At 44.1% G+C, this 143,639-nt stretch overlaps 4 protein-coding genes and 1 pseudogene across 7 annotated transcripts; 2 read left to right on the plus strand and 3 right to left on the minus strand.

Moving 5' to 3' along the window:
* Nucleotides 1-4,945: 4,945 nt before the first annotated feature.
* Nucleotides 4,946-69,028, minus strand: LOC111159409 (X-ray radiation resistance associated 1). Of its 4 annotated transcripts, none has more exons than XM_022521844.1 (19): nt 68,976-69,028; nt 66,614-66,669; nt 63,529-63,626; nt 58,324-58,508; nt 54,237-54,308; nt 53,033-53,105; nt 49,870-49,967; nt 42,466-42,599; nt 30,488-30,616; nt 29,581-29,798; nt 25,685-25,725; nt 22,366-22,374; nt 12,548-12,641; nt 11,645-11,760; nt 9,661-10,005; nt 6,923-7,121; nt 6,083-6,198; nt 5,808-5,913; nt 4,946-5,401 (listed from the first exon to the last, which is right to left on the minus strand). In XM_022521844.1, exons 3-19 carry the CDS (start codon nt 63,620-63,622, stop codon nt 5,148-5,150), a joined length of 2,283 nt encoding a protein of 760 aa, XP_022377552.1. In that variant the 5' UTR covers nt 63,623-63,626; nt 66,614-66,669; nt 68,976-69,028; the 3' UTR covers nt 4,946-5,147. The 4 variants fall into 4 exon arrangements, with proteins under 4 accessions (XP_022377552.1, XP_022377551.1, XP_022377553.1 ...); XM_022521843.1 differs by having other exon boundaries at nt 22,249-22,374; XM_022521845.1 differs by lacking the exon at nt 22,366-22,374.
* A 290-nt stretch (nt 69,029-69,318) lies between these two features.
* On the plus strand, nt 69,319-93,756 carry LOC111159491 (signal peptidase complex subunit 2). Its single transcript, XM_022522008.1, has 5 exons — nt 69,319-69,448; nt 83,272-83,355; nt 84,347-84,507; nt 86,110-86,244; nt 92,985-93,756. The coding sequence occupies exons 1-5, from the start codon at nt 69,335-69,337 to the stop codon at nt 93,169-93,171; spliced, it is 681 nt and encodes a 226-aa protein (XP_022377716.1). The 5' UTR covers nt 69,319-69,334; the 3' UTR covers nt 93,172-93,756.
* Nucleotides 93,757-103,399: 9,643 nt separating this feature from the next.
* Nucleotides 103,400-118,744, plus strand: LOC111159449 (neuraminidase 3). The gene is made up of 3 exons (XM_022521940.1): nt 103,400-103,424; nt 107,658-107,869; nt 113,766-118,744. The coding sequence occupies exons 1-3, from the start codon at nt 103,400-103,402 to the stop codon at nt 114,843-114,845; spliced, it is 1,317 nt and encodes a 438-aa protein (XP_022377648.1). The 3' UTR covers nt 114,846-118,744.
* A 19,902-nt stretch (nt 118,745-138,646) lies between these two features.
* LOC111159346 lies at nt 138,647-140,232 on the minus strand (annotated as a pseudogene).
* Nucleotides 140,233-142,148: 1,916 nt separating this feature from the next.
* LOC111159638 (olfactory receptor 2AT4) lies at nt 142,149-143,120 on the minus strand. The gene has a single exon (XM_022522188.1). It carries the CDS (start codon nt 143,118-143,120, stop codon nt 142,149-142,151), a length of 972 nt encoding a protein of 323 aa, XP_022377896.1.
* Between the last annotated feature and the right edge of the window lie 519 nt (nt 143,121-143,639).

Consider the following 143,639-nt stretch of genomic DNA (forward strand, 5'->3'; position numbering starts at 1 on the left):
TGCTTTTGCACAAGTGCCAGGAAGTGAGGCAGGGCAGGGATCACTGACAGGGTCAGAGGAGGCCCACATCCCAACTCACCGACCTGCTCACCTCTTTCCCAACCAGACCTCTCACCACAGCTGGCAGCAACTTTGGATTCCTTTTCCTTTTTCCTGCCTGGCTTTTCATTGAGATGGAAAACCAGTGGGGGAGGAAGGAAAGAAAAATTGAAAGCTGGATTATAATCCTAAAATGCTATGGCTGGAAAGGGCATGGAAGTCATTCAGATCAAACTTGCCCACCTGCTGCCCCTTTTCCCTAAGAAATAAGGAACATGAGGTCCACTGTGCTATTTTATATTTTAGTTTTCTAGTATCTAAGTAAATAGTCTGTTTAAATTACACACACACACACACACACACACACACACACAATTTGCTAATGAGAAGGACACCCAAATGATAATAGGCTTTTTAATAGCTTTTGCTTCTAAAATTTTTCAGTTAGAATTATAGTATACCTGTATCGCCTGAACACACACCCAGATAGAGAAAACCCCACGAGGTGACTAATATGAATATGGAATCTTGGGAAGTTATATATTTTGATTGGACTAGTCATCATTTTAACCAAGGGTTAAGACCCAGCCAGCCCTTCATTTTTCTTTGAAAAATCAAGAATTCCTTAGGGACTTAACCTTCCTCAACCAGCCTTTTCCCTGTCAACCCATAGAGTGGTCTTTTGGCCTGGTTTTTAGAAGTAAGCATAGTTGCTTATAAATTCTTGTGAATCAGTGACAAAGCAGGTATGGGGGCGGGGGTCAAGATTCTAGGGAAAGCTGCTGCTGAATAGCTTTTCCTCCAAAGATACAGAAAGTACATCTGTACACATGATTGTTATCCACTGTAATTTTCAGAAAAAGATTGTTCTACAGAGAAAAGAGACATAAGCAGAGGTCATGATCAGCTTAGAGATTGGTTAAATTGAAAAAAAAAAAAAAAAAAGTGCCAAGACTGAATGTGCACATTGTTCTATGTATTATCAGTATTTTTATTCTTCCTAAGAAAAATATTTACACACTTTGATTTGTGAGTAAATGCTTCCTTAATTCTTGTTAATAAGAGTCGCAGGCTTCCTCTCTACCCTTTCTGGGGTCTTCTATCAACTAGTTGGACAAAACCGAGCGAAGGCCAGGCTTATTCATTTTTTTTCTCATTTAATAAGTGGTAAAAACAGGCAGTGCACTCCTCAAAGATGAAGCTGTTAGAGCTCAAGAGAAGCTTTTGGGCCCTGGGTCTGGAGGGCCGCAGTCAGAGTCTCCCTGGGTGGCCCTGTCCACCCTCCAGCTATGCCACCAGTGGGAGCAGGGCCCCTCTGTCAGTACGTCTAGTCCTTCGCCTTAAATTCCTAAGGAGAGAATGGAGAACTACCCAGGGGAAAAAATTATCTTCAATGCCACCTAATGGTTTTGTTTTTGTTGTTTCTCCCCATGTGCTGTTTTACTCTCAGTCTGTACACACACAGTTGTAGGGCCTTTCTTCTTCCCACCTAGGAACAGAAAATGGGATGTATAGTGGTTTCCAACCTGCTGTCTACATTAGAATTGGACACGGGGCCTGGACCCTTGTGGACTTATCACAAATAGCATCTTGACAAAGAAAGACCCAGAACAGGGCAGGCCCTGTCAGGGATGCTTCTGCCAACAAAGAAATGGCACAGAATCAAATAGGATGATGTGGTTATTTAAACAGTACCGAAGTGCATACTTCAGTGTATGTTTGCCTGCTCAAGGAGAAGCCCACGTTGAGAACACAGTAAAGGAAACTCCTGAAAGCGAATATTCTGTTTCTAGTCAAAAGTCTTAACCTCTATAGAGTGCAATCGCAGGCAAATCTGGGCTAAGCTTAGACTAGGTGTTTGATTTTTGGAGCTGTCTTTGCTCTGGGAGATGCCCCACTTTGGAATGGCTTGCTGTGGCATTCAGAAAGATGGGAGAAATTAGGAGGCGAGATGGGGTTTCCATGGTGTGCTGTGTGTCTGAGGTCTAAGTTAAGAATGGTCTATTCAACCATTCTTACTCCAGATGTACAGGGCGAGACTGTCCTTGCATATTGGGGCTATTCTCAGAACGTCTGATTTTAAAAATACCGGCTTTGGAAGCAATGCTCAGGAATTCATCAGAATCCCCTTGGTGTCCATTTCTCATCAAACAGAACAAATGTATTGCTGTCCCATCTAAACGTGTAAAACCAATTTGAAGGACTAATGTAGGACATGCTGTATGTGGTGAAGTAGCACTTAAGGGACTTTTGAAATCTGGCCCAAGACTCTTCCAAAAGACAGTTTTTAAAATGACTTGCAAGAACTAAGGCAGCTGCTTGGAGGTATATGAACAGAATAGGATTGTCCCTTGGCCTCTAAAGTAACAGAAAGCGTTCTACACAGCTCACTCATGGATTCCCTGCTAGCCTGGTGTGGTGAAGGGGGGCCCTCATTTACAGATGGGAGGGAAACTCTGGCCCTGACATTCCTTGAAAGTTGGGTCCTCCGACTCCAAGCCGCCGATTGCTTTTCCTGTTGCCTGGGCTGAGTCAACCCAGGGTGGTGCCCTCCCTCTCTGGTCTCGGCTAACTCTAAGGTTGCATTGCTTTCTGGGTTGGATTTTCTGGACTGGGCCTGCCATGGGGAGAGAGACCAGAATCTTCCCTCTGTACCCACCGTAGGGGTGGGAGGTATCTTGCAGCAACAAGCATCGTGAGACATAGTCTGCATCTAAGTTCTCTGTTCCCTCTCCTGCGGCCACATCCAGCTCCCAAGGAGTTACCGGCATCTTGGATGAGTGGCTAGGAGAACAGGATGGCCCTACCTAGTTTTGGAGAATTAGTGGTGGGAGAAATTATTTCTTCTGGTTTGCCCTTGTTAGAGGGTTGTGGAAGGCTCAGAAGAGTGTGGCAGCAAGCTTCCCATCTGCTTATGGAGAAGGAAGGGGGTGCTGGGTGAAAGCAGCCCAGGGGGTCCAAGCTTCTAGTGCAGATGTTCTGTGAGAGTAAGTAACTGCTGGCAGCAGGGAGGGCGGATGCTGCCCAAAAGGCTTCCCCAAATAGTTATGAATTCCTGCTCCTTTGACAATTCTAGTCAGAGGCTTTACTTATTGAGATGTGGACCAATTCATGTCTCTTCAAAAAACGACAAAACTCAGGAAAACAAGATTTCACTGCTCGCTCAAGAGCCCTCAAAGTACATTTTTAACACCAGAAGGACCCACAGAGATTGCAAACCCCACTGTCACTGTAGGTAAGGTTAAATGACCTGCTGCCACCCCCTGACGGCGCACAGGAGAATGAGGCAGACACACGTCAATTGTGAGAGAAGGGAGCAGCGACACAGGCCTTTCTACCAGCGCCCCCGCTCCCACTCCCTTGCAGCTGATTTGTTTGTGCCTCATTCTTCTCCCGTGCGGTCAGGAGACGGTAACCTGCCCTTTATCCTACAGCAAGTAAGAGGGTTAATACGTGGAACCCTGGTGATGTGATTAAGTCCAGATCACTCTGGAGACCGAAAAGAATGGACACAATTGGTAAACGATAATACGGCTTCCAGAGATGCAGCAATTTGCCTGTGTGGGAGGGTGGCGAGTAGACGGAGACCCTGCCTCGCACACTTCGAACAGGCACTAGGAGAGGCAACCAACTTAGTTACATGGTATCCTGTGTGGAATAACTGAGTTGAAGAGTGTTTAGCCCAGAGAGGTGTAGCCTCTCCAGGATGTTCTCACATTGGCGAGGGCTCTGGCCTGGCTGGGCAGAGGGAGCTGACACACTCCCGAGCCAGTAGCAGTGCTAGGTGTCCCAAGGGACTTAGGCAGACAGCTCAGCCCAGTAGCTAGAACTGTCTGGTAGCTTTACCAACAAAAGAAGGGACAGCCTTTGGAGGGCCTAAGTTCCCTGTCACCAGCAAGCAGGAGCTGAATGACCTGCTCCAGGGACTGCAGGAAGCTTCCGGTCTTGAGGCTGGGATAGGATGTTCCCAAGAGCCTTTCAGGCTGGAGAGCCTATGGTCAGTGTTTCTGGCTGAAAGGAGCAATCCAGTTCTCTAGCACTGGAGCCCAGCACGGCTTGTAGGGTCACCCCTGGGGTGGTTTCTCCTTCCTAAGGTTAGGGGAAGGGCGGTTTGGGGCCCCAGGAGATCCGAGTGCTGAGTCAGCAACACACCCTGCCTGCGAATGCCACTGCAGGGTGAGCCTGTACCACGTCTGCCCGTCCGGGTGCCTATGTCATGGGTGGCTATGTGTACGACTCGTAGGAACGTAGATGAGTGTGTCTGCTATGACCACAGTTGGCTGTGGTCAGTCCACTGGCTTCTCTAGATTCATCTCTGTAGCAGGTGCTGACTCTTGGGAGACTCACAAAAATGGGGCAACCCCATAGGCTGCGTTGGCCGGAATCAGGTTACCTGTGAGCCCAGGCTGGACTTGCACAGCCCCAGGATCCGTTCCTGAGCCCCAGCATTCGCATATGGGACCGCAGCTGGTGGCCAGGATTAGAGAACCTTAGGAAACCATGCAAGCCTTCCCCTCGGCCTGTCCCAACTCTGTGGCCATGGCCATCTGGTAAGGGAATTCCCGATGCTCTCTTCTCCCTCCTCTCCATTTGCCCTCATCATGGGCAAAGCTGCCCACCAAAATAAAAGCTTTTCAGGGGCCTGGTGACCTCAGTTTTGCCCCCTGCCCCACAGCATGTATGCTTTGTTGGCTGTGGATGGGTTAGTTCACTTCTCTGAGCTTTAGAGTCTGTGCTGCTTTTCTGTTCTATTGGGTTAACCCCCTTGTTTTCATGCCAGTGCTCATCACAGCTCTGTTGGGCAGGTGCGACTCAGGCAGGTTTCCCGAGGGATGTGCATAGCTGGGATCCTTCTCTAGCCTGGCAGCCAGGCCCAAACTACAAGAAAACACACAGGCTACCTTGCTCTATATGCACCTATTTATTGCTGCTTGGCCAGGTGCTGGGTCCTGACCAGTTCCCCACTCTCTGCGGCCAGCAAGCAAGGCCAGGCCAAGATCTGAGGCCTGCACCCGGCACACCCAGCCCCAAGGTGTGGTCCAGGGCACAGAGCCCTGGGAGGGCGTCAGGCACAGGCAGGGCAGTGCACATGGCCCCGTGCGCAGCCCTTAGCCTTTCGAGTCGCTGGCCGTGGGCCCCTGGCAGAACTCATCCATGAACTCGAGGAAGCGGCCGAACCTAGGCTGGCCCTCGCTCAGGGCTGGGCGGCCCGGGGGTGGCGCTGCAGCCCTGAACACTGTACGCAGTGAGCAGCGCACCAGCTGCTTGTAGCGGGCCTGGAACTCTTTCAGCAGCCGCTTGGCCTCCAGGTATTGTTTCTGGTTCACCAGCCGCCGCTCAGTCTGCTGGCGCAGGACAGCTCCTGCAGGGAAAGAAGCCCGAGGGGCACCAAACTTGCTCTGGTTTCCCCCTAGCCCAGAGCAGTGGGGTCTGCGTCCAGAGCGCTCCCCTCCACCCCCGAAAGTGGGATGGAGTGAAAGGAGGATGCTATGGGGACTGAGAATGGCCTCCCCAGCTCAGGGCAGTAAGAAGCCAGTGGTGTCCCCTCCTGATGCTACCTCAAGCCTTAGTTCTGGTCTGTAACATGCTGTATGAGTCTAGGCAACACCATGCCTCTCTCCAGACAGGCCTCAGCTTCTCCGTCTGCCCATGGGACAGGGCTGGGGCAGAAGCCGAGGGCCCTGGGCCTCCTCCCAGCAGGTGAGCGAACGTCTCGATCTCGGGTTCCGGCTGCTGAGGACGGGGGTGGGGGGTGGGCAGAGCTGTACCTAGTGGAGCCTCTGTAATGTTCCGGGGATCCCGCATGCGAATGAGGAGGTCATCCAGCAGCTGGGCTCGAGTCTTCCGTGGCGGTGGAACAGGGATCCTCTGGGCCTGACACAAGGTAAGAGGAGCCAGTCACCGAGGGTCAGTGCTCAGCCTCCAACAGCCTCCACTCCTCAGACAGATGCAGCAATACGCAGGGGAGTACTTGGGGGCACCGGGAAAGCATGGCCCGCAGAAGGTGGGCAGGTGATAGCCACCGTGGGGCGGACCCGTGTACCCGCTTCTTCTTGGGCACGTAGCGTTTCTGAAGCGTGTCCAGCCTGGGCTTGGAGGAGTGGCACAGCAGCGGGCACTTCAGCATGCGCTGCAGGGCCTGCGTGTTCTTCTGGATTCCTAAGGCAAAAAGGTGAGGGTTGGGCAAGGTACTCCTCCTGCTGCTGGATGCCTCCCCCAGTTTCATCATTCCCCAGTGTCACAGCAGCCCTGGGTGCAAGGAATTCAGAGGCCCCAAGACGAACACACTGCCCCATCTCTTTCTGATCTGCTGCAGTGCCTGAACTTCCATCACTCATTCGGTGAATGCTCGTCCCCTGGGTGCACTAGGGGAAAAGAACTGACCCCAATATAACCCCACTACAGTGGGTTCCACTACAGGGACGGACTCTCATGACACCACAGCTGAGTGCCAGCAAGTTCCTTTGAAAGCACAAACACTGTTAACACATCAGTCTGAAATAAGGGGTTCAGAGGAAGCACTACCTCCCTTGCCTCAAACCACAGAGAGAGGATTGGGGATGTTCCATTTGGGGCTTAGCTGGGCTGGGAAGGAGCTCAGGAATCCAACCAGTCTAGGTATCTGTTCCTCAAACACCTCCCGGAGACACTTTTCCAACCAGAGCAGCCGGGGCTAGACTGGCTGGAATCTCTGAACACCTGTGGTACCTCAAAATCCAATGAAGGCCCAGGCCAGAGGACCTGATATGGGAGGCTCCAAACCAGGACACCTTCAGGAGCCCTTTGATAAAGGACAGCATCCCGGTCTAGAAATGAGGCTTTGCCCTGACTTGCTCTGGGCTGTGGAGAGGGACCCTACCTTAGAGCCATTTTCCTCACATACCCTTTGGCTCAACAAAGGCTGGATCAGGCTTGGCTGTCAGCAGCTCCTCGTAGCCATGGTACTTGCTGGGGAGGGAGGCAGTCGGGGGCTTCCTCCAAGCCCCCTTTACCTCTCTGGGTGCTGTGTGGGGTGGTCTTTGCTCTTCCTCCTTTATGGCTGAATCATCCCTCCGGAGGATGGAGGAAGGCAGCTCACCCACCTGTGTCCAAAAGAAAACCAGCTTCCATTAACACGTCTGAGCATGAGCTCTGTGCAGGTCCCCATGCTGGGCCCCGTTAAGGGCAAGAACCAAGACTGGGGTGAGAGGACGCAGTCATGAAAGACAGTGATCATGCACCTTGGTAAGTGCTGGAGGAGAAAGGAGCACAAAGGTTCTGGGTGAGCCCAGGAAGCCCTCACCCCGCCTGCGAAGCCTGGAGGAAGTGAGGCCTTAACCTGCACAAAGTCTTGAAGCAGTAGGATGGCCGTCCCCACGCAGGCGTTGGGAGAGGGATGGGCAACAAGTGCTGGGGAGAGACGCCTGCTGCAGGCCATGAAGAGCAGGTACCAAGCCACCCACATAAGTCCCGGCAAGGTGGATCTGGGGGACCTTCAAATTGGTATCTTTGGGGTGTACTGTGAAGAAAGGGGCCACTGGAGCAATAAACAGGCTGCAGATCAGTAAGGACTTTAAAAAAGCCAACCTGAGGGTTTTGGTTTGTTTTTGAATCTTCTTTATCCTCATGGAGATGGCAAAGTCAGCAGAGGAGTTTTAAGGGGGTGAGTGACCACTGTCTGCACTCACGTTTTTAGCCTACCCTAATGGTTTTATAAGAGACATACTGCTGAGACTGTGTTTCATATGTAGGGATGTTATTTATACCCTACACAAAAGCTTGTGGCTAAGAAGAAACAGAATGTCTGAGCAGATCTGTACCAAGTAGAGATTTCAACAATTCTTCCAAAGAAAAGCCAAGGGCCAGTTAGCTTCACCAGTGAATTCTACTAAGCATTTAAAGAATTAACACCAATCCTTCACGAACTTTTCCAAAAATTAGAAAGGGGAACACTCCTAGCTCATTCTCTGAGTTACTATCCTGAAGCCAAAACTAAGGAAAGACATCACAGAAGGACAATACAGACCAATATCCCTATGAATATAAGCACAAAAATCCTCAAAAAATACTAGCAAACCAAATCAACAACCTGTAAAAAGGATTATATATCATGATCAAGTGGGACTTACCGTAGGTAGACAAGCTTGGTTAAACATCTGGAAATCAATCAATGTGATATACCATTTCAACAGATAAAGGACAAAAACCACATGATTGTCTCAGTACACACAGAAAAAGCATTTGGCAAAATCTAACATCTCTGTGACAAAACCCAAAAAAACAAAACCAAAAAACCCACTCTACAAACTAGGAATAGAAACTTCCTCAACACAAAAAAGGATATTTAGGAAAAACCCACAACTAACATCAGAATTGATGGTGAAAGACTGAAAGCTTTCTCCCTGTGGTCAGGAGTAAGACATGTCTGCTCTTTCTGCTCCTGTTCCACTCCGCGCTGGAGGTCATAGCCTTGGCAATTCAGCAAGGGGAGAAAAGACTTTTCCCATCACAGTGATTCACAGTTGACTGAATTCCTTTGGCTCCTAGGAAGCCCAGAATTGCATTTTGGCAATACACCTCTGTTCCCAGAGCAGCAGGGCAGATGAGCAGGTCAGAGTGAGTGAGACCTTATTTCCTTTCCTATCCGTATTTTCCTTTCATCCAACTTTCGCAAGCTCATTTTTTTCAAGCTCGTTTTAAAATATTTACTTACACTCTGCTTTGTTTTAAAAGGTTCTGCTATAGTTCATAAAGATAGTTTTATATCGTATAAATGTATGTCACTGTAAGTCACTTGTGGAATAACGGATGGATGGAGTCGGACGTAGATGCATGCGTGTGTATCTTGGAAAGATCTGGCAGACTGGAGGGGTGAGATGGCAGGTAGGGAGCGGAGGAAAGGCAGGGGTATAGGAACACTAGAGGGGTCCTGCCAGCTCCTCCAGCTTCCTATTTCCCTTTTCCGACGTGTCACCCTGCTACCCAGACACTGAACCATTTGTGGTTTCTGCACCTGCCACTTTCTGTCCTCTGTAGCCTGCTTCATGCTATTTGCTCTGCCCAGGATGCCCTCCTGCCCACGTTTTCACCTTGTCGCTGTCTACTCAGCCTGCAAAGCTCAGCTCATCAGAACCTCTTTCAGGAGCCCTCCTGGTCTGGGCAGAGGATCCTGCTTTCCTCCAGGCTCCCAGTGCCTGGGTTTCCCTTAGTCTCATCCCCGACTGCAAGCATTGTTCCCGCACTCCCCCAGGAGGCTGAGGATAGCTCGAGGGCAGGACCTTCATCTCAGCCATCTGTATTCCCAGGATTCAGAGGCAGCATCAGAAGTGATGTGACCTTATACAGATAGGCTGAGGCAGCGTCAAGCCCTTCTGAAAAACTGGTCAGAACCGTGCCCCAGCCAGGCCCCAGATGCTGTCTGTGCCACAGGACCGTGAACTCTCTCTGGGGGTATCCTCCCACCAGTAGCCTTGGCTCAGTGGCGCTCCCAGAGGGGCTTGCAGGCCTGCCAGGGGTGATTCCTTCTGGTTTCCAGACCTGTCTTGGGCTCACTTCTGGCTGCCTATAGCAAGCCAGCTATGCCAAGGTCATACAGGAGCCTCCGGGAGCTAGGAACAAGGCAGAGGAAGGAGAACCAGGCACCTGGGTCAAGAATATGGACTCCATGCTCTTGGTGTCCTCGTCTGATAGGTGCTCTGGGCTGAGGCGGCCGGGTCTTTCACTATGGTGGGACATGGTCTCTTCACTGTGCACGGTGGAATCGGAGCAGATGGGAGGTAGGGGCACGAAGGTCCGGTGGGACAGGGAAAGGCCCTCCACGCCCTCGACAGGTATCTGTGACTCCAGAGGACTGCCGGCAGTGGACAGCTCTTTAGTTAGCCCTGCCTCAGACTCTGGGATCTCCTTTGAGGGAGATGGGACTGCCGTCACAGGGAGATGATGGAGAAGCAGAGGCTGCTTTGGCACCTTTGGGACTTGGGTTTTCACCTGTCACGGGAGAAATGTTGGACTGGTTAGCTTCCTAATCAGAATCTCTCTTCCTGGACCTCACCAGACTAAGGCAGTGGTACTGCGATCAGGGTACTGGACGAGGGCTCATAGGAGAGGGAGGGAGCCAAATCCCACTAACTGGGCATCTACAATGTGCCCTGTACATGGCAGATGTTGCTTGATTTACACCTCAAACTACCCAGGAAATAATTCTTATTTTATAAAAAATATTAAATATTTGTAATTATAAATAATTCTCTTTATTTTATAAAAGTAGAAGCGAGGGCTCAGAGAGAGAAGATGACTTGTCCAAGGTCAGAGAATTATTTGGTGGCAGAGCCGGTATCTGATTTCTGCCTCATTCTACATCCCTGATCCTATCACTCTGGCTCTCAACAGTCTTCTTTTGATGGAGTTTTAACATGGTGCCCTCGACTTTCCTCAGAGACTCCTAGGAAGACCTGGAGGAGATGGTCCTGTCCCTTCTGGAAGGCAGCAGCACCAGGCCCCTTTCAGGATGCTGGTGTCTACACCTTAAATGAAGTTTCTTATGGCAAATCTCTCTCAGGGTTCAGAACCAAGGCGGTAACTTCTTTCCTGTTGAAATTCTCAGCTTCCTTAATTAGTAAAAGCCCATCATCCTGGGAGAGAGGATTCCGTACTTAGCATCTGGCTCACTCTGATTGGGCCCCTCTCAAGCTGGCTGATGGGAAGGAGATAGTCCAGTCCTTAGAGGAGGCAACAAACAAGGGGAAGATGTTGGAAACCTTTTGAACTCCTGTCTATTTCCGGCTTTTAATTCTACTCTGGTCCTCTAAGGGCTCCAAGACTAGAGTTTGGCTAGACAGTGACAAGCTGCAGAGGGAGTCAAGAGGAAGTAACTATACTTAACTTTCAGGATCAGCAATGCCCAGTCAGGCTTTTAGTCATGAGAAGGCTACAGTTCAGGAGGGAAAAGCATTTCACATAAATTTCTGCAATCCTTCTAATGAAGGAGAGATGAGACTTACTTCACAGCATCCCAGAAGGCTGAGACCACTGGCTGGGTTTGGTCTGGGGGAGCAGAGTGCTCTCAACATAGGGAAATGCTTCTTTATGTGTAAGAGATGTGTATTCTAGGTCTGGTGCAGCCATTCACGACTCCCACAGGTGGTTAGAACTTGCACAGGTGCGGATTTGGGAGTTTATAACATATTTTTGTATCTGCTGCTTCATCCAGTCCTCTCAGCACCTCAGGGAGGCTTGGAGTTGAAAACTGAAGCTCAGAGAATGAAGCTCTTGCCCAAGTTCAGGCAGCTGTGGAAAGTGATGAAGCCAGGCTCATCCCTGGGTCTTCGGACCAATTTCTCCCCTACTTCTCCACAGCTCTTTCTCAGGGCCTCAGTTTCTCTGTCAAAGTTGGAGGCAAGATTCCATGACCTTCACAGCTTCTCCCTACTCTGACAACTGGGTCCCTCTGACTGTCTTGTCCTTTTTCTGCGTGTATCTGTGTGTAACAGACAAACAAAGCAGAAGACAAAGCCAGTACTACAGACCTAACAGGAGGAATCCCTGAAGAGTGGGAAAGATCAGTTCACACGCAGTAAAATGGGCTCCACTTCCTCCGGCCTTGGCAGTCCTGCCCTGGAGGCCTTACCTTCCTTGAGACCTTCCGAGGCATCAAAATATGATGCTTAGCCTTTACTATCTTCTTGCGAATCAAGTGGATCCCCAGCCGCTCCTGGAGGAAGCTTTTCAGCAGTGGAGGGACCCCTGGAGCCATGACGGGGAAGATTACTATTAGTGGATATTTACTGGGGGCTTACTATGCGCCCAGCGCTGTTCAAACTGCCAGACCTGTATTAACTTACATCATTCTCACACCAACCCTGGGAGGTAGGTACCTGTATTATTCCCATTCAATAAGCGAGGAAACTGAGGCACAGAGACGTTAAGAAATTTGCCCAAGGCAACAAGGAGAGTGCAAGCAAGGGTGAGAACTCTGCTGGTGTCACTCTAGGACCCAGGATTCTAAGGTGCCTCCAAGGTAGCGCTGGTGGCAGCACCCAATGCACCCAGTGCAACACCTACTTCTGGACACAGCCGCTTGAAACCTCCTGCATGACCCTCTACTTTCTCGCCCCTTCCCCCTGCTCAGCCACGCCTCCCCTGCAGGCCCCTCCCCAGCTGGGAAGTAGAAAATGAGGTCACAACAGACCTGCTCTACAAAGCCAGGTGTTACTCAAAGATCTCATGCAGGATCTAGCTCTGCCTCATTCTTGCTGTGGGGCTTTGGGTAGATCATGAACCTCCCTGGACCTCAGCATCCTTCACTGGGCACGGGGACAACGACACCTGCCTCACAGGGTTGCTGTCAGGTAAGCTGGTACAGAAGTGCTTAGCAACGTCTGTGGTTCTCTCCGTCCCCAGATGCACCAAGAACCATGTCCACCCATGATGCACAGACGAGCCCAGGACTCAGCCTCAATGAGGTGGGGCTGAGGGTGCCCAGACTGCCCCTGGGCACCGGGATGGGGGCACAGGTTTGCAGGCACCATACCTCGTGTATGGGACACCAGAGGGTTATTATGAAAGATGAGCTCGCAGAGAGACGGGAAAAGAGCTACTGGCAGGATGGCATCCTCCTTTGCGATCTGTAAGGAAGACAGGGAAAAGCTTCAGGTCAAAGCTGCCCCACCTCTGCCCAAGGGCTGCCAGGCCCCATACCACGGGGCTACGTGCTTGCTAGGGCAGGGGTGGGGCTGGGGATGTGAGGCTGCTGTGCTGGACTCAGGGCTGGGCAGGGTCTGCTCCTGTGGTTTCACCTGTTCACACCCACAGGATCAGGATCCTGTCTGAAATTCCACATCACTGTTTCACGTTTAAAAGTTAAGAATTCTTTTCTCTTCTTCACACTGGAAATGTAGCCCAGACCAAGGAATAGAGATGTTGGTGACAAAATGAGAATAAGCACAAGGAGTCTGGAAGTATGGCCAGGCATTGATTTTGACTTTGGGCTACAATTTGTCTGACACTTCACCTTCCTCAATGCAACCTCTACACACCCCGACTGTCTGTCAACAGCATTCCTGGTGGTCTCTTTTGTTAAGGCCTGTCCTGGACACTAAGCTGGGGACAGACAGAGGGCAGGACAGGGGGGACCCATTCATCTAAGGGAAAAGCCAAGCCAATGATAAGAAGACCTCCCAGCTGTCTGCTCTACCCTCTTGTGGCCAGCTTCTGAAGGGCGAAAAATACCTAATCCTTGCTGAGCAGAGTGGTTGGAACATCCCTGGGAAGGGTGTCTATTAGCAACAGAACACAATAAGCGGGACCAAGAGTGGATCAGTGGCCTTTCAGATACACCCTGAAAGTTACTGGGTCAGACTCTGGACCTGTGGAAGGCAACAAGACCTGAGGACTGTGAGATGGAGGGCCCTTCAGTTTGGCTTCCTCTGGAGCCCCAGTGAGTAGCACGAGATGTCCACTGAGCAATGAATCTATCCATTCTTATTTCTTTGTGTTCATTCAATAAACAAGTATTAGTGAATGCCAACATGAAATGAGCAAAACAGCTAGAACTCCTGTCCTCAGGGAGCACTGCCTGTGGGGAAACAGGCACCAAAGTAGTAACAGGAAGGACGAGAGCTCGGCAGCTGCGATGAGCGCTGTGAGAGAGGACGTGTCAAGTCCCAGGGTGATCTGGTCCAGGCAGGGAGAGAGGGAAGGCCTCCCTGAGATTTGAATGCTAAGGAGGAGGTAGGGACAGAGTATGCAGCACAGAAACCTCGATATTAACCAAAACCGTTCCCTCTACTTTCTGGGCGCACAGCTACACAGTCTTCGTGCCTCCACGCAGCTAGATGTGCTGATATGACTCACGTCATATGCAACCAGGGTGGAAGGGATCATTTCTGGGCACAGCCCATTTGAAACCTCGTGTGTGACCCGCTATGTTTCTTACCCCCTCCCCTACTCAGCAATCAGTCTGCCAGACACAAAGGAGCCAATAAAATCCCCTTCAGGAATGAAGGATGACAGAGACACAGCCAGAGGGGACCTGGGTCTCTGGGAGATCATGTGTGAGGTCACCAGCCCATCTGGAATCCTCACAGTAGATTCTATGAAATCAAGAAATAGACTCCTACTCAGGAGGTCGTGGGGGAAGTTAAGGTGTGTGGCAGCAGCTCATGGCGCATGCTCTGCCTACTGCAGAGAGGAAGTGCCCCACACAGAGAACCATGCGTAAAGGGCCTCACAGCGAGGAGGAGGAAAGCCAGTTAGAGGGACGGAAGGAAGGCCACTTTGATTAACAGCAGAAAGAAAATGAGGCTAGAGATGCAAGTTGGGGGCAGATCAAAGCTAGAAAGATCTTGGTCCCTGGGGGCCTATTACATGAATTTGTAGAAGTAGGAGGACCTAAATATGACAAGATTTGGTCACAGATTAGATATGCATGGCGAGGAGGGATGTAAAGGAGAGAGAAACATTTAGGACAATAGCCAGATTTTGGTGTGAGTAAACCATGTGCTCTTCTCTAAGATATGGGAGATCATTAATTCACTTTGGATACATGTACTTCCCAGTAGAGATTCAGATAGGCAGTGCATACACTGGTCTGGAGTACATAGGAGGGTTCTGTGTTGGAATTATAACTTTGTGAGCCACAGTTCATGGGCCAGTGGGTATATGAAGCCATCCCTAGGGGGAGAGTCCAGAGTGAGAGGAGAGGGACCAGGCTCGGCCCCTGAGCAACTCTACATTTGGTCATCGAGATCACGACTTGACCCGCCTTTTCTGTCAAGGACCAGGGAGTAAATCTTTGAGGCTTTACTGGCCATACTGTCTGTGTTGTAACTACTCCACTGTGCTGTTATAGCACAGAAACCGCTAGAGACAATTCATATTATTAAGTGTGATGGCTCTTTTCCAACAAAACTTTAGTTATGGAGTCTGAAATTTGAATTTCATATAATTTTAAAGTGTCATGAAGTAGTATCCTTCTTTTGATTTTTTCAACCACTTAAAAATCAAAGAATTAGTCTTAGCTCGAAGGCTATACAAAAACCAAGGTCAGCTGCTAATGTCTGTGGGCCAAATCCATCCCTCCATCTGTTTAATAAAGCTTCATCAGAACACTGCCCTGCTCATCCATTTACACGTTCCCCTTTTCGCTACAAGGCAAAGCTGAGTAGCTGTGACAGAGTAATGTATTTATCCGGCCCTTTATAGAAAACATTTGCTGACTTCTTACCTAGACTCTAGGGAAGAAGGAAGAATCTACAAAGAAGTCTAATATGTGTTGGTAAATAACTATAAAATGGTGGTTAAAGAGAGTGCAGAGTCTTTCATATGCAAATCTGGTGGCCAAGAAGCAGTGACAACAAAATGGGGGAGGGAGAATTAAATTTGTCAGGATGCAAAATTCCATCCATCCAAATCAAGTGACTAAAAAGCTTAAGAAAGTTACAATTAAAACAGATAGAAAGTTGAAAGATATCCGTGGCATGGATGTCATTTTCTGAAATTAAGTCCCAGATGAAAGATAGGGGCTTGGGATTCTGGCTGATATAGTGAGGAAAATGTAGCCATTGGGCTAGCCTATCCCCATAAGGTGAACTGAATGCCCCTGAAAATAAATTCAGGATCCAATGACAATTTACTATTTCTGTCCAATTTCATTGGGTTAAGGCAAATACAATTTAACTTATCAAATTTATGAACTAAGTAAATATTAGTTAAAGGTTGACTGAAAGTGATTACTTTGCCTGTTTTTTTTTTTTTTTTTTTTTTTTTTTAAGAGAGAGGGAGGGAGAATGAGCATTATCAGCCAAGGGGGAAGGAGGAGGAGAAGAGGGAGATATTCTTTTTTGTTTTAAGATTTATGTATTTATTTGAGAGAGAGAGCGAGCATGTGCATGTGTACAAGCTGGGGAAGGGACAGAGAGACGGGGGAGGAGGAATCCTCAAGCAGACTTCCCACCAAGTGTAGATCCCAATGCAAGCCTTGATCTCAGGACTCTGAGAGCATGACCTGAGCTGAAATCACAAGTCAGACACCTAACCGACTGAGCCACTCAGGTGCCCTGAGACAGAGAATCCTAAGCAGGCTTCATGCCCTGACATGGGCTCAATCTCAGGACTGTAAGAGCATAACTTGAGCCAAAATCAAGAGTCAGACCCTCAACTGACATAGCCACCCAGGCACACCATTTATTTTACTTTTGACACAAAACTTATTAGATTTGAGAGGATATTCTAGACATTTAAATTCTGTTTGAACACAAAATAGGTTTTAAAATTTGTAACTTTAATAAATGGAATGTTAATTTCAACACAGGTAGCATGAGTATTCCTTTATGTGATCAAAACGTCATTCATTCATCAAACAAACTCACTGGGTACCTATCATGTATCAGGTTCTATTCCAGACGATGAGGATATAGTTATAAGTAAAACAAAATCCTACTCTCAAACCTATATCCTGGCAGTAGACAACTGATAATAAAGAAAAAAGATATATATGTTAGGTGATAACCATCATAAAGAAAAATGTAATTTAAAAACTCAAGTAAGCATGTAGAAAAATGGACAGTAGGGGTGCCTGGGTGGTTCAGTTGGTTAAGTCTCTGCCTTTCCCTCAGGTCATAATCCCAGGGTCCTAGCATCGAGCCTGTCAGGCTCCCTGCTCAGAGGGAAGTCTGCTCCTCCCTCTCCCTTGGCCTGTCTCCCCCACTCATGCTCTCTCTCTCTGAAATAAATAAATAAAATCCTTAAAAAAAAAAAAAAAAGGAAAATGGAGTGTATTACTCCCCTCCTAACAATAAGAAAAAAGACATCATAACTTTTCTTGCATCTGTCAGAGAGCTAAGGTCTCAGGGCAATCATGTGGACTGAAATGTAAGGAAAGGTGAGTACCTCCAAGGGATGATGAGACACAGACACTGGCTCAGGTGTGGCAGAAAATGGGAGGAAGAGATGGTAAGTGCCATACAAGCAACTAGAAAGAAATGAGCTAACCATTTTAATGAGCTGCTGAAGGTTAAGTGTGCACTAGAGCAGGAGAAGAGAATTCTCAAGAGCTGTAGAGAGGAGAATTCATGGCCACTTGTACACAAAACACTGGACCCAGGGAGCAAGACAAGAGAAAGCCATCCCTGGGGCATAGGCCTGGAGGAGGAGAGCCCCTGCCACTGTCAGAAAGGTAGGAAGCCTGCAGATCAAAAGAAAGCTGGGGTATCCTTATATCAGACAAATTAGATTTTAAACCAAAGACGATAATAAGAGATAAGGACGGACACTATATCATACTCAAAGGGTCTGTCCAATAAGAAGATCTAACAATTTTAAATATCTATGCCCCTAACATGGGAGCAGTCAATTATATAAGCCGATTAATAACAAAATCAAAGAAACACATCAACAATAATATAATAATAGTAGGGGACTTTAACACCCCCTTCACTGAAATGGACAGATCATCTAAGCTAAAGATCAACAAGGAAATAAAGGCTTTAAATGACACACTGGATGAGATGGACATCACAGATATATTCAGAACATTCCATCCCGAAGCAACAGAACACACATTCTTCTCTAGTGCACATGGAACATTCTCCAGAATAGATCACATCCTGGGTCATAAATCAGGTCTCATCCAGTACCAAAAGACCAAGATCATTCCCTGCATATTTACAGACCACAAGGCTTTGAGACTTGAACTCAATCACAAGAGAAAAGTTGGAAAGAACTCAAATACATGGAGGCTAAAGAGCATCCTACTAAAGAATGAATGGGTCAACCAGTAAATTAAAGAAGAATTGAAAAAATTCATGGAAACAAATGAAAGAAAAAAAAAGGAAAAAAAATGAATGGAAAACACAACTGTTCAAAATCTTTGGGATGCAGCAAAGGCAGTCCTAAGAGGAAAGTATATAGCAATACAAGCCTTTCTCAAGAAACAAGAAAGACCTCAAACAGCAACCTAACCCTATGCCTAAAAGAGCAAGAGAAAAAAACAGCAAAAAAAAAAGCCTAAACCAAGGAGGAGAAAAGAAATCATCAGAGCAGAAATCAATGAAATAGAAACCAAAAGAACAATAGAACAGATCAATGAAACTAGGAGCTAGTTCTTTGAAAGAATTAATAAGATTGATAAACCTCTGGCCAGACTTAACAAAAAAGAAAAAAGAAAGGACCCAAATTAATTAAATCATGAATGAAAGAGGAGAGATCACAACCAACACTAAAGAAATACAAACAATTATAAGAACATATTATGAGCAACTATAGGCGAGCAAATTAGACAATCTGGAAGAAATGGATGCATTCCTAGAGATGTATAAGCTACCAAAACTGAACCAGGAAGAAATAGAAAAACTGAACAGACCCATAACCAATAAGGAAATTGAAGCAGTCATCAAAAATCTCCCAACAAACAAGCCCAGGGCCAGATGGCTTCCCAGGGGAATTCTACCAAACATTTAAAGGAGAATTAATCTCTATTCTCCTGAAACTGTTCCAAAAAATAGAAATGGAAGGAAAACTTCCAAACTCGTTTTATGAGGCCAGCATTACCTTGATCCCAAAACCAGACAAAGACCCCACCAAAAAAGAGAATTAGAGACCAATATCCCTGATGAACACGAATGCAAAAATTCTCACCAAGATACTAGCCAATAGGATCCAACAGTACATTAAAAGGATTATTCACCTCGACCAAGTGGGATTTATTCCTGGGCTGCAAGGTTGGTTCAACTTCCACAAATCAATCAGTGTGATACAATACATTAATAAAAGAAAGAACAAGAACATATGATACTCTCAATAGATGCTGAAAAAGCATTTGACAAAGTACAGCATCCCTTCCTGATCAAAACTCTTCAAAGTGTAGGGATAGAGGGTACATACCTCAATATCATCAAAGCCACCTATGAAAAACCCACAGCAAATGTCATCCTCAATGGGGAAAAACTGAGAGCTTTTCCCATAAGGTCAGGAACACGGCAGGGATGTCCACTATCACCATGGCTATTCCACATAGTACTAGAAGTCCTGGCTGCAGCAATCAGACAATAAAAAGAAATAAAAGGCATCCGAATCAGCAAAGAAGAAGTCAAACTCTCACTCTTTTGCAGATGATATGATTCTTTATGTGGAAAACCCAAAAGACTCCACTCCAAAAAAGGCTAGAACTCATACAGGAATTCAGTAAAGTGTCAGGTTATAAAATCAATGCAGAGAAATCAGTTGCATGCATTTCTATACACCAACAGCAAGACAGAAGAAAGAGAAATTAAGGAGTCAATCCCATTTACAATTGCACCCAAAACCACATGATAACTAGGTAGAGACCTAACCAAAGAGGCAAAGAATCTGTACTCAGAAAATTTTGGAGTACTCATGAAAGAAACTGAGGAAGACACAAAGAAATGGAAAAATGTTCTGTGCTCATGGATTGGAAGAACAAATACTGTGAAAATGTCTATGCTACCTAGAGCAATCAACACATTTAATGCAATCCCTATCAAAATGCCATCAATTTTTTTCAAAGAAGTGGAATAAATAATACTAAAATTTATATGTAACCAGAAAAGACCCCGAATAGCCAGAAGAATGTTGAAAAAGAAAGCCAAAGTTGGTGGCATCACAATTCCAGACTTCAAGCTCTATTACAAAGCTGTCATCATCAAGACAGTGTGGTACTGGCAAAAAAACAAACAGATCAGTGTAACAGAATAGAGAGCCCAGAAATGGACACTCAACTCTATGGCCAACTAATCTTCGAGAAAGCAGGAAAGAATGTCCAATGGAAAAAAGACAGTCTTTTCAACAAATGGTGTTGGGAAAATTGGACAGCCACATGCAGAAGAAGAAACTGGACCATTTCCTTACATCACACACAAAAATAGACTCAAAGTGGATGAAAGACCTCAATGTGAGACAGGAATCCATCAAAATCCTTGAGGAGAACACAGGCAGCAACCTCTTTGACCTTAGCCACAGCCACTTCTTCCTAGAAATATCGCCAAAAGCAAGGGAAGCAAGGGCAAAAATGAACTACTGGGACTTCATCAAGATCAAAAGCTTTTGCAGAGCAAAGGAAACAGTCAACAAAACCAAAAGACAACTGACAGGATGGGAGAAGATATTTGCAAATGATATATCAGATAAAGGGCTAGTATCCAAAATCTATAAAGAACTTATCAATCTCAACACCCAAAGAAGAAATAATCCATTAAAATCAGACAAGACAGATATAAAGACAAGAAATTTTGTTCAAGGCACAGGGAAACAAGTCAAAATAAACGAATCAACACATCAGGTAGATATAAAAATTCTAGGTATTTTGTGCCTGATAGTAAAATTTCAAAACATAGGCAGCAAAAACTGACAGAACTAAAGTGAGAAATAAAGAGATCCACAGTCATGATTAGGGATGTTAACATGGTGCTCTTGATAATTGGTAGAACAAAGAGACAAACAATAATATAGAAATGATCTGAGTTATACTACCAACCACCTTAACTTAATTGGTATTTATAGAACACTATTACTTAAAACTGCACAAGACACATTTTTTTCTAAGTGCACAAAGAACATTCACCAAGACAGAATATAGGATGGGACATAAAGCAAGTTTCAATAGATGTCAGAAGAATGAAATCTTACAGGTTATGTTATCTGACCACAACAGAATTAAAGTAGAAATAGTAAGTATAAGACATCTAGAAGATCTCCATATATTTGGAAATGAAGCATTTCATTTATCTAAATAATCCATGGGTAAAAGAAGAAACCACAACAAGAATTTAAAAAGTTGAATAGAATGAAAATAAAAACACAAATCATTTGTAGGATGCAGCTAAAACAGTGCTTGCAGAAAAAGTTTATAGCTTTACATGTTTATATTAAAGAGAAGAAAAAGGTCTAAATCAATGATCTAAAATTACACTATTTAGGAAACTAGAAAGAGAGGAACAAATTAAACTCATGTGAGTAGGACAGAAATCAAGTTAGGAGCAGAAATCAATGAAATGGGAAAAGAGATGAGTAGAAAAATTCAGTGAAACCAGCAGTTTAATTTTTTTAAATAAGACCCAAGTGGGGGCACCTGGGTGGCTCAGTGGGTTAAGCCTCTGCCTTCAGCTCAGATCATGATCTCAGGGTCCTGGGATAGAGCCCCACATTGGGCTCTCTGCTCAGCGGGGAGCCTGTTTCCCCCTCTCTCTGACCACCTCTGTGCCTACTTGTGATCTCTCTCTTTCTCTGTCAAATAAATAAATAAATAAATAAAATCTTAAAAAAAAAAAAAAAGACATGAGTTACCAATTTCAAGAATCAAAGAGGGATCCATCATACATCTATGGGTCCACTGATTATTGACAAGGTGATAAGACCATTCAATGGGGAAAGAGTAGTCTTTTTGATCAATGGTGTTGAGTAAACTGCATATTGACACATAAAAGAATGAAGTTGAATCCCTATCTCACACCATATATAAAGATAAACTCACAATGGATCAATGATCTGAATGTCAAAGCTAAAATGATAAAATTCCTAGGAAGAAAACACTTGAGGAATGTGGCTGTACCAATTGTTTGCCTGACAAGGAATGTAAACGGAGTACCTTAAAAGTTGCCTACATTTCAGACTTGAGTAGAGCTCAGTTGGTGGGGTTTATAGAATTCAAACAGTACATGGCTACTGGAAAAATATGTTAACATAAAACATGAAGGAGAAACATATTAAATTTGTCCCATGGACTACATCTGCTGTTCCCACAGACTAGAACATTTCTCACTTCACTCTTCCCTCACACTTTACCTAAACTCATGAAACCACTCTCTGGAGAACCTTCATTGTTCCCAAATATTAGGTTAGACTGCCCCTGTCATACAGTTCATAGCACCGTGAATTTCTTGCTAACACTAAGCATGCTTATATTGAGACCATTTGTCCTCTATCAGTCTTCCCTATGGGTGACAAGCTCCAAAAAGCAAGAAGCCCAATCTCTCTTTGCACAGCTGCGGGCCTAGTATGCAGCATAGAGCCTGGTACATGGTAGTAAGTAAACATCTATAACTGAATGGATGGACTCCTGCCTTGGTCTGCACTTTCTCCACTTCCCCCACCCTGAGAATTCCGAGCCCATATATTTGTAATGGGGAATTATAGGGCTGGCCTTCAGGCCAGAGCAGACTGCATCCCACCCTCCCATCTGTGCCCCCGAGGAAACAGGCAGAGAAGCAGAAGAGTCACCTTGTTGTAGGCCAGGCTAAGGTACCTCAGCTCTGGAAAGGGTGGGGCCAGCGTCTGGTTCCTGGCCTTCAGTGACTTCACGGGAAGAATCTCAAATATGGGAGGAAGTGCACATACCTTGGTTGCCTTAGAAGGAAAAAAGGTCTATTGTCAAAGTGTCCTGATGATAAGAGGCTGAATGCTGCCAAGGGCCATTGTGGCACCTTCCTATAGAGGGTGATGGAAAGAATGACCATTCTAGAGAGTCTTGGCCAAAAGAGACATCTAGGATCATAATGGGAGATGTTACCAAGGGCCCAGAGTTCTGATTCCAAGTTCCCTGTGGTCACATGATGAGCTAATTCTACAGCATCCAAAGTTCAGGTTTCAAGTGCTCTAAGACCAAATGATAAGAGAGCAGTGATGGAGACATCAGAAGTTCTTTGACCCCACCCCCCACTTTCTGCCCTATAGCAGCTTATCCTGAAATGGCTCATCTCTACATTTGGGCTAAAATTTCTCCAAAAGTCAAAAGGACAGTGCTTGCATTTTATTTTACTTCTCTTTTTTAAGATTTTTTTAAGTCATCTCCACACCCAATGTGGGGATTGAACTCACCACCTTATCAAGAGCTACACACTGTTCTGACTCAGCAGTTACTTAACATTTTAAAGGGGACTTTTCCTAGTGGGGAGAAGGAGAGCACGAGGGATCTGAGTCTTGAGTACCTGGTCTGATGGGTTAGCTCCCACCCTACCATGGAGGTTCTTCATTCCAGGATAAATCAATAGCTAAATCCTGGATGACTTCAAGCAGTCTGGGCCTGAATGTGACTTGGTGCACCCGGGTCACTTGCAAGTCGTGGTTTTTCAGCACAACCCTGCCTCAGGATCAACATGTTTCATTAAGCAGAAAATAAAACTTACTGGATTAACCGTGCCTGGCTTAGTTCACTCACCGATTCCTTGAGTTAGATGGGACCAGAGGAAATTACAGGGTAGATGCTGGGCTAATCACTGGGTTCAAATGAACTGGATTGTTCTAAGCTCCATTAATTGCTGTGTAATCTTGAGCAAGTCACTTAAATTTCACTTGTTCATTCAGTGAACATTAGCAGAGCACCTACTTGGAGCCAAGTATTTTGTGTCCTCCTAGGGTCCAACTTGTACACCCACACAAGTGGGACAGGTGAGTGATGGGTGAGAGTAAACAAAAACCAGTGTTGGTGCTTGGGAACGTCTAGCATTCTCCCCTCCAGGTGATCCAAATGCAATCTGCCAGACACCACAGTGGAAAGTGGTGGCACTCTGGTAAGGCAGACTCTTCCACCGTGCAATTCCCTATGCGGAGCAAGGCTGTGTGTCCTGCAGTTAGACTGCACTATCCAGGGGCGTGAGTGTCCTTACCTGAGGGCCTGAGGGCCTGAGGGATACATACCTGACTTTTACAGACAGAGGCCACTATGAGTCTCAACCATCTAACACACTTGACTACACACTCAGATGCCAGGGAGTTGGGATCTGAGCACTGAACAACCACCAATTATCTCTGACTTTTGTGGCAGACTGTTTAATGGCCTCAAGTCCCTCTAGGCCATATGTATGCCCATGGGCAGTGTGACCTTGGTGCTCCTCTCATTCAGAGGTGGAGTCTGTATCTCTATGCCCTTGAAACTAGACTGGCTATTATATAATAAAGAACTTGGTCTCTGTCACAGGTTTTTAGCATGGGAGCTTTCAAAACTCTTGAAACTTCCTGAGTGATAGGAATACCTTTGTTATTTGTAAGCCCTGGGTTCACACTTAAGCTTATGCTAATGAATGACTCAGGATGGAGGCTCGCGGTACCTGAAAGACAACCCCTCAATTACAGAGTTGGGGTTTTGAGCCAGCTTCACCTCTGGCAAGGGGAGGGGCTAGAGATTAAGTTCAGTTCTGTGGCCAATGGTTCAGTCATCCATGCCTATGTAGTGAAGCTCCAAAGAAATCTCTGGACACTGAGGCTTGAGTGAACTTCCTGATTGGTGGACACCAGACGTGGGAGGGTGACACACCCAGATTCCACAGAGAGAGGGCACAGAAGCTCTACATTTTGGACCCTCTTGGACCTCACATTATGTATCTATTCATTTGGTTGGTCCTGATTCGTACCCTTTGTAGTAAAACTGTGATCATAAGGACTGTGCTTTCCTGAGTTCTATGAGTTGTTCTAGTAAATTATTGAGCCTGAGAAGGTTGTGTGAACTCCAGAATTTATAGCCAGTTTGTCTTAAGTGCAGATAGCTTGGGGACCCCCAAATTTGCAGCTAGCGTCTGAAGTGAGGGCAGTCTTGTTGTGGAGTGTGCCCTTCACTTGTGGGGTCTGTGCTATCTCCAGGTGGCTAGCGTACAGAATTGTACATACAGAATTGTACCTATTATACTTATGACTTGCTTTGACCAACAGAATGTGGCAGAAGTGCCACCACTTGAATTCCAGAGCCTTGCAATTCACTCTTGCCCTCTTGGAACCCTAAGGCCACCATGCTGTAAAGAAGTTCATAATAAAAGGGACTCCATATAGGGGCGACTGGGTGGCTCAGTGGGTTGGGCCTCTGCCTTCAGCTCAGGTCATGGTCTCGGGGTCCTAGGATCGAGCCCTGCGATGGGCTCTCTGCTCGGCAGGGAGCATGCTTCCTCCTCTCTCTCTCTGCCTGCCTTTCTGCCTACTTGTGATCTCTGTCAAATAAATAAATAAAATCTTTTTAAAAATAAATAAATAAAAGGACTCCGTATAGATGCCAAGCCATACCAGCTGTCCATGAACCCAGGCCCCAGTGAACCAGCCAGCTGGATGAATGAGCCCTGGCAAAACCAATGGAACATCTAACCAGCACAAATGATTGTGAGAAATAATAAATTGCTATTGTTTTAAATCCTCAGTTGTTGGGTTGGTTTGTCATGTGGCAACAGTTAATTGATATAACTTCTCACCCAGCTTTATCCATGGGGAGGGAGTGTACTGAGGTGCCTCTCAAGGATGTGGGTTGGCTGAACATGAACCTGTACTTCTTATTATAAATGAATAAATCAATAGTGATCAGTCCTCGTGAGCTTGGTTGGTAAGCATCTAACCCTGAGAGAAAAACAAATTTTCTGTCCAAACAAAAATCAAGCATCTAAGCCTATCAAACCAAGGATCAGAGCCTAGATGGTGGTGTATTTGGCAAGGATGAGCCTAGCTTTGGGGGGCATTTACTAGTGAGTCCCCAAGGTTCCATATTGGTGGCAACCTCACCACTGTATGTGCATAGGCCAGAGCAGTACCAGGCACATGGTAGGTACTTGGTAAACACCAATGAACAGGCTTCTTCAGTGTGATATATATAAATGCCGCTCATGGGTTCATTAGCTTACTTTTGTTTTTTAAAATTAATGTTCTAACTTAAGGACACAAATATAAAACAGGCAGTTCCTACCTCTGATGTTGAAAATCCAGGGTAAGATGAGAACACAACCTCTGAAACAAAAGAGAAACAGAACGAAGGTTGGTGAGTGTACTGACTGCCCCCAGAGAGGCTGGGGTCTGGCTCACCCAACCTCTGTGTACAGGAGGGTGACCCCTAGCGGAGTTCCCATTGGTCCTCATCTCTAATGCTAACTGGGATGAGGAGCTGGCTGTGATACTTGTCAGGTGGTGAGTTGCACTTAGAATAAAATCAAAACTCCTTGGCCAGGCAGAGGTCCTGCCTGATCTGGCTCCCACCTACTGCTCCAATCTTATCTCATGCCACTCTGTCCTTCACTGACTACATTTCAGCCACACTGATCTTCCTTCTGACTTTGCAACATGCAAGCTCTTTTAGCATCAGTACTGTTAGGCAGGCAGATAGTATTGATCAGAGAAGGCAAACCAACTGTCTTAGGATTTGAAAGTACTCTTGGTTTTGCTAGTAGAAACAATGTTAAGACAGTGAATTCAGCAGAGATACTAAGAATAACTAGCAGCACAGCAGTAAGGAAGAGGCTGTGGAGTGATTTTTGTTCTTGGCATCATCAGAATGAGATGGGCCAATAAACATTTGAGTTCAACCATACATCAAAACATCTTCTTGGACTGGATCCTGTGCAGGCACTACTCACCACTTCCCTGGCTAACAGGACCCCTTGCACATGTTAATGATATTATACTGATAAAAGTTACATGAAAATGAAGTAAATAATAATAGGGGTGGAACATCACATGGCCCAAATAACTTCTCCTATGACAAGTGTCTGTAAAGGACTGGAGGATGGGTTTGTACAAGAAACAAAGTAGGAGTCAGCAAGAGGATGGGCCATAGTTGAAGTATGGCTGCTAAAGAGTGATCCCCTGAGGAGACAGCCCCCACATCTAGAAAGATGAGCCATAGGATACTCTGCCTGAATGCATATCTTCTCCCTATAATCTCAGGTTAGAAAGGTTATTGGATACAAGTACAAAATTTCTATGTAGCAGTAACAAACAAGTGGAAATGTAATATAAAAAAACAGTACCATTGACAATAGCGTTGACAAAGACCAAATACTTAAGAAAAAATCTAATGAAAGACATGTAAGACCTCACCACTGAAGACTACAAAGCACTGATGAGAACAATTTTAAAAGACCTAAAACATGGTAGGATATATTATTTTAATGAATTAGAAAACTCAATATGGTAAAGATGTCAAAATTGGTCTATAGGATCAATATAATTCTTTTATCTTTTTTCTCTTTTTTTTTTTTTTTTTTTTTAGAGAGTGAGAGTGAGCAGGGGAAGGGAGGAGGGGCAGAGGACAAGGGAGAGAATCTTAAGCAGACTCCACAGCCAGTGTGGGGCCCAACCTCACAACCCTGAGGTCATAACCTGAGCCAAAATCAAGAATTGGATGCTTAACTGACTGAGCCATGATCAATACCATTCTAATCAAAATCCTAGCAGGATTTTGTGTGGAAATTGACAAGCTGATTCTGAAATTTATATACAAAAGCAAAGGCTTTATAATAGCTATAGCAGTTTTTAAACAACACAGCTAGAAAACTTCACTATCAGTTCTCAAAATGTGTTACAAAGCTACAGTAATTTATTATTTTTTTTAAAGAGACAGTGAGCATGTGCACAGGAGCAGCGTGGTAGGAGGTGCAGAGGGAGAGAGAGAATCCCAGGCAGGCTTATGCCCAGCACAGAGCCCCACATGGCCCTGAGATCATAACCTGAGCAGAAATCAAAAGTCAGAGGCTCAACAACTGAACCACTCAAGAGCCCCTAAATCTATAATAATGTAGACACATACAGACCCCACCTTAACATAATACCTCTCTTATAACTCAGTGGGGAAAAGGATATCTCAACAAGTGGTACTGAGGCAATTAGATATCCGTATAAAAAAGTAAGCTTTGACTCTACTTCACATCATATATGAAACTTTTAGACAGGTCATAGATCAAAATTTAAAAACTAAAATAATCAAGCTTCCAGAAGAAAATATAGGAAGATATCTGCATGGCTTGAAGTAGACAAAAAATTCTTGAACAGGAAATAAAAAGCACTAAGCATAAAAGATTGAACTGAACTTTTATTCATCAAAATTCATCAAGAACATGAGAAAACAAGCTACAGACTGCGAAAAGATTTTTGTAATATATAGATCTACGAAGGACTTGTACCTAGCACATATAAAGAACTCAAACGAATCAACAAGAAAAGGACATATAACTCAATTTAAATAGAGGCCAAAGATTTGAATAGGTACTTCCAAAAGAGCATATCAAAGTGAGGAATAAACATATGAAAGGCACTTAAGATCATTAGTCACCTGGGACACCTGGGTGGCTCAGTAGGTTGAGCCTCTGCCTTTGGCTCAGGTCCTGATCTCCAGGTCCTGGGATGGAGCCCTACATTGAGCCCTACGTGGGGCTCTCTGCTCAGCAGGGAGCCTGCTTCCCTTCCCCTCTCTCTGCCTGCCACCCTGCCTACTTGTGATCTGTCAAACAAATAAATAAAATCTTTAAAAAAAAAAAAAAGACCATTAGTCACTTAAGAAATGCAAACTAAAACCACAATAAGCCTATGGACACCCCATAATCTGGGGACACACATAAGGGGACACCCACTCTCTGGGGAGCACCCGGAAATGAACTCTCTTACATTAATATAGGGATCAAAATTCTACAACTGCACTGGAAAAATACTTGGCAGTTTTTACTAATGTTAAACATAACTTTATACTCTATGACCCAGCAATTCCATTCCTGGGTATATACCCAATAGAAACAAGTGCTTATGTCCACCAAAAGATGTAAAAGAATATCCATAGTAGCTTTATCCATGATAGCCTCAAAAATAAAAATAACCAAAATGTCTATCCTTCTTACTCTGTAAGAATGGTAAATAACTTGGAATACCGTAAGAGAAATGAAAAATAGTGAACTACCAATATATGCAACAACATGAATGAATTGGACAGACATAATGTTGAGCGAAATAAATCAGACACAAAAGAGCACATGCTGTATAATTCCATATTCATAAATTTCAAATCAAGCAAAAGCTATCGCTGGTGACAGAAGTCAGAATGGTGATTATTCTTGGAGGAGGGACTGATCAGGAGGATACCACATGGGATGCTGGAAATGTTCTATATTGTAATACAGGTGGTGGTTAAAAGGATGCATGTTTGTAAAAATTCAGGCTGTACACAATACTTTTATATGTTTAAGTTGGTTATTTCTCAATTTAAAATAAATATTAAGAAAACCCACTGTGATACTGGCACAGTAACAGATAACTAGATCAGTAAAGCAGAGTATATAATCCAGAAATACTCATGTATTAAAGAGATTTTGGTTTATAATAAAGGTGACATTCCTTTCCTTTTCTGCCTCTAATGTTGCCATTTGGATGTAATTCTTGGCACCACGGTAGTGATCTTGAGACCTCAATGGGACCCAGCCTACAAGGACAAGCAAGCAGGGCAAGGATGGCAGAAGAGGATAGAAAGAACCTGAATTCCTTGAGAAGATCAGTGCACCTCAGAATTAGCCATCTCTGGAAAGGCTCACTTCTGAGTTTCTGGTTATTTGAGATTTTTAAAAAGCTACTTTTAACTGGATTTTAAAAGGATCTTTATTTTTTTTTTAAGGACCTTTTTAATTTTTTAAAAAGATTTTTATTTATTTATTTGACCGGGGCGGGGCGGCGGGGAGAGCAGGCTTCCAGCCGAGCAGAGAGCCTGATTTGGGACTTAATCCCAGGACCCTGAGATCATGACCTGAGCCGAAGGTAGAGGCCCTTCTGTTAGAAGATTATTCCCACCACAAGGCTTGAATCTCTGGAACAAGGGGCATCACTCACCTGTCCGGTCAACATCCTTTTTCATGGGCAGTACAGTATAATCTGGTTGCTCATCAGAGGCCTCAAACATCCATGACTTGGGCTGTCGCATGGAATGGAGCTCTTTCTGGGGACAACCCCTGCCTCCAACCCAGTCCCCTGACCCGTCGCGGAGCTGAAACTGCTGTAGGTACGGGATCCGGAAAATCCTGTTTTGGTCCAGGCTTAATTTCTTCAGTCTTCAATTAAGGAAAGTGAATACAGAATCACAGCAATAATGATACTTCAGGGGCATTTACTAAGCAACTGGAGGGAAAGAACATGGATTCAGGCTTGGACACTTATTCCTCTGGTGTGACCTTGAGCCAGTGACTTACCCTCTCTGGGCCTCAATATCCCTATCTCTAAAATGGGGATAATATTCATTAATCTTTCAAGGTTCCTGTAAAGATGAATAAAACAATGTAAATGGCTAGGCACAAAGTAGTATTCAGTAAAGGGCACCTGAATCTAAAGTAAATTTTCCAGGAATCTAAAGCTTAACCATTTAAATGTCAGCATTTTCCGTAATTTAATCAAATACGTAGAATTCAGCAGGTAACCTTATCTTTCTGATTCCCTTTTTTTTTTTTTCCTTTTCTGTCCCCTCTCTCAAGGATCAGGAGCCTATCTCTGGCAATATCTCCTTTTACCCTCCTTTCTCTTTGCCACTTCTAATCCAGACACTTGATCAGAAATGTCCTACTGATGCCCCACTTTCATGGCTGAGCTAGCTCGGAGGGGAGAAGTGAATCACCCATGGCCACACAGGAGAGATAAGTGGTGGAGCCAGGATTTAAACCCAGGCCTTTCGGATTCCAGAGCAGCTCAGGGTGTGGGCCAGGCTGGGGGTGCAGGTGGCCCTACAGAGAGGGGACTATTGCTTTACCTTCTGAGTCCGGCCAGGCTGGCAAAGCAGTTAGGGCTGGTGAGCCTGTTGTCATCCAGCATCAGCGTCTCCAGCGCTGGGAACCTCAGGATGTACCTCCTGCTTGTCAGTGATGTTACAGATGCTTCCCTGTGAGTGCAAGGATCCTGGGTAATGAACAAGGGCAGGGGACAAACTCTACCATCCCCAGGAAGCAGGAGCGGGGATAGGAAGAGATAGAGGACAGGGAATCAATCAAGAGGCATAACCAGCTTGGGAACTTCTCTAGTGCCCCTGAGACATCCCTGCAGAGAGGGACCAGAAGGTGTAATTTCTTCCCCAACTGACCTTCTTCCCCAAATCCCACTCACACATCAGTCTTCTGTATGGAGAAAGAATGAATGAAAGAAAGAATGCACATATTCACAGATGGACTCAGTGAGACTGGGTTGGGGCAGGATGGGGCCACTAGGAATGCTCGTGGAAAATCAAAGAGTGACCAAGGCATGACCAAGTTGAGGGAAAACATTCTGCAGAAAGAATACTGAACACTTTTGGGTCAGGTCCAACTCCTGGGTATGCTGCATCACCCCAAGTATCAGCAACCATAGGAGCATCAGGAGACAGAGCCCTTGGCATGGACCACAGCTTTGGTTCATGTGGGGTAAGGCAGGCTGGCCACAGTGATGCTCTTCTCTAAAGTGACTCAATAAAATGCACACATCAGTAAGGAGCTGCGAAGTCTCTTAAAACTCAAACTCTCTGAGGAGTCCCAGAAACACCTGAGAGTGGAATTCCATGGGCTGAGATCCTGAATCACACTGGTGGGGCAGGAAGTTCTGGTATTTTAGTTACTACCATTAATGTGGCCTGACTTATGTCCCCAGGTGGATGAGACCTAAGTAATACTTTATTTTTTTCAACTTTTTTTTTTTTTAAGATTTTGGTTTTTTTTTTTTTTTTTAAAGATTTTATTTATTTATTTGACAGAGGTCACAAGTAGGCAGAGAGGCAGGCAGAGAGAGAGAGGAGAAAGCAGGCTCCCTGCTGAGCAGAGAGCCCGATGCGGGGCTTGATCCAAGGACCCTGGGATCATGAGCTGAGCCAAAGGCAGAGGCTTTAACCCACTGAGCCACCCAGGTGCCCCAAAGATTTTGTTTTTTTAAGTAATCTCTACACCCAACACGGGGCTTGAACCTACAACCCTAAGATCAAGAGTCATGCTCTACCAAGTGAGCCAGTCATGTGCCCCTAGGTAAATTCTTTTTAAGTATACAAAGGCAGATGACTCAAATCATGTTTTCATTCCTCCCTCCAACTCTCTCCCCTCCATACACCCAAATGAACACTCAACACACTCAACCAAGAAGGAAAGAAGCCTTTAGTTGATGGTATTTGAAGGTCACAGATGACTCTCTTCCTCTCCTGAAAGAACCAACTTTCATGCACTAAATTTTTAATTTTTACCACAGAGCAATTACAGGAGGGTACATAGCAGCTCTGTTATTTATAATTAATTGACCCATCTCTTTTCTACTCCAGTCAGATGTGAAAGAGCTAAAAAATAAGCCTTTAAAAAAATTCCCCTTACACCCCATAATGGAGAAGCTCTATCCTGTCTCTTGTGACAAGTTATAGTGTTTTGCCTTTTACAAGTTTCACCCTAATTATAACATATAAAAGCTTCATTTTGTCTCCAAAACAGATAGGGGGGAGTCAATGAGTGGGTAAGGAGACAAGATGCAAGGCTTCAGAGGACAGCATCAGGCTCTTCCACTGGGTCCTTCCCATGGCAGTTTTGGAAGAAGAGCTCTCTGAAGTGCCGGGAGTCTATTAGTGTGGAGAGGTTGAGGTTTCTGGCTGTTCTGAGTGATGCTATTTTTATTATACCTTCTCTTGGCAAAAGGAATTAATAGCATTTAAAATGATAGATTTGACTAATTTTTTTTTTTAAAGATTTTGTTTATTTATTTGACAGAGAGAGAGATCACAAGCAGGCAGGGAGGCAGGCAGAGAGAAGAGGAAGCAGGCTCCCCGCAGAGCAGAGAGCCCGATGCGGGGCTCGATCCCAGGACGCTGGGATCATGACTGAGCCAAAGGCAGAGGCTTTAACCCACTGAGCCACCCAGGCGCCCCAGATCTGACTAATTTTTTTAGAAGCTAAGAGTATGCCCCAGTGACTGGATTCAGGAATGGGAACTGGTGTGCTGGATTAGAAGAAACTTGGGAATGGGGTCAGCAGCCCTGGCCTCTCATTCTGGCACTGCTGCTGTTTGGTTTGCTGGGTAACTTTAAGCTGGTGCTGAGCGTCTTTGGTCCCGGTCAGTTCTATCTACGCGATGAAAGAGGATGTCTTTTATTTCACGTTGTAAGACTTTGCATGAGGCTAAAAATATTGCTGAACAAACTGGACAAAGAGCTGCAGTAAAACAGATGAAACTGAGCAAGTGGTAATGTCCATGAAAATGTGAGGTCAGCTTCTGTGGTAAGATATAGAAAATGCACCATGCAAACACAGGATGCGGGAGATGTAGCTTTCCCAACTCACTTGTGTAAAAGAGGACTTATGACGTGGCTGCTAAAAAAGCTGGTGCTCCTTTAGGAGGCATTTTGAGGAAAACAGTGGTTAGAAAACAGAAGGTAACCATCCCCCTCTACTCTGTGCTGGTCAAGCCTGGGGGGCGGACTTGTACAGTCCAAGCGGGGGACAGGGAATGGGCCACATGGGAGACCCAGAGTCTCAGATGCCTATCCAAACAAGTAACGGGTAGGCTGATGACAGAGTAGCTCAAATACAATCCCCCTAACTCACCCAGACATTGTCATGTGATTGATCCGGAAAGGGAGACACAAATAGTTCAGAGTAGATGAGCTATGTGGTGAAATGGAAAAAAGTGAAGAGAAAGGAGAATGCAGAAGCAGAGAGAGGTCATGAAAAGCCTTGTGATCAATGTTAATGGTGTTTATCTTTAGAATGCCGAGAGGCTGCCGAAGGACTTCAAGCAGGGCAGTGATAGAATCAGAAGTGCTTTTAGAAACATCCCTCCGGCTGATGATGAAGAGGGTTGGTTAGGAGGTGATAAGGAGAAAGAAAAATGTGACAGGTCATTAGCTGTATCCCAAGTAGCAGGGGCTGTGTTGATGGGCTACAAAAAGGGCCAAGTTTGAGAAACATTTAGGAAGCACAACTCATTGCCTCCAGTGACTGAATGGATGTGCAGGGTGAGGGACGGAAGAATGGAGACTGATGCCCATGTTTCTCACTTGGGACAACTGCACAGTTGATGGACAGCGGCTCCTGTCACTGAGGCCAGGGACATAGGAGGAGGAGATCTCAGCATGGGCATGTGTGTGATGACTTTGGTATGATTAAGTAAAATATATGGGCTCATAGCTCAGAAGATGGATGTGAGGTAGAGATATAAAGAAGACTTGGGAAAGGATGAAACCACAAAGAAAGATTATAAAAATTAAGAAAAACAGTGGATCGAGAGTGGACAACTGAGGACCATCAACATTTAAGAAGTTGGAAGAAGAAGGGGAATCCACAGAACATTCTTGTGTGGACAGACAACTAGGAAGAAAATAACAGTTTGTTTGGAGCCTCACAGCTTTCAAAGCACAATTATTTCAATTGATACTCTGATGTAAATAGGAGTACATTTATTCTCCCCTTCTTATATATAAGGAAATAGAAATACCTAGTGGTGAAGACTTGCCTTGCATTATGCAACAAGACTTCCCACTGAAAACAACTAAAATGATTAATAAAACCTAAAAAGAAAAAAAATTCATTATTTTAAAACATGTAAGAGATGTGAAGACAGTAAAGCAGTCATATGCCAAAATCTAAAAATCCAGAGGCAGAAACCAAGCACAAGAAGCCTTTTTAGACACTTGCTGATCTTGCTGAAATAGCATGTAATTGGAGACCCCCTACAAGAAGGTAGGATCCTAAACAGATACACACTCAGGAGAGCGAGAACTAGCACTAAACCCACACTCCTTATCCCACAGCTAGGGTAAAACAACCTTGGAATGAAAAGAAGGGAAGGGGGAGGGTAGATTTGTCCTTGTGCAAAATTGTAGCCCAAATTTGTATCATCGGAATGGCTCAGAGAATATCCAGCTAGTTTGGTTTAGTTTAAAATGGTTCCATACTGAGTGCCCCTAGGCACCTGGCCAAAATAAATGGAAAGGTTTATGGTATTGCAGACTAAATAATTGGGCCAACTCTCTGAGTATAAACTAGAAAATCCAGACAAAATATATATATTAAAAACAATTTTCTTTGAGGTATCTGGGAACTAACAAGCTGTGAGAAGTTGGGGGCTAAGATCAAAGGGGATTCTGCAACATTTGGGGTCTCTTTTCCCCTAGGGCTATCTGCTGACTCCAGAAGTGGCAGACAGGCTGAGATGCTAAGCAGAGATTCTGACAACCTTGCTAGTCTAGGGGCCAAGAGTCCAGGGTGCACCAGAGAAGGGGATTCCTGATAAACTGCCCCTGCTTTAAGTTAGGGCTTTGAAGGACTAAATCCTACAGGAAGGTGTGAACTAGAAATAGTGTGGTCCTTGCAGAGACTGAAGACTAGCTTCAAATAATTATGCGTGAACTATACAATAAAAAAAAAAAATCGAGCTGGTGAGAATAAAAATGATTTGAGTTGCCCAAAGGGAGAGTCACAGCCTCTTATTCAGTTTCCTATTTCCATTTAATTAAAACAAGCTTAAATCAAAGTAAAAATTCAGTTCTTCAGTCACCCTGATCATATCTCAAGTGTTTAATATGACTGGTGGCTACCATATTGGACAATGCAGATATAGAACATTGCCAACATTGTGGAAAATTCTATCAGACAGTCCTAAACTAGGCCTTTCAAGGATTACTAGACAATATCTGTAAATCAGTGCTAATGTCTGGGGATATGAAAGGTATGGTGGTCTATCACTCAAAGCAGGGGATTACGGAAGAATGGAAATTTAGCCTGTGAATGAACCCAGTGAAGTCATCAGACTACTTTTTGGTTATCTCCCCAGTTCCTGAATGGATAATTAGAACAGACATACTAAGCGACTGACAGAATAACCACTTATGTTTACTGACCAACAAAGTGAGGACTATTACAGCAGGAAGGGACAAACTGAAGCCCCAGTTTATCTGCTTCTAGAACAGTAAGCTGAAAGTTATTCTGCATCCCTGAGGTAACTACAGAGACTACTGCCATCACTGAAGACAAGAAAGGTAAAAGGATACTGGGTCTTATGATATTCCTGCTTAACTTGTTTTATTCGGCTTGTGTAGAAGACAGGTCATGAAGAATGACTATAGATTACCGCAGACTTAATCAAGTGGTGACTCCAATTTCAGCTGCTGTCCCACATGTGGACTCTTCTTACTACAGTACATCAACATAGCCCCTGGCACTTGCAATACAGCTAAAGACCCATCAAATGTTTCTTTCTCTTTACTGGTGAATAAGAACTGCCAGGAGCAGTTTGCTTTTGCCTGACGGGGACAACAGTACATCTTTGCCCTCTTCTCTCAGGGCCACATCAACATCAGCTCTTCCAGCCTACATACAATATTACACATCTATTGCTAATCCACTTTGGTATTCCACAGAACCTCATGTTGACTGGACCTGATGGGCAGGAAGTTGCAAATACTCTAGACAATTTAGTAAGATGCATGCATGTCAGAGAATGGAGGGAAACCCTACAAAAATTCAAGGAACTACCACCTTGATCGATTTTCTTGGTGTCCAGGTAGCTGGGAGCATGCTGGGATATACCTCCAATATGAAAGACCTAATCCTTCACCTCGCACCACCTCTTACTTAAGAAAAAGACACAAAGATTTGTTGGTCTTTTTAGATTTGGGAAGCAATGCATAAAACATTTGTGCTATTCTAATCCATTTACTGAGCATCCCAGGGGATGCCAGTTTTGTGTCAGGCCCAGAGCAAGATAAGATTTTGTAATAGGTCCAACAGTGCTCTAAATGTCTAAGCCAAATGGGTGTGCTGCATAGTACAGGGTTACCATACGTCCTGGTTTTCAAGGACACTCTGGGTTTTCACCTGTTACCCTAAAATAATTAACAGTGTTCCTTTTCCCTCTCAAGTTTGTCCTGGTTAGATGGATAGGTTATATAATTTCTAAGAATAGAGCCTTTTATAGGCCCCAATTGCAGAATTATTTTTTAAGTTGTTTTCTTTTTCTAAGTAATCTCTACACCCCACATGGGACTCGAACTCATGACCCCAAGATTTAAAGTCAAACACTCTTCCAACTGAACCAGACAGACACCCCGCAGAATAATTTTTTTCTTTTTTTTTTTAAATATTTTTTTTTTATTTATTTATTTGACAGACAGAGAGATCACAAGTAGGCAGAAAGGCAGGCAGAGAGAGAGGGGGAAGCAGGCTCTCTACTAAGCAGAGAGCCCGATGCGGGGCTCGATCCCAGGACCCTGGGATCATGACCTGAGCCGAAAGCAGAGGCTTAACCCACTGAGCCACCCAGGTGCCCCCGCAGAATAATTTTTGAGCCAAGTTATGTCCTATTCTTTTTTCATTTGAGAGAGAGAGAGCACGAGCAGGGGGAGAAGCAAAGAGAGAGGAGAAGGGACTAGCAGACCTCCTGCCAAGTGGGGAGCCTGACACAGGGCTTCATCCCAGGACCCCAAGATCATGACTTGGACTGAAGTCAGATGCTTAAACCAACTGAGCCACTCAGGCACTACAAAGTTATGCCCTATTCTGTGGATAACTATTCTCCTTTTGAAAAATAGTTTCTGGCTTACTACCCCATGTTGGTGAAGACTGAACAGCTAGCTGATCACAGGAACATGAAGTGACCATGTGACCTGAGTGGCTCAACATGAACTAAATGGGCAGAATTCCCTCAGCAAGTGAAAGCAGTATGTGAGATCCAGCTCAAGCCAAGTCTGGAAAAAATGTGTGAATGAATATGGCTCAGATTCCTATGATGCCTACTCCTGCTGTTACCTCTCCATCAAAGCACAACTAAGGTTCTGTGAGCAGCTGATGTAGGAGAAAACCCCCTAGCTGTGTTTACAAATGATTGTTCATGATATGCTGACACTAAAAGACTATTACAGTATTACAACTTTATACAGGGGTGACTCTGAAAGACAAGGGAAGAAAAATCCTCCCAATAGGTAAAACTTAGAGCAATGTATCTATCTATTTTTTTGGTTTTCACTGATTCACGGGCAGTGGCTAACGGTTTAGCAGAATAGTCCAAGCTTGGAAAAAAAAAAAAAAAAGTAAAACTGCTGAGAGCAAAGTCTAAGGGGAAATTATGTGAATGGACCTCTCAGAATGGATAGAGTATAAGCATTATTTGCATCCCATGTGAATGCTTCCCAAAGGCTATCCACTTTAGAGGAGACTCTCAGTGACTAGGTGGACAAGATGACCCATTCCATGAAGTCAGATGGCCGCTCTCCTCAGACACCCTAGTGCTTGAAAAATGGCCTTTAGCACAGGCACGGAGGCTACACACATCCCCTCACCAAGGAGACCTGGCTACCACCCCTGCTGAGTACCCAAACTGCCAAGAGCAGAAGCCAATGTTGAGCCCCTAACATGGCACTATTTCTGCAAGGATTAGCCAACCACCTTGTGGGAGGATGACTATAATAAGCACCTTCCTTCATAAGAGGAGCAGTGTTTTGTTTTGTTGCTTACCAGAATAAACATGTGTTTTGGATACAGATTTACATTCCCTAATATTCTGCCAGCATCGGCATCAGGGGACTTACAGAATATCATATTCTTTAGCCTGGTACCTCACATAACATTGCTTCTAACCATGGAACACATCTGATAGCACATAAGTGCAATGATGAGCCCATAAATATGGAATTCACTTTTTTACCATGTTCCCCATCAGAAGCAGCTGATCTAATAGAAAGGTAGAGTAGTTTTTTAACAACTTATTTATTGTACCAGTTAGGAGACTAACCCCTGTGAAGACAGGGCTCTGACTACTAAAAAGATAAGTTTCACATAAACCAGCAACCAGTACTAATGCTATTTTCCTCATAACCAGAACACAGGATCTAGGAATTAATGAAAGGAAATAAGAACAGATCCTCTTACAACCATCCACTTGCAGAATTTTTGCCTCCATTCCTACAAGTAGAGGTCTTAGTTGCCTAGGGAGGAATACTTTTATAGAGGACACAAAGAATAGTTTCTCTTAACTAGAACTTGAGATTGCTACTGGCCACTTGGGTTCCGCAATCCACCAAATCAATAGACAAATAAAAAGGAGCTTACTACATTGGCTGGGTGATTGATACTGATTATCAAAAGTAGGTATGATTGCTGTTATACCTTGAGGACAAAGAGAAATATGACTGGAATCCAGGGAATTATAAGGTATTCCTCTTAGAAGTGTCATGTCCATTAATCAAAGTTAATGGAATTTCTGCAAGATGAAAAGAGTTCTGAAGATGGATGGTGGTGATGGTACAACAACAATGTGAAGGGACTTATGTGAATGCCACTGTACATTTAAAAATGGTTAAGACAGGGTGCCTGGCTGGCTCAGTCAGTAGAACACCTGACTCTTGATCTCAGGGTCATGATTTTGAGCCCCATGTTGGGTATAGAGATTATTTAAAAAATTTTTTTAATGGTTAAGATAGTAAATTTTATGTTATGTGTTATGTTACCACAATTTTAAAAAGCATTAATAGAAAACTGCCACAACCTATTAAAAAAGGATTCATAACTCTGATCCTTCAGGAATGATCATTTAGGATATCATGCCAGTTAAAGAGCCCAAACTGCCAAGGTGCTAGATAAGGGAGAAGGAAACATTAAATAGGAGATGAAGGAAGGATTCATGTGTACTATGGCCTCTGGACCAGTTAAGAAAAGATTATTGTAGCAAATACATATATTTTCTTCTCTGCTTGTTGTGTGTAAATTACTAATGGTGAATGACTTTGCAACTTAGTTTTTAGGTTATAAAATATCTACTTGGCACTGTGACTACTTTAGAAGAGAAAATTATATCATTCAGAAATGGATACAGTGACCTATGGAAGGTCTCATATCCCTTTATAGAAGAGGGTGAAAGTATCTTCATGGAAAAGGAAAAGATCCTTCACTTAAGATGAAAGCATATTGTGATTGCTAGTATGGTAAGGAAATTACATACGGAGAGAAGGAGGAGAGTAGATGTTGGGCTTCCAAGGGCTGGGTGGCACCAATCATCTGCCTATTTGCTCTTGAACTTTATTCCTTTCCTTTGTGTTCTGCTATGTATTATAAGGGGCCAGGGTCACCCCTAACCTACACTTCCCAGACCATCTTTCCAATTGGCTTCCAGTGAGATACTGCCAAGGGAGGGATTGGTGAGACTGGAAGGACAGAAGAGGGGGAGAAGCAACTCTCTCATTTGTTTCTGACAGCTTGCTGGCGGCAGCAGGGCTGCACCGGCTTCCCTGCTGGTGAGGTTCCAGCCCTGACGGGGGCAGCACATCTGCAGCAGATCTAGAACTGCGGCAACAACCTCTCTAAAAGCCCAGCAGCAGGGACAGGCTTGTGGCCTGAAGTCCAAGAGTTGGGGGGCATCTGATCTCTGGGCATCAACCTTTTTCCTTCTTGCTCTTCCAGCCGTTCCACCACCTATATAACCAATTCCCTCTATTAATTATAAAATAATATTTTATTAAATATTGCTAATACTTAGGTGGAATAAAGGTACTCTGATTATGATTTTTTTCAAGAGTCCTTCTCTTTTAGAGGTATACACTGGATTATTACAGATGAAACTACATGAATCTGCAGTATTCATTTATAGCTAGATACGTCTGAGATTTTTCTTAAGAATAATTTAAGGTGGGGTGCCTGAATGGCTCAGTTGGGTAAGCGTCTGCCTTTGGCTCAGATCAGGATTCCAGGGTCCTGGGATTGAGCCCCATGTTGGGCTCCCTGCTCAGGGGGGAGCCTGCTTCTCCCTCTTCCTTGGGTGCTCCCCTGCTTGTATGCTCTTGCTCACTGTGTCAAATAAATAAATAAAAGCTCAAAAAAAAATTTTTTGGGTATGGTGGGGGTATAGATTAAACAGGATTGTCTGTGACATCAGAACTGTCAGGCAATAATCATTAGGTGATGGGTACATGGAAGTTCATTTTGCCATTGACTCTACTTCCATGTGTGTCTGAAATTTTCATAATAAAATGCCAACTATTATCTCTCCCCATGACAAACATTAAGTCCCCTCAATTTGCAATACCTCAAGTGGTTTTCATATTCTTGACTTGACCCTGACTGATGTGTGTCTGGTCACAGAGAAAGCCTGCCAACACCAAGGGAAAAAAAAAAGATGTGTGCATGTGCCTGAGAAAGTAAGTGAGAGAAAGATGAGAGAGAAGTTACACACATGATGAAGAAAGACACTGAGATGCATGCAAAGTCCTGACAACATGCTGTTCACCTGTATACACCCATATGTGAATCCAGCATTCACCTTAGGACTTTACAGGTTACTGAGCCAAAAATTCCCTTTTGGTTTTATTGGGGTTTTTGGGGAAAAAAAAAAAGATTTATTTATTTTAGAGAGAGTGCACACATGCAAATCAGGGGAGAGGCAGAGGGAGAGTAAGTGAATCCTCAAGCAGATTCCCAACTGAGTGCAGACCCCAATGTGGGTTTGATCCCATGACCCCAAGACAATGACCTGAGCCAAAACCAAGAGTTGGATGCTCAACCAACTAAGCCACCCAGGCGCCCCATAAATTCCCTTTTTGGTTGAGCTAGTTTGAGTTGACTTCTGTCACTTGCAAACAAAAGGAGCCTAATGAAATCCCTAATACAATGATCACTACTATTATCCAAACTTCTTGGGTAACTAACCAACCATTATCATCACTATAAACTCCATCACATCTGCCATCATCACAACAAATATTATCACCATGACTTTGGCCTACACCATCTCTAAACTGGTTAACATCCATTGAATAGGTACTTGTGCCAAAGTACTGACTCCTCATCCAGCTGCTTCAGATCAAAGATGACTAAGACAGAGCCTCTGCCCTCATAGTGCTCACAATACTTTTGGGAGACTCTATGTATTTCACCCATTTATCTATTATTTACATATATATACCTATTTGTGAGACATAAGTCACAACAGAATATATAAACTTCTAAAGTAAGAGGGAAAACATTAAATTCAACAGATGCTTAGAGAAGGGAAGAAGTATGGTCTAAAGCCATCAGGGAAGGCTTCTGATAGGGAGAGGAGGAGGGTCTGAGCAGGCCCTTGGAATATATGTAAAATCCATATGAGAAGAGAACGTAATGGTCATAAGCATGGTCTTTGGATCAGATGGACTTCATTAAATTCTAGCTCAGTCACTTATCAGCAGTTATTTAACATAGCTGTGCCTCAAATTCCTCATCTATAAAACACAGATAATAACAGGACACCTGCTTCATAGGGCTGTTTTGAGGATTAAATGTGTTAACATGTATAACATGCTGAGAACAGTGTCTGGCACATAATAAGCACATGTATATTGCATTAGCATTATCATTATGATGTATATTGCATTGACCATTATTATATTATGGTCAGAAAGCACAGCCTGAACCAAGGTGCAGAATGGGAACATACAAAGCTCAGTAGGTCTGTGAAGGGATAAGTCTGGCAAAAGCAATATCCACAATTTACCGATGACCAATCAGAGACAGGGAAAGTGACTTGCTAGATACCTGAGGGTCTCCTAACAGCATAGGAGACACCCATCTGAGGCCTAATCATTCTTTGGGGCCCCATTCCCATGACTGCCCTTCCTAGGAGCTTCGGTAGGCAGCATTTTTCCCTGCTCTGAGCACTCACAGCCGTCTTTATAGCACTTTTGAGCTGCTCTAGGCTATTACCTTGCACATTTGCACCCAAAGGTTCACGAGGGAACACATGGGACGGACCCTAGGATGTAGAACTTACTGTTCTGCGACAGCCAAATTGGGTGGCAGGGAGGTGAGCCCATTGCCTGTGAGGAGCAGGACACGGAGGTGCGGGAGAATCCCCAGATCACAAATGGCCTCTGCAGTCAGGCTGTTGAAGGAAAGGTCCAGGAACTATGGTACAAAGAAAAAAGATGGGAGAACAGAAGTACTACACATGACAATGATGCTCATACATGAGGTGGGGGCTCACCATTTTTTTTTAACCTTCTAGGCAACCCCATCACTCATAAGCCTCAAACCTTCTTGACTCTCTGGATTAACATTCAAGGCCTACTATAGTCCATTCCCAGCCTATTTGCTAGCTTTAGCTCCCACTACAAATCCTGATTTATCCTGTGGTGCCGACCAAAGTGACTCCTTCCCTATTTCCTGCACCACCCCACCTAGAGGTGTTTGCTTGAGCTTTTCACTCAACCTGGAGAGCTTTTCACTCTCCATGTATCTGAATTTAAGCCCCAGAAGGCCAACTCAAAAGTTGCCTCCTTATAAAACTTCTCTTAATTTACCAGCCAATTGGAATCTCTCTCTCCCCTGAATTTGAGTGCTTTATCTAGGGATACTTCTCATGGTCAACCAGGTACCTGATAGGGAGATACACATCTGAGGAACAGGGATGTTGGTACATGGATGTGCCTAGCATAACCTTGGCACATGATGGTAGGCTAGATCATAAACTTCCTGGTCAATAGCCATGTTACTGTATCACTATATCCTGGTAATTTAGATAGGACCTGGTACATAGTAGGTGCATATAAAAAAATCAGCTGAAATGAACTGGCTTATGAGGGCAATAATCCAAACTGTCACTATCAACCACTTTCTAACTGGCCACCTAGATTCATGAAATAGTTGACTAGGTCAGGGTCCAGTCAGGAAACTGAGTTTCTGTCTGCAAAGACAGAGACAATTGTGATAAATGATATCAACCCAATCTTTGTTCTTTCTCTTTTGGGCCTCTACACACTCACTTAAGCTCTGATGTGTAAGTCCGCTTTCTTTCCTCCCACTTTCTCCACACATACTCATTGAAGCCTACTGAATAGAGGCATTTCAGCATCTTACCCAGCTGGTTGACCACATCAGTGTTACACAGTCAATCAGACATATAAACAAGTGGCTGAAGGCCACTACCAGAGGAGGACTGGATTTGGTCTGACTCCATTGTAGTAATCAATTGATGGATTCCGTAGACCTGAGTTTAAATACTGGCCAAATTTGGGATTTGGGCAAATTACCTAACCTGAGCTTCTATAAAATAGAAATAATAATGAATTCTTATTAAAAACTGTGTAGATAAAACCCTTAGCATGAGTCTGCTACATAGTAAGTATAGTTAATGTTGGCTGTCATCATTATAACCATCTCTTCATTCAAGGACCATATGCTGAAGGCTTACTCTGTACCAGCCTATCCTCTGCTAGCTCACAACCTAGCTGGTCAGGTAGATAAACATATGTGTCTACTAAGTAGCAATGCTGCTGGGATAGAGGTCTGAACACAGACCAGTGGAAGCACAAAGAAAGGAACAGTCAGCTCTACCAGAGGATCCAGGAGACTTCACAGAGCACGTGACGCTAGAGCTGTCCTCAGAGACTAGTCGGTATTCACCAAATTGTTAAAGGCAAAAAAACAAGCACTGCCACCGGAGACAGGAGGTAGCGTACTTTGTTCTAAGGACTGCAAATAGTTTGGGTATGACTAGAGGACTAGAGTCCATGGTATAAGAGGGTTTGAAAAGACTGGGCAGACTGTGAAAGGTGCCAAACATCAGTGGAGTGATGAGTTCATGCTGCCATCAGCAAATACCAAATTTTGAGAGTTCACACTAACGTGTGATTCTATTTGGCAGGGGCAAAGATAGAAGCCTTTAAGGAGGAAGACCTGGAAAGGGGGCTCAGATAATCATAGGTAAAGGTGGGAAAATCCTCTCCCTCATAGCAGTCAATGAGACCTATGGATTTTGTCTCAATATCTCTCACACTGTTCCCTCCAACTCATGCTTCATGCCAGCAGCCATACCTAACACCCACTGGATATTTCAAACTCCTTAGTGAGGCTTCCAAGGCTTCCCACAGTCTCTCTTCTGCTACCTCTCCAGGCTCACCTATCACTACTCCACTGTGTTTCACTTTCCATTCCAATCACACTGAGCTGTTTCATCAGTGTATTTGCTCAGGAGTGGGTAAACTAACACCTCTTAGCCATTTCCATCTTGTTGCCTCTTTTGTAAGGCCTGTGGGCTAAGAATAATTTTTACACTTTTAAATGGTTGAAAAAAGATCAAATGAAGACTACTGTGTGAAAATTATGTGAAATTCAAATTTCAGCATCATAAAGTTTTGTTGAAACACAACCACACTCATTTTTTTATGTGGTATCTATGGCTCCTTTCCTTCTCTAACAGCAGAGTTGTCTAGTTATGACAGTTGTGACTAGTTATAACCATATAGACAACAAAGCTTAAAATATTCACTTTATAGAATAAGTTTACTGACCCCTGTCCTAGCTGATTTGGTTACTTAATGTTGGGGCCAAATCTGCTCTCCACAGAATAAAGGGCAGCTCAAAGAAATGAATAGTTTTAGAATCACAGGTCACATAACTTCATAGCTGACCCAGAATTTACAGAGGGGGATACTTAAGTTTCAGAGAAGGGAAGTGATTTGGCCAAGGAGCTATGTCAAAATAGTGGCAGAACCAAGACAAGAAACAAAGTCTCCTGACTCTCATGGCCAGGCTCCAGCTGAGACTTTTTCAGACCGGTATGCAGGAAATCAAATCATGGCAAAGTTAAGTTTTTCTAAATTGACTGCTGAAGAATTCTACTCCTCGGGTGGCAGCCTTTCTGGCAAACAAGAACAGAAGATTCCTAACCTACTGTATTTGCTGAGTCACATCAAGTTTTATTATACATCAAAGTATTCATTATTGTGAACTGCAAATTCAGGAATTTTGACAGTTTTATGTATTTTTCTTAGAGAGACCTTATAAATCACAGAGATAGAAATAAATGATTAGCCAAGAAATTTCATCTTCTCATTTACATTCGGCATCTTGACTTTGGTCTGCTCTCTTATGTAAATAAATTCCCTTGGGTAAGGCTGGGTCTGCCAGATAAATAATCTTTATCAGAAGCTATCAAACTAAGAAATAGGGCATCTAAGTCAATCATGATCAATCAGTAGTTCCAAGCTGGTCAGCTGTGGGATCAGAGCCTATAGTCATGTTCCCTCCCCAGGGCCCACGGGCACTTGAATTAGGGATTTGAAATAGTAGGGGAGAGGAAAACAAGATGCCTGGCACAATGCATGACAATGTATGACACACACAATGACTACTTTTTAAAAAAGTAAAATAACAAAAAAATGGAAGTTCATAAGAAGCTCCCAAGCCTGTCGAAAAAGGAAATGGCTACCTCTCTCTCTAGCATCTGGAATCTGTTTCCCACTGTTTATACTAAAATCTAGTATTCAATTTTATTTTTAACATAGCAAAAAATTACCAGTTGTTGTCAATTTACACTCTCTGTTTCATTGGACTTTCAAGAGCTCTGCTTCCTGGACAAGTCCGAGGACAACTCCTGTTCCAAATCATAGAAAATCACCCCATCCTCAATATGACTTGAAACCATGGAGAGAAGATACCATTACATCCAGTATAGCATGTTTTAAGAACAAAAGGACAAATAACCCATTTAAGAAGACTGCCGTCCCAAGCAGTTAAAGCTTTTAAAAACTCTGGCATACAAAGGCCATCAAGTCTGAAATATTCACTCTTGTGGAAGAACTCTCTCTTTCTGGCAAGACTAAGTTAAGTGAGGCTTTTGTGAAGAGTGGTTGACTCTTGATGCTGGCAGATTAAATAATTTAAGTTATCAACTCTTTGGGGTCAACGCCAAGGCTTATGACGCACAGACATTCTGCTGAGATCTGAATATAAAACACTTGTACTATAAGGCCAACATGCAGGAAAGAGCAGCTATGGATGTACAAATGTCAAGAGTGTGCTACACAACTATACGCCAGCAAATGTGACAGTCTGGAAGAAATGGATGCATTCCTAAAAGCGTATAAACTACCTAAACTGAATCAGGAAGAAAGAGAAAACCTGAATAGACCCATAACCAATAAGGAAATTGAAGCAGTCATCAAAAATCTCCCAACAAACAAGCCCAGGGCCAGATGGCTTCCCAGGGGAATTCTACCAAACATTTAAAGGAGAATTAATCTCTATTCTCCTGAAACTGTTCCAAAAAATAGAAATGGAAGGAAAACTTCCAAACTCATTTTATGAGGCCAGCATTACCTTGATCCTAAAACCAGACAAAGATCCCAGCAAAAAGGAGAATTACAGACCAGTATCCTTGATGAACACGAATGCAAAAATTCTCACCAAGATACTAGCCAATAGGATCCAACAGTACATTAAAAGGATTATTCACCACGACCAAGTGGGATTTATTCCTGGGCTGCAAGGTTGGTTCAACTTCCACAAATCAATCAGTGTGATACAATACATTAATAAAAGAAAGAACAAGAACATATGATACTCTCAATAGATGCTGAAAAAGCATTTGACAAAGTACAGCATCCCTTCCTGATCAAAACTCTTCAAAGTGTAGGGATAGAGGGTACATACCTCAATATCATCAAAGCCACCTATGAAAAACCCACAGCAAATGTCATCCTCAATGGGGAAAAACTGAGAGCTTTTCCCATAAGGTCAGGAACACGGCAGGGATGTCCACTATCACCATGGCTATTCCACATAGTACTAGAAGTCCTGGCTGCAGCAATCAGACAATAAAAAGAAATAAAAGGCATCCGAATCAGCAAAGAAGAAGTCAAACTCTCACTCTTTTGCAGATGATATGATTCTTTATGTGGAAAACCCAAAAGACTCCACTCCAAAAAAGGCTAGAACTCATACAGGAATTCAGTAAAGTGTCAGGTTATAAAATCAATGCAGAGAAATCAGTTGCATGCATTTCTATACACCAACAGCAAGACAGAAGAAAGAGAAATTAAGGAGTCAATCCCATTTACAATTGCACCCAAAACCACATGATAACTAGGTAGAGACCTAACCAAAGAGGCAAAGAATCTGTACTCAGAAAATTTTGGAGTACTCATGAAAGAAACTGAGGAAGACACAAAGAAATGGAAAAATGTTCTGTGCTCATGGATTGGAAGAACAAATACTGTGAAAATGTCTATGCTACCTAGAGCAATCAACACATTTAATGCAATCCCTATCAAAATGCCATCAATTTTTTTCAAAGAAGTGGAATAAATAATACTAAAATTTATATGTAACCAGAAAAGACCCCGAATAGCCAGAAGAATGTTGAAAAAGAAAGCCAAAGTTGGTGGCATCACAATTCCAGACTTCAAGCTCTATTACAAAGCTGTCATCATCAAGACAGTGTGGTACTGGCAAAAAAACAAACAGATCAGTGTAACAGAATAGAGAGCCCAGAAATGGACACTCAACTCTATGGCCAACTAATCTTCGAGAAAGCAGGAAAGAATGTCCAATGGAAAAAAGACAGTCTTTTCAACAAATGGTGTTGGGAAAATTGGACAGCCACATGCAGAAGAATGAAACTGGACCATTTCCTTACATCACACACAAAAATAGACTCAAAATGGATGAAAGACCTCAATGTGAGACAGGAATCCATCAAAATCCTTGAGAACACAGGCAGCAACCTCTTTGACCTTAGCCACAGCCACTTCTTCCTAGAAATATCGCCAAAAGCAAGGGAAGCAAGGGCAAAAATGAACTACTGGGACTTCATCAAGATCAAAAGCTTTTGCACAGCAAAGGAAACAGTCAACAAAACCAAAGACAACCGACAGAATGGGAGAAGATATTTGCAAATGACATATCAGATAAAGGGCTAGTATCCAAAAATCTATAAAGAACTTATTAATCTCAACACCCAAAGAACAAATAGTCCAATTAAGAAATGGGCAGAGGACATGAACAGACATTTCTGCAAAGAAGACATCCAGATGGCCAACAGGCACATGAAAAAGTGCTCCACATGACTCGGCATCAGGGGAATACAAATCAAAACCACAATGAGATACCACCTCACACCAGTCAAAATGGCTAAAATTAACAAGTCAGGAAACACTATTGGTGGGAATACAAGCTGATGCAGCCACTCTGGAAAACAGCACGCGGTTCCTCAAAAAGTTGAAAACAGAGATACTGTATGACTCAGCTTTGCACTACTGGGTGTTTACCCTAAAGATACAAATGTAGTGATCTGAAAGGGCACGTGCAGCCGAATGTTTATAGCAGCAATGTCCACAATAGCCAAACTATAGAAATAGCTTAGATGTCCATCAACAGATGAATGGATAAAGAAGATGTGGTATATATACACAACGGAATACTATGCAGCCATCAAAAGAAATGAAATCTTGCCATTTGCAATGACATGGATGGAACTAGAGGGTATTATGCTGAGTGAAATAAGTTAATCAGAGAAAGACAATTACCATATGATCTCCCTGATATAAGGAATTTGAGAGGCAGAATGGGGGGTCTGGGGGTAGGAAAGGAAAAAATGAAACAAGATGGGATCGGGAGGGAGACAAACCATCAGAGACTCTTATTATCACAAAACAGACTGAGGGCTGCCAGGGGGAGCGGAGTAGGGAGAGGTGGTTGGGTTATGCACATTGGGGAGGGTATGTGATATGGTGAGTGCTGTGAAGTGTGTAAGCCTGACGATTCACAGACCTGTACCCCTGGGACAAGTAATACATTATAGTTAATAAAAATAATTAATAAAAATAAATACATTTAAAAAAAAAAGAGTGTGCTACGGAACTATAGGAGTCCCGTTTAATCTCACAGTCATCTCTTGGCCTACAGACTAGACCTTTAGCCTCCTTTACCTGAGCCCACTGGAGCCAATCTGGCTCATTTGGACCAGGATGGTTCTCTGGCATTAGTCCATAATGCCTCTAGTTCAGCTGGTCTGATCTGTGCCAAGCACTTAACCTCTAAGGCTCCATAACCCCCACTGGATCCAGATCTCCCCTCAAACTCTCCTTCCTATTCTGTTTAAACTCAATTTTCTGCACAGACCCCTTTGGCATGAAGTTTGGCATTTATTTTCCAGGACCACACACAATGGCCACAGGTATGATACAGTCTCACCTATTTGCCACTGCTGCCACTACCACTACCCTCATGATCACCACCAACCCCACCACCCTCTGCAGAGGACTGCTGTGAAGCAACAGTCTGGCTATAAAGGCCCAGAGAGCTCCTTCCCAACAGATATAATCAGTAGGGACATTTATACCCATTCTTTATAAAGAAACAGGTGGGCACCAAAAACTCCCTACCTCCAACTTACTTCCAAGAACTTAAAGTCTCCGTATTTCACGCAGACTGTTTTGATTCCATTAAATGCAAGCTCCAGTTCCTTTAAGGTTGGAAATGTATGAAATGCCTCTACAGGGAGAGGAGAAAGAGAATTAGCTACTTGTAAAGGAGGTAAGAGAAAGCTGTTAACAGTAGTTGTTTACTGGGTTCCCACTGACTAAGCTTATGGTCAGGTGCCTTATACACACGGCCTCTAAATCTCTAACACCCCTGAAATAAGGGTTACTACTCTCATTCTACTGCTGAGGATATTGTAGCTCATCTAAGCTAAGTGATTTGCTATAAATGGAATTGCTGGGAAGTGAAAGGGTCAAGAATTGAGTCTATGTCTAACTCCAAAGCCCATTTAAAAATTATTTCTTATTATAAAATTATTTCTTATTATAAAAGTAAAACATGTCTACCAAAAAAAGTTAAAAAATACAGAAAAAGTTCCCTTTAATCTCAACGCCCAGAGATAACCATTGAAAGTTTCATATATAATACTCCAGAATTTTTCTCATGTGTACAGTGAAACACACACACACCTTTTTACACAAATGGAATCATACCATACACATTGTACTCTGATTTGCCTTTTTCCCTTAACAATATGACTTAAAGATTGTTCCATGCCAGAGTGTCTGGGTGGCACAGTTGGTTAAAGTGTCCAACTCTTGCTTTCAGCTCAGGTTGTGATCTTAGGGTTGTGAGACTGAGCCCCATGTTGAGCTCCACTTTGAGCCCTGTGCCAAGCCCTGCATCAGGCTCCACACTCAGTGCAGAGTCTGCTTTAGTTTCTGTCTCCCTCTGTTCTTCCCCACTTCCGCCCTGCGTTTTCTGTCTCTCTTTAATAAATAAATCTTAAAAAAAAAAAAAGCTTGTTCCATGTCAAAACACATAGATCTGCAAAATGTCTGAGTTATGTTCTATATTATAGATGTACCCTAATTTGCTTAACCATTCCCCTATTTTTTTTAAATTTTTTATTTTTTATTAACATATAATGTATTATTAGCCCCAGGGTTACACATCTGTGAACCACTCACCTTCTGATAGCCTTTGAGTTATCTGGATAAAAAGCAAGAACCCTTTTCCCCTTCTGCATGAGAACTGGTCTTTGGGTTAACTTTCTAGCCCTTTTCCCTGGTAATCTAAACAGATGGTATGGTAACATAGTTATACAATATTATTATGGTAAAATGATGGCAGACTGGTACCTCACATCTGGACTAGAAGTAACTGAAGGGGCACCAGAAATTTGGATTTCCCTGTGTGTGGTGAATCCCGTAATTAGTCACATCCTTTGCTGGAACTCTAGGAGCTATGTCTATGGAGCTACAATAGCTATTTGCTCCTTTGGGTAATGAGGCTTCTAAGCCAGAATGGCTCCTACATCCACCAAATGAGAGTCTTACTGTCTTGGACCTGAGCAGGGGGCTGCAGAGAATGGCCTACGGATGGCTGCACAGACTGCTACAATAGGCACTGCTGTGAGACCCCACTGAAGAGGAACTGCAGGTGCTGTGCTGCAGGTATACTGTGTGGAATGACTTAGAGCTCCCTGGTGTCAAGTGGGGCCTATGGTGGACTTGGGAGTCAGAATGTTCAGTAGATCCCATGGAAAAGACTGCTTAGTAGGTATTTTAGGATGTTTCCAATGAACGTCCTTGTACGAGTGTGTTTCTGTAGAATAAATTCCTGGAAGGGAAACTACTAGATTAAAGGCAATGACTATTTTAAGAGACATTGCCAAACTGTCTTCCAAAGATGTTGCATCAATTTATTATACTTCTGCTGGTTCAATGAGAGTATCCATTTCCCCATCAATGCTGGCTGTCATTAATCAGTCCTTCTTACATTAGCCAATATTTGATAGGCAAAAAATGGGATTTTGATGCTGTTTTAATTATTACTGGGGTTGAGCATCTTTTCATATGCCTACTGGCCTTTGTATTTCAAGCCCACCTTCCTGACAGACTGCACTGTTCCCTCAAGGGAAGGGGCTGTGTCACAAGCTTCTTTAAAAACTCCCCTCAACCTCAACCACTAAAAACTGAACTCATCCTATTTCTCCCCAGACTTGCCTCTCCTCTAGTGCTCTCCATTCTCAGTGAACCCCCTTGGCTCTTTCTTCTTTCCATGTGCCCATTAGCTATCACATCCTGTTATTTCTACCTCCTGCTGAATCTCTCTTGCACTTGCCCTTATCCCTACTGCCTGGCTCAGGCCAGGCTACCTTACCCCTGAGAAAAATGAAATCACCTCCCAGGTGTCCTGGTCCCCATCTTCTTATTATTCACCTTCCTCACGGCCCCCACTGAAATTCTTTATTTAAAAGCCTTCCAAGGCTTTCTTTTGCCTGCAGGATTAGTGACAACTCAGGGCCCTTGATACTCCAGTCCCTGCCAGCCTTTCTGGTCTCCATTTTCCCCTATTCACATCCCATGCAAACATACAGAGCCTCTTCCGTGTCCTTATCAGGCATTGCTGTCCCACATCTGCTCCACTGAACTGAAATACCTTCTCATTCCTGTCCATTTTTTAGGTCTCAGCTCGCTGCCCTTCTCCTCAGAAATTTCTCCTGACACTTTGGTCTGGATTGGTGCCCCGCTTATATGCTTGCATAGCATTTTCTGATTCCCCCTATCACTGCACTTACCATATTCTGCTATAATTATCTGTGTCTGAACCCATCTTTCCCACCAAACTATAGGTTCACCTTATAAACTGGATGCATTCATTTTGAAAGCCAAGCACTCACATGGTCCTGGCACCCAGCAGGGGTCGCTGTGGACTTGCTGAATAAACAAGAAGTCTCTATGCTCCCATAGGAACTCGTACAGGCTTAAAAACAATTTCATGTACCTATCTCATCTCAGCCTACAAGGCATCCTGCCTTGGGGAGGAAGAAAGGAAGGGAACTGTCTCCATTTACAGACAGTGAAGCAGCAGCCTAGACAGAAACACTCTAAGGAGGTAATGCCAGCTCTGGGCTGAAATCCGGGTCTGGGTGATATCCAGCACCCAGCCTACGGCACTCCAAAAAAGGGATGAGCAGCCAGTCATGACTGACTGATTAGGCAAGTTCTAACAGGAGTGACTGATTGTGCTCGCTAAGATGCAGAAGGTAGTTTTCAGGAAAAAAAGCTTACCTAGAGGAAGCAGGTTTTCTGAGGCATTGATGTAAATCACTGAATTAAAATGCTTGAAGTCCTTTTCCTTAGCCTGTGGGAAAGCATTTCAAAAGAACACAAGATTAGTCCCCTGCGAAGGGGACGATGCCAAAGCTCCAGAGCTGCCGTCAGAAGGCACAACAACCTACGGGGATAAGCTATATTCTTAGCAAAGAACACCCACTTGCTGAGAGCCTGAACAGCTTTTCTGCTTCTTTTTCTCTATTATAAAATAGTCCCAATGTACAGAAAAATTTAGTGAATGATAACTCTGAAGACCCATGTAACCACTATCCACCTTTAATAAATACGAAGATTTTGCTGGCTTCCCTTCAATTCCTCAAAGAAATAAAATACTAAAGAGTTGACCATGCCCCCCATCCCCACAATATTTCCCAACTATTCACAGCTATCTTGAACTGGTGACTATCATTCTCATACTTGTTTTATACTTGTATTCTATATATGTATATCTATGAACTATATGTAATATTATTTATAAGTTCTAAAACTCTATATTAGATGCAATCATACTGTGTCATTCTGCAACCCGCCTTTTTCACTCAACGCTATGTTTCTGAGATTTACTTGTGTTGATACACCTAGATCTTTTGAGATTTACTTATGGTTATATTACTTACGGTACTGATTTATCTATTTTAATTGCTGTATATTTTATACCACTTATCTCTCTTCATATGCCATGGAAGGCCTATAAACCAAAAACATGCCATAATATCCTGCATATACACTGGCTAATGGGGGGATGGCACAAATGTGGCTCAAGCTACCAATTAGCCAATATAAGAAAAAAAATGACTCATTACATGAGCCACAGTATATATAAGAAGAAGCCAGCATCCTGGCACTGAGACTTGAGAGAAATTTCTCTTATAGGCTCTTCTAATGGGAACTCAGTGTCACCCCAACAGAGGTCTATGACAAATTCAAACCAACTCCCATAATGCTACTTCCTTTAATTTACCTCACATGAGCCAATGGTAATACCAAATTTACAGCAAAATATTGTGTCTGAATGTTGTTTCTACCGAGTGAGGCTTTGTCTGACGTCCCCTACCCCAACCCCCCAGTCCCTAGGGACTCTGGAGGTACAATGGACAAATAGCCAGGAGCCACCTCAGGTCTGGCTCATCCTAATCACATCTCTGCTGGCTGGCCCTACCTTGGAGAACTTCAGTCCGTTCACATTGATGTTGATCAGGTCTGATGGCTTCCTCACGCAATGGTGCTTCAGCTGGAACACAGTGCAGAGAGTCAGCTCTCAAGGCCCCAACAAAGTTTATATCATTGGCCAAGAAAACAAATGACTCCCTGTTGAGAAAGGGGGCCTGGTACAGCGCAAAGAGCATGGGCTTTGGGAGTTTGTTAGACCAGAGCTGCCATCTCAGCTCTTCCACTTCTCAGCTTCCCATCTGCAAGATGGAGATCGTAATACTGACTTGACAGGGTTCTTAGGAGAATTCCTTCCTCTCTGTTTCTTCGCTGTCTTTTCTGAGCCCCACTTCTACCTGGCTCTTTAAAAAAAATCTTTGTTTTGGGGCACCTGGGTGGTTCAGTGGGTTAAAGCCTCTGCCTTCGGTTCAGGTCATAATCCCAGGGTCCTGGGATCGAGCTCCGTGTCGGGCTCTCTGCAAAGCAGGAAGTCTGCTTCCCTTCCTCTCTCTCTGCCTGCCTCTCTGCCGACTTCTGATCTCTGTCTGTCAAATAAATAAATAAAAATCTTTGAAAAAAAAAATTTGTTTCTGTGACCTTAACAATCTCTTCATGCTTATAATAATTTGCTTGCTCATTCATTTGTTCGTTCTTTCATTCACTAAATATTTACTAAGTATTGCTTTAGGGCATGTATTGTGCTAATCACATCAATATGTTTTCTTCTAATCCCAACTAAACCCTTTAACATAAGTATGACCATTTTCCTTTTTAAATAAGAAAAATAAGGTTAAGAGAGATAAAGTGCCTTGCTGAAGCTCCCACAGCTAGTAAGTGATAAATGATTTGAATCCAAATGTGGAATCACTAACCTCTGCTTTTCTGACTACTATATGTTGCCCCCTTAAGTTAAAAGTTAGAGGAAAATCTTAGTGTTGGAGTTTCTATTTCTGTTTAACCAAGCCTCATTTTTTTTTCCTGTTAATCATTTATCTATAGTATCATGTTTAGGCATGGAATTAGATGTTTATAATATTCTAGTCACAGAGTCCAATCTGTCTAAAAAAATAATAATAATAATATTCTAGTCACAGAACTCACAACATAGAAGCCAAGTAGCAAGAAAGCATTTATAAATGTGAAAAATATTTTTTGCATATTTATTTTTTACTTATTTTTAAGTAATCTCTACATCTAATGTGGGGCTTGAACTGATAACCCTGAGATCAAGAGTCAGAAGCTCTACAAAATGAGCCAGCCAGGCACCCCTAAATATGATAAATATTTTAAAGGAGAAATTCAAGAAGCTATGGGAGACAATACAGGAGGTTCTAACCTCAGCCTAGAGGATAGGAAATATTTAGTTGAGGAAGTACTATTTCAAGTGAGAACCAAAAGCTAAGTAGGAGTTGGTCCCAAGAAAGTGGGTGGCAGGAAGTGAAAGCTATCAAGACAGGTAAAAGCCAGGTGCTTTTGAGAGGAAGGAAAGGAACAAGGCCAGGGAGGCAGCCACTAAATCAACTGGGTCCCTGGCTATGTAAGGGAGTGTGGATTTTGTTCTATAGTCAGTGGAAAGCTAACAGACTTTTATTTTTTTGCAAGAGTTGATAGTAATTTTATAGAAATTGTTTTGTCTGATACTCATAGGATGAGACCAATACACTAGGCATTGTTAATTACCTTCCCTAAGGCAACTTCTCTACTACTTCCTTATTAAAGAACCCCAATGTTGGGTGCCTGGGTGGCTCAGTCGGTTAAGTGTCTGCCTTCAGCTCAGGTCATGATCCAGAGTCCTGGGATCAAGTCCCATGCTGGCCTCCCTGCTCTGAGGGGAGTCTGCTTCTCCCTCTGCCCCTCCTCATATTCATTCTCTCAATCTCCCTCTCTCTTAAGCAATAAATAAATCTTTTAAAAAAAAAGAGAGAGGGCGCCTGGGTGGCTCAGTGGGTTAATCCGCTGCCTTCGGCTCAGGTCATGATCTCAGGGTCCTGGGATCAAGTCCCGCATCGGGCTCTCTGCTCAGCAGGGAGCCTGCTTCCCTTCCTCTCTCTCTGCCTGCCTCTCTGCCTACTTGTGATCTCTGTCTGTCAAATAAATAAATAAAAATCTTTAAAAAAATAAAATAAAATAAAATTTAAAAAAAAAAAAAAGAGAGAGAGAAAGAGAACCCCAACATTATTCCATTTTTCTGAGTGGATGTGTCCTTGGGCCCCAGCTCCAAGTGATAAGTCCTGACTGTCTACACCAATCTTGGAGGTCACAATCCTCTAACTAATGACTGTAAGGACATATGCTATAGGTCTGGCCAATCAGACAGACACTGGCTGCTGGGGGTAGGAGGCCAGTTTTGAGGAGCTCTTTCTTAAATATAGACATAAAATAATGAAAATCCCTTTTGTACCTCTGGATGTTATTCTTTATATATGATTACTGGACTTGCTGCAGCCATCTTGGGCTTGTGAAGGCAATTAGCCCAAGAGAACAAGTTAACATGCTAAGCACATTAGTGCCTTTAACAGTAAATTAACCTAGCCTGGAATAACAATGCCTCTGGCTTCTTTTTATATGAAATAAAAGCATCCCAATTGGTTCAGACTAGTCAGGAAGTTATTGAATTACTCTACTATAAGGTGATGGTGGTCCAGATTAGGATAGAGGCAGTTGAGATGAGAAGAATACAGATTTGACAACTATTTAATAAAAGCGTCAGACTTACTAGTGGTGGTAGCGGGGTGGTGAGGGAGAGGCAAGGGTTAAGGATAACCCCAGATTACTGGCTTGGTGACTGGATATAGCACCATCACTGAGGCAGTATAGTAAACACTAGAAAAGAGGTATGTCTTGGGATTTGGAGTAAGGGGGTTGGTGCAGTAGTTCAATAGGAGGTGCCAATGAAACATTCAAGTGGGACTATCCAGCAGGTAAGTAGGTATCCCATTACTGTAAGAAACAACATTGTTGCTTCTGCTATACAAAGCCGTAGCATGGGTAAATAGCCATCTCCGTTAAAGTGGGAATGTATATGTTGTAGAAAACAAAATGGAAAAGAAGACTACTATGGTACGTGTTTTCTGCCCTTCCTCAATACTGCTCTTTCAGTCCTCTGCATCCCCAGTGAGAAGCGGACATTACAACAAAGGACACACCATGGGACTCTACAAAAAGCTTACACTACCCACTTGAGGTGAGTTGCAACCTCAAAGCTGTCTTCTCAAAGCTCTCTTTCAACATCTGACCTGTGTAGAAAGTGACCTCTTGGAAACCATAAGCAGAATCTGGGAACAAAGCAGGATGCCAGAGAGTATGTCATAGGGAGCTATGAGAACTGGTCTGGACATTAATATTGGTTTACAAAATATGTCTCTCTTTGCCAAGCCACTGAGGCATTGCAAAGAGCAGATGTGAAATTATCTGGCTGGTCTCCAATACAGACACCCCAGTCTTCTTCATAAAGCCTGCCCCAGACAGTGGGTACTATCTGATTGGCTCCCCCAGACTTCAGCCAGATACTAAAACCAAAGGACAAAAGTTATGGAGTGTGGACTCTCTCCAGTTCCCCCGTTCCTGGAAAAGTCTCCCCAGAGAACAGGAATCTCTACCCCTACCAGGAGCAGGAATGGAATTTTCACTTTACTGTTCCCTGGACCTACTCTTTTGCCTCTTCAACTTAATCGAAAGTTTTTTTTACCTAATATACTAAAAGGCACAGGCTTTGGAGTTAGTAGACCAGAGCTCTCATCCTGAGTAGTTCTAATCCTGAATAGACAAAGTTCTAATTATTAGCTGTGAGACCATGGCCAAGGCAAATTACCTTTTTGGGGCCTCAGTTCTCCCGTCTTCACAATGGCACAACATAATAGGGACAATAATACCTATCTCACAAGGTGGATGTAAAGAAAGCTAAACATGTAAAGAATGTAAAGAAAGCTTTGGGTCCCTTCATCAATTTGACTGTGCTCATTTAGTCAAGATCACTCTAATAGTTTGGGGTGGGTTGGGGGTCATGGTACCAGAGTGGAACAGAGCAAGTCCTTGTCTCCCACCAAGACAGTCATCAGCTGATGCTGCCAGTCATTCCAGGATACATTTACTCTCACCAGAAAAGCCCGGTCCAGCACATGTCCAAGAATGTCCGCTTGGTTTTCCTGTTGAAACCCTTTCTTTCCCCGGACCTCAGAAGAAAATTTCTTCTGGCTTTCCTGAACTTCAGCGGGTGCCTCAAGCACACTCTTGGGCTTCTTCTTGAGGTTACATTTCCGAGCCACTAACCAGTGTCCTCGGCCTGTTGAGAAGATCAGAACAGTGAGGAGGAGCAAACTCCTCTAAAGCTACAACTAGTGTGCTTACAGAATATTTACCTATAATACCAAAACCAAAACTAGCTCCTCAGGACTTGATACGCACCAGATACTGTTCTGCTGTTGCTGCTGCTGGGAGTGGTGATGGTAGCTGGGGATGGGGATGTCTGCATAGCTATCTCATTTAACTGGTCCCAAACCCCAATGAAGGACATGTTACTGTCCCCATTTTACAGATGAAAAGGCTAAGACTCAAAGAGGTGGAATGACTTGCCCAGTTCCCTCCTCCACGCTTTTGTCTCCAAATGTTAATTTTCCTTCAAGACCCCTGACCAAGTATTTCCTATTCTGCAAAGCCTTCTCTGACTCTCCTAAGCAGAACTGATTATTCTTTGCTATGTCAGCTTGTTATTCTCCCATTTGTCATCTCTTGGGTAAAACTAAATGAGTGGCATCAACTCAATGGGCTCCATCTTGAGAAACCTTACCCTGGATCCCATCACTATAGCGTAAAGATTATATCAGGAGCTCAATAAGAAAATGACAGGACAGTTGAAACTTTTTTTAAAAATCCAATAATGTTCACTGTAAAAAGAACTTGAAAATTTATGTAAGCAAAAAAGAATAGGAGGTTTACTAGTAAGCTCACCTAACAAAAATCATGACAACATTCTAGAATCTGTTTGCTCTTACATCAGTTTATTTACTCCAAGGCATTCATTGCAATCTGTAATTGTTTTTTTTTTTTGTTGTTGTTGTTCACTTGTTTATTGTCTGCCTTGTCCCCCAGACAGATTTTGTCTGACTGATCCAGCTCAGTATTCCCAAGAATATTCACAGAGCTTACCATATTGTAAGCATGACTGAATGAACAGCTGAATGAATGCTGAGCCACAGCCCCTACCCACAATCGCCCAAACAGAGCTTTTCTAAGCATCTACATTGTGCTAGGAACTAGGGCTGTGGAGATGAATTAAGATGGAGGCCCTGACTCAAAGAAGCCTAGTAGAAGAGGTGCTATGAAAGCACAGAAAGGGGAGCTACCAGCCGAGGTCATGAGCTAGATCACTAAGTTTAAGATCGACTAGGTGGAGATGGAGAAAATAGGCAGCCTGGGCAAAGGAAGGGCCCCAAAAGTATCCGGAAGCATAACAGATCAGAAAAATATAGACCAGCACCGAGTTGCGGGAACCAGCTCAGTGCTTCTGATCACTGGCTCCTTGCCCTCACAGCCTTCTTGCTTTGGGGGCTTGCCCTGGCTCACCTGACCACAGCTGCCAATCCTGACTCCTGAATGCAACTCCTATCCCTATGTCTGCCATGAGTTATTTCCCATTCCCACTCTGGGGCTGAGTGGCCAGGATTCTACTTTCCAGGGTTGCCCCCAATTGGGTCATGGAACTTTGTTCCATTCCAAAAGCTCTGACTCCTAGAGATTCCAGTGTGAGTTGGTGCCCAAACTCCCAACAAAGTGAGCAAGGAAGGCCCAGACTGTGTCCAGAGATGAATAAGAGACAAAAGAGATGAGACTGGGGAGGTCAGCAGAGTCAGATCAGAAAAAAGTCTAGAGGACCAGAACAAGGAAAAGAGCTGGGCTTTGTGCGATGGAAAGAGTTTGAATAACTGGAATGATGGCTTGAATATTCTGGCATATAAAACAAGCTATATGAAAAGAGAGTACTATGGAATATGGCATACGTAAAAGAATGGGGGTATAGCAAAGGATAAAGGGAGGTCAGACTGTGGACACAGAATATCACGTAAAGAAGCCAGCAATGAGAAGTCACAGAACAGAATGGAATACTGTGGTTCAATGTACCCTCTAGAAAACTCCGTGAGAGGGCGCCTGGGTAGCTCAGTGGGTTAAGCCCCTGCTTTTGGCTCAAGTCATGATCTCAGGGTCCTGGGATCAAGCCCCACGTTGGGCTCTCTGCTCAGTGGGAAGCCTGATTCTCCCTCTCTCTCTGTCTGCCTCTCTGTCTGCTTGTGATCTCTCTCTGTCAAATGAATAAAAAAAATCTTTAAAAAAGAAAGAAATCTCTGTGAGGCTGCTGAGGGAAGATGGATGGGAAGGGATGGGGTTGGGCAGTACACAGAACAGTACTGGGTTTATTGGGGGAGGCTTTCAGCACAAAAAGTATCCATGGGAACATCCTCTCCCCTGCCCCCATAATTTTCATTTTGAGATAAGTTAAGACTTCCATAAAAGTTATGAAAATAATACTGAATTTCTGTACAGCTTTCACCCAGTTCCCCTAAGGCTAACATTTTTGTTATAAAATTTGTTAAATTTAAATTCTATTTATTAACATATAGTGTATCACCCAGTTACCTCATCCCCCTACCTCCCTCTCCTAATATTAATATCTTATGTAATCATAATATAATGATTGAAGGCAGTAGGTTAACACTGGTACAATATCAGTAACTAATCCATAGCCCTTCTTTAAATTTTGCTAGTTTTCTCACTAATGTCTCCTTTCTGTTCCAAGGGAATCTCACATTTTAGTCATCATGTCTTCTTAGAATCCCCCAATCTGTGACAGCTCTTCAGCCTTTTTTTCTTGTGTGATCTTAGCACTTTTGAAGAGTACTGGTCAATTATTTTATTGAAAGTCCCTCAATGTGAATTTGTTTCATGCTTTCCCATAATTAGAATAAGGCTCTGTGCTTTGCCAAAACTACCACAAAAGTCTGTGGTGCCCTTCTCGGTGCATCCAATTAGACAGCAGGTGATGTCAATATGTCTGATGACTGGTGATGCTAATTTTGATCACTTGGTTAAGGTGGTGTCAGCCTACTTTCCCTACAGAGAAGTCATGATTTTTCTCTTTGTAATTGATAAAGATACCTTGAGACTAAGCTAACAATCTGATTTTCATCATACTTTGACACACTAATTCTAGCATCTATGATGGTTAATTTTAGGTGTCAACTTGGCTAGGCTGTGGTAAGGAGTTACTCAGATACTAATCTAGGTGTTGCTGTGCAGGTATTTTATGGATGTGGCTAACATCTGTAATCAGTTGATTTTAGGTAAAGGAGACTATCCCCTATTATGTGTATGGGCCTCACACAATCAGCTGAAAAAACTTAAAAGCAAAAACTGATGCTTCCCAAAGGAGGAAAAAATTTTGCTTTAAGACCACAGCATCAGGGCGCCTGGGTGGCTCAGTGGTTAAAAGCCTCTGCCTTCGGCTCAGGTCATGATCCCAGGGTCCTGGGATCAAGCCTCACATCGGGCTCTCTGCTCGGCAGGGAGCCTGCCTCCTCCTCCTCTCTCTCTCTGCCTGCCTCTCTGCCTACTTGTGATCTGTCTGTCAAATAAATAAAAAAATCTTAAAAAAAAAAAAAAAAAAAGACCACAGCATCAGCTCTTCTCTCCTGAGTTTTTAGCCTGCTTGCCCTACAGATTTCAGTCTTGCCAGCTCCCATCATTTCATAGGTCAATTCCTTAAAACAGATATACACACATATGACTATGGAAACAGAACGAGTAGGATATAAATACATATCCTATTGGTTTTATTTTGCTGGAGAATCCTGATACAACATCTATAGAAACTTCTTACCTGTAAAAATTATTATTGTGATGCTTTAGCAGTGATTTTCTATTTCCTTCATTCCTTCTACATTTATTAACTGAACTTCTACTGTAGGAAGAGCTGCTCCTTTGCCTACACTTTTTTATATATTCAAATATTTATTTGTATCAGTATGGGCTCATGGATATTTATTGTATAGTTTACAACCCAATTCTATTTTAATTTTTTTGTTGTTTAGGTCCCAGCTTTGGCCTTTGGGAGCTCCTTCAGGTTAGCCCTTATGTACTTCTGATATGCGCTCACCATATTTCTGAGCACTTTTGTACTTCCTATCACTATACGACATTCTAGGTGCAATTTGTATTTTTCTGGCCCCAGCCCTGGAAACAACTTTTTCTCTGAGAAGTCCTGGCTCTTTTTATTGGAGAATCGTATCCAGAAACCGAGATCTAGGGCCCAGGTACGCTCTTTGTGAGTGAGGTGCCATTGATCTCAGTGGACTAGGAAATATACATATCTGTACTAACACATGCAGATGCACCTGGCTGCATTTATTTCTCTGTTGTCCATGTATATGTGTATTGGTGTGTGGGGATGAAATCATGAGTTCATACTGAGAGGTCCATGGGAGGGTTTAAAACAGGTAGGTGGCCAGAGGTCTCTACATGAAAAAAAAAAAGAAATTGCTCTAGAGAAGTGGGGAGAACAGATGGAGGAGAAAGTTCTTTCAATATTCCACATACAGAGTAACCAGCAAGCCATTTCATCTAGAGTAAACAAGAGGTACTTCCCTCTTATTCTACCCTTTCAAATCAACAAATCCAATCCAGTGAACTCATACTTCTCAGCAGTGTTCTATCTGTATGGCTCCGCTCAGAGTTATGAGGAGTCCCTGCCCCATGGGAGCTTTTAACTAGATGAATGTTTGAAAAACTACTTAGCAGAGTCATTTTATTTAGGAGCCTGGCAGAATATGATTCTTCAACAACTAATAAACACAGAGAGGAAGACAGCTCACAAGAGAGTATGGTCACTAAGGGCTGGAGTAGCTAGATAGGGCTTATTGGAAAAAGAGCTGGGCTTTGTGGGATGGAAAGAGTTTGGATAACTGGAGTGATAGCTATAATATTCTGGCAAATAAAACAAGCTATGTGAAAAGAGAGTATAATAGAACAGGGCATATGTAAAGGAATGGGGGTGTAGCAAAAGATAAATGGAAGTCAGACTGTGGACACAAAATATCACGTAAAGAAGTCAGCAATGAGAAGTCACAGAACAGAATGGAACACTGTGGTTCAACATGCACTTTCGAAAGCTCCCTGAGACTGCTGAGGGAAGATGGATGGGAAGGGATGGGGTTGGGTAGTACAGGGACCAGTAATAAATGGGCTGGAGAGGGAAAAAATGGATGTAGGAGCTGAGTGTGAAGCAAAGGTATCAATTTGAGAAGTCACCTGACCTTCGTCTGGCATCCGAAGGAGATTTTTGGCTGGAAAGCAGTTGTTCAGGTAAGACTTCCCATTATCCAGCTTGTATATTCCTGAAGAGGCCATCTCCCTGAGAGTCAAGCAAGGAAAGTGAGGAAGTAGAAGCACTGAGAAGGGGCAGCATAGGTCTCTCACCCAATGTGGCTTGTGAGCCCACCAGTACCACCATACCCTACATCCACCCTGTCTCTGGGGCCAAGGAGGCCCTCCCCTGTTTCAGAAATGGGCTGGCCCTTTGAATGAAGAGGGAGATCAAGGCCCTGGGTTTTTTGGTTCAAATCAACCCTAACTCAGTGGAACACTATACAGAATACCTTTGGATCCAGACAGACCTGATTTGGAATTTTGAGTGTCTCTCCTCACTCTATGACTGGTAATGTTCCTTTACCCCTCTGAACCTCAGTTTCCTCACCTGCAAATCAGGATTAATAACACCTACCTTAATAGACAGATGAGAGGATCAAGTTAGAAAGCTAATGCCTAGTACATATTAAGTGCTCACTAGAAATGTTCATTGTTTTAACAGACTTCAGGGAAGAGGGGGCTCACGTTTTAGGCAAGATGTTGTGAAAATAATATTAGAACTGCATAAATAGAATTTGAGAGATGAACTGAGTTTGCTAATAGAGAAAAGGATAAGCATTCCAAACTAAAAGGGCCACAGGACTAAGGGCATAGTAGGGGCACATCTGGCGCAGTAAAGAAACAACCAGATCCAGAAAGGAGAAGGATCTGTGTTTGGGACAATAACTTGGGACATAAAGGATGGTGCCTGCTCTTGAAGGCTTTCAGTGCCAGGCTAGGAGCTCAGTCTTCCCCTTGTGGGTAACTGAGAGCCATGAACTATATCTGAGTTGGTGAGAGCCATGACCCCAGCTGTGTTTTAGAAAGAGAGGTCTGACAAAAGTAATGCTAGGTGAATGGGATTTCATCAACTGGTCACTGAGTCAAGAAAATTCCTGCTCAGGAAAACTGTTCCAATGTAATTTTCTCTCTCACTGTTTTCATTAAATCTTTTACCATCTCCCACCTAGAATACTGCAACAGTCTTCTGATCAGATTCCCACTGAGCAAACCTGAGATTACTCTTGAAGCCCCTGGAGTCCCATGTTCTAACTTTTCTAGCTCTAGTCAGCCTTGCCCATCAGTCGCACACAATCATTTTCTAGTCTCCAAACATATTCGGTCTTCCCTGCCTTTGTTCCTGCCTAAAATAGTTTTCTCCATCACCACCTGGTTAATTTCATGCTTTAAGATTCAGTTCAGGGCCACCTGGGTAGATCAGTTGGTTAAGCATCCAACTCTTTGATTTTGGCTCAGGTCATGATCTCAGGTTGTGAGACAGAGCCCCGCATTGGGCTCCACGTGGGCATGGAACCTACTTAAGATTCTCTTTTTCCCGGGGCGCCTGGGTGGCTCAGTGGGTTAAAGCCTCTGCCTTCAGCTCAGGTCATGATCTCAGGGTCCTGGGATCGAGCCCCGCATCGGGCTCTCCACTCAGCAGGGAGCCTGCTTCCCCCTCTCTCTCTGCCTGCCTCTCTGCCTACTTGTGATCTCTCTCTCAAAAAAAAAAAAAAAAAATCTTTAAAAAAAAAAAAAAAAAGACTCCTTCTGCCCCTCCCCCCCACCTTCTCCCTCTCTTTAAAAAAAATTTTTTTTTTTCCAGTTCAAATGCTACTGCTGTTAGGAATAAATCAAAGATCTAAATTTCTTAAAACTTTAGCTCTTAGGGATTTGAGATTTTTCTTTAAAGAGATCCAGCCAGGGGCGCCTGGGTGTCTCAGTGGGTTAAAGCCTCTGCCTTCGGCTCAGGTCATGATCCCGGGATCCTGGAATCGAGCCCCGCATCAGGCTCTCTGCTCACAGGGAGCATGCTTCCTCCTCTCTCTCTGCCTACTTGTGATCTTTGTCAAATAAATAAAAAAAAATAAAATAAAGAGATCCAGCCAGGAGGTGCCCGGTTGGCTCAGTCAGTTAAGTGTCTGCCTTCAACTTAGGTCATGATCCTGGAGTCCTGGATTCAAGAGTCTGCTTCTCCTTCTCCCTCTGCCTGCCCCCCCACCGCTGCACTCCCCCACTGCACTCTCTCCCTCTCTCTCTCAAATAAATAAATAAAATATTAAAAAAAAAAATCCAGATGCCACCCTCTCTTCAATGCTTTCACTGAAACTTCTAGAGGGAAATAACTGCTACTTTGGCTAAATACCAGAGTATTTCTTCTCTCTTTCATGGCTGGAGTCCTTTCTACTTCATAAGATTACTAATAATCATGAAGGGGTTCCTTCAATGGTCTGTGAACCTCCAAGTCTGGAAACACATCCAATTCACCATCTCTCTCCCACCTCTGGAATGCTCATAGGAAATAACCCTTAAACATGTCTTAGCCAAATGAAGGATATGATGTATTCCCAGGGCCCAAGGGTATATTTCTGATCTCCCTAACGAGACTCTAAACTCCTTTAAAGGAGAGAGAGCACCTATGCTACGCTATGCTGCGCTATGGTGTTCATTTCTTTATTCACAATACCTAACACAGCACCTAGCACATAACAGATGCACAATTATCCGTGGAATAAATGAATGATGTTGGTATCTCCTTTGGTTCAACACAGAGCACTATGAATTTCCTAATCTGTTACCATCCCAAGAAGGGTTAATGCCCTTCTGGTGTGTTCCCACAATACCCTGTACTTCTCCTAGTATAGTGCTTATCACTTTATGGTAATTGTTCCCCTTAGTCAACTTCTCACCTGCCATAGGTCCTATGATATCTTGTTCACCTATGTAATTCCAGAGCCTAGCATTGAACCTAGAATTCACTAAAAATGTGTAAAGAAGATGAATGAATAGACGGATGGATGGATGGGGAAAGATCAACAGTCACTCAGTTAATCTGTCTTTCAGGAAACCTATCTTGTGACCAACCACAACTATCTGCTACACAGGTGAATGAATGAATGAGTAAATTGCTGGCTGGGAAATGTTAGAGATGGTAGCTGTTGGGAGAAATAACTTACAGACTATGAGGACCTTGCTTCTGATCTGCATAGTACTTACTTGATCTTTGACCTTGGGAAAGACCCCTTGACTTGCTTTTTTTTGTGTTTCTTCACCTGTAAAACAGATATTACACTCCTTCTTAGTCTGTCATTCAGAGCTCTTGAACTTTCTTATTACATCCTATTGTGACCCTTGCCTCTAAAATTTGTCTCAGCTGGGGCCTAAAAAAACCCCACAAAACTAAAGATCCCAGAAATAGATAACTAGAAATGTAGAGATAGAGACAGAAACACGGATGGGAGGAAGGTAGAACAAGGGGGTAATTTTGTGATGATGGGGTGGGGCTAGAGTGCTTAAATAAAATGTACAAATCACAAATCAGGAAGGAAGGATATTTTATATAATCATTAATACAAAATAAATCTATGCAATTATAAAAACAGCAAAGACAGAGTTGAAAGATAAGACACAATCTGGGAAAAGATATTTGCTATACATATATAAGGCTCAATCAGACTCAGACTTGGGAAGGGCATACAGATCTGGACACAACTAATCCACTGGTAACTTCCAGTTCCCAAAGAACACCAGGTGAGAAGGTGTGGCTATACAACTAATGGGCTAGGAAGGGCACATAATCCTGATGTTACATTATCTAGAAAGTAACCCTAAGGAAAATATGAACTTTACCTGGATGGTAGAAAAGAGAAAGTCCAAGTTCCAGACTCAGAGGCTGCCTGCCTAGTTAGCATCAGCTACCTCAGGTCTCTATCTCAAACTTGAAGCAGCTAATCTAATTGTAACGTCTCCCAGCTGCAACACACACACACACACACACACACACACACAGAGTAATGGTGCTCATTTGCATATATGTGCTGCTCCATTTCTTTGGATTCTGCCCCTCTTCTTTGCCTGGCTTATACAGAAAGCTTTCCTATATCTTCCCCTCCTCAGGTTGACCTTTTTTTGTGCTACCATCTCAGCCCACCTCTTAATGGAAACACTCCACCACACGCTGTAGTACAATGGCCTGCTTACCTGTCTGTTCCCCACTCCTCAAACCCCCAATCCCAGACTGTGAGCCCCTCAAAGGCCAGGCCTACCTATATCTTTATCCCCAGCACTTCAAGACAGGGTCTGGCCCATTGAAGAGGTTCAATGAGTGTTTACTGAACTAAACTGAACCATAAACACAATGCTATGGAGTTCTTCAGTCTGTCTGCAAAGAAGGAAAAAATAAGGATCAGGAAAGGTTTCACAGAACAAGTGACATTAGAGCTGGGTCTTGAAAAACGAGAAGGATAGTACAGAAGATAAACAGCAAAAAGCTATAGGAGCATCTGACTGGACTGCTTCACAGAAGTGAAGAAATCCCAACTAACAGTAGTTACTGATAATTATTATCCCATGAATGGTAGCTTCACCAAGACGTATTTTGCCTATATTTTACATTATTTAGGAATATATCCCCAGTGACCAGAACAGCAACTGCTATATAGTAGCACTCAGTAAGTATTTGTTCAACATTTTGACACTTAGGAGGTGATTAAAAAAAAAAACAAACCAACAAGTGATGCAATGTAAGAAATCATAGTATAATACAATCATAGTATAATATAATCCCGTTACGTGGTAACTCTAGGTCACTAGAGTAGATGTTCCAAAAGAGTAATGAACAGGTCTGCTTTGATCTTCCAGTATTCCTCAGTACACTTCGGAGCAATGTTGGTTGGTGCTCAATAAATGCTATGGAAAAGGGGTGCCTGAGTGGCTCAGTTGGTTGAGCAGTTGACTCTTGATTTTAGCTCAGGTCATGATCTCAGGGTGGTGAGGTCACGCCCCCTGAGTTCAAGTCCCGCGTGAGAGGGAGGCCCCAGTCGGGTTCTGCTCTGGGTGTGGAGCCTGCTTAAGATTTCTCTCCCTTTCTCTTCTCTTCCCCTCACCCCGCTCCCCAGGGTACTCAATCTCTCTCAAAAAAAAAAAAAAAAAAAAAAAAAAAAAAGTGGAAAAAATGAATTAATAAGAATCTAGAATACTACTACATTCTAAAACGATTAAAAGCAGAGTGGCAAAGGGAACATACCAGGGGGCTAAAACCCCCTGGCTTCTAAACGAGGTCCCGAGACATGCTGTTCGGCCTTGGGTAAGTTTTTTAGTTTCCTCATCTGACTGGGCTGTTAAGGGACTACCTGAAATGATGACGCCCACGGTACACAGCTTCCAGAGGTAGACGCTCAGCAAATGTGAGTTCTCTAGAACACGAAAACACTACTAACATCTTAGTTGACAGTCACCGGAGAGAATAACCGGTAAGTGCTGTAAAAGGATGAAGAACGAGCTCTTGTCGCCCCTTTGCAAACTCTTCTAGAGCAAAGGATACTCTAATCCCTCACGCAAACTAAGTTTCCAGCCTCACCTGCCTCCGTCGTCGCTTCCGCCTCCGAGGCGTCTGCAGGGGCTGCGTCCCGGCAACGCGGGAGGCGCGCCTGCGAGACTCCCGGGGACCTCGGAGCAGCTCCACGGTGGCGCCTACCACAACCTTCTGTACCCCTTGGTAACCGCGGCGCGGCGGCAGACCGTGTAGGCGGCAACCGGTGAACGCAGCTCTAACTACTATAAGTCCCGGCAAGCCCCGCGGCCACTTCCGCTGGCCACCTCGCGTCATCCGGACCCGGACTACGGATCCCGAAGGACTCCGGGCGGCGCGTCACGCCGTCAGCTTCAGCCAATTGGCTTCGGACAAGTAGGAAGGAGGGAGACACAGAGGCAGACAAGATGGCGGCGGCGTCTGCACAGGGCGGGAGGAGTGGTGGCGGCGGAGGCAGTAGTGGGGCCGGCGGTGGTCCCAACTGCGGGACAGGCAGTGGCCGCAGTGGCTTGTTGGACAAGGTAAGGAGCCGGTTCTTGGGGACGGACGAGAACTTGGGAGGCCCGGGAGGCGGCGAGCCCACCTTCCCATCCCCGCCCCCCTTTTCTTCTGTGGCTTCTCAGCGGCTAGTCCTCATCTGGCCCACCCTCGGAACCCTACCGGCGCTTGTAGGCGGGTGTCTCCATACCTCGCACCCCAGCTCTCTCCTCTTCCGGCCTTCTTTTTTTCTTGGTAGTGTGTATGGTCCTTAACTGTAGTCCCCACACTTAGGATAATTTATTCCCAATTTCAATGCAGCCGACACTTTTCCTCGGAGGTGCTTGGGGCCACAGTTGATGTGCCCATTTCACTGACGGGGAAAACAAGCCCAAGCCCGAAGGCATGAACACAGCTATTCGAAGTCAGCAGTCCCCAAACTCTCCACCACGACCACCACAGTGGGTGCTGCTACAGATTCTAAATGTTCTTTGACCTTTTGCTTATGGAAGTTTCTAGGCGTTTTATCACGAGTCCGAATACTGAATTTACTTGAGTATTTACTTACCTACTGAGCTGACAGGAACCCTCTTAAGATTTCTTTTTTTCTTTCTCCTTCTTCACCCTCCTCCCTCCCCCCTCATTTTACTCCTCTGCCTGCAACCAAGTGCAGTAAGTGAATCGGATTCTGAGCTTGCTGCCTGTTCTAGGTACCCTGTTTCCTTCTCTGCCCATTCATTTTTTTTTTTTTTTAACTGTGGCCCTAGTAACAGGGCTTAAAGGAAAAGAAAAAATGGAAAACCGTGCTCCTCGGTTGGCCCTTCTTGCCCTTTGCAGAGAATCTTGAAAGAAACAGTTGCATGGAGATGTAGGTCCTAGTACTGGTTCTGCCTCTAATTAGCTGTGTGACCTTGAAATATGCTTGTTCTCCCTGTGTCTGTGGGCTCATCTGTAAATGAGGGGCTTAGCCTAAAGTACACTTAGTCCCTTCCAGTTCTCTCATTGTAGGGCCCTGGGACAGTTTCATGAGAAATGTTAAGCATGGGACCATTAATATAGTAAGTAGGATTTTTTGCTGTAATGGAAAGCAGCTTTCAGACACTCTCGTGCCTAATGCATGATAGGGCCTAAGAAACAAATATGTGATCATATTGAGGGGTTCAGATCCAGGTCTTTGTGCTTCTGTTTTCAGGTGTCACTGGTTTTGAATCATATGGTTCTCACACTCTTTAACCATTTTTAAGAGGAACGAGTTCTGGGGATTGGAATGGTTAAGTTGCTCCAAGACATGTGAGAGTTTTGGGAATTGATGTTTATTTTCATACATAAACCCTGTCTTTCTGCTGGTGAGCATCTCACAGCCTTTGCTCATCCTGTCCCATTGACTGTTCTTCCTGTTCTCTTTGGATCATTACCAGCAAACATTTATCGGGGGCATTTTTTACTGAAGAGTATATGGTATCATTACATTATTGAAAGAACTTGGATCTGAGGATCATAAGATGCAGGGTTTGCTACTTTCAAACTGTATGAAGACTGGCAAGTCAGTTAAGCTTACCTTCCATCTGAAATCGTTTGGTTTTGGGGAGAACCAAATGGGGTCATATACATGAATGATCTCTGTAACACATGTTGCATACACATGCGCAATGGCAGAGGAAAAAAATCAAAAATCCTACAGTCCGAAAGTACTCAGTATAGCTGACTATAGGAAGAGGTACCCCAAATATTAAAAGTATTTGGTGTATTCAGATGTGTGCTTTTTACAGAAATAGAAATGAGAAAGAGAATGATTCCTCAGAACTAATTGATAAGGAGGTGAGGGCCCACGGAAAGACCTCACGTCTGAGGGTGGACCTGGGACCTTACTTTGGGAGAGAAGGATGGCATACTAGGTGAGAATGTCCTTGAGCAGATGGTGCTTGATGTTTCAGGTAGTGAGTTGACTGGATTGCTTTGTAAGAGACCTGTAGTGACATGACGGTAGAATCAGATTGAAGAGGGCATGGATTGCTTGGAGTAGGAAGCTGTTGAGGCTGTATAAAGTGTTTTCAGAAAATTAGTTTGGAGAGGTAGAAATTAAAAGCTTTCGAATAAGACCTTATACCATACTAATGTGTAGCATTTATTATAAAAAGAAAGACAAGTTTGAATTCTAATATAGCTTGTTAAAATCCACATGGCCTTGGATAGGTTACATGATATTACTGAACTTAAATTTCCTTATGTAAATAATGTGGGTTCCCGTATGTATTGTGGGCTTGTTGTAAATATTTTACAGTATCGGGTAAGCATTCTTTGTGAACAGCTATAAAAATAGAATGACCAGGCCATGAGAACCCTAACTTGAATAGCAGCAATAGATAAAAGGCCTTAAAAAAGAGCACTTGACAGAGTTAATCAAGAAGTGAGGGTCATAGAGGATAGAAAATAAGATCTTGTTAGGTGATTTTTCTCGGGAAATTTCGTTTCAGCTTTACATCAAGTTGTTCCTCCTCTGAATTCTCTAGCATTTATTGCACATGGGAATTAAGCTGTCACTTAATATGACATACTGTCTTATATTTTCCTACCAATTTGTATTTGTCCGATTTCCCCTGAAAGGTCCTTATAGTTCTCTGAGACAACCAACACAGAATAAGTACTTGCTTCATTAAATTTAGCAGACAAAAAAACCCTCAGATCTGCCTCCTCAGTCTTCAGAAATTGCCTTAGAGAATGATGCCTTTAATTGTCTGAAAACTGAAGGAAGGTACGGTGGAAGAGAAGATGGAGAAAAATTATTCTCAGGGGAATGAGATCTGAATGAATAGAGAAGCTTTTTTGCTCTGCAGGACTGAGAGCCTGTTACCTTACAATCTCTTTAATTTTATTTGTCTTGATTTTTTGGGGGGTCTTTGTTTCCTGCAGCTGTAATTTCACTTGCCATGAAGAAATGTAATAAAAAGATGTAAATGTGCTTCACTGTGCTTCTAGCTTTCCCTAAGCAGATGTGAATTTCTGCTCCTATGAAACTGACTTTGAGAACAAAGCAGTTCTAGTTTCCTGATCTTAAAAATAGGTATGCAAATGCAATCTTCCAACCTCCGTCACAGAATAACTTAGATCATTGCAGTAAGTTATTTTGCCCAGAATACCTCAAAGCATTTTCTTTTACCTAGCAGGCTGTAAAGAAAATTGCTTGCTTAATTGTTTTAGCTATTATAATTGACAGGTGGTATTAAATCATGCTTTCCAGAACTATATCCAAGTCTTTTTAACCTTATACATGGATTTCTGTCTCCTGGCTGGATTTGTTTAGGCTACTAAAATTGTTTGGCTATGAAAATGCAGTGTTAAACTGTGTTTTTAGAAGCTGTATTCAGATCCTTTTAACTTCATACCTGTTTAACTTCATTTCTGTCTCCTGGCTGGACTGTCATCCTGATGGTAAAACAGAGGTTTTATAATTTAATAGTTGAGGACACAGGCTCTGGAGCCAGCCTATCTGCTTGGTTTTGAATCCTGGCTGTGCCACTTAGCAGATATGTATTCTTAGACAATTTAATAAATTTTTCGTATCTCGATTTCCTCATCTATAAGTGGGAATAATAATATTTACCTTAAAATGTGTCTAGCACTATGAGTAGCACATAGTAAGCACTTAACAAAAAATATATGTAGCTACTACTAACGAGCCAGTTACTCTGGTCTTCAGCTTCCTTAGATACATATTTTTTCCTGACATCATATAAAGATATCAGACTCCGTTGGGGTTTTAGTTAAAAATACAGATTTCTGGACCTCATCCGAGACCTGAATCAGAGTCTCTGGAGGTGGGACCTGGACAGCTGTATGTTTTTACACATAGCTATTTATTTATTTCTTTCCTCTACATTTTAACAGTTACTTCCAGGTTGAGAATTATCTTAGATTACTTTTTAAATCCCTTCTGGTTCTAGTATATTAAGAGTTTTTTGTTTATTTTTGCTTGGTTTATAACTGTTCTGCTTAATCAATAGTGGTTTCTCTAAAATGTTTATAATGAGATTTTGAAATTCATCTGTTCCAGCCTCCTCATTTTATAGACATGTACACAGTTGAAGAGGGGAAGACGAAGCAACTTGTTCAAGATGAGACATTGAGTTACAGTTCCAGAATCTGGTTTCCCAGTTTTTAATCCAGTGCTCTTGCCTCTCATACTGGAGCAGGCCCTGTGCTAAATATAAATACTGCAGTAGTGGAAAGACCACCTGTTTTGAGGTTGGAAAACCTAGATTCAAGCCTTGGGTTTATCACCCATCAACCATGTGTCCTTAGACAAGTCAAGTATCTCCTTTTGGCCTCTTCAGTGGTAGCTTAGCTTGCCAGATTTCTGATATGATATGCCTGAACCCTAACCCACCCCTGAACAACGATGAACAGTTTTATGGCATTGTGTGGTTTGTGTGTGTGTACGTGTTTAAGGAAACAAGGTGCTCGCTTTTAAACATTGTTTTGCAAACTAAACTTTAATAACATCTCAAAACTCATGTTTTACTACAACAAAATTAAAAGCTCTTATGTCAAAGGACACTATTAAGAAAGTAAAAAAATAGTCCATAGACTGAGAAAATATTTGAAAACATATTTCTGATCAGTGTCTAATTTCTAGACTATATAGAGAATCTTACAACCCAATAATAACAAGACTAACTTAAAAAAAAATTTTTTTTTAAATAGGCTTTATGCCTAGCATGAAGCCCCCGGTGCAGGGGCTTGAATTCAGGACCCTAAGATCAAGACCTGAGCTGAGATCAAGAGTCAGATGCTTAATCAATTGAGTCACCCGGGTACCCCAAGACAAACTAACTTTTAAAAGAATAAAGGATTTGAATGACATTTCTCCATACGAAGATAAACAAATGACCAATAGACCCATGAAAAGATGCTCAGCATCATTTGTCATTGGAAAAATGTAAATCAAAACCACAGTGAGATACCGCTGGGATGGCTATAATAATAATTTTAAAAAGAAAAGAAAAATAACCATTGTTCGTGAGGATGTGGAGAAATTGGAAACCTCCCGCATTTCTGGTGGGAATGTAAAATGATGCAGCCCCCTTGGAAAAATGGTTTATTAGTTCCTCAGAAGGTTAAACATAGAATTACCATATGACTTAGTGTATTTCACTCTTGGATATAAACATAAGAGAATTGAAAGTGTATGTCTATACATAAAAACTTGTACACAAATGATCATAGCAGCATCATTCACAATAACCAAAAGGTAGAAGCAACGCAGGTGCCCAGAAAGTAAATTAGTGGTTGCTGGGGGCAACCAAGGGGATTGGGAATGACTGCTTATGGTTATGGGGTTTGTTTTTAGGGTGATGAAAATATTCTAGAATTAATGGTGATGGTTTTACAACCTTGTGAGCATAATAAAAACCACTGAGTTACACATTTTTAAATGGTAAGTTTTATGGTGTGTGAATTATATCTCAGTTTTAACTCATTCCTTTTTTTCTTTACAGTGTTTATGGAGTAACCTCTAAAGTTTCAAATTATTATTACTATTTTCTTAACCAGTCATTCACAATTATGTAACAGTGATAACACAGATGTTAACAGTCTCCATCTGCCACATCCCTTTTTAGCTGTTGCCTGCTCCATTTCTCTGCTCTGATCTCTGTTTTGTCAAATTTCAGTAATAGTTTTTTGTATTACTTGAACTTTCAGTAGCATTTTACTCATTGATCACTTCTTTCTTGATTTTTTTTTTTTTTTTTTTTTTTTTTTTTTTTTTTGTGGCTTCTAAGAAGATCATTTGCTTCTGGTATTCCTCCTCCTTCATTGGCCTCTGTCTTTATTGTCACTATTTTGTTTTCTCACGACCTGTAAATATTGGCAAACCCCTTTCCTCTATACTCATCTCCAGGAAATACCAGTGTCATGGCTTAAATACCATCTGTAAATTGATGATTTCCATATTTGAACTTTCAACCTGGTTCTGTCCTTTGAACCTCAGAATTACATGTCCAACCGCCTACTTGCCATGCCCACATGGATATCTAATAGTAGGTATATTAGACTTAAATAGCCAGAACCAGTCTACTTACCTCATTTCTCTGGTGTTGCCACTAATGTTCATGCTCATAATTAACACATGGTAATTATTAACTTCCAGCTTAACTCCAGTGATAAATGTAGCTGTTAATAAGACACTAGTAAGGGACGCCTGGGTGGCTCAGTTGGTTAAGCAGCTGCCTTCGGCTCAGGTCATGATCCCAGTGTCCTGGGATTGAGTCCCACATCGGGCTCCTTGCTCATCAGGGAGCCTGCTTCTCCCTCTGCCTCTGCCTGCCATTCTGTCTGCCTGTGCTTGCTCTCTCTCCCTCTCTCTCTCTCTCTGACAAATAAATAAATAAAATCTTAAAATAAAAAAATAAGACACTAGTAAGTAATTTTCTTTGCAGTATTTCTTGGTCATTTTTATTTAAAAAATAGGTTGAGGGGCGCCTGGGTGGCTCAGTTGGTTGGGTGACCGCCTTCAGCTCGGGTCATGATCCTGGAATGGAGTCCTGCATCAGGCTCCCAACTCCGTGAGGAGTCTGCTTCTCCTTCTGACCTTTTCTGCTCTCATGCTCTCTCTCTCTCTCTCTCTCTCTCTCTCTCTCTCCCCCTCCCCCCCAATTAAATAAATAAAATCTTCAAAAAATAAAAATAAATTTAAAAAATTTAAAAAGAGATTGAAAATTAAGTATGTTACCAAGAGCTATAATCTCTCTTTGAGATAATTGTGGTATTTCTGAGTTGGGATCTAAATTTGGTGATAGTGCCCGTTCTTAAGACAGACATTATTTTCTCCCCAGATTGAACATTTTTTTCTTATTTTGAATGTGTGCGTATGGCTTTAGGGATCCATATTTCCAACTCAAATAGTAATCTTACCTTTTGAGTCTAACATCAGTTTTTATAATCTTATTTTGGTGTAGAAAATTCTGAAATATCTCAATATAACTACAGAGTTTAAACATCTCAGATTCAGCATATACAAATGTGTATTTCTCCTTTGTGCATCTCTGTGGCTTTTCTTGGAAAATGACATGATGGCTCAGCTATCTAAGTCTGAATTTTTTTTATCCCTTTGCTGCTGCTCTTATTCAGCCCCTGCATCTAAATCGGTCCCCATCCGATGTATTTATCTCCATCGTTACTCCCCTCTAGACCATCTACAAGGTTGCCACTAAAAATGGCTTTAAAAAACAAAACATAAATTTGATTGTGTTGTTCCTCTGTCAGCTTAAAATATTCTCTATTGCTTTTCTCAGAATAAAGTCCAAGCCCCTGAACATAGTAAATAAGACTATCTAGGATATATTCCTCTGTCAAGTGCCTCATCTCCTATTACTTTTCCTCTTTGCAGCTTATATCCCCTTTCTAAGCTGGGAGAGACCTTTCAAAGAAGGGAGAAAGAAACTGTGTTAGTTTTTCTTAGAGCTATACTGAGTCAGAGCAGGGTCCCGCTGGCACTGCTCATCTCTGGTAGCCTTCATCTCTTCAGTTTTAAATTGAATCTTTTGAGTCTTACTGCCCTTTGTCAGCGAAGAAACTTTATGAAGCAATTCATTGAGGTCTTTATCACTGCATAACTTCTGTTTTCACATTCATTAAAATAAGAAAATAGAAGTGTTCATCCTGTTATTTCATACCCAGGGCAGTTTTGTATTACTGGACCAATGCCTTTAATGACCCAAGGATTTTGTCCTTTTTTGCCATTAAGGCCAGAAGGTGCATGGAAAACAGGAAAAGCCTGTAATCCTCAAATCATTTAACTCAGAAAATGTCTTCCTGCACTATTTACATAAGCTCAAGACCTGGATTGTGTTTAATACTCTTCCAAAGTCCTTAGAAGGTAGAGTTCTTACTACCATATCTGCAGTGAAATGTCTTCGTAGAACTTATTATTCATATCTGCAGCAGAGACTTGTAACTGAAATGAGTCTTTAACTGAAATGAGTCTTTGTCATGTTCTGTCAAAGCTATCAAATGTGTATGTTCTATGAATTGGTCAGCCATCTAGGTCTGGCAACAGGTATGCTGGTCCGATAAAGTGTTTTTCTCTCTTATGTTGGTACTGACAGGGAGGTGATCTCTTTAAACTAGGACTTTCTGAGCTATATTTTCAGTTAAATTGCAGTTGGTTTTATTTTTTTATTTTTTTATTTTTTTAAAGATTTTATTTATTTATTTGACAGAGAGATCACAAGCAGGCAGAGAGGCAGGCAGAGAGAGAGAGGAGGAAGCAGGCTCCCCTAGAGAGCAGAGAGCCCGATGCGGGGCTCGATCCCAGGACTCTGAGATCATGACCTGAGCCGAAGGCAGCAGCCCAACCCACTGAGCCACCCAGGCGCCCCTGCAGTTGGTTTTAAAGGGAGGAAAATGGAAAATTCAAATCTGTTCTGTGGGTTTCGTTTGCATATTCAAGATTAAAATCTTTTAAAGTTTTTTTATGTTATTATAATATTAAATAAGAATCAGGATACTTTGTATGGCTATCACTTCAGGGATTTGTGTCTTTTTCTTCTGTTTTTGTTTTTTTTTTTTTTTTAATTTTATTTATTTATTTGACAGAGAGAGATCACAAGTAGGCCGAGAGGCAGGCAGAGAGAGAGGAAGGGAAGCAGGCTCCCTGCTGAGCAGAGAGCCCGATGCGGGGCTCGATCCCAGGACCCTGGGATCATGACCTGGGCTGAAGGCAGAGGCTCAACCCACTGAGCCACCCAGGCACCCCTCTTCTGTTTTTTTGATGACTAAGAATCCCTTTTCTTATATTTTGTGGGAAGCAGTGTGGAAGTGAGAAAGAGAATGGGTTTTGAAATCATGAAAACTCGGTTGAGTCCTGGCTTTACCCCTGCCTTGCTGTCACTTTGTGCAAATCTTTTAAACCCTTAGTGTCATCTGTAAAAGCGGGATATTAGTCAGTTTGAGCTGCTTTATCAAAAATACCATAGATTGGGTAGCATAAACAAAGAGTTATTTCTCATGCTCTGGAGCCTCGGAAGTCTGAGATCAGGGTGCCAGCATGGTTGGGTTCTGGTAAGGGCCCTTCTACTATTTGTGGACACCCTTCTTGTATCCTCATGTGGTAGGAAGCAGAGCGGAAGCAAGCTCTCCTGCCTTTTTTTAAAGGGCGCTAATCCCTCTCATGAAAGCTCTACCCTCATGACCCAGTTGCTTCCCAAAGGCCCACCTCCTAATAGTATCTACGTTGAAATTACAATTTCAACATCTGGACTTTAGGGGAGACATAAATGTTTGTCCATAGCAGATGGCAATTGTTCTTAATAGGCTTTTCATAAAGATTAAACAAGATGGTATATATAAAACATTTAGCTTAATACATAGGACACGTTAACGCACTCAGTAAGTTATAGCTATGGTTATACCTCCCTTAAGTTCTCTGGACAAGAGCTGAGTGAGATGATTTCAGCCATGTATACATTTGTTAAGTTTAAACTAAAAGTTAACATTTTAGAAATCTTTTCCTTCTCTTTTTTCTTTATAAGAGTTCAGACATCTTTTTAGTAAGTAGCTCTTGATGCTGTATTACATCCTGATTCTGTATTACGTCCCTGATTCTGAGAACATAAAAATGTTACTGAGGGAGATGTTCTGTAAATCCAGCTAACCAGATGCAGTGTATTAGTCTTACATAATTAATAGCAACAGCAGTAGCTAATTTTTAATAAGTACTTGTTGCACACTAGGCATTTTACTGTGTCTTAAAATTACCAAAATTAATCCTCAGACCAATGTGTGAAATAGATATCTTTATCATCTTCATTTTACAATTGAGCCAACTAAGGCCATAGAAAGATTAATTTATTTGCCCTATATCATCCATTAAATGGAGAAGTGAGAAAACACAAGTAGTTGGACTCCAGAGCTGTAGTTTTTAACACTATGTTGTGCTCCTTTGCATAATAAAGGCCCACCTTATTGGGTGAAGAAAGAGTGCATTTGCCCACATCTCTTTATAGTCCGTCGGAATTCAGTTAGCTTCTGGCTTGAATTATAGCACATCTTTGAGAGTAATGCCACAAACAGAATCTTCCTTGGGGTTGAGTTCAGAAATGAAGACAAGTTAAAAATAAATTTCTATCATTGAAGAAGGGACAGTTTTATGGTGATTCGTGTATTTGTAACTTATCCCTAAGTAATTTTGTTGCCTTCTCTAACTGGCTGTGTGACACTTAATATCCCTGAATGCTAGTTTTCTAATTTGAAAGACATTGGTTTCCAGATTGAGGATTTGCTTACAGCCTAGCAGTAGTACTGGCAGTTTAATAGTGAATGAGAATTGACCTGCAGAAGGGACATCATCTTGAAATTTTAGATATACTGCATAAAGAACTTCGTGTGAGTTCTTCCAGAAGGGAAAAAGCATTGAATGAAGGATCAGGAATTAGAATGGCTTTAGGAATCCCACAAACTGTTGAGATAATGGAATACAACTTTAAAATTTTTGAAGAGAACTTACTTCTCTTACTTAAGTGTGAGGGTAGAATAAAAAGACATTCTCAGATGTGCAGTCTCAAAATTTATTTCCCATGTGCATTCTTCAAGGAAGCCCCTAGAAGATGTGCTCACAAGATCAAGGGAATAGTAAACCAAGAAAAGAGTAAAACATGGTGTCTAAGAAAAGCAGGTTCAGCCCACGAGAAGGTAAAGGGAAATAGTAAATAGTTAATAGTAAAGGGAAATTCCAGGGTGACAGCTGTACAGCAGGCCTGGAAAGCAGTCCATGCAGGTCAGAGCAGGTCAGGAGGCTCCAAGACCAATCTCTAAAAAGATGAAAATCACAGAATGCTGAATACACATATTTGCACATATTAAGAGGAGATTTAAACAATTGCAAGAGAATTCAAAACTATACTGGTGACAAATACATTGATTAAAAACAACCACCAAAACAACAGTAGCTTCAAGGTAGCTTCAACAACAGTAGCTTCCAAAACAAACAAAAGCTATCAGGAAAGAAAAAGTAATCCAAGTATACTACATGACTCATCTGTGAATAGCATTTATAATCATAATGTACCATTTGAATAATGATCTAGCCAAAATTAAGCTATTATAGAAGACCCAATCACCAGTGATCTGCTATGACTGTATTAAAAATGTGGTGGAGGAGGAGCAGGAAAAATTAATGTGAGTGTGGCGGGGATGAAATGGCTACATTTCCTCTTTTATGGTGAGAAGTCCATAGATTTAATGCCAAAAACTGAAAAATTAAGAAATAACAATGTAAACATTTTTTAATAGAGATGAATATATTTTAAAAAATCAGAAGGAGATAAAAGTAGTGTCTCTTTTGGGGAATGGGATTGACAATAGCAATGGTCTTAAAGTCAGTATCTGTGATTGTTAATTAGGCCCAGTATATACGTATCTGTAATATGCAGGTGGGAATGTGGGAAAGAGGAACTGTGTGAAGTTACAGCATCTGCTGTGTCTTAATTGGCAATATGCCTGTATCAGGGGTCCCCAAGACTATGTTCAGTGATTCACTAGGAGGACTCAACAGGACTCAGTGTGTAGTTGTACTCATGGACAAGGTTTATTTCAGCAAAGGAAAAAGATGCATAGGATGGAAGTCTAGAAGAAACCAAGTGCAAGATTCCAAGAGTCTTCTCCCAGCGGAGTCCCATAAGTTGTGCTTAATTCCTCTGGCAGCGGTGCTCTGACAGTACATGTGGAGTGTTGTCTGCCAAGGAAGCTCATTAGAAACCCAGTGCCCAGATTTTTTTTACTGGGAGCCGGTTTAGTATGTACCTTCTGCCTAACCTGTGCCCAAATGCCAGACTCCTAGAAAAACAACAACAACAACAACAACTGGTGTTTAGCATAAACCACATTATTTATACAAACGGTTTAAATCACTTAGGGAAAGTTTTTTTTAATCAGCGTAGGAGACTGTTCACCAGCCTTTCTAACTCTCGGGATAGTAGTCTCATGCCTAAATTACCTCTTTTTTGCACAGAGCCTTTCTTCGTAATTTATCCTGTGAGGTCCCACATGAAAGAAGCCAACCTTGGCTGTGCCTTTTTATTACTAAAGGAAAGCAATTTGTACTTATGGATGAAGAAGATAAGAGTGGGAGAAAAAAGTTTCTAAAATGCCTTGAATAGCAGTAGAGGGAAAATAGAAGAGTAGCATAGATTTTAGTTGATGAGCAGTTTTAAGAATTACAGAAAATAAGTCCGAAAAATAAGTTCCTGATGTCCGCCCTCCTGCCCTTTTCCGGAAGTCTCTATACTACAGCAAAGATGCTGTTTCCTCTAAAATAGGCTAAAGGTTTTTTCATGCACCCAAAATGGATTGCCTACTGGTTTGAAATTTTTATGAAATATGGTATTTGTTTACTTGATATAAAAAATTAAGAGTTGAGCATTATGATCTATAAAAGATAGGTTTATTAGAGTATTTATAGTACCCTGTCACTTAAACTATGTTCATGTAATTTGCATTTGAGAACATTTTTACTATATAAAATATTCATGTGTTTAGAAATTTTTAAAAGGCATTCTTTTTAATCAAATAAAATTGAAAGTGGTTTGAAGAAAATAAAAATCAAAAAAGCTGTACGTTGATAATTCAGTCCCACCCATGTCCCTGGACCATCTCAAGATACCTGGGTACACCAGTTTGTTTAACCAGTCCTCTGTAGTTGAGTATTTGAGTTACTTTTTTACTATTAAAAGCACTGCTGCAGTGAGTAGGCTTGTATATTAGTTTATGTGCATGCAGATACGGAAAAATTCCCAGAAGTGGAATCCAAAGTGCTAAATTGTCTTAGTATGTGTTGTACCATTTTGAATTTCTACCAACAACGTGTGAGACAATCACTGGATTCTGTACCTCTGTAGATGATGGGAATTGGAAAGGGGTTTGTCCAAAGTCATATAACTGACTGGTAATAGGACTTGATTTTTAATTCAAAATATTCTTTCCAACAGACTACACTGGATTTGCTGTTTTCCTACGGTTAAGACATGCTGGTGAAATACAAAAGTTGTTAGCTGACATTTTGTTAGTGTCTGAAAGTTCATGGATGTAAATTGTCTTAAGTTTTGTGGTCATAGAATGAAAGGATGAACTAGTGGAGCTTTTTTCCTTGTTTCCACATTTGGAAAATGAGAATGGAATATGTGAGTTCACACTGTAGTCTCTGTAGCCTAGGTAAATGTTTATTTTGGGGCTTGTAGATTTAGCTTTCCAGCATGGAAAATCTGGCAAATACTGGCAAATCTGGCAAATACTGGCAAAATCATATGAGTACTACTTGATTCTAGTGACTTAGGCTCCTTCAACTTCATTTTTAAGTGTTTGTCTTTTAGCTGTCCAACATCAGAGGACAAGGAATAAATGTACATAAACTTGAAGATGCTCTTGTTAAGTAAAAATTCAACCAAGTAATTTTTAAAGATCTAATTGGCTTTAATAATAGATTCATGAATCGGGCAGCATCCCATCTAGCAGTTAGAGGGAAGCTCCAAAAGACTACAGAAATGGAAAGATTTTTAAAGCTGGAGAGGGAGTGGAAAAAAGGAAATTATTAGCGAAGAAGCCATTGTTTTAAGGTGAAGGGGCCTATTGGTAAGTTTCCTAGTGCTGACCAGGAATTTCTTCTGTTGACTGGTTAAAGGGCATATTTCTTGGGGGTTAAAACTGCCCTTAGGTTAGGTACTAGGTCGTAGTTTACTGACTTGAGGTCTTAACCTAAGTGACACCATTTTGTGCCTGGGATGGGGGGGGGCATTTAAACACTCTCAAGGAAGTAGTTTATTTTACTTTCAGTAAGCTCCTATGCCTCTTGATTCACAACTTTTCTATTTTACAGTGGAAGATTGATGATAAACCTGTAAAAATTGACAAGTGGGATGGATCAGCTGTGAAGAATTCTTTGGATGATTCTGCCAAAAAGGTACTTTATTGAGGTTGGGAGTCTGTTAGTGTATATATAGCTTATGACATGTCTGCAAGATCTTTTTTTCTGAGACTTGGAATGGCTGTAGTTGTTAGTTTAAGGAATTGAGCCATAAAGCAGTTTCTGAAATCCTTACAGTAAATGTGGGGAGCATGTGTTAAAATATTAGTTACCTCAAGCTTCTGTCAAATTTAATTTTTGAATTCCAGAAAGCTGGTGATCAATTGTTTTTTAAGGTTACTTGGCCTAGAGCTAAGAGGGTTGAGGGAATATAGGACATTCATTCATGATTGGACATCTCTCTCTTTAAAAAGGGAAGAGGGGCACCTGGGTGGCTCACTCTGTTAAGCATCTGACTCTTCATTTCGGCTTAGGTCGTGACCTCAGGATTGTGAGATCGAGCCTCACATCAGGCCTCACGTTGGGCTCTGCACTGGGCGTTGAGCCTACTTAAGATTCTCTCTTTCTCTCTGCCCCTATCCCCCTTCTCTCTCTATTTTATTTATTTATTTTTTAAATTTTATTTAAATAAATTTTATTTATTTGACAGAAAGAGTGCACAAGCAGAGGGGAGCAGCAGGCAGAGGGAGAGGGAGAAGCAGGGAGCCCGGGACTTGATCCCAGGACCCGGGATCATGACCTGAGCCGAAGGCAGACACTTAACGACCGAGCCACTCAGGCGTCCCCACTTCTCTCTCTCTTTTTTTTTTTCTTCACTTCTCTCTTTAAAAGAAACAAGCAGGGGGAACTTTTAGCTTCCAGGGAAAAAGTTGAGGATTAAAAAAATGATGAGAAGTTGATGAACTTTTTCTCTGGGATCATTGAGAATAGCTTGCGTCTTTTTTTTGCTTGAAGTGGTAAAATCCTGATTGGAGAGGGCTGTTGGTAATTATATGATAATATAACTTTTATCATGGAAGTTAAGAATAAAAGCACATACTAGGAAGGAAGAAATCCTGTGAGCTTGATTCCTTGTTCTTTTTACTAGGTACTTCTGGAAAAGTACAAGTATGTGGAGAATTTTGGTCTGATTGATGGTCGCCTCACCATCTGTACCATCTCCTGTTTCTTTGCCATAGTGGCTTTGATTTGGGATTATATGCACCCCTTTCCAGAATCTAAGCCTGTTTTGGCTTTGTGTGTCATATCATATCCTTTATTTATGCTCAGGTTTGTTTTCTAGTGACTATTTATTAAAATCTCTACTGATAATTCTCCCCACTCCCTAAAATAAATAAAATAAACTTTGATTCTAGGGCCCGCTAGTGTTAGAATTTAACATTATGAGCTATGAGCCTCTGTAACTTTAGTTAGTGATTATCATTGATATTTGCGATTTAATGTGGTTATTTTATCTTTAATTCTGTTTAGTTATTGTAGAGATGATTATAATCCAAGTGTGAGTGCCTAAGAGCAAAACACCCATTATAGTGAGACCCAGTTCTCATTTCTAGCCTACCACATTCCCATTAGACCTACTGCTTCAAGAAACTCATTGCAGGATGTTAGGGAAGGATCAGATTTTGGAGGTTCAGGGTTCCCTGAAGCTGAAGGGCTAGACTGAGAGTTACTGAGCATGAGATAGAGGTGTGGTTTGTGTAACATGGAATTAAATCCTATTCTGGAGCTCTGGGTTTGAAATCCAAGCTGTTTTTGTGATCTTATGATAATAAGAACTTAACTTACTGGAGACTGTTTGAATGCTGCTCTGTTACAAATAGGGGCAATGCACATTCAGAATTAAAACATTAAGTGAGACATTTTATAATGTTTGGTTATGTAATCTCTCAGATTCTTTCCTTTCCCCTCTCCTTTTACAATATTAGTAGAATCATGTTTGTTACCTATCCACCTTGATTATTTCTCAAAAAGCTAAATACAAAGAACTTCTATTATACTGTCACTGTAATTATAAAAATTCCACTTGTTCATAGTAACAGTTTTCTTGTGGTTCCTACCACCTCCTCCCTAAGTCAATCTGGACATACTGAATTTTTCTTTGTAACTTAAAATATATTGGATGTCTTTTCATGTTGGAATAGTTAGGGCTGCCTTATTAATATCCACACAGTATTTTTGAGTGTCTGCTATGTGCCAGCACTGTACTAATTTAAAACAAATCATTTTGGTAGGCAGTTTACTTTTCTTAACAATGCTGCCACTACCTGAAATATTTCTTAAAAATGTGCTCTGGGGATTTTTCTTCTAGCAAGCCATTTAATAAAGCAGGCCCTGATTAAAAAAGGTATTATCCAAATTGATCCCAAATCATAGTCCTGGAATTGGCACCTTCACTCCCTTTGGTAATCAGATAAATCATCCCAGTATGAATTTTTTCACCATTAAGGCAGTTCCAAAGACTATGCTATAGGTTCTAGAGGCAGTTACCAAAGGAGTTCCAAAAAGTTTAAACTGTGAGGGCAACATTATTACAAATACATGGCTTCCCAAGAGAACTACCGTGATGAAATTTCATTTGTTTGGTGTTTAAAGCAAAACATGCATGATCTTGCTATTTTTATAATCATCTTAGTTTTACATATAATGGTAATGACTCTTCTGTGCTAGACACTGAAGATACATACACACACTTAAGGATGAAAAATGAAATAGCTAAATTTTCAGTGTTTTTATAGCAAGATGAAACTGTCTTCTCCAGGATTATCATTACAAAAGTTTTCATAGCCCTTGTCAGTTTGTGTTATTTCTTTTGTGTGTGTATGTGTGTTTTCTCCTTAACTTTATCTGAACCTATTTTGTGATGATGGGGATCCTGACGATTTATACCTCATATAAAGAGAAGAGCATCTTTCTTGTGGCCCACAGGAAAGATCCTACAGGAATGGATCCTGATGATATTTGGCAACTGTCCTCCAGTCTCAAAAGGTATGACTATCTTCATAGATCCTTAAATCCTGCTGTTGGATTTTCTTTCAGAGTCGAGTCATTTTCAGCAACAGACAATTTTATGCTTACTCCATGCAGATCATAGTGCCGGTCATGTCAAACTAAGTAAGGGGTATGAATGATCCAGAAGGTTTTTCCTAGCATTGTACTTCTGAGATTGTATTATCACAGAAGTGCCCTCAGGATAAACTGTGGGAGAAAGAACTTTGGTGGAAGGATGAAGAATAGGTCTCTTTCCCTCTGGTCAATAAACGGACCCAATTAGAATACAGAACTATGAAGGCCAAAGTTGTGAAGTGAGTTGTCATTGAAGAACCCTATTGCTTCTGTGTCTTCTGTGATCTTGACTGCAGTCTCTGCAATCAGGAATATTTGCAGCAATGCACTTGGCAACTCAGAGAAGCACATTTCAGTGTTTCTGACCAGCTGTGAGTATAACTTCATGCAGGTGACACCCGAGGTCTTTTTAGGTATCCAGAGTTGGGTTTATCTTTCAGCTCATCTCTAGCTGTATGACTTCCTGTATATCATGGAAACCATTTGAGCTTTAGTCAAAACTGGGTCAAGAATGACTCCCGAGAGTTTGGGGGAAGATGCCAGCTTTTATACTAAGTGTAAAAATAGCAAACGTCTGTGGAGCATTAACCATATACTGGGTATTATGCCAAGTGCATTATCTCATTATCTCATTCAACATCCCATTTTGTAGATAAGAACACAGACCCAAAGGGTTTACTTAATTCTTCCAGGGTTCTAGAGCCCAAAAGGGAAATCTAGCAGGTGTTCCAGCCCACATCTGAGTTCAGACTTCATGCTTTTAGTTCCTATCCTGAAAATACATGGGATAGGTCCTAGCACATAATAGGCTCTTAAATAACAAGTATAGTTAATGCATATACAAAGGTAAGCATAGCATCAACACCAAAGAGCTGCTGTCATTACCAGCTTGTGGAGATGCCTTTGAGGAGGAGCAAAATGTCCTTCTGGGGTTCCAGCTGAGTTCTGGCAGGGCTCCCACCTGCCTTTTGACCTCAGAGGTCATAAATCTATACCTTGTGCCAGGCTCCTAAAAATAGAGTTGCAGAATTCTAGACCCTAGCAACGTCTTGATTTCTTTATTTTCATTCATACATTCCATTTCATTCATATGTGCATTCAAACACACAGTGTATTTTTTTTAAAGATTTTATTTATTCATTTGAGAGAGAGCATGAGCTGGGAGAAGGGGCAGAAGGAGAGGGAAAAGCAACTCCCCACTGAGCAGGGAGCCCAACATGGGGCTTAATCCCAGGACCTTGGGATTGCGACCTGAGCCAAAGGCAAACATTCAACCGGCTGAGCCACCGAGGCACCCCTACACAGTGTATTATTTTTTAACAGCCTTATTGAGATACAGGTCACATACCATACATACACTTAAAGTATACAGGTCAGTAGTCTAGTGTGTTTACAGATAACACAGACATCACCACAGCCAACATAGAACATTTCATCATCTCAAAAAGAAACCTTGTACTCTTTAGCTATCTTCTCCCTATCCATGATCTCCCACCCCATTCCCTTAGTCTTAAAGTCGCCATTGATCTGCTTTCCATCTCTATAGATTCTCTGTTCTGGACATTTCATGTGAATGGAATCCTAGACTATATGGTCTTTTGTGATTGGCTTCCTTGGCTTAACATAATGTTTCCAAGTTTCATTCATGTTGTGGCATGTATCAGTATTTATGCCAAATATTCCATTACATGGCTATACCACATTTTGTTTAGCCATTTATTAGTTGATGGACATTTGAGTCATTTCCACTTTTGGCTATTGTGAATAATGTTGCTATAAATAATCACATACAAGTTTTTGTGTGGACATATGTCTTCATTTCTCAGGTAATGTCCTAGGAGAAGAATTGTGGGTCATATGGCAACCCCCTTGTTTTTTCCTTAGATTTATTTATCTGAGAAAGGGAGAGAGCACACATGCACACAAGCAGGGGGAGAGGGGCAGGGACAGAGGGAGAGGGAGAGAGAATGTTAAGCAGACTCTGAGCCAAGTGTAGAGCCTGATGCAGGGTTTTATCTCACGACCCTGAGATCATGACCTGAGCCAAAATCAAGAGTTGGCTGCTTAGCTGACTCAGCCATCTCAGCGACGCATATGGTAACTCTTTTTAATTGTTTGAGGAATTGCCAGACTGTTTTCCAAAACAGCTGCACCATTTTCAGTACCCTAGCAATGTACGAGGATTCTGATTTTTCCTCATTCTTGCTGATTTTTTACCAGCTGCCATGTTGTTGTTTCCTGTGGTGAGGAAATATGCCACCCCTGTTCCTTCTCATTGCAGTTAAATATGGATTCACTTCTCTTTCCTTGCAGATAGCTCCTGGCTCATTGGCACTCTCTCTAGCAAAGCTCCTTTTAGAAGTCTTGGTGACTTCATTATCCAAATGGATGATGGGTTCCAGTTCTCTGGCTTCTCTTCTGATCATTTTGTTTTCTACCATGTCTTAAACACTTATTTCCTGGACATATCCTAGACTTGGCTGATAACTAATTACCTTTAATAATTTCAGTTTTGAGTATCCTGCTTTCTGATTCCTCTTTTTCTGGTTCTCTTGTCCCATTGGTTCTTCAGCCCCAGTGCCATCCTTGATTCATTGAGCCTCCCAACTTTTTCATTGTCCCTTTTCTCCTTCATTGTCTCAGTTCTCCCTTACCCAATTTATATTCCATCATTTCTGTAGTTTAGTTACTCTCACTGCCCTAGAGCATCTTTGATACCTTCTCCTCTGTCCGCAAACCTACCCTCCTCTCCCATCTTTACTCTCAGCCTCTTTTTGTTGCTGAGATCGAAGCAGTCAGAAATCTCCCATCATTACCTGCTTGCAGTGCTCTTCAGAGTCTGTTTCTTCCTGAGATTCTGTCTGCTGCCTTCTGTCACTTTGTCTACTAGATTCTCTCCCTTCTCATTTACTTGATGTTTGCCTTTCTGCTGGATCATTCCTTGTGGCATGCAAACATGCTGTCATTTCTCCCAACTGAAGAAAATTGGTTTTGTTCCTCTTTTTCTCCTCACATGGTCTTATTTCTCTGTCCCTTTTTTCTCCTCTCACTATCTCTTGGATCTGCTTGTCTTTATTTCTCTTTTCTCATCTTATTCAACCAGCATTTGATAGTGGATTACTCTCTCTTTGTTATACTTGCCTTTTTTTTAAACTAGGTTTCTAGGATACCATAATCTTCTAATTTTCTTTTTAGTGTCTGCTTTTTAGTCTCCTTTGTGATGCCTCTAAATTTGAAATGCCACTAGTGCTTGTTACTAGCGCCTCTTCTCTATCTATATACAATCACTAGGTGTAATCTTATCTAGAATTTCAAGACTTTAAAATACCATCTATATGATGAAAATCTCTGAATTTGTATTTTCATCCTAGACCTCTGTCCTGAACTCCCAGCTACATTCCAGTTTCCTGTTTGACCTCGGATCCTAATAAGCATTTCAAAATCCACACATTCAAAATCTAACTCTGCTGTCCCTCATCCAAACCTGCATTCCCCCCAGGTTTCCCCATCTCAATAAATGGCACTTCCATCCTTCTAGTTACTCAGGCCAGAACTCAGTCATTTTGACTGCTCTCTCAGTCTTTCCAGTAGTCTTTCAGCAAATCCCATCAGCTCTGCTTTCTAAATATATCAGTCTGACCACTTCCATTTCTTCTGCTACCTCATCTCTCAATTAGGTTACTATAATAATGTCTTCATGGACCTCCACAGCTGCTCACCCTGCTCATAGTTTATTTCCAGTACAGCAGCCAGAGTGCTCTTTTTAGAAAGGAGGGCATATCCTCCTCTCCAAACCATGTCACTCAGAAAAATCTAAATCCTAAGCCTATCTTAGAAATCCATACTCATCTGTTCCTCTGCACCCCCCCACACATAATGCACATACCCTCCTTATCTCCGTGGCTTCCTCCTCTCTAATATCATTCTGTTCTTTAGGCGTTCCAAGCATGTTCTTGCCCTAGGGCCATTGCATTTGCTGTGAACTCTATTTGGATTATTCTTTTTCCAGATAGCTTGTTCTTCTCTGCTTTAAGGCTCTGCTCAAATAATTGCTTAGTGAAGCTTTTCCTGCCTACTACATTTAAAATATCACATTTTTTATTTTATTGCTAATTCTTTCATATACACTAAAGTAAAAGTCCCAAAAGGCAGAGTTGCCTTTTAGGTTCACTGCTGTATAGCCTTAGCATCTGAAACTGCCTGACATATAAAGTTAGGACTGAATGAATATATAATTATTCTTATAATTATTCTGTAATATATTGTTAGATTTTTCTGAGAATACTTTAGATGTAATTATATGTTGTGTAATTGTATAATAAGTTGTATACTACATAATATAAAATAAATACTAACTAAAGTGCATCAGATCACAACTCATCAGATCATGGCCTACCATCAGAGTTGTGGAACTGCCAGTGGAACCGGGCCTAAAAGTTCTGAGATTACTGTAAAATCAATTAATAGCCGCTGGCTGGAGTTTGAGAAAAATTTTGAGGTATTGAAAATAGTTTAAGGACTTCCACTCATAGCTCTCCAGGTTGGGAATAACTGGCTAGATAACAGTTTTGTTGTGTTTTTGTTTTTGTTTTTTAGTATGGTTGACACAATGTTACAGTAATTTCAGTTGTACAACATAGTGATTTAGCAGCTCTGTAGTTAGCTCATCGCTAGTGTAGCTACTGTCTGCATTATGCAATGTAGTGCTGTTACAGTACAGTGACTATACTCCCCATGCCGTGCCTTTTATCACTGTGACTTACGCATTCCATACCTGGAAGCCTGTATCTCCCACTCCCCTTCACCCATTTTGCGTGTCTCCCCAGCCACCCTCCTTCTGGCAACAGTCAGTTTGTTTTATGTATTTACAGGTCTGATTCTGCTTTTTGTTTGTTAATTCTTTTTTTTTTTGGGGGATTCCATATATAAGTGAAATGATATATTTCTCTTTCTCTGGCTTATTTAATTTAGCATAATACTTTCTAGGTCCATCTATGTTGTCTGTCACAAATGACAAGATTTTGTCCTTCTTTGTGACTGTGTAATATTCCATTGTGTGTATACACCACATCTTTATGCATTTATTGATGGACACAGTATCTGAGTTGACACTGCTTCCATATCTTGGCTATTGTAAATAATGCTGCAGTAAAAACAGGGGTGTATGTATCTTCAAATTAGTGTTTTCATTTTCTTTGGGTAAATACCCAGTAGTGGAATTACTAGATCATATGGTATTTCTATTTTTAATTTTTTGAGGACCTTCCATATTGTTTTCCATTATAATTAGCTGCACCAATTTACATTCCTACCAACAGTCCGAAGTGTTCTTTTTCTCCACATCCTTACCAACACTTTTTATTTCTTAGACAATAATTTATTGAGCTATGATTTTTTGAGCGCTGGTTAATAATAGGCACTGTTTTAACAATGACAGTGATCCTGAAAACTGGGTGGTAGTTATCCTGTTTTAAACATGCAGAAACAGAGGCTTCAGCAGTTGCTTTCTCTAAAGGTAGTAACAGCTTGACAGTCCACTGAATGTGCCCTAATTAAATGGAGACAGAAACAAACAGGTCACAGTCAGGGGGAGGAACGTCATCCTGCCAGAGGTTGATTTTTATAAACCCTCTTGAATGGGTGGAGATAGAGAAGGCCTTGAAAGTACCTTAAGGTATAGGTAAGGAATCTCGGGAATTCATGTAGTAAAAGATATTTCTGGCCTAAAATATGGGTAGAGCCTGAAACTTGATTGATTACAGGGAACATGGACTGAGCAGCCTGGAATTGGTGAACATCTCTGGAAAACAAAGGTTCTTCATTTTTTCATAAGATTTGGTGCCAAGTGCCAAGCTAGGAATAGAAAAATAAATAAGACGGAATTCTTATCCTTAAGAATCTCTGAGCTTAATGAAGAACACAGATGCTTAAACATCTTCCAGTAGATAATTTGATTGACAGCATGGGAGCCTAGCATTAGGCCTGGCATATGCTAGGTGTACAGTATCTGAGTTGACAGTTGATGGTATGGTGACAATTGATGGTGTATGACAAAGGAGAGTCATCTGACCCATTTTGGGAAGGGTATCCCAGAAAAGTTTATGCCTTAATATTAACAAATGGGAACTAGTCAGGTGAGATTAGAGAGAAGTGTCTACTAGGAAGACCCTTCTAGCATAACAAGTTTAAGGTTCAGAGGTAGGAAGTGGGCCATATAATTTAAAGGTCTATGACAAGGTAAAGGAGGTACACAGTAAGGCAGACATGGCAATACCTATGAATCAGAACTCATATCTTTTTTTTTTTTAAGATTTTACTTATTTATTTGACAGAGATCACAAGTAAGCAGAGAGACAGGCAGGGTCGGGGGGAAGCAGGCTCCCTGCTGAGCAGAGACCCCCCGATGCAGGGCTCAATCCTAGGGTCCTAGGCTGAAGCTGAGCTGAAGACAGAGGCTTTAACCCACTGAGCCACCCAGGCACCCCCATAACTCATATCTTGAAGGCAATTAGGAACCCTTGGATTTTTTTTTTTAAAGGATCAATCTGCATGTTACCTCTGTCACCAGTAGCCAGCTCAGCTCTGTTCTTCAAAAACACTTGATGCTCTAGTGTACTTGTTGAATCTCTATGTTTGGTTTTTGATTTATTATCTTTGCTTAGGTTCGATGACAAATACACTTTGAAGTTGACCTTCATCAGTGGAAGAACAAAGCAGCAGCGAGAGGCCGAGTTCACCAAGTCCATTGCTAAGTTTTTTGACCACAGCGGGACACTGGTCATGGATGCATACGAGCCAGAAATATCTAGGCTCCATGACAGCCTTGCAACAGAAAGAAAAATAAAATAGCCAGGTCTAAAAGCAATCATCTTTGCTGGATCATGCTGAATTTCATGGTGAGGGAGAAGGAAACAGAACTTAAAATGGATAAAGTAAGATATGTTTAAAATGTCCCTATTTTGTCCTGAAATTTTCGTCCATTCCGGATAAATGGGATTTTCTAGTCCAGATATGAGAAGTTGTAGCTCTGATATCTGCCTTTAGCCTTGGTCTGCTAATTGCATTGTTTTGATTTGCTTTTCTGGAAAAGCACTTTTGCTAGCAGCCATACAGGCTTTGTCCTTCATACCTAGTAGTCCTTTATATTATATAGCTTTGTGCCATGCAGCATTTAAAGACTCAGTTTTTAAAATTGTTAACCTGTTGCTGACTTTATTGTGTTAATTCCTATTTCAACAGCTGTTTCCCATAATTCAGGATACAACTTCTTGTGTATGACAGTTTTCCTTCACACACCATTTTTGTGGGTGTGTATATATCTGACTTGGGGGGAATTGGGAAAAAAACACAGCTTTTTAATTTGTTTAAAACAGACCTTCTGTTACATTTTGTGCTCTTAAACAATTAAAGAAGCCAATGGCATTTTTAATTTTATATCGTCTATGTTTTCCACTAGTATATCCCTGTTGATTTGTTTGTGCCCTTTATTAACTGCCATTTTCTAAAATTTTTTTCAATAAAAGGAAAGAAGATGTGAAAAAATGGAGTCATAGTCTTGATGGAAGAAACAGAGCAGCAAGTTTTAACAGTCTTACTATGATAGGTTCCTTTTGTTTTTAGGCTGTTTTACTGGTCAGAAACCTGTGCGTACCTGCAGGTGAGGAACTGCTAGCTTTCCAGGGATAACAATTATGACACTCGGTACTTGGTGCCAGCCAGTGTGCCAAGTGCTTGATGTGTATTAACTCACTGATGCTCATAACAGCCCTAAGAAGCAGGTGCTGTTATTATCCCCATTTTATAGATGAGGAAAGTGAGGCACGAAAGTTGAGTAATTTGTCACACAGCTGGTGTTGGAATTGGGATTTAACCCTGGTTTGTCTGGCTCCATAGTTGTGAGTTGGTATCTTTTTTAGTACTTTCCCACTGTAGCAGAGGAGGACTGGGCACTTGCCTAAATCCTCTAATCTTCGGGAATATTGGCCCTCTAGCTTACAGAAGTACAATTCCAGCTGAGCCCAGTACCTAAAACTATATTCAGTTTATAAGAAATTAATGCTTATCACATTTTCCTGTGGGAATGTTGCCCTATCTAGTACCACACAGTGGGGGATTATGAAACATCTCTGGATGGGGAGTCGAAGCCTTGGATTCCATATACTTTTTACTCTCACAAACCTTGGGTAAGTCACGTAATTCTCTGAGCTCCTAGTTTCCTTTTTTTTTTTAAGGTGATAATCCTTTTCTGTCAGCTGCTTGGCGCTTTTGAAAGTGTATAGTTGGATAATCGTATTTTTATAATGAAGGATTTACTGTTAGGCAGGGGAGTCCCAGGGCTTGTGGGTGTAGGGACTAACCCTCTCCATGATGATTCTTTTGAGTTCTGTCATACCAGGTGTTACTTTTTCTTTACATCACAAATACATGTCCGTTTTTGGTTTTGTTTTTGTTTACAAAAACTGAAGTATGTTGAAATATGTCTTGTAGTTTTTGTTTTTTCTTGCTCCTTTCCCCCATCTGTAATTTGTTTTTTAAACTTAATATTTCTATCTTGTGTGTGTGTATGTGTGTGTGTGTGAGATTTTATTTATTTATTTGAGAGGGAGAGAGTGAGTGAGAGCACAAGAGCAGGGGGAAGGAGAAATAGCTCCCCACCAACCAGGAGCTCCAATTCAGGGCTCAATCCCAGGACCCTGAGCTGAAGGCACAGCTGAGCCACCCAGGTGCCCCTAACTTAGTATTTCTTAGGTACTTTCCCTGTCAGTGTATATATAGCAAACTCATTTTTAATAGCTGCATAATATACCATACCAGTATAAACGTTTTAAATTTAACTATTTCCCTATTGAAAGATATGTTTACTTTCTAGTTTTTCACTATCCCAAGGGAGGTGTGGGTTTGGGAGAGAGAGGGGAAAAAAATAGCTCCTCAGGTGACAGAGACAAGAGACCTGGGTTGTTTCCAACTTTATTCTAGAGACCTCTGGTAAATCTCATTCCTTCTCAGGAATGTGTCTGAACCTGTCAAGAGGTTTTAGATCATGTATGTTTTGAGATGATTAAAGCTCTTTACCTCCCAGAAATGCCCACATAGAAAATACTTCTTAGGAGCATGAAGATAAGAGTGCTGTTAATCCCTTTAGTCTGCCCATAAACTCCGCTTCGAGATTTCCTAGGCTGCATGGATCTCTTAAGATTTTTCCCTGACTCCAGAAACCATTTGAGGCAACATGATATTCTAAATAAAGAATTGGGTTAGCAGCCCAGCCATGTGTTGCACTTGGTCACCCACCTCACTGCCACATTTGTGGTATTTTAGGACCATTTCCTCTCACTTGAGCAGGCTCAAGCCTCAGCATCGGTTTGTGGGCTTGTGGGTTTGTGGAGCTGCTGAGCACCGCTGGCTGGGTCTCAGCACCTCCATTGGTCAGTGGTCATTCCAGCCCCTTTGAGTACCCCTGGGCTGCTCCTTTCCCTCTGTTAGGTCTGCAGCACCCCTCCACCGGCACACCCTGACATCCAGCACATTCTCCTCCTGGCTCTCAGCTCTTCACACCCGCCTAGAATGGATTTGGGTCTTCTAAAATAGTTAAGACTAAGAGGAAACTGGGAAAAGATGTCTAATGTTCACTATTTGCAAATTTCAGTTGCTAATGTGTATTGATGTTTGGTGCTTTTATGTATTTTTAGAAACCGTCTTTTTGCTTCAGAACAACCTGAGGGAATGGCAGAAAATGCAAAGTTCCTTTGAACACACACCAGTTTTATTTTTCTCTGGACCTAGGTTCCTCCTCCATTGAGAACCCTCTCTCTGTTTACTTCTTATCCACCCCTGGCTAGACACCCCTCTCCCTACCCCAAACTTTTTCTCCCCGATGGAAATCATCTGAGAAAACTGCTAAATCACAACATATTTTCTAGAATGTATCGGTGTCCCCACTGACAGCCTCTTATTAAGTAGAATATTCTTTTTTTTTTTTTTAAAGAGTTTATTTATTTATTTGACACGCTGAGAAAGATCACAAGTAGGCAGAGAGGCAGGCAGAGACAGAGGAGGAAGCAGGCTCCCTGCTGAGCAAAGAGCCTGACTCGGGACTCGATCCCAGGACCCTGAGATCATGACCTGAGCTGAAGGCAGAGGCTTTAACCCATTGAGCCACGCAGCCACCCTTAAGTAGAATATTCTGAACAACTCAGCCTGAAAGTACACATGCTCAGATGACTTCTGATATCCACAACTATGAGAATGATGTCAAGGATTCACAGCCTTTTTTTGTGCCCTGGATATTTTGACAGTTTGGTGTTATCTATGGCCCTCTACTCAGGGTGGTGTTTTAAATACATAAATACATTATTGCCTGTTATAATGAGTATTGGGGAGTACTGGGGAAGTAGGGTTCAAGGACAGTTGCTCAGAAGGTGCCTTGGTTGTTGCTCACTTTTCCCTGGGCGGGAGGACTTCCTCACTAATCTGGCAGCCTTGTCTCCGCCCTATTGTAATTACTGACGCTAATATTATTCACTAATATTCATCGTGAGTGGGCGGCAGGTTTCTCATTTCAGACAGCAGCTGTGGAGACATACACCTACATGAACATGCAAAGAGGTAAATTCTCTACTTCTGTGGGCAGAAACCAGGTGAATTGTTAGAACTTAAGCTGGTTTGCTTGGGAGAGAAGAGATTTGGGTACAAAATGCTGTTAAAGAAGAATGGCAACTGTTTTTTGTCTTGCAGCCAGATATCTCCTACAGTCTATCAGGCCAACCTTAGATCTGTTCAGAGACCTCAGTAAAGAACTCAGAATCTTTTTGCCATGGGTCTTGTCTCCTATGTGGGAGCTTTGGCCCTTTAGGGGAGATTTCCCTGTGATGAACAAACCCTGTGACAATGGGAAACCATTGATGAGTATTGAATAGTATTCTCTGGGTTTATTAGTTTGTAATGCTTTAGCAGGTGACCCACTGGAAAATGAGAAACTGTTAGAAGAGGCAGTCTGCCATGAGCCCTGAGCACCCCTGCTTGTTCTTGCTTTGTATGAATGTAAGACCCTGACCCCTTCCTGGGGCATATCTCAGTGTTCTGTTGACAGTGGGCAATCTTGAGAGATGAAATAATGTCCCTTCCCAAGGAGTAGGTTTCCCTACTGTGCATTATAAAAAATGTTGAATCCCCCAAACTCAGCGTTCCTTTCCTGTGACATATCCCCCTCCATATGTAGGCATCCGTGTAGGGCTACCCCAAGTCAACTTTTGTTGGGAGAGCATAGAGAACTGGGACAAACATGCTCACGTTGCTTCTTGTAAGCATAAAGTTCTTTGTGATCTGGGAGTCTCATGTCTTTCGCCAGTATCCATGACTGACTCAGTTGCAAGTAGGATAAGATTCCAGACCTTTCATAGATTACCCCTTTATTTTTAATTTTTTTTTTTTTAAGATTTTATTTGTCAGAGAGAGAGTGAGCACAGGCAGACAGAATGGCAGGCAGTGGCAGAGGGAGAAGCAGGCTCCCCGCCGAGCAAGGAGCCCGATGTGGGACTCGATCCCAGGACACTGGGATCATGACCTGAGCCGAAGGCAGCCGCTTAACCAACTGAGCCACCCAGGCGTCCCTAGATTACCTCTTTAAAAAGTTGGACAGCCAGGGACACCTGGGTGGCTGAGTGTCCAACTCTTGGTTTCTGCTCAGATCATGATCTCGGGCTCATGAGATCGAGCCTTATGTCAGGCTCTGTACTGGGCGTGGACCCTGCTTAAGATTCTCTCCCTCTCAAAAAAACAAAAACAAAAATTGGACAGCCAGGAGATTACTACTGAGCTATTGCTGAAACAATATCTGACCCATGGAAGCCTGGTAAGTGGCCTACACCCCCATTTGGGGTTATGTGAACTTAGATGTGAAACTAACAAAAAGTGCAACAGCCTTCCCTTGTCAAATGGAAATGATGTGTTCTGGGAATACAGTCAGCTGTCCATCTTAGTTTCATGTGAAGAAGTGATAGTCACTCCTTGGGAAGAAGTCTGTTCCCACTCAGCTGCCTGAAGCAAAGCCACTGGCTCAATAGGACACTGGATTCACAGAGACTTCCCTGATCAAATGCCTGGGCCTGGTTCACTGATGGTCCAGTTAAGTTAAGAGCTGATGGTGTCAAGTGATCATTCTGGAAACTGACTGCAGTGAAGGCTGATCAGCACAATGGGCTGAATTGAAAACTTACCATGTCCTAGACAATCCCTAGGGACCAGACATGTTACATTTTTACTAACTCAGGCTATTGTCAATGGCCTAGTCTTCTGGTCTGTCACTTGGAAGACTGTCAGATTAAAGACACTCTTCTTGGGGGCCACAAACGAAAAATGAATTGCAGTTATTCAACTGTCTGGGTCACATGTATATGCCCACCATGGGGGTTCATTCTTGATGAGACCAACCGGGAATCAAGCTGCTGATGGAGCCTGATTGCCACCATCACTGCCTGGATTCATCATCATACCAGATACACCCTTACATGCACCATCATAGCCTGGGCACAGAATAAAATATTTATGCTTCTGATGCAGAGGTCAGCACTACCAGGTGGTAGTGACACAAGCCAGGCTTGTGACTCCTATTAAAAGTCTTCTTTGTCTAACCATGAGTGAAACCACATAGCACAGGCATGGCCTTCTCCCACTCCTGACTGACTGTCAGACATTTGGTTCCCTCTTGGGGTTATCAGTAGTGCCTCAACACCGTTGACACTTTTTCAGGTTAGAGTTTACAGTGTTGCTGTTCTAGTCAATCAGCCAACTCCAACCACACGGTTTTGATTTTGAAACTTATCTGTCTCGTGTTTCTGTTTTTCCTGACTGCATACAATTTGACAATGGTGAATCTTTTATTGCAAAAATCACTCAAAAGAGGGCAGATAGTTAAGGTCTTTGATGGACCCTACGCTTCTCCATCCCCAAGCATCAACTGTCATATGTTGGGACTGCCTACTCAAAAAATGTACTCAGAAGATGTCTACTACCTCATCCTGATACAATACACCTTTGTAAGGCAGTTTGGCCACTGAATATGGCTATCCCCAGAAAGCAGTCACTTCCTTGTTACATACTAGAATTCTCCAGAAAAGAAGAACCAATAGTTTGTGTGTATATAAACAGATGTATTATAAGAAAATGACTCACATGATTATGGAGGCTGGAAGGTCCCCTAATCTGCCATTTGCAAGGTGGAGACCCAGGAGAGCCAGTGGTATAATTCCAGTCTAAATCCGAAGGCCCAAGAACCAAGAGAACTGATGGTATAAGTTCCAGTCCAGAAACAAGTAAGGACTCATATTCTAGCTTGAAGACAGGCAGACAGAATGAATTCTCCCTTAACCCAACTTTTGTTCTATTCGGGTCTCCAACATTGGACAGGGCAGTTTACTTAACTGAGTCTACTCAGTCAAATAGTAATCTCATCAAGGAACACCCTCCGATGGACCCAAAATGATGTTTAACCAAGTATCTGGGGACCTTGTGCCCCAGTCAAATTGACATGTAAAATGAACTATCATAGCTGCCAATGGTGCAGTGATCAGAATGAGAAGGGCTGGAGATAGTATTGCGTAGATGTATTCCGAAAATTCAGTATTCTGCCCCACTAGCGCTAGGTGCGATGTTATCTTTGCTGTAACAATATTCACAGGCCTGCCTTGTTGCTACGACTTCCAGGTGGCATTCTGGCCAAAGGAGGCTAGAATATTCTCATTCAGTTCTGGTTCAGGCACCTGAATTCTCATGTTGGTTTGACGTGATCCTATATCATGACATTTGGAAAAAGAGTCACCCTTGGAGCCTTTGTCTCAAAGGAAAATGGGCAAGTACAACTCTCCCAAACTATCGCAGACTCCTTAAACTTGAGTGACTGCTGGCTTTGACATCTGCCCCTAGATGGCTCTCACCATAATTTAGTATTTAACCTACTGAGAAGTCTATCAGAAGCTTCAGGTGCCGTTTCCGCTCCCATACCTCTCCTGCAAAACACGTCACAACCTGTAGATGTCTCCCTAATCCCCATTCTAATAGTTATTGCTCTGTTTTCCTGTGGGGTGGACTAATGCCACACGGCTGGTGCTGTGGACCTGTGGGAGAGTTTGGGCCAACTGCCATTAGGCAGTCTTTCCAAAAATAAGGACTGGTTTCAATTATTCTAAGTTAAGGGGAACTCTGAAGCCTTCCAGGTGCCCCGGTGGCCTCAGTGACACTGTCAACCTGTTCCCTGAATAATGTAAGTCCTCCTTGGGAGGCCCCAACAGCTGTAAACAGGTATCACATATGCCCTCAGGACTATACCTTCTGTGTGGAAGCCAGGCATTAGCTTGCCCCCCCCCCCCCGAAAACATGGTACCTTGCACCATAGGGAGGACGATTAGCAACTTTTAAATGTTTAAGGAAGCATCACCATTGGATCATGTATCCCTGAGATGACTGTGGAGATTGCGCCAAAATTAGGCTACCTTTGGTTATGTGGAGGAGCTTTCTGGAGGGGTGGTTTATTTATACACATTCTGCAAGAAGTTATCCCTATCTTGAGAGTCATCTTATTTGAAATGCTGATACGAAATTTGCCCCTGACTTTAGCTGAAGCCATCAATGACATCATCAGCCCCGAAAGACATTCAGGGGAGCCTCAGCATATTGGCCAATGTGGTTATGGTTGGTAGAATGGCACTCGACTTCTCTGTGGGCCAAGGTAGGTCTCCAATCACAAGTATATCCTGCTGTACCTGAATTAATCCCTCAGGCTGGGTATAGAGCCAATACAGGAATTAGAGAAAGCCACCGGATTTCTAAGGCAGACCTTGATGGCTTATGGTTGGGGTTTTTTTGGATGTCGTTTTTCTAGCTATTTGAGTTCTGGCCCTTGATCGAGTTCTGACCAATTCTGTAGATTGGTCTCATCCTGTTGCTTGAAGTTCTGTTGATAGAATGCTAATTAAATTCTGTATGAAACCATTAGAAGGGATTTGGTCCCATTTCTGTCAGATTAATCAGCGGCCAGTAGAAAATTCATCAGAAGTCATCTGTACAAGTTGCTGTGAGGGTTGGAAGAGGAGTAACTTAAACCATGGAAGCCTGAGAGGTTCTCCTATAGGAAGTGAAACCTGTTTGATCTGAGCTATGAATAAGAACTAGTGCCACGTGTGTCCATTTTACAGATGTGGAACCTAAGGCACAGAAGTTAAATAAGTTGCCAACATTACTGAGTTTAGGAGTGGGAAGTCAAGGTTTAAATCTCTTCCCCGCCAGATATAGCGATTGCTACTCACTGTTTCAGGCATAAGACTGAGACCACCAGTCAAAGAAGAATTGAGAAAAATTTGGCATTAGCTTTAGATATTTTTCTTAAATTGACTAGTTGAGTGATCTACAGAGTTGGTGATTGTGAGTTTGAAGTCTGGGTGAAGAACCCTAGGACTTTCTATGAGCCAATCTTTGAAAACGAAGATATTTAGAAAAAAATTTTTTAATAAAACATTTTCAACAATAAGATTTAAAGAAGAATAAAGCGAACCACCTTAAGATAAACTACCAATACAATTGAAGTCCTTAATCAGGACTTCTTATCCTTATCAGGTCCTTATCCTTCATGAGGTCCTACTCCCTGCACTCCCAGAAGTAACTACTACCCTGAATTTGCTATTTATTATTCCTATGCATTTTCTTCATGTCCATCCATTAATATATGTTATTGTTTTATATGTTTTAAAACTATACATGGTATTTGGTTAAGGATTCCCAAGAGTAGCCCTAGGTTCACAGACCTGCTAGAAGGACTCACAGGACTCAGCATTATTGTTGGGCTAACAGCTAAGATTTATTACAGCAATGTAGTAAGGACACATGGGATCATAAGAGAAAAATACACAAGCGGAGTCTGAAAGAATCCATGTATAGTATTTCTTATGCTTCTCCCTCTAATTGAGGGGTTGCACTAAGCGCACTTTCCCCCCAGCAAGGAAAATGCAGCTTATGTACCATGTTTCTGTCTAGGGAATCTGTTAGAGACTCAGCACTCACAGTTTTATTGAGGGCTGGTGTGTGGACACCCTTTCCTAGCATGTACCAAAATTCCAGACTCCCAGAAGAAAAGCAGGTGTTCAGAATAAATCATATTGTGTTCAGTCTGTGCACAGTCTACACTGATTAATTGGAATTCTAGTGTAGAAAGAGCTGTCCTCTCTCCTCCATTTATTCAATTACATCAGTATGAACTCATGGGTTTTTATTCAGTGGCTTGTAATACTACTTTTTTCGCACTCAATATATAATCATGCACACACATTTAAAATTATATATATAATTTTTATTTTTTTAAGGGCGGGTGCCCATTGCTCTAGATCTCCCGTCCTTTTTGCGGAGTCCTCGCTTGGCGGCCGGAACCTTTTTTTGGCTCTCATGCTGTCCGGGGAAATTTTAGGCGGTGACACCTATCAACTGACAGGGGACCCAATAGATAAGAGCGTGGAGCTAGGGCATTGAGGGGAGGGAGGCAAGGAGGGGGAGGAAATAGAAGGGTGCGGGGCGGAGCCAGGGAGCTCCACGGCCTGTGGGACCCGCGATAGGCCCAGGGCCTGGACCAAACTCAGGGCTGCGCTGGAGCGGGTGGTGGCCGGAGAGCAAGGGGTAGGTCCCACATCGCTTCTGGAATGCTGCTAGAGGTGAGAGACCGAAAGCGTGGCCGCGGCTGGGCAGAGAGGGGGCGGGGCGGGGGCAGGGCCTCGACTGCGTCCGTCTCACGGGGCGGGGTTGAGTCTGGGGAGGAGCCAACGGCAGGTCCAACGGCCGGCTGTCAGCGGCCTCCGCGCGTCCCCGCCTCCGCTTCCCCGCCTGCTATTCGGGGCGTCTGGGGTCTGTCGGTCTCCCTGCCTCCCCGTGGGTTTTGTCGCCCAGTTTCTTTAGTTTTCGTAGCTTGCTTCCGAGTCCTCCGCAGTCTCGCTCTCTCCACTCCCAACCCCCGCCTCCGTCTCCCTAGCCTGGGTCATTCTCCCGTGCTTCGGTGTCCCGAGACCTGAGGGCTGCCCGGCGCCCAGCTCTGCCCGGAGAGATGGAGGAGCCGGGGTCCCGCGAAGGTGAGCGGGGCTGCGACACTGCAGAGATTCCCCAAAAGTGGGGCACTGTGAGTGTGGGGACAGGTTCGGCGGCACCGTCTGGGCTTAGGAAATACAGTCTGGGGGAGAATATTGAGTCAGAGCCACGCAGTCGACTAGGATCTCAGACGTGGCCAGAGTATTCTTGGCTGGTCTATTTTTGTTTTCCTTCCAGTGAAGCCAGACCTAAACCTTAGAGTTACCATTTAGAGATGAAAGGGAACTGAGCTTGGAGCAACCCTTCTTTCTAGAGAGGGGTGTGGGGATCATGGAGAGTCCCCAGCTGGAACTTAAGGGACCTGAATCTTGGTCCAGGTTTGCTGTTCCCCACTGTAGGCCTGAGTTTTCCCATGTGTACAGTGAGAGGGGTTTGGAGTACTAGATCTCCAAAGGCGTGACAAAGGATGGGTGCTGTTTAAGTATGAGTTGTAAGGAGTAAATGAGTTAGGAAGGCCTCCTTCTGGGGTTCACTGGAAGCTGCCTGGTGCACTGAATTAACTAGAGTCTTTGGAATTACATTGTTCATTACAGTGCCGAGAAATAGGTGGCATTATCCCCTTTACAAGTGAGGAAACAGAGGTACAGAAGTAAGTCAGACTTCAAAGTCCAGGCCCCACTATACTCTTTCCCATTAAGAGAGCAGGGAGGACTTGATTGATAGGTGATCATATGGAGCAGCAATTAATAACTTGTGTTCTCGGCTAAAATGACCCAACTCCAAAGCAGAACTCTATCTGATTCTTCTCTATCCTTCGTTTCCACTGTCATCACTGTCGAGCCACTGTCATCAACATGTTCAGCATAATCATAATTCATAAAATTTATAAAATTCATAAAAATTTATAAAATTCACAAAAATTCATAAAATTCATAAAAATTAATAAATAATAACAAGTAATGATAGTGATTCCAGTTGTTGTAGGGATAGCAAAGCCATAAGTGAAATTGTGAAGACCTCAAAATTTATAATACTTTTACTTATATAGTACTTTAAAGTTTATAAGGCACTTTTGAGTGGTTCTTCATATTGGTCATCTTAGGTAGCTATTACCGCATTTTACAAACAAGGAGTCCAGGACCGGGAGAGATTAAGTGACTCAAGCAAGGTCACACAGAAGTGTAGCTGGGATGCCAATGAGGTCCTCTTTGACAAGCTGTGCTTCTGCTTTGGTGCTCTCCCCCTTTCCTCTCCCTTTCCTTTTTCCTAGTCCCATCTCCCCACTCCATGCTTATCGCCCAGAGAACTTCTCTTTCCATGTTAACTAATAATCATGTGTTGATTGACGATTAACAGTGTTGGTAGTAACTCATAATTAGAGAGTTGGCTCACAAGAATTCAAAATTTGATCTTTCCCAGAGACATAGAGGGATTAAAATGCTTTTAAGAAGGAGAGTTGTTAACTATTATCATCATCACCCACGGATTTCAAGGAATAAAACTGCAGTTGACCCTTGAACAACACAGGTTTGAACCTCATGGTCTCACTTATATAAGCATTTCTTTTCATAGATATAGTACAGTACTATAAATGCATTTTCTCTGACTTGTGATTTTAACATTTTTTTCCTCTAACATGATAAGAATACAGTATATAATACATATAACATACAAATTATGTACTAATTGACTTTATGTTATTGGTAAGGCTTCCAGTCAAGCGTAGTATATTCATAGTTAAGTTTTGGGGGAGTCAAAAGTTATACATGAATTTATGACTGCCAGGGTGGGGGTGGTCAGCACCCCTGGTCGCTGTGTTGTTGAAAAGTCAAGTGTAGAATGTGTATTGATTGACAGTCTGAAAATAATAACCACCATATATTGAGCTCATACTATGTCATGGGCTCTGTAACAGCCACTTTAACTTATTAATTTAATTCTCTCAGCAACTTTACTGAATTTTATACATGAAGATCCTGAAGCCTTAGGAAAGTTAAATAACAGATCCAAGGTCATGTAGTCCCTAGTGTTGCCCAAATCCTGTGTTCTTAACCATTGAAACAGCTTGGCTCCAGGATAGATGTTTACTTAGAAAAAGCCGGATCCTCTGTGGAGGAGAGCCTGAATTGAGGAGAGAGAGGTGTGCTCTAGCACTGTGGGAAGAAGACAGTTCTCATTTGCTTTTCAATTCTGCTACTGAGTGCCTAGAATTGGAGTGAGGAAAGGCTTTTCTTCTGGACCTTGGAGGCCACCCCCCAGCCCAGTCCGCCTCATGATAATGAGCCATGGTTCTTCTTTCTTTTAAGTTAGGAACAAGTGAACACATGAGTCATTCCTATGCCGTGGATAAGTTTGTCTTGATTGACACTAGGCAGCTATAGCCGAAAGCAGTACAACTTTTACTTTCCGTTTATTACCTACAGGTTATATGGGAGATTGGTCTAAAATGCATACTTGATCGTGCCATTCCTCTGCCAAAAACTCTCGAGTGGCCCCCTCTCTGTGGGATAAACACCTTAATAAGGTATCCAGCCTCTCCTGATCAGTCCCACCTTCGCACTCCACTATAGTCCTACCGCATGACCGATAGTCCCCACAGTTCACTCTGTTTTCTGTCCTTTATAGGCTTTTCACATCCACTCCCTCTGCCCTTTTCACCCCCTCCAACTGGCTGACCACCCTTTAGGATCCAGCTTGCCCATTCATTCAGTCATTCAACAGATATTCATCAAGTGCCTATCAATTACCAGGCATGGTCCTGGGTATAAGATGTAGCGGAGAATAGAACAGACCAATCCCTGCCCTTCATGGGGCTTCTGTTCTGTAGTTTGTATTAAACAGGTATGATCTGGAGGATTAGTGGCATGGTCAAGAGATCAGAGAGAGGGGAGAGTTGTCAGGGAAGGCCACCTCAATTAGATGACATTTGAACAAAGCTGAAGGAGTTGAGGGAGTGAGCTCTTGGTTTTTTGAAAGGAGAATGTACCAGAAAGGCACAGAGTGTAGGATATGAGACGGGAGCTCACTTGGCTGCCCTGATCTGGACAGATGCTCTTTTTCTGTTTTCTTCCACACTCTCACGTTTACCTCTCAAGTGGCACACACCGCATGACGTTGTAATTGTCCGTGTATGTCTGTTTCCCTCACTTGGATGCGGATTTCTTTAAAGCAGGGACTTCTGATTCCTTTCTGTCGCCTCAGCACCTACCTTATGGCCCGACTGGGAGTGGGCACCCAGAAATATTTATTAAATAAATGAATAAAGCCTTGTTTTTATAGCCTGACCATTTTTTACAAGTGATTTATAAAGAGAAGGCTGGGATGACAGATGGTGAGAGAGGGGGAAAAAGAAAAAAGAATTCTAAGCCTGGTTTTGTCTGGCTTAACTCCTGTTTTGGGCCTCTGAGAAGTAGAGTACCTGATTTTCTTTGAGAAGTGTATGTGGAGACTTCCATTTCAGCATTAATGGCTAGCTAACCTGTACCATGGTGGATAAAATATAATAAAATCCCTTAGAGCTGAAATTGCCTGGAGATAGGAGAAATTCCCAGGGGCCTAGAAACCAAGAGTAAACTGAAAACCAGAGTAATTAGCCCCTTAACCTGAGCTCAGCTGCCCTGGATGTTTGCTAGTCTCCCCTACCTAGTAGTTTGGGCTTGAACAGACCTGCTGTTGCAGTGATTGCTACGATGGGCCCACATAGGTTAGGTTCTCAGGAACCGAGATCCCTGCGTGAAGCTAGGTCCTTTGCAAGTCCACACCCTTTGATGGGGTGGACTAGGCAAAAAGGATTCTCACTGCTGACATGGAGAGATGACAAAGAAGATTGCCTCATGTCCTAGGCTCTAGTAGAGGGAGGATGTTTCCCCAGAGAATCCTTAACCACAGGCATTTCCACATGTGGATTTGGATTTATATTTACATTACCCAAATGGCCTAAGAACTCCAAAGAAATTGACATTAGAAACAGTCCAGGCCAGTGTTACCCCTGGACGCCTGGCAGAAGTACATGCACGAATCTCTGGAGAAACATACTGGGCACTGGCTGTGTCAGATTTCCATAGAGTCTGGAGGATAGATTTGTTCCATGAGCATGTGTATTGCTTGCTTTATGCTTTTGAGACCATGAATGTGACTTTGGATTAAAAAAATAAACATTTGAGTAAGTCTCTCCCTCCCTGTGTGTGATCTCCAGAAATGGGTTGATGGAGCGGAACTTGTACGCAGGGCAGCATTTGGGGGACGGACACACATTTAGCTGCCTCCTATCCTTACAGAGGTCATGGAAGAAGTGACATCGTGCTCCTCCAACAGCCCTCTGTTCCAGCAGGAAGACAAGAGAGGGGTCACCTACCGGATCCCAGCCCTGCTCTACATCCCCCCCACCCACACCTTCCTGGCCTTTGCAGAGAAGCGCTCCACGAGCAGGGACGAGGACGCTCTCCACCTGGTGCTGAGGCGAGGGTTGAGGACTGGGCACTCGGTACAGGTGACTCCTCATCCCAGATCTGGCTCCGAGCCTCAGTCTCTCTCCACATTGCTTAGACTGCTTGAGGGTCTCTGCCCTTTCCTGTCCGCTCTGGAAAAGCCCTGTGTGGAAGGAAGGAAAAACAAACCCCCCAAAACAGTAAAAGCAATGGCTCTCACTTAACTGAGTACATCTGTGTGCCAGGCCCATTTTGGATCCTCAATAGTTCCTCTGTAACATAGGAACGGTGGTCAGTCACGTTTAACAGATAAGGAAACTGAGGCACAGAGACATTCCCACATGTTCAAGGTCACACAACTATAATGAAACAGCAGACGCAGGCTTTAAACTCCATCTTGGATTCCAGGGGCCTCTGCGGTTCATTCAGATTCAGCTAACACGCGGTGTGCTTTTTGTTCACATTCTCTTTTGTTCTTATAAGTCACCCGGGGAAGTAAGCACTGTTAGTCCAGTTTTCTGGTGAGGGATCCTGGTCCTCCAGGAGGTAGGTAGCTTGTTCAAGACCACAGCTAGCAGATGGTGGGGGTAAGGAAAAAAATGATCCTCGTCTTCCTGCGTGTTTTATGTGAGGCGCATAGCAGCCCCATAGTACAGGCGGAAATGGGATTAAAGTGGTTTGCCTCTGGCACAGGCATCTCAAGCAACAGAGCTGGCGTTGGAGTTCTCACCTCTAAGGGGCTCATCTTCACTGAATTTTTTAGAGGAGAGTGATTGCTGCCTCTGGGACTCTGGGACTCCCATTTGTCTTTTCTGCAGAGCTGGCTCAAGTGTGGATCAACGAGACAATGAATTTGAGAGTCTTTTGTAAACAAACAAACAGACATAGATGTCTTTGTAATAGGCCTTCTCATCCCCCTAACCTGCCCTGGTTTTCTACCCACAGAAACATGACCACTTCTTACCAGACCATGCCTGTCCCATCACCTCACTGCCCAGCTGTCTCACATTCACAGACCTGTACATTTTAATCCTTCTCTCTTCTCTGTATTTTATCACTTTCATTCTCTGACTTACCTGATTGTAGAATCTGGAAGTTAGAAGAATGATCAGCCTAACTTCTTGCCCAGTGCAGAGATGTTCTGTATTCCCTTGGTAGCTACTAAGAGCTTAGTTAGGGGTTAAGCCCATGGCTTTGAAGTCAGGCAAGACCTAACCATTTAATGGCCGTGTGACCTTGGATTTGACTCTTCTCTGTTTCATCATCTGTAAAATGTAATTAATAATAGCAGTTACATAGTTGGAACTCAACATTAGTCATCTTCCATAAAGGGTCTGCTTACACAACATCTCGAGTGAGGAACTTGATCCTGTGGCAACTGTTAACTTTTGTTTTGGGAGAGAGACAAACTATACTTCTCTCAAATCACCCATTGGTCTTCTGGGACATCTCATCTATATATAACCTGAGACCTCTTTTCCAGAGAATGCTCTTTGATGTTCATACCCTCCGGGTCTTCTAATTTGGGGGCTCACCAGCTTTAGTCCTTTTAGTGGCTTGTGGGGCCACAGTCTTGATTTGGTTTCTTGTCCCATGAAAGCCATGATTACTGTCTTTGGGATTTGATCTGGGATGTCAGTGTCTTTTTTCGTAGCCTGACCAGCTCAGCAATGAGGCTGCTATCCCATTTTTTAACCTTTCTTTAAAGCAATTTTAATATAAAGAAGCATCTGCTTTAGTCAACACAGGGTGACTAACATCAAGTAGACGGTCAGCTAAAACCTCTGAATCCTTTTCACTTTTGCTGTTTTTTAAAAACAATTTTTAATTATAGTAAAATACACCTAACATAAAATTTTCTATCTTAACCGTTTTAAGTGTTCGTTGCAGTATTGCTAACTAGAGGCACACTGTCGTGCACCAGATCTCTAGAGCTTTTCCATCATGCATGACCGCTACTTTATATGCTTTGGACAACTCCTCATTTCCTCTTCCCCCAGCCCCTAATGACCACCCTTCTTCTTTGCTATTATGAGTTTTTAGATAACACATATAAGTAGACTCATCCAGTATTTGCCTTTTTGTGATTGGTTTATTTCACTTAGCCTAATGTCCTGAAAGTTCATTTGTGTGGTAGCATGTGACAGGATTTCTTTCTTTTTTAAGGCGAATAATATTCTGTTGTGTGTGTATACCGAATTTTGTTTACCCACCCATCTGTTGATGGACATTTGGGTTCCCCCACCTTTTAGTTATTGTGAATAATGCTGCTATGAACGTGGGAATGCACATATCTCCTGCTTTTAATTCTTTTGGGTAGATATCTAGAAGTGGAATTATTGGGTCATGTGGTGATTCCATTTTTAATATTTTGAGGACCTTCCATGCTGTTTGCCACAATGACTTGACCATCTTATATTCCCACCAAGGCTGTACAGGGTGCCAATTTCTCCATATCCTTGCTAGTACTTATTATTATTTATTTTTTATTTTATTTAAGATTTTATTTATTTACTTGACAGAGAACGGGATCACAAATAGGCAGAGCAGGAGGCAGAGAAAGAGGAGGAAACAGGCTCCTGTGCTGAGCAGAGAGCCTGATGCAGGGCTCGATCCCAGGACTCTGGGATCATGACCTGAGCCGAAGGCAGAGGCTTAACCCACTGAGCTGCCCAGGTGCCCCATTATTTATTTTTGATAGTAGTCATCCTAGTAGATATGAGGTGATATCTAATCATGGTTTTGATTTCCATTTCCCTAATTATTAGTGATACTGAGTATCTATCTTTTCATTATGCTTGTTGGCCATTATGTTTGCTGTTTTTTTTTTAAGATTTTATTTACTTATGCAGGGATTAAATGTTTTATTTCACATACATTCATGTGGCATATATGATATAAAATGCTATAAAAAGATATATATCCCATTCTTGCTGCCCTACTTCCTATAGGTTGTCACGATTGTTTCTTATCTACCCTTCTAGTGCTGCTTCTTACAGAAACAAAGAAATATGAGTATATATTCTTAATGCTCCACTTTGAAACTTTTTAACATGAAGTGATAACATGTAGATAGAAAACATAAAACATAAATGTCCATGCACAATACATGAATGTTATCCCTGTGAATTGAGAAAGCCAACACTTGTGGACTCATCACTTAAGCTCAAGACATAGAATATTACCAGCACCTCAGAAACTTCTCTTATCCTCCCTCTCTTTCTCGAGGGTAATTACTATCCTGATTTATAGCTCTAGAGCTTAGTTTTGATTGTCGTTGTTGTTGCTTTTTAAAGTAGACTCTACACTCAACATGGGGCTTGAACTCATGCCCCTTCAACAGTCACTTGCTCTAGTGACTGAGCCAGCCGGGTGCCCCAGTTTTGCCTGTTTTTCATCTTTATTCTTTATGTTTGTCTTCTTTTGTTCAGTATTTTTGAGATTTATCTGAACTGTTGTGTACAGGCCGCTCTGAATATTCTTGTACGTGTTTTTGCTATGGCGTATGTGCATTTTTGGTGGGTTTCTATCTAGAAATGATGTTACTGGATCATAGGGTAGGTTTATGTTCCACTTCAGTAGATAATGCCATCTAGTTTTCTAGAATGGTGGTTGTGAGAGCTGGTATACATCAGTTTCACCCTTACTCTGTGCATTTAGCTCTTTAAAGTTCCATCATAAAGCATGGGGGTTTACCAGGGCCCCCAAATTTTTGTTCTCCTAGCCCCATATGGCTGCCAAACAAATTGTTCAGCTTCTCAGCTTTTCAGTTCTCTCTTTGAGAATCAGCAGAGACACGCTAAAAGGAAAAGAGACTTGAAATACCAGGCCAGTGTGTCTGAATGAACTTCTCTCTGTTCTTGGCCTATAACTTTTCACTGTCTTATTTCCTCTCTGGTGCTTTTAACCAGATGTTTTGCTTTAAGGTTTTATCTGTCCTCACTAGTCTCAGTGGGAAGCTTGGTTCAAATTACCTAGTTTGCTGTTAAGGATTTTTCTTCTGATTTCTTATGCAAAAAGTAGCATACTACATACATTGGCCTGTACTTTGTTCCTTTAACAATATATTATGGAGATCTTTCTATCTCAGTGTGTAGAGGCCTTCCTTATTCTTTTTTCATCTCTTGCATTGGATGTTCATTTAACCAGTCCCCTGTTAATGGATATTTGGATGCAGAATATTTTGATGTTCCAAGCAATGCCACAGTGAGTAATCTTGTATATACTTAATTAGATGAGCAGAGATATTTTAGGATAAATTCCCAGAATTGGGCATGCTGGAAAAGGATAAATGCGTCTGGAATTTTGATATACCCTACATAAATACTGAACCATTTTGCACTTCGGTCCATGTAAGAGGGTGCCTGTTTCTTCACATTTTTGCCAACAGAATAGTGTCAAAGTTCATGATGTGTTCATGATGTTGCCAGTTTATTAGATGAAAAGTATGACATCAATTTAATTTGCTTTTCTCTTTTATCTGTGAAGTTAAACATATTTTCATTGTTTTTTCCTCTTTCTGTGAGTTGCCTGATCTTGCTCTTTGCCCATTTTAGTTGGGTTTCTGGAAATTTTCTTACCAATTTCCTTTTTTTTTTTTTTTTAAGATTTTTATTTACTTATTTGACAGAGAGAGACAGAGCAGGAACACAAGCAAGGGGAGTGGGAGAGGGAGAGCAGGCTTCCCGAGAAGCAGGGGAGCCCAATGTGGGGCTCAATCCCAAGACCCTGGGATCATGACCTGAGCCGAAGGCAGAGGCTTAACCGACTGAGCCACCCAGGAGCCCCTCTTACCAATTTCTAATAAAGTTTTTAAAATATATTAAGGAAATCAGGCCTTTCTTTGTGATACGTCTCGTTAGGCATTATCTCATTTTAGCTTTACACCAACTCCTTTGTGAGCATGTTATTACTGTGTGAGCATGTTACTACATTTTCCATTTAACTGATGAAGGAATTGAAGTAAAGTAAGTTTAAGTAACTTGCCCAACGTCTCACAAAAAGTGATAAAGCCTGCTTCGACCTAGTTATCTGACTCCTTGCTTGAGTTTTTAATGACAGTGTTATGAATTGCCTTCCCAGGATAGTAGAAGGAAAAAAAACTTTGTTTTAAATTTCCCTTTATTTGGGGCACCTGGGTGGCTCAGTGGGTTAAGCCTCTGCCTTCAGCTCAGGTCATGATCTCAGGGTCCTGGGATCGAGTCCCGCATCTGGCTCTCTGCTCAGCAGGGAGCCTGCTTCCTCCTTTCTCTGCCTGCCTCTCTGCCTACTTGTGATCTCTGTCTGCCAAATAAATAAATAAAATCTTAAAAAAAAATTTCCCTTTATTTGCCTAAATTCTATATTTGTCCACCTTGCTTGCTTTTCTTCATTTTCTTTTCTTTCTTTCTTTTTTTTTTTTTTTGCCCCCTCTTCCTTCCTTTTTTCTTACTTTTAAAAAATATTTATTTGGCTCCTATCATGTGCTAGGTACTAGAAATACAAAATTAGAATAATTTGATTTCTGTCCTCAAAAGACTCATAAGGAAGGAAGGAAGGAAGGAAGTCAGTCAGTCACATAAAAAATTATGATTATTATATAATAAGTGCTAAAACTCTTCTGTATGTACAAAGAGGAAGCCACCAATTGCTTTTGGGAGGGATGGGGGGGAGGAAGTTTCATAGACTGCTTTACGAAGGTGGTGACTTTTGAGTTTGGAGGGTGAATTGGGCATCTAGACAAAGTGTGGAAGAGTGTTCTAGACAGAGGACAGCATATACATTATCTAGTGTTGCCTCTTCCCAGCTTTATAAATTGTCCTGTAATATTTGAGAATTAGTGACTATTGGTGAATATGACATGATTTCATAGGTTCTAATACCAGTTACTTTTTATCACTGAAAAATGATGCTTTCACTGAGCCTCATGTCTTCCTCTTAGTCTCTCACTCCTGCTCTCTCTCCCTTCGCCTCGTCTAGTGGGGACCTCTGCTGCCGTTGATGGAAGCCACACTACCCGGGCATCGGACCATGAACCCCTGTCCTGTGTGGGAGCAGAAGAGTGGCTGCGTGTACCTATTCTTCATCTGTGTGCGGGGCCACGTCACCGAGCGTCAGCAGGTCGTGTCAGGCAGGAATGCGGCCCGCCTCTGCTTCATCTGCAGTCGGGACGCTGGCTGTTCGTGGAGCGAGGTGAGGGACCTGACTGAAGAGGTTATTGGCACCGAGGTGAAGCGCTGGGCCACATTTGCTGTGGGCCCGGGTCATGGGATCCAGCTGCAGTCGGGGAGGCTGGTCATCCCTGCATATGCCTACTACATCCCTTACTGGTTCTTTTGCTTCCGGCTACCATGTAAAGCCAAGCCTCATTCCCTGATGATCTACAGTGATGACCTGGGGGCCACCTGGCACCATGGCAGCCTCATTAAGCCCATGGCAACCGTGGAGTGTGAAGTGGCAGAAGTGACCGGGAGGGCGGGCGACCCCGTGCTGTACTGCAGCGCCCGGACACCAAACAGGTGCCGGGCAGAGGCTTTCAGCGTTAACCATGGTGAATACTTTCAGAGACCAGCCCTGAGCGCTCAGCTCTGTGAGCCCCCGCATGGCTGCCAAGGCAGTGTGGTGAGTTTCCGGCCCATGGAGATCCTTCAAGGGTGCCAGGACCCTAATGGCAAAGATGCTCCTATCGGTCAGCAGAGCCCTCTGCTGGACAGCTCACCGAGGCTAGAGCAGGAAGCCGGCCCACTGTCTGAGTCTTGGCTCTTGTACTCACACCCCACCAGTAAGAAGCGGAGGGTCAACTTAGGCATCTACCTCAACCAGACCCCCTTGGGGGCTGCCTGCTGGTCCCGCCCGTGGATCTTGCACTGCGGGCCCTGTGGCTACTCTGATTTGGCTGCTTTGGAAAAGGAGGGCTTGTTTGGGTGTTTGTTTGAGTGTGGGACCAAACGAGAGTGTGAGCAGATTGCCTTCCGCCTGTTTACAGACCGAGAGATCCTGAGCCACATGCACGAGGACTGCTGCAGCCCTGGTAGGAGCTCTGAGCCAACTGAAAGCTAAAATTGACTTAGGACCCAAATTTCCATAGAAAGGAAACCACAGAAGGCAACCACAGCCAGGATAATGGAGGCCAGATTAACAGAGGTGGTTGAAGTCTACAGAGAATCCAAAACTTCATATTCTGCACTCCACATTTTTTCTCTTCTCCCCCAAAGAGCAAAAGGAAAATTATGCCAAAGCTACTGCAGTGGGGAGAACTATGAGTTGGGAAACAATAATGTGGTCCTGGTTGTGCCCCTGGCTTGCTTTTGGGACCTTGGACATGTCCCCCGAACTCTCCGGGCCTCAGGTTTCCCATTTGTAAAATGAGAGGATTAGTGCTGTGATTTTTCTTCTTTCCATTCTTAGGAAAGGCAGAGTGCCCACATGCTCCACAATCAATAGGTCCTGACTGCGTGGGTCTCTGATAGAACTCTGATCTCGAAGTGGAAGTCAGAGGACTCAGCTTTTTCAATGACTCACCACTTGTCCAGGTGTGAGACCTGGGCAGGTGTGAGGAATTGGGCAGAACAGTAGAATCATGAGGTCACCTGCCTTCTCCAGCTTTGCAGCTCTGCTCAATCTTCCCTTCCTCCTCCAGAACCCTTATTTCCTGGGAAGAAAATGGGAAACGCAAGGCCAGTGACCCCTGATAATGGTACTTATTGTTTCTGAGGGCGTTACTCTTATGAAAGATGAACCTGAAGTTCATGTACTAGAATGGTTCCTGATGAGAAAAGGTCGTAGATTAGGACTCTAAAGCATTGGCTAGAACTTCCCATGGTCTCTGCCCTCAAAGAGCTCACAGTTCATGGGGCTAGAAGTGGAGAGAATTCAAGAAAACCGATGCAGCTGGTTTATAGATGTTGGGCCTTAAGTTGGGGTTATGGTAGCTCCTGACAGCATTGTCTTAGTCACATCTTCATTGTGCTTGGAGTCAGCTGCCAGGGCTTGGCCGGCCACTGGGTTCCCCCCACGTCTGTTTTTCTCAGAATATTGTTCTGGCCTAGCCACTCCTCTACTCATGGAGAAGGTCTTCACCATGAGGAAGGTCTCCAGACCCTAGACCTCTGAATCAAGCCAATTTTTTTTTGTACCTATTACAATCACTATTTGTGAAGTAGGGGTGCCCCTTTGTCTGATGGGTTTGGGGCTGAAATTGACCAGGGCTGGGTGTCTCAGATGATACCAGATGAGTTGCTCTTATTTTAGAATCTTTCCCCCGGAGCCTGTTGCTGTAACAGAAATTCGATCACGAAAGACTTGGTTTTTCAGCCTATTTTAGGAGAAGAAATACCTTCAACTTGTATCAGATAACTAAATTTGGTGCTGAGTAATCGCCCAGAGAGCAAGTCTTAGTTGTAGAATATAGCCCAGGAGGCTGGGGGCTGCGGTTGCTCCTGTCATATGGGGGAGAGTCCTCTAGGATGAAAGTAGAGATTGACTTCACCTACATATGGCTTAAGTCCATGGCTTAGAGTGACTTTTTAAAATTCCCTTAGCCTGTCATCCATTTGTCAAAGTTATCCACCCAGTATGCAGTTCTGCTCACTCATTCACTCATTTATACAGTTATCTAAATATTCTTGGGAGCCTGTCTGTAATGTAAGGTGCTTTTTCTGTTGCCATTCCCTGGTTGAAAAGCATCTGTGGCTCTTCACTGCCTGCCAAAGGGTGTTTTCATTTAGTCTGGCATGTAGGGCCTTCAGTTGTTGGGGGAGATAAGGCGTACTGACCTCTGCTTCTTTGTATGAAGCCCATTGTCAGAGAAGATCTCCGTCAAGCTGGCAGTGGAGGGCGTGGCAGTTGGTGGTACAGGGAGGAACCGGGGAAGGGCAGCCCTCTCCTAAGTCATAGCAGCTTCATGTTCTGCAAATCTTTCCTGAGCATCGTACCCCCAAATAGATAGGAATAACAGGGATGGCTTCCTTCTCCAACAAGATCTAAAGGAGGAAGTCACATGCCAGTGTGGACCACAGATGTCCAGGACCAGCACTCAAAAGATGTCTTATCCTTCTCTGAATTGCCCTCCCCTTTGCTTTATGTTTGCTTCTCCTTAGTGATTAGAAGTAAAACTCCTAATAGGCGGAGGGCCTGTGTGCATCGTTCAGGATTGGCAAGAAAAGAGGATTGGGGACAGAGGTAATCCAGAATGAGGTTAAATGGGGGTAGAGCTCAGGGGTAGAGCATTTGGCTGCAGGATGAGGATTTGGGAGAGGAAGAGTGGGCAGTGGCAGCTATGAAGAAAACAGCAGGGCAGGAGTTCCAGCACCTTTAGGAAGAAAGAGAACGTGGCCCGGATAAGAGACCTAGGCCGGAGAGGCAGCGTAGGTGGTGGTTGCTGTGAAGAAGAAATGACAACAGGCTGGGGGTGTCTCCTGACGCGTGTGGGAGGAGCCCTGGGGCAGCTGACTCCAAGCTGTGCGGCCCGCACAGGCCAGTACTTCAGGCTGCAGACCGGTTCCTCCCCGGCCCTGTCACCGGAAGCTGACCTAGCTTGTTCACGTTCCGGATGACCAACAGAGACAGCTGTAGGCACTCCTGACTTGTTTGTGCCCATTCCCCGAGGCCTTCAGGGCCCTGGGACCTATCCCGTGACCCTGGTATCCTAACCAAGCCTCTTCCAGGCCCTCTCAGCTTGGGAGAGTGAAAAAGACAGGGCAGGTGATGGCAGCTGTGAAGAAAAGAGGACAGCAGACTGGAGGCCTCTAGTCTAGAGGCTTCTACCTGCTTCTACCCTGTCTCTGGGCCCTTAGAATGGATCCATCTGGCACACATGGCTCATCACTGGGAGAGCAAGAAAGCATAGGTAGGGGCCACCTCCTGCTGATATGTATCCAGACCCACTCCCACCCCTTCAAGCTGCTGGGCCTGCTCAGGCTCCCCACCTCCCGATGCCCTCACTCCTAGGCCCCTAGTATTCATTTCAGGGCTTTTATTTGGGCGCTTTCCTTGGATCTGTTTCTCCTGGTCATCAGTCTCCCCTCCTGTCCTGTCCTTTGGGATATCATGCAACAGTAGCTGTAGATAAGAGACATAGCGCCCTGTCTGTTGGGGAACCCGAGGCACCCACAGAGATCAACCTGAGGCTGCCCCGCCTCCTCTCCAGGGCAGTAGGCTTCAATACTTCCACTTCGGCCAGCTCAGGCTCTCCAGTCTTCTGCAGTAGGCTGTGCGTTTCCCCCACTGCGTTATGCGGTAGGTGTCAAGTCATCCCTTTCTGTGCTCCCACAGTGCCCAGTTGGGGCCCCCCTTTGCTCATTACCATGGGGTGCAGGGTATTATTGTTGTCTGTCTTGTGCCCTCTAGGCCTCCGCTAGGCTGTGAATTCCTTGAGGGCCAAGTCTGTATGAATCCTCTCTCTATCCTTTTTTACCTGGAATTACAATAATTTCTTTATTAATATAGGCTTTTTCTGTTGTGTTTGGAATTCCCTGAAGGTAAGGACTGTGCCCGATTCCTCTCTCTGTCCTCTGTCCCTGGCATAGGGCCTGGCACAGAATGGACAGCAGTAAGGCTCTGCTGAGTGGATCAAGGAATCAAAGATCCTTGGCCTTCTGGAGCTAAGTGAGAGGGCCAGGGCGAGCCCCTGCAAAGAGAGGAGTAGGTTGCCTCCCTCTGCGGGTTGGATAGCGTTCTAAACCCGCTGAACATGCACCTGAAATGGGTCTTCTCTCTGCTGGCCTGCTTCCAGGTCAGTCCCTAAAGAGCTCTTCTCTGGCTTCAGTTGAGTCCTGCCTGGGTGTTTCAGGATTACAGCCCAAGCCCAAAGCCAAGCCAAGATTTGGGTTCTCATGTCAGTGATATTTCCCCTCTGTCCCTAATTGGCATTTCTGTAACTGCCCCTCCTCCAGGACTCTGGGACTGACGCCGTGGTTCAGTGTTCTGAATGTGTCTTGCTCTGTGATCCCAAGTGCTGAAAGTGCCCTCTGTTCTATAGAAACTACCAGAACTCTTGGGAACAAGGGAGATGAATAAAGAGCTTAATTCTGGTGACTGCTGTTTGTGTGTTTCGTTGTTGTCAAACCGTGAGGTGATTATCATCCTAATACTTTCATCTAGTTTGTACCCAGCTTCTTTCGAAAAATGGATTTGAGGCCTTTTCTTGCATTTCATAACTTTTTTTTTTAAGATTGATTTTACTTGAGAGAAAGTGAGGACAAACAAAGGGAGTGGTAGGCAAAGGGAGAGAGAGAAGCAGGCTCCTCGTGGAGCAAGGAGCCTGATACAGGACTTGATCCCAGTAACCTGAGATCATGACCAGAGCCAAAAGCAGACACTCAACCGACTGAGCCACCCAGGCGCCCCTGGTGCTCAATTTCTTAAATTCCTATTCGGTAAAACATGGAAAACCTCTTGAATACTTAAGCAGTAACAAATTTGATTAAACTGCCTTCAATAGAAATACCAGTTACAAATTTAGTATAGCTGAGCCTTTTGAAATTTCAAACACCATAAATAGTAGATAAAACATAAATAAGTCCAATGACTATAAAAGATACCCTTATACCAAAATGGAGTACAGAAGAGCTGATGCCATAGATTTAAATTTGTTAGTTACCGTTATTACATGTTTTGAGGCTTCTGTTTTTAAAACCTCTCCAGAGTTTGGGTTGATCAGGCTGTCCCCACTGCCACACCTTCCTAGCTCTTTAGTAATAGCAGATTCAAAGAAAAAGTACCATTTCAGACAAGTACCATTTCCACTGGGAGCATTAACATGGAAGGTTGGAGGCCTGGAACCACAGCTGTCTTCTCCATGGGTGGAAAATACCTGAATGCAGGAGAAGCCTGAAGGAATGCAGCCACGCTGAAACAGTCCTAATGATCCCTACTAGGCTTCTCCCTGTTAAGGGAACATAGAATCCCCCAAACTTTTTTTTTTAAGATTTTATTTATTTATTTGACAGAGATCACAAGCAGGCAGAGAGGCAGGTAGAGAGAGAGGAGGAAGCAGGCTCCCTGCTGAGCAGAGAGCCTGATGCAGGTCTTAATCCCAGGACCCCGGGATCATGACCTGAGCTGAAGACAGAGGCTTTAATCTACTGAGCCACCCAGGTGCCGCCCCGCCCCCAAACTTTTTTGATTTTTATTTACCTCTTAAGCCAGTTTGAATTGGGTGTATACGCTTGCTGGTAAAAGCGTAAGACTTGCTGGTAAAAGAGTAAGACTATCCATGTTCACGGGAAATTTGGTTACTTGGTACCCCAACCTGTGTGTGAGTCACTACCTGAAACAGAACCGCATTACCTTTCAGTGCAGTTACTGAAGTTAACAGCATTCCCTAAAGAGTACACTACCAGGAGAGTCCTTGGGAGAGAATGGAGGAAGGACCGGACTAAGGGTCCCAGGTCTTTGTCCTAGAGCTTGCCACTGATCTGATGGGCAACTTTGTGCCAGCCATTGGCCCTCTCTGGGAACCCATTTATTCAGCGACAGCAGGGGGATAATCCTTGCCCTCCTACCCACCAGGAGTTAAGGCGAGGAGCTAGTGAATCCTCAAGAGGGCTTAGGAGCTGGTGCAATGTCGTGTAAATAGAGGACAAATTAACTTTCACTCCTTTATCTCCATTATCCATCAGCATTGGTGACATTTGACAGTCAAATGCTGAAAATTAAGGTGATGGATTAGAAGGAAGGAGGAGAAGGCGGTTGGGGGGGCGCACGGAGGAAGGCACTGCAAGGCTGGACAGCGATCTCACCTCACCTCTGTCCTGTTCTTAACAAACTGCAGCCTTCATGATTTTGCCCAACCTTCTGATTTTGCCCCAGACCATTCTATGAAGAATGATCCAGCCTGGGTATAAAAGAGGGAACTCTCAGCCTCAAGTACAAAGGGACTTGGTCTGAGTCATCTCTGTTTTCATTGCCCACCATAAGGCCAGGCATAGCACATACAGGAAAGAAGGATGCAAGAGAAATAGCATTTGTAAAGTGCCTACTGTGGGTTGAGTTATACATCCATTATCTCTTTTACTTCAACAATCCATTTTAGAGATGGAAAATTTGAGGCTCAACAAAGTTACATGATGTGGTCCAATGTCACACACCTGTAAGTGATGAAGTCGGATCCGATTCCAAACCTATATTTTTGTCATATGGCAAATAAGAGGCAGAGCTGTGGGTGACAGGAGGCAGAGATAGTGCCTCTTAATCCCTTGGATCATGGTGGACATCCGGTCTCCAGTAAGAGGCTCATGATGATGACCCCTGTAGTAATGACATGTTTCATAGTTGTACCAAAGTGGCCTCTCAGACCAAAGGTTTTTCTTCCCCTTTTATTTCACTCAAGGGAAATGCATTAGTGGCGCCTGGGCAGCTCAGTCAGCTAAGCGTCTGCCTTTGGCTCAAATCATGATCCCAGGGTCCTGGGATCGAGTCCTAGATTGGGCCCTCTGCTCAGTGGGGGACCTACTTCTCCCTCTGCCTCTCTCCCTGCCTGTGTGCTTAATTTCTCTCTTAAAAACAATTTTTTAAAAAATCTTAAAAAAAAAAAAAAGAGTAATGCATTAGTTTCTTTCCTTGGAAGCCCAGATCTAGCTGGAGATTATTTTCCAGTAGCTCCAAACTTCAGAACAGCTGCCTCGAACAACCCAGCATCATCCTAAACATAGATTGTGTTGTCATCAACCAGAAATAGAATCAGGGTGAGAGCATGGATTCTCTTGAAGGGTAAACATAGAACTTGGATGGCAGGTGAAGCCTTCTTAGTGCTGAGTGAGAAGGTCAGGGCCAGCACGCACCGGGCAGGCCTCAGACTGAGCCACAGGTTGGAGAGAGCAACCCTACCTCTGCCTTTCCCCACCTAGGGCAGGTCCTTGGAGCTGTACCCAGTGGCCAGGCCTGAGCCTGTCATGCAATGGAGACAGTCCACCCTACATTGTCTCTAATCCTTACAACAACCGGGGGAACGAGGCCTTATTCTCCCCAGCGTACAGACGAGGAAAACGAGCCTTGGAAAAGAGAAATGATCGGACAAGTATTTTAACTATAATTTCATCCATAAAAACTAAGATACTAAAAGTACCTCATAGGGTTGTGGTGAGGGTTAAGTGTAAATAATCTATGTGTATTTAAACTTAGATAAAAATTAAACAGATCATCAAAGAATGGGATCTGCTGTGATTATGATTTTTCCCTGTAGTACTCTTATACTAGCCCATCAAGTGTGCATAGTGGGGTCACAGTACTTTTCAGCTTACGTGTGCATATGAATCACCTGGAAAAGTTAAAAAAAGATAGATTCCTGCCTCCCCACCCCAACCCCAAGAATCTACTTTGGTAGGTCTGGGTGGGGCTTGAAAATTTGCATTTCTGACAGGCCCGCAGGTCATCCCTGATGCTGCAGGTCCATGGACTACTCTGAATAGCGAGCTCTATGTTTCAGTGCTCCCCTCTCCATCCATTGTCCCAGCTGCCTCTTACTCACACCCTGGCCAGCTCCAGGTGTAGGAGGAGCATAGCCTGCTATTACTAACGTCTGTGTGAAGCCCGTTTTATTTCCCCAATAGGTGTCTACCTTCAATCTCTAGGCTGCCAACGAGCAGCATCTTGCCTGGGTCAGAAACTTGGCTTTCCCGTGGCATGGTAATTGCCTGGGATTCCTATTGATTTTCTTGTCGAATCTCATGGAGCTTAAAGGGGACACCACAGCTTGGGCACAGACCTGGGCCTGTGTGCATAGGGTGATTGTCTGACTGGAAAAGAGATTTACAAGACTCCTATACTCAGTGAGTACCAAGGAAGCAGCAGAAAAAGAGGCCCTGGGTTCGTGGGGCTGCTGGGGACCCAGCTCCGTGAAGAGGGGCTTTTCATACCTGCGCAGGGAAGCGTGAGGTTCAGCACAGAGCATGAGCTAAGCCTGGAGAGTTGCCAAGCTAGAGACTGCTGAACTCTATTAGTATGAGGGTCTAAAGTCAATAATCTGACTCAGTCTCTGATTTAGATTGTCAGTTTCTGCCCTTGGTGGCTGCACAGTGTGTGCCATAGGCAAAGGTAATCCTTGCTGTCTCCTGATAACCCTCTCCTTAGCTCCTTCCCCTCAGGGGCCCCAGGCCCAGATATCTTTGAATCGAGACATTGGAAAATGGTCAGGAATGTATGGTGCCCTTTTTGCTGCTCTATGTGCCCAATTTGAAAGCTGAGGTTTCTGTACTGAAATTGAAAGATGGTTATAGGCCAGGGAGTTTGGGTTAAGGTCAAGTCCTATGGGCAGATTTGAGGGGAGGGTACCATGTCCATTTGCTCTCCATATTAATCCATCCTCTGGCATAGTAGATACTCCATAAAAATTTGTTGAATGAATGAACGAATGGCCATTCCATATTCAATCCTCCAAAACCGGGAACTTGAAGGTGGTTATTAGGCAGGATAGGACACGCTTGCCTTTCCTGACCTTACTCCTTTGTTTTGAGACTTGATGACATCTAAATGACCCAGAAGATGGTAGCCCGAGTTAAAATGAACCCTGGATTCAGGGAGGTGTTATTGAGCGGGCTCCCAGGCCGGAGCTGAGGGACATCTTCTTTGTCATCCCAGTAATCCGGGTCTGCATCACGGTCTGTGTTGTTACTGGAAAACCTTTCCTAACGCCCAGTCTGAACACTGTAGTTTGGCATCTGCTGTGTTGTCAAGCACTGAGGGATGCTTGGGTGAGCGCCATTGGCCTGGATCCTGAAAATTGGGAATGAGGTTCCCAAGGTCAGTGTGGTGACAGTAGCAGGAACCAGTGAGAGAAGACCTAAAGGAGAAGCTGAATCATGAGGCCAGAGTCTGGTGTGTCAGCTGCCTTCCACTCCTCCTGTCAAGTTTCCACCTTGCTGGAAAGTAACAGTTTCCTTGGAACACTCAGGAGGATCAGGGTGGGGCTGGGAGTAGGGTGCCATGTTTGTTTTCCAGGCCAGTGAGCATCCCAATGCTTCCAGAATTGCAAACGGAAGGTACAGGCCTCCTAATCCACCCAGAGTCAGGAGGTAGGGCCAGATCCTCCCTCCTCAGACCTCCCTGAGCCCAGTGGAGCCTGACAAGGATCCATCCACAGCTGCAAACAGTTAGGCTTGCTCAGGAGCTAACCCTGATCCCACCAGCTGCGGAGTTGGGTTCCAGATTCAGGAGCTCAGGTAGGTGATGTGTCCGGGCAAGGCTGCTGTTTTTGGTGTATCGTACTAAAATGCCCAGCTGAAATCCAGCCGATGCAGAGCTCCCCAGTGATGGACCTGTAAGGCAGCAAATGCCCGTTTTCCCATGAGTACTGGGTAGACCATGGAAAAGCCCCGGATTGGGGTGCCTCAGGTGAAACTAAGCATGACTTCCCGAGAGCTCTGGACTGGGGAACCCACGCCTGGCTTCTCCGGGAGGTGCCGTGAACAGGGGGTGCCTCTTCTCTTGCCGTGTCTGAGAGCGGTTGACCTGGGCCTGGGATAGAGGTACAGGGTAGCTCTTCGAGACCATTCTCAAAAGAGGCCTATGTACTTGACAGTGGGTCCTCTGGCCTGTGGGTCGGAATTAGTAACAGACTGTGGAAGGATGCGGCAGTAGGGAGGGTAACACTGAAATGACATTTAGGAGAAGGCACTTCATTGAATAGAATCTTACAGAAAAGAGCAAAATGATAGGAAATTAGGGTTATGCCGGGAATCAAAAGGAAGCTTGGAATGGCAGTAAAGGCTCTTAGTCCTCTTTCTTTTTTTAGCTCTCACTCCTTCCCCCCTTCTTTTTTTTCTTCCTTTTTAAAACAAACAAACAAAAAACAGCTGAGTGAGACCTTGGACAATTTATTAAACTCGTTGAGCCTGCTTTTCTTCCCTGTAAAGTGGGCACAATAACGTGAACCCCAGGTTGTCGAGAGGATTCAGAGTGTGTCTATGTGGTGCAATGGGGGCAGGGATGGGCCAGCTTGTCCTCTCGCTCCCCGCATTTTTTCTTCTTATTTGCATCTCTGGGCAGTGCCAGGGGGCCTGAGGCAGTTTGTCAATGAGACTAGAGCCATAAGGGGTCTCTCTCGTATCGGGGGACCACAGTGACCCACAGAGGAGGCTGGGCTCCTGGCAATGGGAAGGGCTGTGCTAGTGAAGGCAGTGACCATGTCCTGTCAGGCTGCCCAGCCAGCCCTCACTGTTCCTCTGGGCCAGGAGCGAGTACCTGCTTTGTATAAAAGAAGAAATAAAAGCGTAGACTTGCCCAAGTACCGAAGGTCACACAGCAAGTGATGGAACGGAGGCTGGAACCAAGTTTCCTGGTCCGGAGGCTCTGTGAAGTCAGCACCCCACTTTTCTGCACTTCTGTAACCCCAGGAACTATCCGGGTTTGGGCTGAGAACGGCTCCCCCCACATGGAATGAGTCCTGGGTGGGGGCTGTGAGAGAAACTCCAGGAGCAGGGATCTCTGTGAGTTTGCCTCACCACCACCCCCCGACACCCTCCCCCCCAATCTCCTGGGGCTGACCCCTTGCTCAGAGTCCTGCTGGAACAAGATCCGGGTGGGTCAAACCTGTGCTGAGAGCCTGCCCAACATGGGTACATCAGTACGATTGTTTAGTGTAAATCTCACCATGGCCCTGAGAGGCTGGCTTTGCTATCCCACATTTTAGATGACAAAAGTGAGGCTCAGGGGCGCCTGGGTGGCTCAGTGGGTTAAAGCCTCTGCCTTCGGCTCAGGTCATGATCTCAGGGTCCTGAGATCGAGCCCCGCATCGGGCTCTCTGCTCAAGCGGGGAGCCTGCTTCCTCCTCTCTCTCTGCCTGCCTCTCTGCCTACTTGTGATCTCTGTCTGTCAAATAAATAAATAAAAATCTTAAAAAAAAAAAAAAGTGAGGCTCAGAGAGTAGCAGTGATTTGCCCAAGGTCACACAAAGTCAGGAGCCGGAGCGCTCCCACCTGTAGCCCCGAGGCACTGCCAACATTGTCCACCAGGTGGCAATCTCCCCCAAGTTGCTGCGGGCGGTGGGCGGCCTCGACTCTGATAGCCTTGCCTTTGTTTGGCTGGTCTTTCAAAGCCGCCCTGAAGCATCACTTAGCACTGTTGTTCCCACCAGGGAAACAACATGTTTCAAATGCCCTGAGAGGGGCTGTGGCCTTCCAGAGAAGGAGGTTCCATGTGTGTGCCTGGGCATGGGATCCGCTTCAGTCCAGTTCCATTTGCAACTGGTGAACCTGCTGCCCTGTCACCCCTGAGACAGGCTGGGCAAGATTCCCTCGGCACCCCTCTGCCCCTTCTGTTGTCAGGCCTTGCTCCGTGGTGGCAGCTGAGCTGTCCTTTGACTCTGGGAGAGGTGCAAGGCCCAGCCTCTTCTATAGGTGGGTCACCCTCACCGGGTTTGAGGCTGTCTGGACAGCCTGATGGACCCAGGCCCTGTTGTAACCAGTGATCTCCTTCCACGCCTGCCTACAGCCAGGAGGAATTAGGAGGGGGACCTCTGCATCCTTCCGGGAACACCTCACACATTCCTTTCATCGCTGCTGGCTGGAACAGCACACCCTCTCCGTGGATTCCTGCCACTGGATGGCTCTACTAGAAACTTCGTCCAAGTCTCCGCACTGCTCGGGGTGGGCCTGTGGGTTCCCAGCTCAGCAGGCTTCCTGCCCAGGTAAGAGAGCAAGGTTCTGCTCCTGGCCGACATGCTCAGTTTCTCTGAGGAGCTCTGGAATAGTTCCCATTCTCCATCATGGCAATAACTTCTCCACAGGAACAGAGCGCTCCTCACAGGCCTAAGCTGACATCCCCCCGTTTTCTCTCCTAAGATCTCTGAGTGTTTCTTCAGAGTCTCAATAGAGTGTGGTCTTAGAGCCGCCTGTCCTCGGCTGGGGGCCTTCCCTGCAGTTCCACAAGCCTGTGACCTCAGGGGAAGTCCTTTTCTACATCCTGTCAAGCAAAGGTCATGGCAGCTACATTTACAGACACTGAAAGGGTTTTGTTTTGAAGTGAGGGAAACTAGGAGCTCCACGAAGGCAGGGAGCTGCCATTTGCATTCTGTGTTGCCAGCACCCATCACAGGGGCTGCATGGAGTAGGCCTGGGCAGATCTCTCATGTAAGTGAGGGGCCCTGAGGTGATCTCCCCCCACACCCTGGATTAAGTTGGGTCGCCCCTCAGAGCAGGATGGCTCTCCTCCCTCTGGAGCCCCCACATTCCCCTCTGCAGGGAGTGGGAGGATGGAGGACGGAACAAATGTCTATGAAGGCAAGCACCACTCAGCTATGACTTCCGGGTTTCCATACTTCCCTCCTTCTCATGCCTCTTCCATGATTTTTGCTAAATCGATGTATTCTTAATATTTTTCTTCAGCAGATTTTATGTATATACCTAATCTCACTATCTCCTAAGTAATAATACTCATGAAATCATAGACTTGATATATCAGTTTTATTTTTTTTCCTAATACACACTAAAATAAATATGTAACTATTAAGAATATAAGCAGAGACCACCGATAAACATCCTACGTTTGCCACACTTGGGGTGTTTATTTTCACAAAACCCTGTGAGGTCAGTGATGTTATTTCTGTTTTACCGGTGAAGAAATAGAAGCTCGGAGAGGTGAACTGCCTTGGCCAAGGTCACAGAGAGTCTTCTGATCTTGACCCCACCACATCCAGAAAGGAGAGGTAAAGGGAAGCTGTGTGCTGAGGCGGATATGAGGTGGAAGGGGAGGAAGCAGCTTCCACAGAGAAATGATGGCCCACGTCAGAAAGGCAAATGACCTGAGTTTCAATGTCCTATGCACAGTAATGGCTGTGCAAATAGCAGCAGATTTGCCTGCATTTGTGTGACCAAGATTGATTGTGCCAGCAGCCCCGGTAATTGGATGATGAAAGCACTGCAGCTGGGACTGCTGCCTGGAGATTAATTATTAGGGAGGAGGGGGAGTGGGCTGGGATGATGCCTGGCAATGGCGTCTGTGACGCACCCCCCACAAGAGCAGGCGGCCAGACCTCAGCAATCCGGTGGACCCCTCCCCATCCGGCTGCTGGCCCAGAGCCCTAGCTCTTCCATGTTTGATGGCAGAGGTGGGATGCAGTGTAGGGGAGCTCCCCAGGAGGAAGGCCATTCCTGGGAACAAGCAGCAGCTACAGGGGCAGGAGGAACCTGGGCTTGGAGTCTGGAGGCCAGAGGGGGAAATCCCAACTTTGTCACTTAATGGCATTGTAGTCTTGGAAAGGTGACAATGTCGTTGAGCCTTAGTTTCCACAGCTGTAAAATGGGGAGGATGGTGCTGACGTCACTAGGAAGTTGCCAGGATCCAAGGACATTATTGGGCCCTCTGTAGACCTGGGACCCACTCTGGGGAAGCTTTTATCTTCATCCCCGCTGCTCAGGTCTGGCCCTTGTCCCCCCATCTGGGGCCTGTATGCCCTTCCTTACCCTCCCCAGGGCCCTAAAACTTGGTGCCCAGCCACTGTGGGTACTTTAATGTCAAGGTCCCCAGAAGGATGGGGAAACCAAGGGGTTGGAGGATCCCAAGAGGAGGCCCCGAGGGGAAGGCGGGGTTAGAGAACGAATCAGTCCTGAGTCTGGCCATCTCCAGCCTCTCTGGGAGAGCCTCTTGCTGGGATCTGATTCTGCTCCCACTCGCAGGACTCTGGCTGGGCTTTGAGGGATCTGTCATACCCTTCTCTCAGAGGCATTAGGGTCTGAGGGTGAGAGCTGGGGATGAAGAGAAGCAGCCCTGGTGCCCTTGGGGCAGGAGGAGGGCTCTGGAGGAAGAAGGCCCTTGGATTCTAATTCCAGCTCTGACACTTAGCCAGAGGGCTGAGTCCAGCTTTTGCTTACACATGACCTCTCGTGGCTACAACCAAGTCCATGGTTCCTCCCTTGGTCTTCACTTCTTCTACCAGATGCTCCTATCCTTCCCAATTCATTCGCATGACAGAGGGAATCTGGCCCTGATTAGGGGGTCACAAGTCCCTCATGGATCTGTGGGAGGGACAGGCCCCTGGACTGCCATGCCTCTTAGCAGACGAGGGTTGAAGCCGGACAGGCTCACATATGTAAAAGGCCCATGGGGTGCCCGGCACAGGGTAAGTACCCACCCCCCGCTCCCCACCTCAGCAAACCTTCTCCCACTTAAAGTTCCAGACCCCAGCTCTGCCATCTTTCCCAGACCTCCTGCCAAGCAAGGTCTCTGTCCCTGGGAAGGGAGTAGGTGACAACTGTGAATAGTCACGGAGCATCTCTAAGGACCTGGCCCGGTGCTCTGTGATTTATCCACTCACATTATGAACACTTTACAGTCCTTGAGATGAGGCTTTGCCCCGGTGAAAACAGGGAGGTTTGGCCCGGTGAGAGGAGGTGAAGCTGGCTGTAACTGCAGATCCCCAGCTCACGAGGCAAGCTGTTGGTGTGAGTGCTGGTATCCTTAATCCTGCCCAAGCGCAGCTTCCACGGGGTATACTGGTACTTCCTGCCTTCTCTCTAGTAGCTAACAGCTAACTTCTATCAGGCCCTTCATGCATGCCAGGCACTGTTGTAAACACTTTACTTGTACCAGTTTACTGGGTCCTCCTCATAACCCTAGAAGATAGGCTCATTCAGTATCCCCGTTTTGGAAACAGCTGAGAGCTCTGTCTCAAGTTCAATAAGTGGGCCACAGTGGTGTCATCCTGATGCAGCCAGGTTTCACAGCCTGGCGGTCTCACCGTAGATCCCCAGCTTACAGACCCGCCCTCTCACCACAGACCCCTGGCTAGAGCATAGCTGTACGGCTACACCATAGACCACTGTGCTACAGCAGAGCAGCCACAGAGCTGCCTACATTCCAGTTCAAGGGCCTGGAGCCCATGTTCTGTCCACTTCCTCTGGGAAGACTCCATCAGTCACCCCTTCCCCAGCACACACATGCACACGCACACACACACGCACACACACACACACACCTTTAAGGTCTCTCCGTGGGCTCCTTAGCATCTAGCCCACTTGTGACTTTCCCTTGCCAATGACATCCTCTGTCCCACGTTACTCTGCAGTGACTTCTGTTCCTTTCCCCCACTCACAGCCCATGTGCCAGAGTTTCTCCAAGTGTTGTCTACACTTCCTCACTCCTCTTCCAAACTGACTTCCACTCCTCCCTCTCTGCCCTAAGCAGATGGAGACAGTGCCCTCCCCTTCCGAAGGGAAAACGGCGTGCCCATCCACAGCTGGAAAAAACCCGTCAGCCAAACACGGGATCAGCTCCATAAGTTGTAAAACACATTCCAGATGTAGCACTCTCACGGCCAATGTAATCGAGATTGAAAAGAACCTTCAAAAGATGTCCCCAGACCTAATGAAGAGAGAGAATTCAGGGTCGTGGGTCTGGTGTGGATACACCCCTCCAGCCATTCAGTAACACTGAACCCAGGAAGGCTGCATTGCCAAGGTTTCCAAGGACTGCTCCACGGAGTTCCTCTGCCGCCCTTGCAGCCTGCTGGACTGTCAGCCCAGGTCACCCGGCAGCCTCAGACTCCTTGACGTTCAGGAAGCAATTCCATTCCTCCTAGGCCGACATCACATTATACCACTCTGATTCCTTATCTGTCCTCTGCTGCTCATCCTCTAAGGACTGGAATTCTAGGTTCCAACCTTGATCTTCCACTTGCTGTATACATTCCCTCTAATGACCAAATCCACTCTCACAACTGTGGCCATTCCCGAATCTCTGTCTCCACGCTAGGTCTGGGCTCCACACCCACGTACTGAACTGCCCTCTAATTCCATGGCCAAGACCAAGCCCATGGGCTGCTCCCAAACCTGCCCTTCCTCCTGGGCTCCCTCTCCCCACCCCTGCCTCCCTGGCCAGAAGCACACACAGTCCTCAGGAGTCCTCCGCTCTTTGCTTTCCACACCCAAGCCACGCGGAAATCGGATGCATCTATGCCCTCATAGACTCTCTGGAAACTGTAGAACACAGTTGAAAGAGTATGGGCTTTAGAGTTAGACAGACCTGGGTTGAAATCCTGCCTCTGCCATTTACTGGCAATGTGACTTTGGACAACTCTCTTAATTTACCCAAGGATTAATTTCCTAATGTGCAAAATGGGGATAATAACCTACTTTGAAGACTTGTTTTGAGGATTAGAAACACTGATGTACATCCTTACCCTGTGCCTGTCCGGTCCTAACAGTTGCTGGTAGTACTCATCATAATGATAACAGTGATTATTATTATTTCTGGATTCATGTTATTACTCTAATCCAGGGCCTCATCTTCTCTCTTGTGGACCACTGATGGCGTCAACCTCTTCCCAGACTTCCCAGACTGCCTTCATTCTCCATCACCACCTCCAAATCTGCTTTTCTGGCAGTAGGTGGAGAGATTTTTCGAAAATGCAGATCTGGGGGGTCCTAAGTGGCTCAGTCCATTAAGCATCTGCCTTCAACTCAGGCCATGATCGCAGGGTCCTAGGATCGAACCCCGAGTTGGGCTCCCTGATCAGTGGGGAGCCTGCTTTTCCCTCTCCCTCTGCCTCTCTTCCTGCTTGTGCTCTCTCTCTCCCTATCTGTCAAATAAATAAAATATTTTCAAATAAAATAAAATAAAATGCGGATCAGATCAGACAGTTACTTGCTTAAAACTCTTCTCTCCCCCATTCTGTCTTATCTGTGTCCCAGCCACACTCACAGGTCTCAGAGCACATTACTCACTCAGTTCCCTTGGCCTCTGCCTGAAGGTTTCCTTTCCCACCCTTCCGTCATTCCCTGCCTGACACGTCCTCCCTCTTCATGTCAAGAGCCAACAAACTGCCACCCCTCCAAGGGGGTTGTCTATATACTTGAAATTGACTGGAGGGCAGGGGCCAGGTCTGACTCTGCTCTATGACCCGTGCTTGCCTGAGTAGGGCTTGGCATAAATAAAGGCCTCACAGAATGTCTTCAGACACTTACCAAGGCTTGCCTAGGCTTGGACCCCGGTCCCTTGTCTTCCTGCCCAGGACTCTTTCCACTACACAGGTCACTCTGCTCTAGCAGAGAGCGGGAGCCCGGAGCTGGTGGCTTGGGTGGTGGATCTCCCCCTGCGACGGCAGCAGCTGACCTGGGGACATCACACACACTCATCTCAGTGCTGCACTCGATAAGTGGGGGAAGGATAAAATTATCTACTGCCCACGTCCTATATCTCCCCATCCGACATGGAGGAGAGATAAAAAATGAACGGCACAAAATCCAATCTTCCTTTGCACAGAGGCTGGAAGAGGTGGCGGTGGGGGGGCATGCGGCTGCCCAAGCGGCAGCTCCTCGTACAGCGCATCTCATATTTATTGGCTCGTAATTGAAGGCAGCCTGGAGATGTCCCAGCACTGGCCCCTGGCAAGACAGATGGGGACACAATGCCGGCTGAGGGAGGGCGACAGAATGCATACAAGCTCACGGGATGGCAGCTGTGGAGGGGAGGCCAGAGAAGGGAAGGCGGCTAGTGGGCAGCTGCACCGGCCCTGGGAGTACCCCCCACGAGGGGTCAAGGTCCCACTTCTACCATCTACTTGTGTGACCTTGAGTCAGACTCTTCCTCCTCCAGGCCCATCATTTCAGCTTTCTGCGTCTTATTACCAGGGGATAAGAGAGCTGTCCCGGGATTTGGGGAAAATCCAGGCTACCAACTCCCTGTGAGGTTTAAGGTGAATCTCTGGACCCCTGAGCTTTGTGCCTTCTAGTAAAGACGAGACGATGCCTCTGTCTTCCGTGTGAAGGCTCGGGGGTTTGGGACGATCTACAAGCAACCAAGAGTCCTGCATTTTAGCAACATCACTAGAAGGTTCCCTGTTGGGGAAGGCAACGAAACAGGAAATGTTGCCAAATAGTAAGAATCTGCTTTGGCTCCCATTGGCTCATGGAAATAATCCAAATTCCCAGGCTTGGAATTCAAGGCTCTAATTCTGGGTTTTGTTTTGTTTTGTTTTTTTTGTTTCGGTACCACTGTGGGGAAAGAGTTTGGGGCTGGGGGCCAGGAGGCCTGGAATCAGTCTTACCACTATCTTGCTATGTGACCTTCAGCAGGGCTCTGACTGGCTTCCAGTCTCATTTTCCCTGTCTGTAAGATTTCTGTACGTGATCTATGAGGTAATTAAGGTCTCCAGGTCCAGGGCCAGTCAGTGACTAAGGCCTGTCATCTCTCCCTCCAAGTGTCCCAGTCCTCCCCTCCCCCCCTCCTATAAGGGCTACTACCTCCCCTCAGTACTTATCTTTTTCTCCTGGACCAACCCAGGAGCCTTCTGGCTGGTATCCCAGCCTGAACCTTGGCATAAAGTTTCTCTGCCCACCCTTCTCCACACTCCGGTCACGTGACCCTCCTAAAGCATGTATTGGACCCTGTGCCAAACCCTACTTCATCTTCCTTGACATTGAAGATGCTAGATGACCTGGCCCAGTCTTGTCCTCTGTGCCTCACCTAACTGCACGTTTCAGGTTGGTCTCCTCACTTGTCTCCTCGGTGCCTTTGCTCAAACTGTTCTCCCAGACCTTCCCCCTACCCTCTCTTCAGTTCTGACACAGGATCTTCCCAAACCGGTCCCTGCTCCAGCCTCCCCAGAAGCTTCTGGAGTTCCGAGCCCCACAGAGGACCCGTTCCCCAGAGTCCCCACAGCCTCAGGTATGAATGATGCCGCCTCTTCTCCCTCCTGCGGCTGACGACCAGAAATGTTTGAGTCACAGGGGTCCCAGAAGTGCCCTCCTCTAGTCCCCCATTGTATGGATGGAGAAATGGAGGCACAGAGAGGGGCGGTGGCCACATGGCAAGTCAGTGTAGAGCCGGGGGTGGGTCTCCTCCGGTGCCTGCTCTCTGGGGTGGGGACTCAGGGCTGGAGCAGAACTGCAGGAGAGACAGAGAAAGGGGATTGGGCAAAAGGGACCTCCTGGCCACCGTGCCTCTCCTCTAGTGGTTAGGTGAGCTCAGCCGGAGAGACTCAAGGATGGGGAGAGGCTTCTACTGACCGAGTTTCCATCCTTACTGGGTCCCTTGCTGGTTCTGTCACATCAGGGGTTGTAGGTCTCAGTGCTTTAGCTGACCGAGGCACAGGGTAGGGTAGGATTTGCCCACATGCCCCAGAATGTTAGGTCTGACCAGGGCTGACACCAGAATCCAAGACCCTAGGAGCCCACCCAGCCTACCACATTCCCACTCTGGGGCACGTGGAGGGGGGGTGAGCACCTGGACACTGGAAGGCGCCCAGCTCCCTCCCTAGCTGTCCTAACATCATTTCCATCTCTGGACAAGACTTTTCTCTACCAGTGGGAGCCACCCATTCAGTGGAACGAGCTCCTCGGCTGGGTGTCAGGGACACTTGGTCCCTGCCCTCGCAGCTCACAGGCCTGGAGTTTGGGGACAGGGACCCTTTAGGGGAAAGAAGATGAGGCTAAATCATCGTGGTGGTGGGTAGAGATGGATTGGGAGGGTGCCAGAGTGGGGGTGTTGGCAAAAGGACCTGTGCTGTCAGGATCCTGGGTGCCCAGGGGTGACGGTGGCCAGACCTGAGGTAGGATGCCAAGTATGTGTCTCAGACCCACAGGGCCCTGCAGAGGACTGGGTCCTGATCAGAAAGCTGGCCCCTGCCAGGAAAAGGGCCGGGAGAGCCTTCCCTGTCCCTCTCCAATTTCAGCGAACCATTGTCTCAAGTCACTGCTTCGGATGAAAGGCTGTTTTATGCGGATGGGCTCAACGTCATGGTCACATTAAGTGGTGCCATGAGGGAGATTTTCCAGGTGTGAGGTTATTAGTTTCCTAGATGTAATTTCATAGGAGGAATATGGCCCAAATGGACCCTCATCAATCTTGCAGCTGAAGCAGCCTGTTTAAGACACCCAATTGCATGTTACCCCATAGCATGTCTGTCAGTGACATTGCAGTCCCCGTGTTCATCCCACAGATCATCAGAGAACACTGGGGGGCCAGGCTCAGGCTCTGGGAAGCCACAGTTCCCCACCTGCATCTCCTTTCGTTTTTATAGTTTCATTCTTGCATTCATTCTTTAATGCGTCAAGGGTTTATTTTGGAATATGATAAAAGGTGAAGCTTTAAAATGATTTTCCTCAGGATGCCTGGGTGGCTCAGTTGGTTAAGCATCTGCCTTTGGCTCAGGTCATGGAATTAAGCCCTGCTAGAATCGGGCTCCCTGCTCAGAGTGAAGCCTGTTTCTCCCTCTCCCTCTGCCTGCCTTTCTGCTTACTTGTGATCTCTCTCTCTCTCTCTCTCTCTCTGTGTGTGTGTCAAATAAATAAATAAAATCTTTAAAAATAAAATAATTTTATTCCAATTGGACTGAGTACCTGTGAATTGCGATCTACATCAGAATTTTCCAGAGTGGTTCAATAGCGTACTGGCCCCACAAGATCCTCAGGAGTCAAAAGGTCTGTCGTGAGAAAGTCTAGGAACTGCTGCATCCTCAATGACCTTCTCAGAGATTCCCAGTGGATACGGACCTAGTAAAGGCTCTAAGGAGTCCTGCACCTAAGGAAAGCTTTAGGTCTTCTTCCATAATTTTCTTTGACTGCGGAAGCCATTTTTAAGTTACAGTTACAAACACATTGCAGAGAATCACCCACCTTGGAGTAAAGATGATAATAGAGCAGAACGAAGACTGAGGCCTCCTCTGCCTTGGATGCAGCTTCTGCTCGCTTATGGATCTGGGGTCATGGCCAGAAAACACACACACAACCAGCTCTGCTCCAGGCCCTCAGTACTAAGGACTCTGCCAGGAGCCACACACCATGGGTGCCCCACAGAGGGCGAAGTGGCCTGTCTAGCACTGGGCTAAGACTTCACTGAGGAGCATTTGCTCTGAGCCTTGCAGGATGAGCAGGAGTGTGTGATGGAAACAGATGTGATGAGGGCAGGACCTCCTGAGTCTGGCAGAGACCCAGACCCTGTCTCGAGAGCCATGGGATGGAAAGAGCTATATAAACAGAGATGCTTGTAGGGAGCCAGGTGAGAACGCCAATGCCTATGACATGGGGCACAGTGGGTGTGGACATGAAGCCAGAACAGGGTCTGGGAAGGGGCCTGAGCATTCACCTTGTAAGTTCAGGGTCTGCTTTGATAAGGCAGGGTCTCCTGGGGCTTCAATAAGAGAGTTGGCACAGGCCACACATATGATCCCCTCCCAGGCCTCTGTTTCCTCGGGGAGTCTACGAAGTTCCTTTCCTGTCTGGAACAAGTAACTAGGGAGTTGGAGTGGAGCTGAGAGGAGAATGTGGGGAACCAAATTCCTAGGGATTAATTAGGGCCCTTCAGCGAGAATTGTTTCCCCACTGGAGGCCAATTAGGCAACTGGAAGCTTGGAAGAGGAAAGGGAGGACGTGTGTATGGGCTGGAGGCAGACCCATCTGTCCTGTGCTGGGCTGCATCCCTCTTGGGGAGACCAGGTCTCAGAGGCAAACTGTCCACTTACAGGAAAAATACAAGTGCACATAACCACAGAAGAGTTTTCATCCTCTAACTCTGTGTGAGGTCTTTCATCGTTATCACAAGAATCACCCTCCCCTGGGTAGCACTGTCCTACACTGAGCCCTCACTAGGGGCCATACCCTAGGCCAGGCCTTTGCATTCAGCAGCCACCAGCAATGCCAGAGCATTCCAATTTTTCCACATCCCCACTGATGCTTGCTATTTTCCTCATGTGTGTGTTTCTTAACAACGCCCATCCTAATTTGTGCGAAGTGGTTTCTCATTTTAGTTCTGATTTGCATTCTCCCGATAACTGATGTTGTTGAGTGTCTTTCCATGTGCTTATTTGCCATTTGTATATCTTTTTGGAGAAATGTCTATTTAATTCCTTTGCCCACCTTTGAATTGTGTTAATTTTTCTGTTGTGAAGTTGTAGGAGTTCTTTATATATTCTGGATATTAATCCCTTGTCAGGTGTATGCTTTGCAAGTATTTTCTCCCATTCTGGGGATCGGTTTTTCCCTTTCTTGATAGTGTCCTGTGATGCATAAAGGTCGAAACTATTTTTTTAACTGGGAGATACGCATTGATTGTGCCTCGTGGTGGGTGAGGCTGCAGGCGGGAAACGTTATTATCATTATCATTGTTGCTGCTATTATTTCAGGTCCACTCCTGAAAAATGTTTAGGAGAGGGACCCAGTGAGTGGGGTGGAACCAGCCTGGGATTCCGTAGCACCGTAATCCACTGTGATTCAGTCAATGTTCCTTCTAGAAGGGGAACTGAAGATGAAAAGATGTCATGAGGTTCTGCCAGACACGCAGGAAACGACAGCCCTGAACTGAATCTGAAACTGGTACCAGAAAAGAACTTGCACAAGACAGAACTTCAGTAGTAATCTGGTGATACTCGTGGAGTTGTTTATCGGGTGGTAGTGGAGTAAAGAGAAAAAAAAATCCCTTCCACGTCCCCAGGTTAGATTTTAAGAGCTTATGGAGCTCAGAGGCAAGGCAACTTACTAAGTTGTCTTTTTTTAGACCTTGAGGACTGTGGTCCCATAGAGGTCTAGAGACCAATTTCAAGGACTAAGGCAAGTGCTGCAGAGTGCATGTGATTTAGATAGAAGAGTGTGAGTCCGGATTCCAGTTGCTCAGGGGCAGTCAACAAGGAGACCGAGAGCCTTGCTGTCATTCTGCTTCCAGAAACCCTTTCTGACCACAATAGGATTGGTGAGACCGTGGAACACGAAGTCTGGGAACAAATCCTCCCCTTGGCTGAGCTGCATCACTGGATGAACTCCCAGCTACCTTGGGTTTTATGCAACAGGAAAACGGTTAAAGTTAGCGCCATGAGTGGCAGAACATTGAACCCTGGAAATTGGAATGACAGTATCCGTGATGAGCCAGAGATGAGGTTATCTGTCACCTGGGTTCCCCCAGATACTTTCACTGTACGGTCTGTCTGTCCCTGTCTGGACAAGCTGGACAGGTCTTCAAGAGACAATCTGGCATGGGGGGGAAAGAATAAGGAGCCCAGCTGGGCTGCTAGGGCCAGAAAGAGAAAAAAGAGAAAGACTAGAGGTTGTAGACACAACATAGTAACCGTAAAGGGAGACTTCTCTACTTAGCTCCCCATTGTTGTGGAATGGCTGGGAAATAAAAGAACTGTAAAGCTTCGATGCCCACACAGATTTGGGAAGGAACGTCCTTTACCTAAGCAGAAGCTAGAGGAAGGGTCTGCTCTACTTTTATGACACGAGTGTCTAGAAACCAGAGGAAAATTTCCCGTGTGACTGGTGTTATAGTATTTGTTGTGGCAGTGAGTTTTCAGGCAACAAGGACCGAGAGGGTGGCAGTGTCAGACTTCTTCCTCGAAGGGGATTTCTGACTTGCTACCACAGCAGAAAAGGGCAAGGCTGATTCGCACTATCTGTTGGCAATCCTGGGGACATCTAGAAACACGGGAAGAAGAGACACAAGGGGAAAGATGGAATTTCTTGCTAGTCAAAGGCTTGAAGTTTCTGAGATTCAAAATTCTTTGAGCTAATGGAATTGTGATCACAATTATCTTCATAGTCTTGTGAGGTTTGGGATTCATAACTTAAAAATTGAATAGAAAAATCCTTTATGTTTTATCTGTGAATTAAGGAAAGGTGGGTGCCTAGGTGGCTCAGTGGTTAAGCAGCTGCTTTCGGCTCAGTTCATGATCCCAGGGTCCTGGGATCGAGCCTCACGTCAGACTCCTTGCTCAGCGGGAAGCCTGCTTCTCCCACTCCCTCTGCTTGTGTTCCCTCTCACTGTGTCTCTGTGTCAAATGAATAAATAAAATCTTAAAAAAAAAGAAGGAAAGAAAATCATTATTTTATTATAATGGAGGAGAAACACCTAGAGCTGTATTTTGAGATTTTTGTTCTACCTAGCTATCTGAATTTTCTACTTTTCCTTCTATTGTTATTGGCATTTGTGAGTAGGTAAAGTTACACCTGTGAATCAGGGTTCCTCAAATTCTTTGGGTCCTGGAGACTTGTCGTTTTGGTGATGGCTGCTTTGACATCCTTGTTCCTTAGGGCATAGGTGAGAGGGTTGAGGACAGGGGTGAGAAGAGCATACACCACATTGCCCATGATGTGGGAGTTGAGGGGCAGGTCGGCCCTGTAGGCCACAGAGGCTATGACAGTGCATAGGTAGTAGGTATCAACCACCAAGAGGTGGGAGCTGCAGGTGGAAAAGGCTTTTGAGCGTCCTTCTTGGGAGATGATGCAAAGCACCAAAGTCAGGATATGGGCACAGGAGAGAAGCACCAGGAGAAGGGGCAGGAAGGACACCTCCATGGTGATGCAGAAGCCCATGAGGGTCTGGGATGTGGTGTCAGAGCAGGAGGCCTGGACCACAGCCAGGTAGTCACAGAAGCAGCGAGGGATGTGAGCTGCATTGTCAAAGGCCAAGCGGGAAGTCTGCACTCTGGTGGGGATGTGTGGGAGGAGGGCAGTGAGCCAGGCTCAGGCTGCCAGGGTGGCATCGGTGTGGGGGTCATGAGGACAAGGTATAGCCCAGGGGGTGGCAGATAACCACATAGCGGTCATAGCCACGGCCACCAGGATGAAGGCTTCTGAGCAGGAGAAGCTGTGGAAGAGGTGAATCTGCAGGAAGCAGGCAGGGAAACCGAGGAAGCGGTACCCAAGCAAGAGAAGGGACGGCATCTTAAGGACAGTGGTCATGGTGCAGAGGATGTCCAGGACTGAAAGACTAATCAGGAAGAAGTCCATGGGCTTGTGGAGGCTGGGCTATGCCACCACAGCCACTAGGATGAGCAGGTAGAGCAGGAGAAAGACAAAGAAGATAGGAAGAAAGAGGGATGTGGGCAGAGAGGGAATGCCCACCAGGTAGAAGATGGCTGAGGACTCCTCTGATCTATTACAGGCTATGGTCTCTGTGGTTGGTTACCATGGATGCCCAGGAAGTAGGGAGTGGAAACATCTGGGGACAAATCAAATCTGGAAATCAGAACAATCAATGCTTCTGGAATGATAATTTTGTGATTATCACTGCATAATTAAGGTTACACTCTTCTTTTATAATCAAGTATGGGAAAGTGTCTACAATATGCAACCATGTGTCACATGCTGGGTATTGAGTAAATACTTGAACAAGACAGAGACAGTCTCTAACTTCATGGAGATGTTTCTAGTGGAAAAAAGAGACATTAAGCAACGAATCACATAATTATTTAATTATAGTTGTGTTACGTGTTATGGAAGGATTCTGTTGTCTCTGGGTGTGGGGCTCTTTGTCAGGTTACAGTGAAGAAAGTGACATTGGAAATGCTCTTGATGGGAAGAATCATTCCTGATTGGAGTCAGAACTGATGGTGGCTTCTCCCACAATTGGCAGCAACAAAGAATCCAAGACAGCATCTGTGTGACTCCATAGGACATAGGTATCTTCTGTAGCTTCCTGCTGACTGACGCGGCTCAGCAGGGGGCTTTTGTTTAACCATTGCATGCCCACTACCCAGCAGGCCCCTGGCACCTGGGCAGAAGTTGTCATGTGATGTGGGGGGCATTGACCATAGAGAGAAACTGGCTTGCAGTAGCTGCTCAAAGGTGAAAGAACCCCTCCCAGAGGAACCAGAAGAGATTCTGGGTTTTCAACCCACAGATCTGGGGGTTTGAGCTAAGGGAAATACTGATTTGCCCTCTCTGTTGGATTTGTCCCTTGGACAAAGGGCCCGAGAAATCTATATAGATATCGGTAGTCCTGTCTCACTAATCCCGGTGACTCCATGAGCAGTGTCCCCATGATTTTCCTGGAGTCACCTCCAATTTCTCTCTCTTCTCACAACACCTCTGTGTGGAAGACCAGCAATGTAAAAACTGGAAAAAACATTTTTATTTTCAAATGCAACAATTTTCTCCCCAAAGACCAGAGAGTGAGCATAGAATGGGCAGAGGGTTGGGGCACCTGGGAGACTCAGTCGGTTAAGCGTCTGACACTTGGTGGTGATCTCAGGGTCGTGGGATTGAGCCCCGTGTCGAGCTCCACGCTCAGGGAGGAGTTGGCTTGAAGATTTTCTTCCTCTTACCCTCCCCCCAGTCTCTCTGTCTCTCTCAAATACATAAACAAATATTTTTTTAAAAAGAAAGAAAGAAAGGGACTTTCCCAGCTGCCACAGGGAAACCTGCAGGGCCCCCAACCAGAGCTCAGGCCTTTGTTTCCAAAAACAGGCTCTTTCTTCTATGTCATGTTTCCTGGAGGATCCAGAAGTTCAAGTTTCCAGGGAAGAAACTTGAGGAGAAAATACTAGGACCAAGATTTTCTGTTTCCCTTTCCATTTTTTTTTCCATTGATAACATCAGAGAAATCTATATTTCATATTTCTTTCTGATTCTCCCTCTGGCGAGTGCTGAAACAAGACATGGTATCTGCCAATTCAAAAGTTCCTTTGAAATCTTCCAGAAGTCAGACCCAAGGACCTTGCCCAAGAGTGAAAGTCCTCTGTCCCAAATTGAGAGGCTTATCCCTTACTCTCCGAACCCCACCCTGAGACGTTGGGCGTCTGGGATTTTCTCACACCTGAAGGAATGCGACTGCATAGCATGGGCATTTCTGCACTCAGAGAGGGAGTTGTGGCCAACAGTCCCGGGTGAGGCAGAATAGGACATCTGGGAGGCAGAAACGCTGAGGGTCAAGGCCAGAGAGGTCCTCAGGGGTCACTGAGTCCAGCAGTTTTCTCTTCCCTCCTCTGCTTGGCTGCTTTGCAATCCCACCCAGAAGCGCACCTTGTCCAGATCTGCCAGGATAGGTGGTCTAAGGTCCCACAGCCCGTGTATCCACAGCCAGCCTAGATCCTGGTTGCCTCCTTCTTGTGCACCCAATCTCTCTTCCTCATCCCTGGTCCTGGTTTATAGGTCCTGGCCTCTCTGCCTTGTTTTCCCACCCCAGCATTCTCTGTCGTGGGGCACTTTATCCTTAGCCCTACTCACCGGCTAACCCTGGTCCACACGGTATCTCCTGTGGTATCTCCATGCAAGGCCTTTTTTGCTGTGGAGCCATGACCCATTAGACCCTATGCTTTCTCCTTTTAGCTAGGTCTCTTGGGTACTTTCTTTCAAGATGGTCCTCCTATGGGAACTGTACCCTCCATCCCTCAGAGATCCCTGGCATCTCTTAGGACATATACGGGGAGGGTAGGATTTGTCGCTAGACTTTGCCGATAACGAGATGAGTATCATTAACAGCCCTCAAGGGCTCAGCCCTTTATGCCAATGGTGTAGACTTTTTATTTTGATGGGAAGTCTGACTGAAATGCATGGATGTGTCATCTTGTCTACCTGACTTGGCCTGTTGGAACCGTCTGCTCGGTTGAATTCTCTTTTATCATTCTATATTCATTAATTTATTTACTCAACAATATTTATTGAGCTCCTAATCTGTCTCGGGTGCTGTTATTTGGTGTCCTGAGTGCAGAATTAGCTGCGTCTAAAGCGCGAGGGTTCTTATCCAAGACTGGGTCTTGAGATATGTGATTTTGGTGATGGCTGCCTTGACATCCTTGTTTCTCAGCGTATAAATGAGAGGGTTGAGGATTGGTGTGAGAATGGCATATGCCACATTGCCCATGATGTGGAAGTCGAGGGGCAGGTCGGCCCTATATGCCACATAGGCTATGGCAATGGATGAGTAGTAGGTACCAACCACCAGGAGGTGAGAGCTGCAGGTGGAGAAGGCTTTTGAACGTCCTTCTCGGGAGCTGATGCGAAGTACCGAAGCCAGGATGTGGGCATAGGAGAGAAGCACCAGGAGAAGGGGCAGGAAGGATACCACCATGGCGATGCAGAAGCCCATGAGGGTCTGGGGCATGGTGTCAGAGCAGGAGGCCTGGACCAGAGCCAGGTGATCACAGAAACAATGGTAGATGTGAGCAATGTTGTTATATGCCATCTGGGAGGTCTTGACCGCTGCTGGGATGGGCAGGAGGAGAGCGATAAACAAGGCACAGGCTGCCAGTGCAGCATTGGTCTGTGGGGTCATGTGGACAGGGTAGTGCAGGGGGCGGCAGATAGCCACATAGCGGTCATAGGCCATGACCACCAGGATGAAGGCTTCTGAACATGTGAAGCTTTGGAAGAGGTACATTTGCAATAAGCAGGCAGGGAAGCTGAGGAAGTGGTCTCCAAGCAGGAACAGGGACAGCATCTTGGGGACAGTGGTCGTGGTGAAGAGAATGTCCAGGGTTGAGAGGTTGATCAGGAAGAAGTACATGGGCTTGTGGAGGCTGGGCTCTGCCACCACAGCCACCAGGATCAGGGCATTTCCCAGAAGGATGAGAAGATAGAAGAGGAGGAAAATAAAGAACACAGGGAGGAAGAAGGTCTCTGGGAGAGAGGGGATTCCCACCAGGTAGAAGACTGGTGATCCATCCGCTGATCCATTGCAGGTTGTGGCCTCCATAGTGAAGCAGAGCTGGATTTCTGGGAGATAGGCAGCTGGAACATCTGGATCCTGGAGATATCTGAAAACCATAGAAACAAAGGACTCTGGAATGACATTTTTTAATGTTTATAGTTACCATAAGCACAATCACTTACAGCCAATTCTAGTAAACTGATTGTAAGTTGTGGTATTTATTCATATCTATCATGGGAACCCCAAGTTCCTCCCTTTCTTCCTTGGTCAAATATTAATTACTAATTCATAGTAACCTACCAGACGGAAGTCATTATGTTGTGTTCATGTGATACAGTGACGAAAGTGAAGAAAGCAGACGAAATTCCTATCTGAGAGTTCACATCTTACTGAGAAAGTCAGATCTTAACAGTTGATTACAGAATTATAATTGTGAAAAATGCTTGGAAAGAGTTCTTCTGGTCTTCATCCTGGGTCCCATGTTGTCTGGCTTGGGATATCTCTTCTCTCAAATCAAGTCCTTACACTTGTGTTTCTAGTTTTGCACTCACTCAAATTCTACCA

This window comes from Enhydra lutris, unplaced genomic scaffold (genome assembly GCF_002288905.1).
Source record: "Enhydra lutris kenyoni isolate GAN:26980312 unplaced genomic scaffold, ASM228890v2 scaffoldscaffold68, whole genome shotgun sequence".
Classification (NCBI taxonomy): domain Eukaryota; kingdom Metazoa; phylum Chordata; class Mammalia; order Carnivora; family Mustelidae; genus Enhydra; species Enhydra lutris.

Bases quoted from the DNA above. Each gene is read 5' to 3' on its own strand.
- LOC111159638 (XM_022522188.1), bottom strand. From the start codon at position 143,120: ATGGAGGCCACAACCTGCAATGGATCAGCGGATGGATCACCAGTCTTC.
- LOC111159409 (XM_022521843.1), bottom strand. From the start codon at position 63,622: ATGGCCTCTTCAGGAATATACAAGCTGGATAATGGGAAGTCTTACCTG. The intron at 30,617-42,465 runs GTAAGTTCTACA...TTGCACTCACAG, and splicing joins AATTTGGCTGTCGCAGAACA to GGAAGCATCTGTAACATCAC. The intron at 25,726-29,580 runs GTGAGTGATGCC...CTTTTGTTTCAG, and splicing joins AAAGGATGTTGACCGGACAG to AGGTTGTGTTCTCATCTTAC.
- LOC111159449 (XM_022521940.1), top strand. From the start codon at position 103,400: ATGGAGGAGCCGGGGTCCCGCGAAG. The intron at 103,425-107,657 runs GTGAGCGGGGCT...CTATCCTTACAG, and splicing joins GGAGCCGGGGTCCCGCGAAG to AGGTCATGGAAGAAGTGACA. The intron at 107,870-113,765 runs GTGACTCCTCAT...CGCCTCGTCTAG, and splicing joins GGACTGGGCACTCGGTACAG to TGGGGACCTCTGCTGCCGTT.
- LOC111159491 (XM_022522008.1), top strand. From the start codon at position 69,335: ATGGCGGCGGCGTCTGCACAGGGCGGGAGGAGTGGTGGCGGCGGAGGC. The intron at 83,356-84,346 runs GTACTTTATTGA...TCTTTTTACTAG, and splicing joins TGGATGATTCTGCCAAAAAG to GTACTTCTGGAAAAGTACAA. The intron at 84,508-86,109 runs ATATCCTTTATT...CTTTATCTGAAC, and splicing joins TTGGCTTTGTGTGTCATATC to CTATTTTGTGATGATGGGGA.